Genomic DNA, 121,896 nt, shown 5'->3' with positions numbered 1-121,896 from the left:
CATGTGTGTTGAGAACTCCCTTTGGTTCAACTCTCTCCAATTTGATAAGTCCTGATATTAATATTATTCAAGCTAAATTATTACATCCACTTTAGTTTCCTATTCGCGATTGAACTCCAATATCATCTACTATCCAACTTGTTACAAAAAACATTTATCAGTTGTTATTCGATTCAGTCAGTTCCTATTCAGTGTAATGCCTTTATTTTAATTAGGGCCTAAAATGTTCATGATTAAATCAAAGTAAATTTCTATCATATGAATTTACTCAATTATTGCTGATCGTAGAGCTGCCATTCTGTTTTCATAGCTAACCGATGTATTGTTGTTTCTTTAGGTCTTCAGGACCTTGGATAGCGCTTTAGCACTGCTGACTGGTAGTTGTAGTTTTCAATGTTTTGGACCAATGAGAGAGGGGATGCCACAGACATAAATACATCAATACCCATAAACCCGTGCAGCTGGCCGCTTAACGTCGGCGGCAGGGCAGGGGTGGCTCGCAGAGCGACGTGGTAATAGCATTTCGAAAATAGAGAGGGGCTGTTCTGAAAAATATTACGCTAAATACTTGATGGGGAAAGTCTCCATTACGTTACTACATTAATATTAATACGGAATGAATAACACAGTACTAGACCTCTGCTCAGTTTTCCACCCCGGTTTATGATAGGCATCGCCTGTCATTCGCCCATATGAGTAATACGCTTCTGTCGCTTGCCGCCCGGAATCCCTATTTTCATCAATCCATTTGAGATGCGGGAGATGCGACGGAGTCGCGCGGTGAGCGACTGTGTTTTGAAACCCATAGATTGTTTGCCTCTGCACGGAAGTTATCATATAAATAGCATTTTGGGGCGCCTTCACTCTGACAGCGGCGAACCAGCTGTGGCTGTCAGACAGTTTGCACCTTGTCGGAGTGATTTGCAGTGAAAATCCGTAATTCCTCACAATACTTCGACTCTTGGATTTACTTCAACCAGATTTGTCAATTGACGACAGACAGATTGAATGTTCGCCCTATTTTTCTACGTGTTTGTTTGATTAAAATGTTTAGTTGTTAGTTATTGTCTTGGGAATTGTATAAAACCGTAGTAACTATGGCTGGTGTTACAGTTGAGGAATAGTGTCCGGATTATATTTCAGCAGCAGCCGAATCCTCTAGCAGTTGTGTTCATTTGCTGTTTGTTTATTTGGCCAGTTCTTCTGTTTTCGTTGTCATTTGAAAAGGAACCCATTTTAAATACATATAAAATAGCATTTAATGTGGAGTAAATTAACTTTAGTAAGACATAATGGTAAGAGTGATTTTTTTTATTTTTATGATGATGATGAAAATAATGCATTAATTCGCAGTCTCTAAGAGTAGCCTAACATAGTAACCATTCAGGCAACACAGTTTTTAAAAGCAAAAATTATGAATAGATCTGAGGTGTGTGGTGTCGTGTCCTTGCTGGTGTTTCTTCAAAACGCAATGTGCACATCTGCTGTAGAATGCGGGAATTCATTTTAAAATCGATAGCCTAGACTACAGGAAAATGTCATCTGTTAGGATTTTTCTAATTTTATCAGTGAGTTTTCCATGAACTTTGCATATGCATGTCTGCGGTCCGTGTTGTCGTGTAGCCTACTTTAGAGTGGAATAATTCACAAAACAAACAAGTTGTCAAATATAATGGCGGATCGGACTGCTCCGCGTTGCCAATTGAGATTAGAATGGATCTACGGGTACAGAGGGCATCAATGCCGAAACAACCTGTACTACACCGCTGGGAAAGAAGTGGTCTATTTCGTGGCTGGAGTCGGCGTGGTTTACAATACCAGAGAACACACTCAGAAGTTTTACCTGGGTCACAACGATGACATTATAAGGTGAGTGTTACTTGGAATGTATCGCTTTACCTATAGTCAGAGAACACCAACAAGTATGTCGTAAAATGCGTACAAAATGCGCACAAATGTAAAATATGTGTAAATTCAAATCAAAGTTTTTGTCGCATACACAAATTTGCAGATGTTATCCCAGGTGCAGCTAAATGCTTCTAGCTCCAAAAGTGCAGTAATGCATAGCAATACAAAACAATACACACATAATCCAAAAAGTAAAAAGAAAGAAATGAAGAAATATCAGAATGAACAATGTCAGTGTCCAGAGTAAAAATATAGTCCTATATATATAATGGTGTGTAAAGACTGTATGGATATTATATGAATAGAAAAGGTGTGTACAGCAGTAGTTATATAGGAGGATCCATGACTAGAATACAGTATATACATATAAAATGGGTAAAACAGTATGTTAACATTATTAAAATGACCAGTGTTCATTGACTATGTACATAGGGCAGCAGTCTCTAAGGTGCAAGGTAGAGTACCTGCTGGTTGCTAAGTGACTACGGTTCACATAGCTGATCAACTTTAAAACATAACATTTCCTCGGTCCCTCTCTTAGCCAGTTATCAAAATCACATCCACATTTTATTGAATCTGTGGATCTCAATGAATTGCTTAATTAAAGCAATAAATTGACTCATGGCATCACTCCAATGTTGCTCTGTCCAGTGGCCATGTGAGCCGTCACTGTGCAGATGTAATGTGTAGCCTCGCCTGTCCAGAGAGTCTATAACCTGAGGGAGTCATTGCAAGAATTCTATTCACAGAGATCATACTATTTGTACTATGACTTTCCTTAGATCTCTCATCACGTCTACCTATGTCAAAACAGCCATTTCAGTGCCACCAGTTGGTGGACAGCTCCTTGCTCATTGAGTCAGCCACCATGATGATTTGAAAGCATGGAGCTGGCCCACAGTTCCTCACTCCAATAGTTATTCAAGTGCCAAAAAGTCCCTTAAAAGCTCTTGTCTCCCTTGAATGCCTGCAACTACAGCAGCAGTGCCCCCTGTAAAAGCACACACTGGAGAGAGGTTGAGGCTAGGGGATGTGTGAAATGTATAGTTCTTGGTTCTGTATGCAAATATAGTATTTTTTTGAGAGCATGAGCTGGCAGTGCAGATGGTCTTTGTTGTGGCTCAGCGATAGCAAGCCAAGCTGGTGCCAGCAAACCACAGTAACAACCCAAACACAAACATGATCATCCCTGGTCTGTAGTTGTCCTCAGTCATGCTTGAAACTACAAGGCTCACTGCAAAGCCACTGTTCTTAGCTAGTCAATGCAAAGTCCTCCTCAGGTCACAGAGCACAATCAAACTGGTTGAGGCCTACAGTACTGGTGAGATTGTAACACCAATCCATCCCCATCCACTTTGGTTACAATAACATTTTAGTCATTTAGCAGACTCTCTTATCCAGGGCGACTTACAGGAGCAATCAGGGTTAAGTGCCTTGCTCAAGGGCACTTCGACATATTTTTCACCTAGTCGGCTCATGGATTCTAAATAGCGACATTTCGGTTACTGGCCCAACGCTCCTAACCGCTAGGCTACCAGCCTTGTTGAAAAGGTTTTAAATAGTGCACTGTTATTTCTCTCCAGTCTGTCAGGGAATCATTCTACTGCAGACACATTATCACAGTCGTTGTATTGATGGATTAGGTCTGTAATTGCGCCAGTCATATTGATTAATTAAATCCATGTTGGGCCTATAATTTCTGAAAAAAGGCCTTTTCAGTGGACACTCCCTGCTGTTGAACAGTTATTACATGTCTCCATGGCCAGGACTGAACAAAAAAAAACTGTGATTTGTAACACAATTGGGCCTACTCCCCTTCAGAAATATATAGATCTAGATATAGTGGATTTGTTTAGTGAGGCACTTTTATTGAATAGGTCATTAAAACTTGTTTATGCCTGTTACACATTCTCTAGTCATACATGTCAGTCACTCAATATTGAGGGTAGCTGGAGCACTGGACCCAGATGCTCTGGGAAACCATTGAAACAGCCAGAACCTGAACTCAGAGAGACCCCATTGCATGATCAATGGATGTGATTAATTATAACATCCAGTATACAGATCAACTTCATCTACACAGAAGTGTTGGTACCTTTCCCATGTTTCGGAAAGAGCTGGAAAGCCTATTTCGATGTACCATGTTAAATGTGCTACTTCATGTTATTTCCATGTAGCCTAAAATACTTTAAGTTTTATCTCAAAATCTGTGAGTGATATACAAGTATTGCGGATTTCTCCAAACGGGGCCTCACGAGTGGCGCAGCGGTCTAAGGCACTGCTTGAGGCATGAGGCATCACTACCGACTCCTTGTGGTGAGCCGGGCGCCTGCAGGCTAACTTCAGTCGTCAGTTGAATGGTGTTTCCTCTGGCACATTGCTGCGGCTGGCTTCTGGGTTAAACGGGCGGGTGTAAAGAAGTGCGGTTTGGAGGGTCATGTTTCGGAGGACGCTTGACTTGACCTTTGCCTCTCCCGAGCCCGTTGAGGTGATGAGACAAGAATTGGATATCGTAATTGGATATCATGAAATTGGGGAGATAAAGTGGGTAAAATACCCCGAAAAATGTTTAACAGGAAAGAAAGAACACAATTAGCACCTAGCATCATTAAGACTACCTTCAAGTTGAGCTACCCGTTTAACCAAAGTCGCCATGCGTCAATAAATTGCAGTATGTAGTTGTAATGTGATTACAGCATATTGCATTATCTACTCTGGACTGCCTTGGCTTTGTCACAAGGGCCTATCAGAGCTTTCCCTGTGGTGTGTCAATGGCCATTTTCTGGTCTTTTACTACATGGATTTTCTGTGCTCTAGACCAATGGTCCCCAAACTTTTTATAGTCCCTTACCCCTTCAAGCATTCAACCTCCAGCTGCATACCCTTTCTAGCACCAGAGTCAGCGCACTCTCAATTGTTGTTTTTTGCCATAATTGTAAGCCTGCCACACACACACTATACGATACATTTATTAAACATAAGAATGAGTGTGTGTTTTTGTCACAACCCGGCTTGTGGGAAGTGACAATGAGCTCTTATAGGACCAAGGCACAAATAGTAATATAATAATAATCAATAATTTTGCTCATTATTTAACCATCTCACATATAAAACCTTATTTGTTAATCGAAAATTGTGAATAACTCACCACAGATTAATGAGAAGGGTGTGCTTGAAAGGATGCACATAACGCTGCAATGTTGGGTTGTATTGGAGAAAGTCTCAGGCTTAAATCATTTTCCACACACAGTCTGTGCCTGTATTTCGTTTTCATGCTAGTGATGGCCCGAGAATCCACTCTCACATAGGTATGTGGTTGCAAAGGGCATCAGTGTCTTAACAGCGCGATTTGCCATAGCAGGATACTCTGAACGCAGCCCAATCCATAAAACTGGCAGTGGCTTCTGATTAAATTAATTTTTTAATTTTTTATTTATTTTTTATTTTTTTTATCCCCTTTTCTCCCCAATTTTCGTGGTATCCAATCGCCAGTAATTACTATCTTGTCTCATCGCTACAACTCCCGTACGGGCTCGGGAGAGACGAAGGTCGAAAGTCATGCGTCCTCCGAAGCACAACCCAACCAAGCCGCACTGCTTCTTAACACAGCGCGCCTCCAACCCGGAAGCCAGCCGCACCAATGTGTCGGAGGAAACACCGTGCACCCGCCCCCCTCAGTTAGCGCGCACTGCGCCCGGCCCGCCACAGGAGTCGCTGGAGCGCGATGAGACAAGGATATCCCTACCGGCCAAACCCTCCCCAACCCGGACGACGCCAAGCCAATTGTGCGTCGCCCCACGGACCTCCCGGTCGCGGCCGGCTGCGACAGAGCCTGGGCGCGAACCCAGACTCTGGTGGCGCAGCATAGCACTGCGATGCAGTGCTCTAGACCACTGCGCCACCCGGGAGGCCCTAAATTAAATTTTCACAGAATAGCATGAAAGACATAACGAATCCAGTTGTTTGTGTAATCCGTTTCGGGAAAGTACCTGCGTAATTGTGCACACAACTCACTCAGGTGCTTCGCTATATCACATTTGACATTGTCCGTAAGCTTGAGTTCATTTGCACGCAAAAAAATCATACAATGATGGAAAGACCTGTGTGTTGTCCTTGTTAATGCAGACAGAGAAGAGCTCCAACATCTTAATCATAGCCTCAATTTTGTCCCGCACATTGAATATAGTTGCGGAGAGTCCCTGAAATCCTAGATTCTGATCATTCAGGCGAGAAAAAACATCACCCAGATGGGCCAGTCGTGTGAGAAACTCGTCATCATGCAAGTGGCCAGACAAGTGAAAATTATGGTCAGTAAAGAAAACTTTAAGCTCGCCTCTCAATTTAAAAAAACATGTCAATACTTTGTCCCTTGATAACCAGCGCACTTCTGTATGTTGTAAAAGCGTTACATGGTCACTGCCCATATCATTGCATAGTGCAGAAAATACACAAGAGTTCAGGGGCCTTGCTTTAACAAAGTTAACAATTTTTTCACTGTAGTGTCCAAAACGTCTTTCAAGCTGTCAGGCATTTCCTTGGCAGCAAGAGCCTCTCGGTGGATGCTGCAGTGTACCCAAGTGGCGTCGGGAGCAACTGCTTGCACGCACGTTACCACTCCACTATGTCTCCCTGTCATGGCTTTTGCGCCATTAATTGTTTCAAAACATCTCCTGCCATGTCACTGATGCGTCGTGAAACAGTGTTGTTTTTTGGGCCTTTTTCCCCCAGCATTGTCCCAGCCATATCCGCGGCAGCAGGAAGAATGAAGTCTTCCACAATAGTATGGGGCTTGCCTGTCCTAGCCACTCGGTAGCTCACCATATAAGACGCTTCTAGCCCCTTCTTATTAATGGTACATTATCTGTTGCTTTTATACATGGCTTACTACTCGAAAGTCATCATAATTCTCGCTCAAAAAACTCCAGTGACTTATTTTCAAATTGGCATGTTTTGTTTCTAAATGTCTGCGCAAGAGTGAAGGTTTCATCGAGTTGTGAGATATTACTTTTGCACATATAACACACTGTGGCTGAGGAAATGTGAATCACGTTTTTATTTGGCGTACCTCCGATGGCATTGCGCGTACCCCTGGGAGTTTGGGAATACCTGCTCTACGCCTTCTTTACAGTTAGGTAAAGAAACATTTTCATGTTGTCCTTGGTGTTACTTTGCTAAGACATTCTCAAGATCAACATCCTCTTTAGAATCATGGAATGAGGACCCAGAGTGAGTTAAGATGTCATTAAATCAGACCTACTTTGTGCCACAGCTCCATGAAGGCTGAAGGGGTTTACACAGTCACAAGTTTCCGGAGTTTCACTATCTTGAACTCACACAGGGTGCAGTTATTTTAGAAGTACCCTCTGGCATCATCTCAACAGAGGCAGAAGTCTCCCCACTGACTTTGATTGCTTTCAACTATGAATATGAAGAGGAAGAGAAAGCATTGAGCTTATATGATTGACATGTACAGGTAAATAAATGAGTGTTATTATCCTGTGGGACCATCGTCTTGAAACAGGCCTTAATGGCCTCTTAAATCTCCACCCAATACAGCCAGAAGAGGACTGGCCACCCCTCGGTGCCTGGTTCCTCTCTAGGTTTCTTCCTAGGTTCCTGCCTTCTAAGGAGTTTTTCCAAGCCACTGTGCTTCTACATCTGCATTGTTTGTTCTTTGGGGTCTGAGGCTGGGTATCGGTAAAGCGCTTTGTGACAACTGCTGATATAAAAAGGACATAAAATAGATTGGATTTATTGATTGACCCGTTTGCATTGAGTGCATCTGAAAGTGAAATGTATCAGGCTGTTGAAAAGATGGCTTGTGGGTGGGGGTGATGAGGTTCATGTATGTGTGTCCCTGTGTCATTGTATATGTGTGTGCATGCAGATGGTGTCTATACTCCTGCCTGTGTTTCCACATCTGTGCATTTGTGTGTGTCCATGCAGGCAGATCCGTTTTTGCAGAAGGATGGTTAGGGAGTCATTATAGGAATACCAATAATGTACCCCCTGCTCCATGGCTTGTACACGTCACATGCATTCTCAATATCACAGTACATACACACAGCACCTTAAGGTCGTTTCCTTTTTCCAATTTGAGCTCCACGTTATTATTTCTTGGTGTAGGGATGTGCTGCTGTCTGTCTGCTGCCTACTCTAATTGAAGTTGAATTGAAGTCTGGTCCTCACACTGTGATTGGCTACGTGGTCTCAAGTTAACCCCTACCTCAGGACTCTTATTTTCAAGAGGACACACTCCAGTGTCCTCTATGAGAGGCTTTAGAATTACCCAGCCACTTTCAGTACTATTTCAGACCTAATCTCCTTTTCCCCATGTACCCTTGCAACAAAATAGTCACCATTGTAGTTGCCTTTATCCAAATCTCTTGTGGACAGACTACGTAAACACATCTGACCAAATTACGACAGATTTTAGTTCTGTGTTAACCGAGATTACCTTTACCCTCATGCTGTGGTACTGTGTATGATGTGACACAGAGACACCCAGTGTTGGAGTCAGTGATGGGCACAGTACAAAATGATGTATAATTACAGTGGTTTTAAGGTCAACGGGTTCTTGAATGCTCTCCATCTAAACAGCTGTATCCTTAAGGTAATACCAACGTATGGAGATCAAATCAAAGTTTATTTGTCACGTGCACCGAACACAACAGGTGTAGATAGACCTTACAGTGAAATGCTTACTTACAGGCTCTAACCAATAGTGCAAAAAAGGTATTAGGTGAACAATAGGTAGGTAAGGAAATAAAACAACAGTAAAAAGACAGGCTATATACAGTAGCGAGGCTATAAAAGTAGCGAGGCTACATACAGACATGCATGCCCTTGGCAGATACAAAAGGGCAATCAAAAAAGGGAAGAAAAAAAGCTCTTGCTAAACTCACAGGTTCAGTTGTGAGTTATTCTTATGTGTCTTTCTGTCTGGAAGTCACTAGTGCTTGTGACCCTGGCTGGTGTGTTTCACAGTGTCGTACCCTTGGCTGGCGTCCCCTGCCTGGCCCCGGACGGGCTGTGCCACTGCTTCCTCTCATGCTCTGGTTCTCTGTCCTCCCTCTGCTGTCCCATTTCCGTCAGTGCTGCAGGGCAGAACCCGGCTCCGGATGCATCTGTCACTGCCAGCCAGACAGAAGTAGGAAGAACCGGGTCACAACCACACTTTCATACAGCCCTTTCATGCTCAGACAAGCAAGTCTTTAAACTAGACCTTTACATTCACACACTCCACAGTCTAGTCTTGAAGGGTGGCTGGTAGCCTAGCGGTTAGAGTGTTGGGCCAGAACCAAAGGGTTGCTGGTTCAACTATCTGAGCCGACATGGCGAAAAATCTGCCGATGTGCCCTTGAGCAAGGCACTTAACCCTAATTTGCTACAGGTGTGCTGTACTACTATGGCTGAACCTGTAAAACAACACATTTCATTGCATCTATCTGGTGTATGTGACAATCATTATTGACATTTATTTATTTATTTTTTTGCCAAATGTTTATATAGCCTAGTCAAAAGCTATTGCAACTATTTTACAACTTATCAACCAGCTGGAATCTTACACCAGGACGTCATTCAATTACGCTAGTGCAATGACATGGTTGATTACATTTGTTTTATGTCGTATCACTGATTGAAAAGGCTAGTAGTGAAAATACAAAGACCCCGTCAACCTCTCTCCCACCACTGCCCCATCCTGTCTCCTCCTCATGACCTTTGCATACATTACTGAGGCTGACTGGGACACCACAATATCAGCTTTATTAGAAAGAGCATGCTGAGTTTGGGAGATGGGCACGGATTGCCGATGGTGTGTGTCTTTGTGTGTGGGGGGGGGGGGGGGCTGGTGTCATTAATCAGGGTTAATGACTGGATCAGAGGCGGACGGATAGCTGCTCCCATGATGCTCCATTAACACCAGGCTGGGCTCTAAGTGCTCCTGATTTCACGGAGCTGAAGACTTCAAATGAGCCGCTGACCTTTACTGCCTCTAGAATATGGAGTCCTTTGAAAAATAGGTGGGTGGATAGGGAAAGAAAATGTGTAGTCATAGAATTTTCTCTCAGTGGTAATGCATGTTTTCTTTTATGTTAATTGGACTTGATAATGATTGGTAATGCTACAGTATATTAAAACATGATTTAATAAAAGGTGCTGGGATATTCCATTGGTTGTCTGTGTAGCTGGGCCCAGCTGTCTCACAAACACACATTGTAACTGCATGGGTGATTATGACAACATATTGATTGCGTTGATGACACATCGATGATGTACTTTGTTGACACATAGATTGTCTTGTTGACACACTGCTCCGCCAAGACACACATTCATATCATATGGCTACAGGTTCATCTGCCTCACCTGATGCCCATTCTGGTGGGAAGCTGTTATAGACCACCAAGTGCTAACAGTCAGTATCTGGATAACATGTGTGATATGTTTGATAATGTATGTGATATCAACAGAGAGTATATTTTCTGGATGATTTAAATATTGACTGGCTTTCATCAAGCTGCCCACTAAAGAAAAAGCTTCAAATTGTAACCAGTGCCTGCAACCTGGTTCAGGTTATCAGTCAACCTACCAGGGTAGGTACAAACAGCACAGAAATGAAATCATCAACATTTATTGATCACGTCTTTACTAATGCTGCATAAATATGCTTGAAAGCAGTATCTAGATCCATTGGAAGTAGTGATCACAATATAGTGGCCATATCTAGGAAAACCAATGTGTCAAAGGCTGGGCCTAATATAGTGTATAAGGGGTCATACAATAAGTTTTGTAGGGATTCCTATGTTGTTGATGTAAAGAATATTTGTTGGTCCATGGTGTGTAATGAGGAGCAAACAGACGTTGCACTTGACACATTTATGAAATTGCTTATCCCAGTTACTAATAAACATGCACCCATGTTTGTTTTGGGTGTATTAAAAACCCAGATGATGTATTCCTGCTCCTGTCTCCAAAACCTTTATACCAGCGTAACAAGCATGCTTATAGGGAAGGACATTCAACAAGCACAGCACTTACACAAATTACTGATAATTGGCTGAGAGAAATTGATGCTAAAAATATTTTGGGGGCGGTTTTGTTAGACTTCAGTGCGACTTTTGACATTATCAATCATAGTCTGCTGCTGGAAAAACATATGTGTTATGGCTTTACACCCCCTGATATATTGTGGATAAAGAGTTACCTGTCTAACAGAACAGAGGGTGTTCTTTAATGGAAGCCTCTCCAACATAATCCAGGTAGAATCAGGAATTCTCCAGGGCAGCTGTCTAGGTCCCTTACTTTTTTCCATTTTTACTAACGACATGCCACTGGCTTTGAGTAAAGCCGGTGTGTCTATGTATGCGGATGACTCAACTCTATACACGTCAACTACTACAGCAACCGAAATGACTGCAACACTTAACACAGAGCTACAGTTTATTTCAGAATGGGTGGCAAGGAATAAGTTAGTCCTAAATATTTCAAAAACTAAAAGCATTGTATTTGGGACAAATCATTCACTAAACCCTAACCCTCAACTAAATCGTGTAATAAATAATGTGGAAATTGAGCAAGTTGAGGTGAATAAACTGCTTGGAGTAACCCTGGATTCTAAACTGTCATGGTCAAAAAATATTGATACAACAGTAGCTAAGATGGGGAGAAGTCTGTCCATAATAAAGCGCCGCGCTACCTTAACAGCACTATCAACAAGGCACGTCCTACAGGCTCTAGTTTTGTCGCACCTGGACTACTGTTCAGTCGTGTGGTCAGGTGCCACAAAGAGTGACAAGAAAATTGCAATTGGCTCAGAACAGGGCAGCACGGCTGGCCTTTGGATGTAGACAGAGAGCAAACATTAATAATATGCATGTCAATCTCTCCTGGCTGAAAGTGGAGGAGAGATTGACTTCATCACTACTTGTATTTGTGAGAAGTATTGACATGTTGAAAGCACCGAGCTGTCTGTTTAAATGACTAGCACACAGCTCAGACACCCATGCATATCCCACAAGACAGGCCACCAGAGGTCTCTTCACAGTCCCCAAGTCCAGAACAGACTATGGGAGGCGCACAGTACTACACAGACATATTCATACATACACATGACAACACACGCACTATACATACACGTCCATAATAAATACAAATATATCCTGTTCAATATTTGAAGAGTTTATTAGCAAAACGCTATATCCATCAATTTTTCACATTTGTGTTTTTTCATCAGAAATTATTGCTTATGGGTACCTTCATGTATGTAAAATATTACTGTTCTCAGATTTTTAATTCATGGGTTTTACAAAATGTGTTTTTTTGCAAAACGCTAATATCCCTGAAGTTATATATTTAAACAGATACATGTCTTTCATTGAACAACCATTTGAAATGATTAGATAGTGAAATAACACACCAATCTCTTTCATAATTTCTTTAAACAAATAAAGCTAATTTACCAACATTTCTGAAAATGGATATAGCATTTTGGAATGAAACTCTTAATTTGCATCTCATTCATGCTCATGCACCATCTCAGACAGGCTTACTGTAGATCATGTCACTGCAGTGCCTTCAGAAAGTATTCACACCCCTTTACTTTTTTTGTCACTGGCCTACACACAATACCCCATAATATCAAACTGGAATTATGTTTTTCAACATTTTTACAAATGAATTTAAAAAAATTAAAAGCTGAAATGTATTGAGTCAATAAGCATTCAACCCCTTTGTTATGGCAAGCCTAAATACATTGAGTAAACATTTGCTTAACAAGTCACATAATAAGTTGCATGGACTCACTCTGTGTGCAATTTTTTGAATGACTACCTCATCTCTGTACCCCACACAGTTTCTGGAAAGGAAGGAAACCGCTATGGGATTTCACGATGAATGTCACTGATAGGAGAAAACTGATGATGGATCAACAACATTGTAGTTACTCCACAATACTAACCTAATTGACAGAGTGAAAAGATGGAAATGTGCAGAATAAAAATATTCCAAAACATGCATCCTGTTTGCCACCAGGCACTAAAGTAATATGGCAAAAAATGTGGCAAAGAAATTAACTGTTTGTCCTGAATTCAACGTCTTATGTTTGGGGCAAATCCCAATACAACAAATTACTGATTACCACTCTCCATATTTTCAAGCATAGTGGTGGCTGCATCATGTTATCAATATGCTTGTAATCATAAGAACTGGGGAGTTTCAAGATAAAAAAGAATAAATCAAATGGAGCTAAGCACAGGCAAAATCCTAAAGGAAAACCTGGGAAATTCTGCTTTCCACCCGACATTGGGAGATTAATTCACCTTTCAGTAGAACAATAACCTAAAACACAAGGCCAAATCTAAATCTGGAGTTGCTTACCAAGAAGACAGTGAATGTTCCTGAGTGGGAGAGTTACAGCTTTGACTTAAACCTACTTGAAAATCTATGGCAAGACCTGAAAATGGTTGTCTAGCAATGATCAAACAACCAATTTCACAGAACTTGAAGAATTTTGAAAAGAATATCAGCAAATGTTGCACCATCCAGGAATGGGATGCTCTTAGAGACTTACCCAGAAAGAATCACAGCTGTGATGGCCTCCCAAGTGGCGCAGTGGTCTATGGCACTGCATCTCAGTGCTAGAGGTGTCACTACAGACCCTGGTTCAATTCCAGGCTGTATACCAACCGGCTGTGATTGGGAGTCACATAGGGCGGCGCCCAATTGGCCCAGTGTGGTTAGGGTTTGGCCGGGGTAGGCCGTCATTGTAAATAAGAATTTGTTCTTAACTGACTTGCCTTGTTTAAATAAAAAATGGCTGCAAAAGGTGCTTCTACAAGGCATTGACTCAGGGGTGTGAATACTTTGTGAATGAGATATTTCTAAAAACCTGTTTTCACTTTTATTATGGGGTATTGTGTATAGATAGGCGGTGGAAAACATTTATTTAATCTATTTTGAATTCAGGCTGTAACACAAGTCAAGGGCTGTGAACACCTTCTGAAGGCTCTGTATCTCTCAGTGATTTCATGGTGTTTGCCCAGTTTTTTATTGACAATATGAAGGGAATTCTTCCTGACCACATGACCCAGGAAAATCTCAGGGCCCTAATTACAATTTGTCCTGGGCAGGTCACAAGGTCAGAAATATCCCTGGGCCCCTCTAGGCCCTAGATATTAGAACAGTAGGCCTTGGATGGTTGTTAGACAGTGAGTGGTCTGTCAGGGGGCATACTAGTGACCATCCTACTAGCACTTCAGATCTCTCACACCATGAGAAAGGACCATGCTGAGATAATGAAGTATTGTATATAGAAGCTCTGGCTTATCTAAAGGCATTCACGTGTGTAAGATGCGTGTTCACGGTTGAGCGAAGGAGTCGTCGTAACTCGTTAAAAGCTGTAGGATGTTGATGTTTCGTGCCTCTGAGGTCAAGCTATGGAGATAGTCGTCTTTTTGTAATAGTGTTGAAGTATGTAGGATTTCATTAGGTACTGTAACAGGATGTCAAAAGCCCTATTCAAGCATGTAGTCTGATCAGCCTTGTGAATACCTGTCACAGGATAATGACACCAGAGGAAATGAAGTTAAGGTCAGAATATGGCGTATCTGTAGACACAACTCTGCCACTTCATTTATTTGATCTCCACACCAAACGAGTAGTGGGTGAGTAGCATGCTAATCTCATGCTTAAATTCAAGGTCAGAATATGCATAGAGAGAGAAAGTGCATAAAAGGGGAATTACGTTCCATTTACACAGGCTTAACTCGGGTCGGAATTCCGGACAGTAGGTGAATATACCTAAGTGAGTGTCTGAGGAGTAGCTTGGGTTCCTGTTGGTTTGTACATGGCAAATCTTGACGTTGACATTCCCAGCAAACTACAGTACAGACCATCTAAGTAGGTCTTTGATCATGAAAATCCTAATGTGTCTGTTCTTCCCTGAGCACTCTGACAGAGATGCTTATCTTGCTGTGCTGAAATTGCACAGAATAATAGGCTATACAGGACTGTATTTCCATCAGGAATGTTCCACTAGTACTAGAATATTCACTGGATACCTTAGGTGTGACATCTAATAGGGAATCCTATCCACTTTGCAGGTGGTGTGATCCATTCATTATAAACGTCTGTAACATGCCGGTCATAACAGCCCAGGCTTTTTCCATAGATACTGTAATCACATACAGTATTGAGATGAATGTTTTCTGAGAGTCTTGTTAGAATGACTGATCCTCTGTTTTCCTTTGCTCTGTCTAACTTGACAGCTCTATAATATCAGTGTAATTACAGTACTCCTTCCAACACTGTCTGGTGGCAGACACTTATTGTTCTATTATTCATTAAGTGATTTAAAATGTTCGAAGGAGGAATTGCGCTCATTATAGATTAACTGAGACTATGAATGTTTTAGATTATGCCCCTTATTGCAGAATTTCCATTGATAATCGGTTATATTTCCTGCTCCTCGTATAAAATATGCTGTATCAAATCAAATCAAGCTTTATTTTTACAGCACATTTCAGACATGGAATGCAACTCAATGTGCTTCACAGAAAGAAAAAAGAAAAAAGAAAAAAAAATGAAAATAAAAGCTGAAATATTTACTACACAACAAACATAAGATAATAAACCCCCCCCCCCCCCCCCCTTATGTTCTCTGGCAGGCTATTCCAGAGGCTGGGGCCATATTACTGTAACTAAAGGCTGTCACTCCATGCCTCTTGGTGCTAGGCTTTGGGCGATTGTTAAAAGGCCAGTGCCAGAGGACCTAAGGGACCTACTGGGTACATAACTTAAAAGCATGTCTGACGTGTATTGGGGTGCACAATCGTGGATTGATTTAAAAACCAATAGAAACTCACAGGCAGCCGGTGCAAAGACCTTAAAACCGGTGTAATGTGTGCTCTCCGTCTGGTCTTGGTCAGTACCCGTGCAGCAGCACTCTTTATTATGTAGCCATTAGTACAGTGCTCAACGAATGACACTCAATGAATACCTTTTCACAATGAGTTTGTCTAGCTATGTTTCTTGAGTCTTTTTGTCTCTTGACTGAGCTATCGCTGTAAGGCAACCATCTTCCTCAGGAGCAGAGGGATGTATTGAATCTTCTGAGGAAACACAAACAAAGCATCATTTCATTTTCTTCTGTTTATCTCCCCTCTGCCCTCCAAACCCTATTGAATCATTTATAAATGGGGTTATTGCTTTTTACCGTGAAAACCAGCCTCTTGGCGGAGTCCCTTTCTGCTGTTTTTAGCCTGAGCTGATTTCGTGGCAGCTATGAATAGCCGGGGTGATATTGCTATCGTTTTAGTGGAGCAGATGGTGGTTGTCCCGGGGACACAGGCTTCCAGGAGAGGAACTCACACTAATTATGAGAGGGCAAGATTACAGGAGAGTCAGACTGACATCACGAGCAGGGTGGGGGGTCAGGGAAGGGTCAGAGGAAAGAAGGAGTGGTACGGTTGTAGAGTGGATGGGTAATGCATTAGCAGTGTAGGTTGGATGAGTGTTAAGGTGAATGCTAAGTAGACCTAGGTGCCTGTTCGAGGGGGGTGAGCGGTTGCAGTGAGATGTAGGGTTATTGTTTAGGTCATTAAGAGATTGTAGGTTATCACATCAGTGAAAATTGAGGAGTTTATACGCAATTTTGGTACATTTGCATTTTTTCATCTGAAATGAATGCTCATTGGTCCCTTTCTATGTGTATGAATCATGGCTGTTCTCATGCTTTTAAAACATTTGACTTTAGATGTGCTTTAAAATGTGTGTTTTTTTGTTGCTAAAAGTGATATCCGACACTTGTTTCATACTAAAATGCACTATATCCAGAGCCATGTATTTAGAGAGTTGGGCTATTGAGGTTTCTGCATTATGATACATTTACATGACACTGCAACATTCTATGGCTGTTCAATTGTAAGTTTCTCTAAATATTTTTTCCACACTTAGGAACGTAATCAGATCCCTATTTTATTCATTTAACCCCTGGCTTAGTCAGCCGGATGTGTTGATTGACAGCTGCCACTCTCAGCTGTTTGTGCTGGCTAGCTAGCGTCATGTTAGGCTTTGTGCGCGTGTGTGTCGTGGAACTTTTGAGTATGGATCCTTTTGACAGTTTATTGGAGCCTGTGATATCTGTTCCTGTTGGACTAAAGAGGAACAATTCTAAACAAGGAGAGATCCAGTGACACTCAGGTGAAGGGGAACAACCTAGGCTAATAGCCTACCGGCTGCAAACATACAGCGGGCTGTGTCACTCCAACAATAGGAATAAATCCATCCTTTCAATATCCTTATTAGTCCTTAAATCATTACCTAAAGTGTATATAATCAAACTCAAAAAGCTTCCCTTGATTTATCCTAACAGAAAACCTGTAACCCCCCATAAAATTGTTCAAAAAATTGCTTAAATTACCAAAAAGAAAACATTTTATACACTGCTCACCCTCTGCATAGGCTACAATACATTGGCTATGTGATATTTGCACAATAATGTTGATCAAATTGAATATTTGTATAATTATTTATGTATCGATACTTTATTACATGTAACTGTTTAAAACCGAAATGGGATACTTTTTATATTGGAGTTCTGTTGTTTGAATTGGCAAAACACGATTATTTGTCTCTCTAAAATAAAATGATCTTCCAATGTATTTCTAACAAGATTATGTCTGTCTTTTCACTAGCCCGTGTCATGGTAAGATGAAAAAAGAATAGCTCTATCTCTTTCACAATATATCTTTTTTTATTCATGTCAATTTACCAACATTTCTGAAAATGTTTATCTCGTTTTTGAATGAAACTCTTCAAAAAATGTTACTTATATTTCTCTGTTAGAACTGGTTGGATCTGTGGTGTGGTACAACCAAATAAAGATGCAAGTAGGAACCAAATAAGTTTCTTGAGAGCGATGCCATAGGGGAACCGTTTTAGGGTGTCTGAAGAACCATAAATGGGATGGTTCTTTGAAGAACCATACAAAAATTCTAAACCGGAAATGTTTAGGCCCTCCAGGACCGGAATTGAATAGCCCTGCTGTAGGGTTTTATGCCTTATTTGCATATTTCCCGTGGTGCCTTTTGAGTGGATTTTAGAGTTACCAGTACCACCTATGACTGTGTTTGCTAGTGACAGAGACATGGTTGTTGCATTCATTCATTTTTGGTCCTGTTGCCTTCAAGATCCTGAGTGAATATAACTTCATTACAATTACATTATTTAAGACAATACAATACATATTTCATAAGGTCTTCTTTTGATGCGGCCTAGTTTTACCCCAATACAGTCACATTATGCTGGCTTGCAAAGTGATGTGTAGTTTCTTTTACACCACTGAGTGTTAATTTAACTCTCGAATCAACACTAGAAAAATCAACACTAGTTAACACGGGCCCATTTGCTGTGTGCTATGAAAGGGACACATCTGCAGGACTCATATGTTTCAAGAACCTTTTAGAATTCTGTAAACCTGGAGATGCCACATCAACCACTTGACTATATTATTGCCTCTTTCCATAGTGTACAGAGCCTTCAGAAAGTATTCATACCCCTTGACCTATTTTACATTTAGTTGTGTTACTGCCTGAATTCAAAATTGATTAAATATACCTTTTGTTTCTCACCCATCTACACACAATACCTGGCTACCCCTAACCCGGTCAACTACCCTGCACCCCCCAAAGCAACTCGCCCAAGCCTCTCCCATTTCTCCTTCACCCAAATCCAGATAGCTGATGTTCTTAAAGAGCTGCAAAATCTGGACCCCTACAAATCAGCCGAGATAGACAATCTGGACCCTCTCTTTCTAAAATTATCTGCCGAAATTGTTGCAACCCCTATTACTAGCCTGTTCAACCTCTCTTTCGTATCGTCTGAGATCCCCAAAGATTGGAAAGCTGCTGCGGTCATCCCCCTCTTCAAAGGGGGAGACACTCTAGACCCAAACTGCTACAGACCTATATCTATCCTACCCTGCCTTTCTTCGAAAGCCAAGTTAACAAACAGATCACCGACCATTTCGAATCCCACCGTACCTTCTCCGCTATGCAATCTGGCTTCCGAGCTGGTCATGGGTGCACCTCAGCCACGCTCAAGGTCCTAAACGATATCATAACTGCCATCGATAAGAGACATTACTGTGCAGCCGTATTCATCGACCTGGCCAAGGCTTTCGACTGTCAATCACCACATTCTTATCGGCAGACTCAACAGCCTTGGTTTCTCAAATAACTGCATCACCTGGTTCACCAACTACTTCTCTGATAGAGTTCAGTGTGTCAAATCGGAGGGCCTGTTGTCCGGACCTCTGGCAGTCTCTATGGGGGTGCCACAGGGTTCAATTCTCGGGCCGACTCTCTTCTCTGTATACATCAATGATGTCGCTCTTGCTGCTGGTGATTCTCTGATCCACCTCTACGCAGATGACACCATTCTGTATACCTCTGGCCCTTCTTTGGACACTGTGCTAACTAACCTCCAGATGAGCTTCAATGCCATACAACACTCCTTCTGTGGCCTCCAACTGCTCTTAAATGCAAGTAAAACTAAATGGATGCTCTTCAACCGATAGCTGCCCGCACCTGCCCGCCCGTCAAGCATCACTACTCTGGATGGTTCTGACCTATAATATGTGGACAACTACAAGTACCTAGGTGTCTGGTTAGACTGTAAACTCTCCTTCCAGACCCACATTAAGCATCTCCAATCCAAAATTAAATCTAGAATCACCTATTTCGCAACAAAGCATCCTTCACTCATGCTGCCAAAAATACCTTCGTAAAACTGACTATCCTACCGAGCCTTGACTTCGGCGATGTCATTTACAAAATAGTCTCCAACACTCTACTCAACAAATTGGATGCAGTCTATCACAGTGCTATCCGTTTTGTCACCAAAGCCCCATATACTACCCACCACTGCGACCTGTACGCTCTCGTTGGCTGGCCCTCGCTTCATACTCGTCGCCAAACCCACTGGCTCCAGGTCATCTACAAGTCTTTGCTAAGTAAAGCCCCGCCTTATCTCAGTTCACTGGTCACCATAGCAGCACCCACCCGTAGCACGCGCTCCAGCAGGTATATTTCACTGGTCACCCCCAAAGTCAATTCCTCCTTTGGCCACCTTTCCTTCAAGTTCTCTGCTGCCAATGACTGGAACAAACTGCAAACATTGCTGAGCTGGAGACTCTTATCTCCCTCACTTACTTCAAGCACCAGCTGTCAGAGCAGCTCACAGATCATTGCACCTGTGCATAGCCCATCTGTAAATAGCCCATCCAACTACCTTACCTCCCTTACCTCATTTGCACACAATGTATATATACTTTTTTTCCTACTGTATTATTGACTGTATGTTTGTTTATTCCATGTGTAACTCTGTGTTGTTGTATGTGTCGAACTGCTTTGCTTTTTCTTGGCCAGGTCGCAGTTGTAAATGAGAACCTGTTCTCAACTGGCCTACCTGGTTAAATAAAGGTGAAATAAATAAATAAATAAAAATACCCCATAATGACAAAGTGAGCACAGGTGTGAGCTCAAGTGCATCCAATTTCCTTTGATCATCCTTGAGATGTCACTACAATTTGATTAGAGTCCACCTGTGGCCAATTCAATTGTTTGGACATGATTTAGAAAGAAACACACCTGTCTATATAAGGACCCACAGTTGACAGTGCATGTCTGAGCAGAAACTGTACCACGAAGTCCAAGGAACTGTCTGTTAGATAGAATTGTGATAAAGCATATATCTGGGGAAGGGTATAAAACAATTTCTAGAGTGTTTCCAAGAGCATAGTGGTCTCATTGGGAAATTGAAAAAATATGTAACTGCCCAGACTCTGCCTAGAGCTGGCCATCCGACCAAACTGAGCAACTGGGCAAGAAGGACCTTGGTCAGGGAGTTGACCAAGAACCGGATGGCCACTCTGACAGAACTACAGAGTTCCTTGGCTGAGATGGGAGAACCTGCCAGAAGGACAACCGTCGACTACAGCACTTCACCAATCTGGGCTTATGGGAGAGTGGCCAGATGAAAGCCACACCTGAGAAAAATGCACATGATAGCACACCTGGAGTTTGAAAAAAGGGCGCATGAAAAACTCTGAGATCATAAGGCAAAAGATTCTGTGGTCTGATGAGACAACAATGTAACACTTTGGCCTGAATGCAAAGTGCTATGTCTGGAGAAAACCAGGCACAGCTCATTACCCGTCTACCATAAAAGCATGGTGGTGGCAGCATCATGTTATGGGGATGCTTTTCAGCGGAAGGGACTGGGAGACTGGTAAGGATAGAGAGAACAATGAATGGAGCCAAATACATGCAAATCTTTGAGAACCTGCTTCAGAATGCACACAACCTTAGACTTGGGGCGAAGATTTACATTCCAACAGAAAGTCCTTGAGTGGCCAAGCCAAAGTCCAGATTTGAATCTCATTGAAAATCTGTGAAAAGACTTGAAGGATTTGTTCACCGCCACTCTCCCATCTAACTTAACAGAGCTTGAGAAAATCTGCAAGGAAGAAAATGCCAAATGCAGATGTGCAAAACTGATACAGACATACCCAAGATGATTCAAAGCTGTAGTCACAGCCAAAGGTGCTTCTACAAAGTATTGAGATTTATGAGATATTTCTGAATTTCATTTTTAATACATTTGCACAAATTTCTAAAAACATGTTCTCAATTCGTCATTATGAGGTATTGTGTGGAAATAGGTGGGAAAAAATATGTAATCCATTTTGAATTCAGGGTGTAATGCAACAAAATGTGGAATAAGTGAAGGGGTATGAATACCTTCACCCTACCCTTCTTCAATTTATCACAATATTGTGTTCTTAACAGAAAACAGTATGCTACATAAGGATATATTTTGTAGGACATTTTGTTGGTTGAGGATGGTTTGCTCATGTGTAGGTGAGGTTTGTTGTGTATGTCTGCTGATATTTCACCTCTAGTTAGACTTTCATTCTTAATCTTGATTCCTGTGTCCTTGGCTGTCCAGTTGTCAAGGCAACCATGCTGTCAGCAGGTTGGTTGTTGTTAGTGAATTGTGTGTTAGATCAGACATATTGGCTCACATTAGCTCATACTGTTCACATATGGCACCGGCGGGCAGTGGACTTTTATTTTTTACACATTTATTGAAAATGAAATACAAAAATATTACATTTACATACATTGCATTACCAAAGTATTCAGACCCCTTGACTTTTTCCACATTTAGTTACGTTACAGCCTTATTCTAAAATTGATGAAATATTTTTTTTCCTCATCAATCTACACATAATACCCCATAACGACAAAGCAAAAACAGGTTTATAAATTTTTTTGCAAATTTATAACAAAACAACAACCCAGAAATACCTTATTTACATAAGTATTCAGACCATTTGCTATGCAATTCGAAATTGAGCTCCTGTTTCCATTGATCATCCTTGAGATGTTTCTACAACTTGTTTAGAGTAAGTTGAATTGATTGGACATGGTTTCGAAAAGGCACACACCTGTCTATATAAGGTCCCACAGTTGGCAGTGCATGTCAGAGCAAAAACCAAGCCATGAGGTCGAAGGAATTGTCCGTAGAGCTCCCAGACAGGATTGTGTCGAGACACAGATCTGGGGAAGGGTACCAAAAAATGTCTACAGCATTGAAGGTCCCCAAGAACATAGTGGCTTCCATCATTCTTAAATTGAAGAACTTTCGAACAACCAAGACTCTTCCTAGAGCTGGCTGCCTGGCCATACTGAGCAATCGGGGGAGAAGGGCCTTGGTCAGAGAGGTGACCAAGAACCTGATGGCCACTCCGACAGAGCTCCTGAGTTCCTCTGTGGAGATAGGAGAACCTTCCAGAAGGACAGCCATCTCTGCAGCACTCCACCAATCAGGCCTTTATGGTAGAGTGGCCAGACGGAAGCCTTTCCTCAGTAAAAGGAACATGACAGCCCGCTTGGAGTTTGTCAAAAGGCACCTAAAAGGCTTTCAGACCATGAGAAATAAGATTCTATGTCTGATGAAACCAAGATCGAACTCTTTGGCCTGAATGCCAAGCGTCACATCTGGAGGAAACCTGGCTCCATCCATACGGTGAAGCATGGTGGTGGCAGCATCATGCTGTGGGAATATTTTTCAGCTGCAGGGACTTGGAGACTAGTCAGGATCAAGGGAAAGATTAATGGAGCAATGTACAGAGAGATCCTTGATGAAAACCTGCTCCAGAGCATTCAGGACCTCAGACTTGGGCGAAGGATCACATTCCAACAGGACAACGACCTAAAGCACACAGCCAAGACAACGTAGGAGTGGCTTCAGGACAAGTCTCTGAATGTCCTTGAGTGGCCCAGTCAGAGCCCAGACTTGAACCCGATCGAACATCTCTGGAGAGACCTGAAAATAGCTGTGCAGCGACATTCCCCATCTAACCTGACAGAGCTTGAGAGGATCTGCAGAGAATAATTGGAGAAACTCTCCATATACAGGTGTGCCAAGCTTGTAGTGTCATACCCAAGAAGACTTGAGGCTGTAATCGTTTCCAAAGGTGCTTCAACGAAGTACTGGGGAAAGGCTCTGAATTCTTATGTAAATTAGATATTTATGTTTTATTATTTTTAATACATTTGCTAAAATTTCTAAAAACTCTTTTTGCTTTGTCGTTATGGGGTATTGTGTTTAGATTAATGAGGGGGAAAAAACGATTTAATCAATTTTAGAGTAAGGCTGTAAAGTAACAAAATGTGGAAAAAGTCAAGGGGTCTGAATACTTTCCGAATGCACTGTAACCATTTTCACCCCTTTCTGGGTACGTTTCTCGGAGCTTTCCACACCTGGATTGTGCAATATTTTCCCATTATTCATTTCAAAATTCTTCAAGCTCTTTCGAATTGGTTGTTGATCATTGCTAGACAACCATTTTAAGGTCTTGTCGTAGATTTAAGTCAAAACTGTAACTCTGCATCTCAGGAACATTCACTGTCTTCTTGGTTTGCAACTCCAGTGTAGATTTGGCCTTGTGTTTTAGGTTACGGTCCTGCTGAAAGGTAAATTAGTCTCCCAGTGTCTGGTGGAAAGCCGACTGAAGCAAGTTTTCCTCTAGGATATTGCCTGTGCTTAGCCACCACAATGACCAAACATAACACTTTGTATTCAGGACAAAAAGTTAATTGCTTTGCCTCATTTTTTAAAATATCACTTTATTGTGGCAGCAGTGATGCCTGGCTCTGATTTCCTTCCCCTGGGGAACTCCCTGTGCCACTGCAGAGGAGAGGAGTGTCACATTACTGTTTGTTTGTGTGACGGGAGTCCGATACTGCAGTCCGGTCCCACTGGGACTGACTCTGTGTCCTTCACTAGCATTTTGTCTATGAATAATGCATTAGTACAATAAATGATCTCATCAATGATATAATTTGTATGCATAATGATTTTACATATGTTATTTTATGGAGTGAAAAAAATACAAGTTGGTATCTCTTTAAAATACATATTTTTCTTTCTGGTTCATGTTGTTTATGTAATCTAACCACTGGTAAAGGCATAGTGTACATACTTATCAACTTCTACTTGGTACTCATCCCGGATCCGGGAGCACCCTCATCAGTAAAAAAGCTGACTAGCATAGCCTAGCATAGCGCCACAAGTAAATACTAGCATCTAAATATCATGAAATCACAAGTCCAAGACACCAGATGAAAGATACACGTCTTGTGAATCCAGCCATCATTTCTGATTTTTAAAATGTTTTACAGGGAAGACACAATATGTATTTCTATTAGCTAACCTCGATAGCAAAAGACTCAACTTTTTTTTCTCCACCATTTTTTTACTGCATAGGTAGCTATCACAAATTCGACCAAATAAAGATATAAATAGTCACTAACCAAGAAACAACTTCATCAGATGACAGTCTGATAACATATTTATTGTATAGCATATGTTTTGTTCGAAAAATGTGCATATTTCAGGTATAAATCATAGTTTTACATTGCAGCCACCATCACAAAATCTCACCAAAGCAGCTAGAATAACTACAGAGACCAACGTGAATTACCTAAATACTCATCATAAAACATTTATGAAAAATACACAGCGTACAGCAAATGAAAGACAAACATCTTGTGAATCCAGCCAATATTTCAGATTTTTTAAGTGTTTTACAGCGAAAACACAATATAGCATTATATTAGCTTACTACAATAGCCAACCACACAGCAGCATTGATTCATGCACGTTAGCGATAGCGAATAAACCAGCAAAATATATACTTTTTTTCACTAACCTTCTCAAAACTTCATCAGATGACAGTCCTATAACATCATATTATACAATACATATATGGTTTGTTCGAAAATGTGCATATTTAGCGGCACCAATCGTGGTTATACAATGAGAATAGTAGCCAAACTGCAAACAAAATGTCGGGAGAAATCTTGGGAGAGGCACCTAATCTAATCAATAACTAATCATAAACTTGACTAAAAAATACAGGTTGGACAGTAAATGAAAGATACATTAGTTCTTAATGCAACCGCTGTGTTAGATTTTTTAAATTAACGTTACTACGACATACAGCGTGCGTTAAAGCGAGACCGCACCGAAATTAATGGCGGAATAATAGTTTAACTTTTTCGACAGAAATTACGAATTAACATCATAAATAGTTCTTACTATTTGATGAGTTTCCATCAGAATCTTGTACAAGTTGTCATTTGTCCAGAATAATCGTTGCTCGGTTGTAGAAGGTCGTCTTCAACTGTGGAATTAGCATCAAACGTTAGCCATGTGGTGCAGACGTGTCCAACTCAGCATAACGCAGAACAAAGAAAATCCCGAAAACCGCAATATACTGATATAAACTGATATAACTCGGTTTAAAATAACTACATTATGATGTTTTTAACACGTATATCGAATAAAATCAGAGCCGGATATATCTAGCGCCTATAACAACAGCTTTTCAGGACGCAATCCTGAGGTCTGTCTCGCGTCATGACGAACGTAGAAAAGACTGCACCCCCGGTTCCAAGAGCTCTTATACGGCCTCAGATCTACCTAGACACCCCATTCCATTCTCACTGCTTACTGACATCTAGGGGAAGGCGTATGCAGTGCATGTCGACCCATAGATTACATGCAAATTTATAAACTGACCCTGGAACAGAGCCCCCGATTTCAGATTTTTCAGTTCCTGACAGGAAGTTTGCTGCAAAATGAGTTCTGTTTTACTCACAGATATAATGCAAACGGTTTTAGAAACTAGAGAGTGTTTTCTATCCAATAGTAATAATAATATGCATATTGTACGAGCAAGAATTGAGTACGAGGCAGTTTAATTTGGGAACAAATTTTTACAAAGTCTAAATGGCGCCCCCCTATTGAGAAAAGGTTATCAAAGAATGTATTGAAAACCGCACAGTACTGCATGCATAACATTAAATACCCCGAACACATTCATCATGATTGTAGCTGTCAATAAATCAGAAGGTTCATCCTTCAGTGACAGTACAGTCACAGTACAGTGAGTTCCTCTCAGGCTGGCTGGGCTGCCATCACACACTGCATGAATGGAGCATCTTCTGATGCATCTCTTCACGTGCACTCCCTCTGCTCCTGCTCCTGACCCTGGCAACCCAACAGCCCATTGAAACACATGAGCCGGCAAATCTGCCCTCATGTCGTAGTCTCTCCATCTCCATCAGCTAGCGTTGCACTTCTGCTCATCCCCATGTGCTATATTAGAGCCAGCTGGGATGTTGACTGTCTGGGAATGCATGCTTCCATACTGTGTGGGAAACCTCCCGACAGTCAGCTGAGTAGAGCTGAGCTCTCTCTCTCTCTCATTCTGTCTTTCTCTCACTCAAATTGCATGAGGGTTTCTCCATTTCTCCCCCTACCTCCATTGCTTTTCTCACAGCCTTTATTTATCCCTTCTTCCTCCCTCTCTACTTCCTCATTCTCTCCTCTGCTGAGCCTCAGCTCCAGGCAGAGCTCCAAGCCCAGATTTACAGCCATGAGCTTCATGCAGAAAGAGGCTTTGAGATGAAAGAGTCTGAGACAGTCAGACTGAGCACAGAGAGAGAGAGAAAGATATTCACGGACTGAGAAAGCGTTGAAAGAGAAAGAGAAAGCAAGACATGCAAATGTGCTTTGCAGTGTGTATTACCATGTCTGCTTTGTAGTGTATACTACCATGTGTGCTTTGTAGTGTGTACTACCATGTCTGCTTTGTAGTGTCAGGTTATTTCTCTTGATAGAAATGGTAATTTTACACCCATTTTTACGATTGGACTATTTTCAATGCCAATGCTCGGTTTGGTAGGCTACCGCTTGTCCTCTGTACGGTGTCCATGGTCAAGGTCGCAGAGGGCTCACCGTGTTGAGCGGAACTGAGCACGGTATTCTCCCCAGTCCATTGGTGGTGTGATGATCCCTGACCCTGTGTGGCTGATGCAACTAACACACTAATGTCTGACGCTCGGGCAGGCCCCAGTAATGATGCCATTAACCTCATGTATTTATAGAACACCGGGGCACCTTTCATAAAGGAGCACAATGACCTGTGGGTACTCTTCAGCAGGACCCTTCTCTCCCTAGAGAGATGAAGAGAGATGAAGATATAAAGAGAGAGGGGTGGCAGAGAGAGAAAGGGGGAAAGAGAGAGGGGAGATAGAGAGATAATGAGGAACATGTGGAGAGAGGGAAGGATAGAGAGAAAGATGGAGAAAGGGAACGAGGGAGGCAGGTTGGCGCCTGGAGCTACCAATGACCCACTGTGGTGTCTGTAACCTATGAGTTTCAGATTGTACACATATGGCTGTAAATGGTTATCGACAAAGTATCAAACACTGTGTATACTGACATGATTATTAATGTCAACAATGAGTCAAGCACATAGTTTAACCAGAAAGAGCAACAGGTTATATACATATTTAATCCACATTTCTTGCGTTGGTATTTCCTGTTATGTCTCCTCTCCTGTTTCTCCAGCCTTGCCGTTCATCCTGAGAGGTCACTGGTGGCAACAGGTCAGGTGGGGAAGGAGCCCTACATCTGTGTGTGGGACACCTTCACTGTACAGACCATCTCTATCCTCAAGGACGGACACTCCCATGGGGTGGCCTGCCTGGCTTTCAGCGCAGATGGACAGGTGAGACACAAACCCGCACACACCACCTCATGCCCGCAAGCTTCCACACAAGCAGACGTACACACACACACACACACACACACACACACACACACACACACACACACACACACACACACACACACACACACACACACACACACACACACACACACACACACACACACACACACACACACACACACACAGCCAAGCACGCACCACTTCACACACACACTTCACCTCACGCATACAGGCACACATGCACACCTCTCATCCACCTTTTCTCTGAGTGGATGGGTTCCTGTACTATCACCCTATTACCAAGGCAAATCTGTTTGATGATCTGAGTCTGACAGAAAAACAACAATACTCTGACACACAGCAATGTGAATGCTCCATCATTTGCGAGATTGAAGGGTCATAATTAATTATGACCCTTCATAATTAATCATTAATAGATTTCTCCTAATTATATCATATGTAAATGTGCCTTATATCTCACATAGCATATAGCCATGGGAATGGTATTGTTGTGGTGGGTTGCTGAGAAGTGAAGCCTACTGGGTAACTGTGCAGGCTGGGGATGATATACGGCTCTGCCATGAATCATGATGGCCCATGTTTACTGGGGGGAATGCTGGGACAGCACCAGTCTCCTATGACCTTTAGCTTGATGTATGGGGCTCCATGAGAGTCTCCTACAGCAGCAGCAGCCTGTTGACGTCCCCCATACAAGACCAGTAGGCTACACCCAGGAAAGATGGAAGGGGAAAGGGAGGGGATGGAGGGAGGGAAGGGCAGGAAGGAAGGAGGAATGGCTGCTGTTGTCATTGCCTTCATTGTGGTTTTGTAGTTGACAAATGCAATGCCACGTCAGAGGAGGCTGCGGCTGGTGAAGAATGTGTCTGGGATGGAGAGGGAGGGGGAGGAAGAGGAAGGATGGGTGAGGAAAGCCATGGCTAATGCTACCAGGGCTAATGCAACAAGTCTTATCACCTCCTGCCACTGGCCACCAGTCTACATTACTGCTACACTGTAATGGAGACCAACCAGGGAGGGGCAGTAAACAAGGTTTACCTCAGACCCTTAGTCAATCATAAAGACATTTAGGCCTTATCATTTTATTAGCTCCATTCTGAAATGCATTAGATGGCTGTTTTCTTGGAAACCCCTGTGGGCAGAGCGGGTAAACAACTCTGGGTGATGTCATATAACACAGATGGATGTCTTGTTTGGTTGGGATTTAAATGGGTTTGTGGATGAATGGTTGTGGCAAACCACAAATATGACAAAACATGTTTTCCTGAAGAAAAGAGAATGTATTCTCTATCACTGAAATGTATTGATTAATGGAAACACACATTACCGTTTCATTGTAAAGTCAACAGCACATTAGGTCAACTAACATTTGGCATTCATCTCCTCTCTTTTGTACTCAGTAGAATGGCCCATACTTATTTTATATTGGAGCATCAAATCTGAAATATCCCTACATTTAGGTCTAATTTATTTTCTATCTAATGTTTCATTGTCATCCCAATATTCACCCGGAGACAGTTGTCCAAATGTTCCTAAAGGCCTAGCTCCTTTGTCTAAGTCATAAAATGGGTAATTAACAATTAACTCGCTGAATGGTAATTGATGCCAGACTAATTGGAAACAATTTGCATTCCTTTCCTTTCTACAGCCAGTGTGATAAAATACAGAAGGCTTTTTAGATAGTGCTGTTTTAAGGTCTTACTGTATTATCTGCAAATGTCTGCACTGCCTGTGAACTGCGTCTCTGCAGCTGTCACATAGAACAATTCTGTCATATGTCCCGTCATAGAAATGATTTGATTATGAAAATATGACTATTTGCCTCCATTTACAGTACATTCATTAAGATTTATTCATCTTCATCCATTGAATAGAAACAGTCTCTCTCCTTTATTTGCAGATTAATGAATAGTTTCCACTTTTTCTAATCTTCAGCGGCTGGCTTCTGTGGGGCTGGATGCCAAAAATACAGTGTCTGTTTGGGACTGGAGGAAAGGAAAGGTTCTGGCCACTGCGACAGGACACTCAGACAGGGTACGCTGTTGTGTGTGCTGTGTGCATGTTGGCGTTTGGGTGTGTGTGTTGTGTATTGATTCAGTTGTAGTGAGTACACGTGTGAGTACACAGTGTGTGTGTGCGACATGACTTTCTGTGTGAAGGAGAGGAAATGTATGTGTGTTAATGGCTTGGCTGTCTTTCAGATCTTCGATATATCTTGGGATCCCTTTCAGCAGAACCGGCTGGTGAGCTGTGGGGTAAAGCACATAAAGGTGAGCTTCACAATAACAACACAGTATGCTCTGTGCTGTCCAGTCAGTCCATACATTACCTTTGAGCCAAGTTCAAAAATGACATATGAGGAGCTATCAATGTTGAGATGGGTTACCCTGACCCAGTGTAGCTGGCATCAGTCTATTCAAGTTATTTAACATGTAATACGTTTATACGGTTGTTGTTAAAAGCTGCTTTTGGAACAACCTCATAAACAATATGACATGTTGTCAGTGGAGGAGTAAGTCGGCGCTATCAGATATTCTAGCAGTAGAATGAGAAAGTGGTGTTAGGGGGACTGGGGCATATTGTTTTCAATGGGTACGCGTGAAGAGCAGTTGGAGGACGCCAGTTTCTATTCAGTCAAAAGCAGTAATCTGTTCTGTCATTCCCCTCCGGAAGGGCTGTCTCCTACTGTACACACAAGCACACAAACACACACACACACACGCACAAAAAAACACACCACTGAACTTACAGAAGAGCCCTCAGTTTACAATAAATATGTAAATACATATGCCTCACAAACAGTAGCAATGGACAATCGGTTTTCTTGTTGTTTTGTTTGTATATATATATCAATATATTTATGTATATCCAGTTATGGTATGAGAACTAAATAGTTGAGCCTATTGTGCCTTTTGGCCATAAAACAGCTTTCATGGACAGGGAATCTTCTTAACTGACCGCTGTGAGCTTTATTAGAAATAAGCCCCATGCTATCAACCCTGAGGTGATCAGGCTGGCAAATGAACAGTCGTGATTTAGAGCAACGGTTCTCCAAACGCACTGTGACAGCAGCTGATCTCTGAGCTCATGTTCTCTCTCTCTACCCTTTCCTGTCATTATCCACCTTATGTTCTTTTTTCTTTCCTCTCTCTACCTCTCCTCCCATTGTCTTTTTTATCCACTTTTCTCTTCACCTCTCTAATTATCTTGCTTGGCCTTTCCTTCCCCTACCTATGCCTACTTGTACATCTCTCTCATTTCCTGTCTCATCTCTCCTTCTTCTTTCACTCGCTTCCCCCTCTCCGTGTCTCTAGTTCTGGGCTCTCTGTGGCAATGCGTTGACGCCCAAACGGGGGATATTCGGGAAGACGGGGGATCTACAGACCATTTTGTGTGTGGCATCGGCTAAAGATGATGTCACATACTCTGGGGCATTGAATGGGGATATCTACGTGTGGAAAGGACTGAACCTTTTACGCACGGTGCAAGCCGCTCATGGAGTGAGTGAAATACGTCACTCTAATTCTCAAGACCCATTGATTGTACACTTCCAGACATCCAAACACCCGCTCCAGCTAAACCCCATCCCTCTCATGCCTATAATCGCTTACACCCTACACTGAAGCAACTCAATTCCTCTTACTCAATTCCCCTTCCCTCCCTCTGCATCCCTACCCTGAAACCTTCTTTGTAAATCTCTAAGGCCTTTAAAAGCATTGAAAATAATGATTTTGCCCCCTTTTTGTGTCTCCAATACGGAAATAGACTTATGACCCACATTCCTATTGAAATCATATTCCTTTCCAAGTACCTTTTTCTATGCACAGAACAGTTTGATAATCCCCCTGCCGATGACTAAAGTTGACTGCACTGTGTGTAGGCTGGGATCTTCAGCATGTATGCCTGTGAGGAGGGCTTCGCCACGGGGGGACGTGACGGTTGTATCAGGCTTTGGGATCTGGACTTCAAGCCTATCACCAAGATCGACCTTCGGGAGGCTGAGCAGGGGTATAAAGGTAGGCCTCAGGAACCTGGTTTTACTACCAGCTCTTGGTGATAATATATAATGGTTCTAATTAAAAAGCCAATTGCATAAGCTAATGATGCTAAAGTTAGTGCAAGACTTACAAACAACGAGGCTTTAAAGTCAATGGCCTCATGAAAAGTTGCAATTTATTTGGGGTATTTCTTTCTGGTATTCACCTCTTTCTTTGCATGCTTGTCAAAATGTGGATATGCAGTTTGTAACCCCGAATGCATACAGATGAAATGTGATATGTCCATGTTGGTTCGCTCTACCTGTGACGTATGATCATACAGTAACATATCGCAATGTTATTTTGGACGATATTATACTGAACAAAAATATAAACACAACATGTAAAGTGTTTTATGAGTTGAAATAAAAAAAATCCCCGATATTTTCCAAACACACAAATCGTTTATTTCTCTCAAATGTTGTGCACAAATTTGTTTCCATCCCTGTTAGTGAGCATTTCTACTTTGCCAAGATTATCCATCCACCTGATAGGTGTGGCATATCAAGATTAAACAGCATGATCATTAAACATGTGCCACTTGTGCTGGGGACAATAAAAGGCCACTCTAAAATGTGCGGTTTTGTCACACAACACAATGCCACAGATGTCTCAAGTTTTGAGCGAGCGAGCGTGCAATTGCATGCTGACTGCAGGAATGTCCACTAGAGATGTTGTCAGAAAATGTAATGTTCATTTCTCTACCATAAGCTGCCTCCAACGTCGTTTTAGAGAATTTGGCAGTACATCCAACCGGCCTCACAACCGCAAAACCATGTGTAACCATGCCAGCCCAGGACCTCCACATCAGTCATCTTCATCTGCGGGATGGTCTGAGACCAGCCACTCAGAAATCTGATGAAACTGTGGGTGTACACAACCAAATACTTTCTGCACAAACTATCAGAAACCATCTAAGGGAAGCTCTACTGCGTGCCTCATCGTCCTCACCAGGGTCTTGACCTGACTGCAGTTTGGCATCGTAACTGACGTCAGTGGCAAATGCTCACCTGAATCCCAGTTTCAACTGTACCAGGCAGATGGCAGGCAGCGTGTATGGCATTGTGTGGGTGAGCGGTTTACTGTTGTCATAGTTCTGGGGTTATGGTATGGGCAGGCATAAGCTACGGACAACGAACACAATTATAGAATCGAAAAAATTGCAATACATGTCGTATCGGCATCTATGTATCGTGACAATATCGTATCGTGAGCTCCCTGGCAATTTCCAGCCCTATTCTGTATTCGATACTTTAACTGATACAGACAGGAGCAGGTGTGAAGGTAGCATGGGGCTAAATGGCTGGTGAGTGTTAGCCCTCTCATCAATTAAACAAACAATCTAAGCTGTGTGCATTTGCAGGCCGGCCCTTCACATGCTCGTGGGGGACGTCAGAGTAACACGGGGCCACAGCTGATCAAACCGTGTCATAGTCTGCATGTTTGTGCTTGTCCCTGGGGTATGATGGGTAATTAGGGTAGCTGGGTGATGGAGAGACAGAGGATGAGAGGCACGTCCTTATGAGGAGATCCATCTAAGCACACAGGGTTGTGTGTGCACTGTGCTGTCTATGGATTTAAGGGTCAGAGTCCACGCTTCTGTTGCAGAGGTGTGTGAGTAGGTCGATCCAGACACTGATGTATTTGTACAGGGGTTAAAATACTGTAACCAGGGATAATGTGTAGTTCACTTCAGTCAGTGTGTTTGTGCTGCCTAATAGAGGCCGATGTGTGTTTAGCTCATTTAGAGCCCTGCCATGATGATTTATTAGCCTGGCCCTGTGGATGTATCATTGACATCTGTTGACTTGGAACAGATACAGAGGACAGAGAGAGACTGACAGAGAGAGAGACCGCTAAGATCAAATATGCCACTCATCCATTTCCATTCATCTGAGCCAGAGCAGGCCATGTTAGTCCAATCAGACAGAGAAACAAAAGATGGTTATATTCTAGGGGCCTGAGAGAGTTTGACTGTGAGGTATGGATAAAACAGAATAGAGAAGTTAAGATAGCAAAAAAAAATCTAAACCTTTGACAGATGACATTTAGTAAACTCCCCTTCTTCATAGCATTATCATGTGGATTCCTTTTGCTCTATGCCTCCTGTTAAATTGAGGAAACCATCAGTGGCACATGTATAATCAATGAGGGTCTTCTCTCTTCCCTTCCTCTGCTCCTCTGTTCTCCTCTCATCCTCTGTTCTGAGCAGTGGCTGCCTGGCTGTCTGTGGTTAAAGCAGAGAAAAGCTCTGTGTCCCCAGCCAGCCCCAGCGGTGGGGCATACTAATATCTGAAAGCCCCACAGACACCGTGTCCCCCCTTCGATTAGATAATGGCATTGTTGGGTGTTTGTTGGCCAGTCAAAGTATTGTAACCAGTGGCAATTTTAACATGTAAATGTTGGTGGAGCAAAAACATTTTTTTAAAGCCACTACACATCACTACACAACACTAAACAATACACTACTCTCTGTTCATCATGTATGCATAGTCACTTTAACCATATCTACATGTACATACTACCTCAATCAGCCTGACTAACCGGTGTCTGTATGTAGCCTTGCTACTTCTATAGCCTCGCTACTGTATATAGCCTGTCTTTTTACTGTTGTTTTATTTCTTTACCTACCTATTGTTCACCTAATACCTTTTTTTCACTATTGGTTAGAGCCTGTAAGTAAGCATTTCACTGTAAGGTCTACACCTGTTGTATTCGGTGCACGTGACAAATAAACTTTGATTTGATTAATAACAGTATATTGGTGCCCACAAACTGTTAGGGCCTACATAAAGCTGTCCCAACAGCAGTCCCAACACCTTACCACTGCTACACCTCGCTATCAGCGGAGCCTTGTCTTGTAGCGAAATAGTTCATTCAGCCTCATTTACAGCCTTTAAAAAAACATTGCTGATATGGCTGACTTGCTTAATCAAAATGTGGTTTCTACTGACAATTGAGATGTACAAACAATGGCAGAAGGGAACTACGAGCGGATAAGAGGCAATACGTAATTTGGATTAAGACATTAATGAGAGTGCTAGGACAGACGTAGTCAATACAACAATTTGGTATTTGGTATTTAATTAGGATCCCCATTAGCTGTTGCAAAAGCAGCAGCTACTCTTCCTGGGGTCAACACAAAACATGAAACATAATACAGAATGACATAATACGGAACATCAATAGACAAGAACAGCTCAAGGACAGAACCACATTTTTAAAAAAATGTAAAAGGCACATGTAGCCTACATATCAATGCATACACACAAACTATCTAGGTCAAATAGAGGAGAGGCGTTGTGCCGTGAGGTGTTGCTTTATCTGTTTCTTTAAACCCGGTGTGCTGTTAATTTGAGCAATATGAGATAGGAAGTTCCATGCAATTAGGGCTCCATATAATACTGTACGCTTTCTTGAATTTGTTCTGGATTTGGGGACTGTGAAAAGACCCCTGGTGGCATGTCTGGTGGGATAAGTGTGTGTGTCAGAGCTGTGTGTAAGTTGACTATGCAAACAATTTGGGATTTTTTACACATTAATGTTTCTTATAAAAAGAAGAAGTGATGCAGTCAGTCTCTCCTCAACTCTTAGCGAAGAGAGGCTGGCATGCATAGTATTTATATGAACCCTCTGATTACAATTAAGAGCAAAACGTGCCGCTCTATTTGTTCAGCACTTTTGAAATGTACAGCGACAGAATTCAGAACAATGGCCGTTATTACAGTATTCTCTCTGTACATCAACTCAGAACCGTAGGATAAATAAAGGGGGCATATAAGCAGACAATGATGATTACAATATTCAATGATTACATTTCTCTAAAACAGGCTATAGGCTACATGTGCACCACCAAGTCAGAACAGCAGGCTAAATTAAGAGGGGAAAGGGACCAAATTATTAGGGTGAGGCAGATGGGCTACTAACAGCTTACTACACAACATACACGTAGTATTACTTTCTTAGCTAGAGTATACATATCTCCCTGGCATATAACATAATTTATGCAGCAGCATACAAGACATTTTTGGACTCACCTTGTTGTGCTGTGCTCACTTGAATAGGAAGGTGGCGCGGCGGTCCTTCATGGACAAATTTTGTCATCAAACTTTGTCATCAAAGACTGGCATTCTCTGGATTTATGGTGCTTTCAAGACAACTGGGAAGTCAGGAAAAAAACAAGGTTGAATCATGATTAAGTCAGTGATCTTCAGGTCAGAGCTCTAGAAAGAGGCCCGAGTTCCCGACTTGCAATTCCGAGTTGGATGAACGTTCAAAACATATTTTCAGAGTTCCCAGTTGTCTTGAACTCACTGAAGTCAGATTTCTAATTTCTGAGTTTCCAGTTGTTTTGAGCGTGGCAGAAGTCATGCTGGATTGACAGCATGACCAATGTTGAATGTTTTTAAGCTTTTTCAGACTTGGGACCACATACCTACTCCACTGAGTAGCAGACCAGTGATTGCTTTGTGATGCTTGCAGTTAGCAACTGATTCCTTCTAAATTACTCACTGTTGAATTTGCGATTTCCAACTTGTTGTGTAGTGTTTATGTCCAATGGCCAATGAGCACCAATAGATTTCTCTTCATTATTTCTCTTCATATGACAAGGATTAAAAAGCATTTGCCAGTAGATTGTCTACTTGATTCATGATGACTTTTGAAAGTATGATGTTGATATAAACAGTCAAATCAAAGCTGCTGTAGATATAACATGATTTGACATCATTTTATCTGTGTCCAATGACCTTGAGACTTCTTGGATGGACACTTCTAATGTAACTCTATGATAGCACTCAAGGGGCTTGAATTTTCGAGCTCTACCCTTAGATTTTACAGGGACATAGTGTCCCCATGAGTGACAGAACACTGAGCCAATCACGGCGCAGCTAGAGAACATTACCCAATCACGGCGCAACTAGAGAACATTACCAACCGCTATGCTCCGTATTTTCCGCTGGCTGCCCACCACCACAGAAATCACTGAGCTAGGCTGAAACACCTGCATTTTGGAGCTGCCTTACTCAAGAAAGCAAAAAAGACCAAGTTTGTACGCAGCTTTATTAACTCTATTATTTATTTATTTACATTGTTTGCAAAGTGATATGTGACCCGTATTAATGTCAAAATAACATGCAAAACAGGCAACCCATCTTTTCCAAACACAAGTCAATCAAATGTCTTTATAATTGTCACGCCCTGACCTTAGAGAGCCTTTTTATTTCTCTATTTGGTTAGGTCGGGGTGTGATTAGGGTGAGCATTCTAGTTTTTCTATTTCTTTGTTGGCCGGGTATGGTTCCCAATCAGAGGCAGCTGTCTATCGTTGTCTCTGATTGGGGATCATACTTAGGCAGCCTTTAGTGGGATCTTGTTTGTGTGTAGTTGCGTTCTGCACTGCATGTAGCTTCACGTTCGGTTGTAGTTTTAAAAAAAATTTTTTTTTAGTGTTCATCAAATAAAATGATGTACTTGGTCTGATTCTTCCGTCAACGAACGTGACAATAATGCCCTTTTTACAGTGCTACACAGAAACCCAGCCTAAAACTCCAAACAGCAAGCAATGCAAATGTAGAAGCACGGTGGCTAGGAAAAACTCCCTAGAAAGGCAGACACTTAGTAAGAAACCTAGAGAGGAACCAGGCTCTGAGGGGTTGCCAGTCCTCTTCTGGCTGTGCCGGGTAGAAATTATAAGAGTACATGGCCATTTAAAGCCAGATTGTTCTTCAAGATGTTCAAACGTTCATAGATGACCAGCAGGGTCAGTACCTCAGGAGTAAATGTCTGTTGGCTTTTCATAGCCGAGCATTCAGAGGTCAAGACAGCAGATGCGGTAAAGAGAGAGAGAGTCAATAGCAGCAGGTAATAGCAGCTCCTCCACCGGATAGGCAGATAATTCCATAAAAATGTAGCTCTATAGGAGAAAGCCCTGCCTCCAGCTGATTGCTTAGATATTCTAGGGACAATAAGAAGGCCTGCGTCTTGTGACCGTAGTGTACGTGTAGGTATGTACAGCAGGACCAAATCTGAGAAATTAGTAGACATGCCAAAAACCTTCGTAACAGCTTGTGGCTCTAGATTAGAAAGTGCTCCCAATGATTTTTGTATCCTCCGTGTTAAGGGATTTCCTACTTCTGTTCTTGAAAGTTTTGAGTCCCAGTGAAGGTTTGATTCCTAACTATGGATCAGTTTTAGTGAGAGGAAATCTGAAATAAGAATCCACATTAATTACTTTTTAGAAACGTTTTTTCCCCCAGGGTGTCAAAGCTGAAGTGTATTGTGCAGCCAATTAACTCTAGTTCATGTTACTCCGGTTGCCAGGGATTCTGTCCATACACACAGATTATGAGACTGGTTTCGGTTGCCAGGTATTTCGTTAGCCTATACAGATGTAGGATCTTAATTGATCACTTTTGTAGTGTATTTGAGTTTTAAAAAGGCTTCTAAAATTTGTAAATGCCATTTTGAAATTTCAGACTTGATTTGCCCTAACAAAACATTTATCAACCCCTACAAAAATGTAGATTAATTATAATTCACATAATAATTCACATTACCTGTTGCTACAGGATTTTTTTCCTGCTGTAGCAAACTGGCTAAAATTAAGATCCTACATCTGTATATTGGCTGTAGCTGGTTTCTGGTTGCCATGTATTTTTATATATATTTTTCATATCGTGTGATGTTAGTGAGGTGTTGTTTTAGGAAGAGCCTGAGGATTTGTAGCTGTGCTTTTCCTGACTGAGTTAGAGACTATTTATGTATTAATTTAGTATTAATGAGGGGCATTGGGTGATGTCTTGCATTGGGTGATGTCTTGCTGATGTCTTGTTGCTTGAAATGCCTTCACTGTAGCAGCTCAATCTGTTCCTCCCTCTAGAGTTGTCTACTTCATTTCTCTCCCCTGAAATGAAAGTCTACCTGTATTAGTCACACATCACTCTGTGAAAAACATGCCACCTGAAAGTTGTCTGAACGTAATAGTTTCTATCTCTGGATTGAAGTGTAATACACAATGAAATGGATTAGATGCTACCCTTCATCACCTGCTGAAGAACGGGTGTGATTGTATTCAATCCCCTTTTGTTTTACATGACAGCGCATTCATTATTTGCGGTGTCTTTCTCATCCGCTGTCTCTCTCTATCCCTTTCTTTTTTTCTCTCCCTCCATCCCTCCCCCTCCCTCTTCCCTCTCTTTCTCTCTAAGGGCTGTCTATTCGTAGTGTGTGTTGGAGGGCAGACCGCATCCTGGCGGGGACGCAGGACAGTGAGATCTTTGAGGTGATGGTTCGGGACAGAGACAAGCCTCTGCTCATCATGCAGGGTCACTGTGAGGGAGAGCTCTGGGCTCTGGACGTCCACCCCAAGAAACCGCTTGCTGTGACCGGCAGTGATGACCGATCTGTACGGTCAGTCTTAACTCCAGCAGTAATTTAGCTCGTACATCAGCTCCCTCAGAAGCATCTTTACACTAACATCTTTATAGACCCAGTAGTTATCATCAGAGCTTTCTTCCCTAATTTATCCTTTCTCAGTTTACCCAGGCCACCATCCCTGTTCATTCTATTTTAATGTACCACTTCATCCAGACTTTTCATCTTAATTACATACACTCAGTGAACCCTGACCAGCAGTACTACTCGTCCTTCTTGGTTCACTGGTTCTCCTCTCCTTCAGACAGCCCTTAGTTTGTCAGACACTGTTCTACACATTTCTAACCGGGACAGTTCTAGCCCAGAGTTCAGCGCTAGCTATAGAAAAGTCACAGTGCCAGCCTGTGCAGGGGACAGATACTTGATAATGACGCCACACAACCCCTTTCTACCAGGAGAGACAGAGTTCTCTGTGGGCCTGGTAACACTTTATTTTAACGGTCCCTAATAAACCATACATTAATCATTACGCCCACATTTATAAACCATCTATTAATCATAAGTAAAGTATTTTTGCAGTCCCTAATCTAAAGTGAGCGCTATCTAACCCTAACCCTTAACATAACCTAACCCAACCGTAACCGTTATGTAATCTTTTTGTAAATGCTTTATAAATGGTTTATTACGGACTGTTAAAATAAAGTGTAACCCTTAATTCAAGCCCTCACCCTGCAGCAGTAACTAGCTCATTAAAACATCTGTCTTAGTCACTTAGCTGCTACTGATATATTCTTCACTTAATACTTTCTAATGGGTGTGGCTACAGAAGCCATGTTCATAGCTGAAACTGTGCTGATTGGTTATGACTGTGTGTGTGTTTGTGCGTGTTTGTGCCTTTGTGTGTGTGTGCGTGTGCGTGTGCGTGTGCGTGTGCGTGTGTGTGTGTGTGTGTGTGTGTGTGTGTGTGTGTGTGTGTGTGTGTGTGTGTGTGTGTGTGTGTGCACGCGCATGCGTGGCTGCCTACATGTGTGGTGTTCTCAGGTTGTGGAGCCTGGCGGACCATGCCCTGATAGCTCGCTGTAACATGGAGGAGGCAGTCCGCAGTGTGGCCTTCAGCAACGATGGCTCTCAGCTCGCTCTGGGCATGAAGGACGGCTCCTTCACCGTGCTCCGAGTCAGGTACTGCTAAAATGTACCTTCACTACCTACCTTTAGTCCCTAGAGTCAGTTTGTAGCTCACAGTTACAGAAAACATCCACAAACAAACACTTTTAGGTTCGAGTGTCAGGTACAACAAACTCCCACCTTCCATATCACTACCTCCTTTAGTCCCAAGAGGCAAGTGCAGTACAGCACGCACTGTCTTGCACATTTAGTTCCCAAATACAGGCACCACTTACCACACCTGTAGTACCTAGACTAATCTTTAGTACAACAAGCACTCCTTTCACAATCTGCTTTAGAGCTCAGTGTTCAGTACAGACTCTCCTATCGGGTATAGGACCATCACCTCCCCCCTTTACTACTACAAGTTCACGCATCTCCTATTACCCACCATAAAGGTTACTACAAGCTTCACTCCGTTGATCTAGTGCGTGGGTGCGCGTGTCGGTGGAGTGGGATTTTTGGAGCAGCGGACACCTTTTGGTAACATAATATCCCCACCAGTCCCACTCCCATTCACAAGGGGGTGATAGGTGATAGCATATTATATACATATTTAACTTTTTTAAATTTTGTGATAGCAAGGAAAAGTAATCTTCCCTTGCTAGTAGTAGCTAGCTGGCAGCCTGGCAAGCAGGCTTTAACCTGTCTAAAAACATAGCAAGCTAGCTAAGTTTTTTAGCTTCCCACATCTGCATGTGAAATAATCTGAGTTATAATAATAAAATATATATATATACTACTGGTCAAAAGTTTTAGAACACCTACTCATTCAAGGGTTTTTCTTAATTTTGTTACTATTTTCTACATTGTAGAATAAATGTGAAGACATCAAAACTATGAAATAACACATATGGAATCATGTAGTAACCAAAAAAGTGTTATATTTCAGATTCTTCAAAGTTGCCACCCTTTGCCTTGATGACAGCTTTGCACACTCTTTGCATTCTCTCCAACAGTCTTGAAGGGAGTTCCCACATATGCAGAGCACTTGTTGGCTGCTTTTCCTTCACTCTGCGCTCCAACTCATCCCAAACCATCTCAATTTGGTTGAGGTTGGGGGATTGTGGAGGCCAGGTCATCTGATGCAGCACTCTATCACGCTCCTTCTTGGTAAAATAGCCCTTACACAGCCTGGAGGTGTGTTGGGTCATTGTCCTGTTTAAAAACAAATGATAGTCCCACTAAAGCCCAAACCAGATGGGATGGCGTATCGCTGCAGAATGCTATGGTAGCCATGCTGGTTAAGTGTGCCTTGAATTGACAGACAGACAATGTCACCAGCAAAGCACCCCCACACCATAATACCTCCTCCTCCATGCTTTATGGTGGAAAATACACATGTGGAGATCATCCGTTCACCCTCACCGCGTCTCACAAAGACACGGCGGTTGGAACCAAAAATCTCACATTTGGACTCCAGACCAAAGGACAAATTTCCACCGGTCTAATGTCCATTGCTCGTGTTTCTTGGCCCAAGCAAGTCTATTCTTCTTATTGGTGTCCTTTAATAGTGGTTTCTTTGCAGCAATTGGACCATGAAGGCCTGATTCACACTGTCTCCTCTGAACAGTTGATGTTGAGATGTGTCTGTTACTTGAACTCTGTGAAGCATTTATTTAGGCTGCCATTTCTGAGGCTGGTAACTCTTAATGAACTTATCCTCTGCAGCAGAAGGTAACTCTTGGTCTTTCAATACTCTGGTCCTCATGAGAACCAGTTTCATCATAGCACTTGATGGTTTTTGCAACTGCACTTGAAGAAACTTTCAAAGTTCTTGACATTTTCCTTGTTGACTGACCTTCAAGTCTTAAAGTAATGATCGTTTCTCTTTGCTTATTTGAGCTGTTCTTGCCATAATATGGACTTGGTCTTTTACGAAATAGTGCTATCTTTTATATACCCCCCTACCTTGTCACAACACAACTGATTGACCCAAACGCATTAAGAAGGAAAGAAATTCCACAAATTACATTTTAAGAAGGCACACCTGTTAATTGAAATGCATTCCAGGTGACTACCGCATGAAGCTGGTTGAGAGAATGCCAAGAGCATGCAAAGATGTCATTAAGGTGGCTACTTTGAAGAATCTGAAATATAAAATATATTTTGATTTGTTTAACACTTTTTTGGTTACTACATGATTCCATATGTGTTATTTCATAGGTATGATGTCTTCACTATTATTCTACAATGTAGAAACTAGTAAAAATAAAGAAAAACCCTTGAATGAGTAGGTGTTCTAAAACTTTTGACCGGTGGTGTATATTCTTATACTTGCTGGTGTAACCTAAAACAGTATCCCAGTTTGATATGCTGCTGTTGTATTCATTATGATATCAGCTAAAAATAGAACATCCTGTCGTTCTCAACTAACATCAAGGCGGTGACCCGTTCCTGTAGGTTCATGCTCTACAACATTCGCAGAGTACGACCCTGCCTCACGCAGGAAGCGGCGCAGGTCCTAATCCAGGCACTTGTCATCTCCCGTCTGGATTACTGCAACTCGCTGTTGGCTGGGCTCCCTGCCTGTGCCATTAAACCCCTACAACTCATCCAGAACGCCGCAGCCCGTCTGGTGTTCAACTTTCCCAAGTTCTCTCACGTCACCCCGCTCCTCCGCTCTCTCCACTGGCTTCCAGTTGAAGCTCGCATCCGCTACAAGACCATGGTGCTTGCCTACGGAGCTGTGAGGGGAACGGCACCTCCGTACCTTCAGGCTCTGATCAGGCCCTACACCCAAACAAGGGCACTGCGTTCATCCACCTCTGGCCTGCTCGCCTCCCTACCTCTGAGGAAGTACAGTTCCCGCTCAGCCCAGTCAAAACTGTTCGCTGCTCTGGCACCCCAATGGTGGAACAAACTCCCTCACGACGCCAGGTCAGCGGAGTCAATCACCACCTTCCGGAGACACCTGAAACCCCACCTCTTTAAGGAATACCTAGGATAGGATAAAGTAATCCTTCTAACCCCCCCCCCCCCTTAAAAGAGTTAGATGCACTATTGTAAAGTGGTTGTTCCACTGGATATCATAAGGTGAATGCACCAATTTGTAAGTCGCTCTGGATAAGAGCGTCTGCTAAATGACTTAAATGTAAATGTAAATGTAATGTTTTGGTCATGGAGAAAAAGCACATGGCTAGCTAGTTGGCTACAGCAGTTTCTACCATTTCACAATAGCCTGGAATCACTTGTTATTACCTATAAACAAAATACCCTTTTGGGTGGATTTGTGTTGTTTGGTTTACTGTTTGAACAGTCGCTGAGATTATATTTGGTTATCAATGCAAAATAGGCTACTTTGATGAATAGCCTATATAGCCTATAGATCAGATCAAGGAACCAAGCGACTACATTGCCCCCACGGCTGCGGAAGGAATGATACGGGGCATCTCAATTTTCAGGTAATACAAAAGCTTGTTAAATCCCGGAGCGTATTACAAGGAGCCGCCGATTTTGTGACAAAAAATGACATTGCAACACTAGCGTGTGAATTTACGTTAAGTGCTTTTTCCCCCAGTGGAAGCTCACAGAGTGGTCGAATGGCCATTTAGGAAGATCATTTCATTTAGGAAAATTAAGGAACGTTTTTACTTTGGTTAGTTAGCTTTCATAAATACTTGCATTATAGCAAAGCTGGCAAAAGTATTTCCAGCATCAAACTCTTCAGATACATCTTGTAAAGAAGGGCCATAAAGTTATGCAACCTAGCCTGCAGTGGCGCCATGGGCCAAAACCTCTGGTTTTAACAGCCTTCAAATGAGATGCTGAATTCATCACTTAAAGCCTGACTGAAGGCCGCAGTTTAATTTACTCCCCAGCAGATTCAGTTGGTATGCTGGCACTTTCCATTAGGTTATAGTAAATTGGTCCGCAGTGCTGTTAATCAATACGGTTTGAAGTGGCTAATCCTCACGCTGCACTTTGAAGTGAACAGTGCTCCTGATTTGCATTTAGTCTATCGGAAAAGAACGGGTTTACAGCATTAGGAGCAGCTTTTTATGATTGGATGAATTTATGTTGCCTGGGGCTGTGTTGTGCTGTATGATTTTGACTGAGAGCTGGTGCGTTTAAAAGGGTTTGACTTGTTACTTTGACTTTTTATCTACCTCATCGTTGGATATAGCTGTTTGAGACACACTGCACTGTATGCATTGATATTCCCCATAGGTTATTCCCTATGATTACTGTTCACCATATCTAATCGTTAGGAGTTTGTCAAGATAAGGGACAAACATCACTGGCACTATGATTCACAATTACAGCACATTATAAGAATACGAAGCCACACTGTCTATACGTCCTGTGATTACATACTTCCTTCCCCTTTTTGTGATCGTACCAACATTAACATTACCAGAGAGCAATTTAGACAGAAAAACATAATTATGTCCCCATCTAAAATTACCCATGAAAAATGAGTTAATCAAGTCTGGGCCGGCGGAATTGCTTTTGGGTGGGCGCAGCAGGTGTGATAAGACTGTGGTGGTTCATTGTAATGCGTCCTCCTCAGAGAGAGACAGCAGGAAGATGAGTTTAGTGGCGAGGCTCCCTCTCAGTGTTTCAGCTGGCCTCAGAGTCATTATGACAATGAATGGGCCCAGTCCATCTGCTGCTGCTCACTGTTGGTTAGATAGATGAGCTAGCCAGCCAGCCTCCTGCCTAGAGCTAAGGGATTCACTCTTCTTTTCTCTCTCTCTCCCCCCCTCCATCTCTCTTCCCTCCCTCCCTCTCATCCTTCCTCCCTCTCTCTCCCCTTCGCGTCCTCCTTCCCCCCTCCTCTCTCCCTTCCAGGGACATGACGGAGGTGGTGCACATTAAAGACAGGAAGGAGGTGATCCATGAGATGAAGTTCTCTCCGGATGGCAGCTACCTGGCCGTGGGCTCCAATGACGGCCTGGTGGATGTGTACGCTGTGGCACAGCGCTACAAGAAGGTGGGCGAGTGCAACAAGTCCTCCAGCTTCATCACCCACCTGGACTGGTCCATCGACAGCAAGTTCCTCCAGAGCAACGACGGTGCGGGAGAACGCCTCTTCTACAGGATGCCAAGTGAGTGAATCACCGCCACCAGCCGCCAGCCGCCAGCCGCCACCACGTTTTGGCAACGTTGTGACAATGTTGTGCTTTGGCAGCTTGACTTTGCTTTTGACAGATTCTGCTGTCACTTTGAGAGTGACTCACTTTGCAGAAAAGCAACGCTTCATAATGACTTAAAATTGTCCCTGTGTCTCTCTGAACTAGGCCATGATAACCATGGTATAACTCCTATTATCTCAGCTTACTGGGAACACTATCCGTGATTGAATCTGATGTAGCTGTTTCTTGTTTCCTTGTTGGGAGAAGGCACGTAAACAGATCACACAGCAATCAGCTTGACAGTAAACAGTAATTAGGTCCATGAATCGAAGGTGGATCACAGCTAGCTTAGTGCCACGCCAAACAAGCCCTTCTTACACACACACCACCAGCAGCAATCATCACATCACATCCGGCTTTAACGTCGATGTGGTTTCTTCTTATTTGTCTCTTCTGTCTGTCACACAGGCAAGGCTCTTCCCAGGCAAGGCTGCTTTCTAGGTGGCACTGTCTAAAACTCTAGACAGCTACACAAGCCTCCCAGTCACTACATAACCACTGTCTGCACACACACGCACGCACGCACGCACGCACAAACACGCACGCACACGCACACACACGCACAAACACACGCACGCACAAACACAAACACCTCTCTCTCAAACTACACTATGTTTTTGGAGAGCTGTGTGAAAAGCCCTGTCAGAGTGAGTGACTCAGCGTTGCTCCAGGGTGTTTAGTGTCAGCAGACAGACTGTCTAGACTGACAGTCAGGAGGGCAACAGGTGATGCTGCAGAGAAGACAGGAGAGAGGGGAAAACATTGTTTGGTTGCTACATTTTCCTATTATTTATTAGGGGAAATATTTGACATCAATTGGTACTTTCTTACATTTACCTCAAACATATTACCTCAATGTGTTTATTTATTTGTGTTTCCTGCTTCACTTATCTGTCTTTTTAACATTGCATTATTTTGCAATTATAAAAGCCAAGGGGAATATTCTCTTAGAAAGTCAATTAATTACGATAATAGAATGACGTCAATCGAGTGTTGAAGCATGGTAGATTTTCTAATTTCACTTGTCCCATAGGGATTCTAGATAGCTCCCTCTTCCCTGGGGGTTAGACTAACAAACCACGTGCATGCACATGCACTGACACACACACACACACGCACATACACAAATATTCATGCTGAGGACCCTAATTAAAAAAGGACAGAAAAGAGCTCCCGGCTCTAGGCTTTGTTTACGTTGCTATTTGGTTTATTTCTTGCACCAATTAAACCCCTCATTAACACAGGAACAGGGTGTTTGTTTGTTAACACCTTCAGTCTCATGTGTATGTAACCTTTGCCTACTTGTTGAGTAAACTTATTGCCTTTTAGTTCTAGCTAAGAACCTTAGCAGCTAGGTTAGTAGAGTTGTGACATAGTCAACATTATTTAAAGGTGCTATTATTTACGCACAACAAGCTGGTTTTACAAGATACATGCATCCTGCCAATGTTTGTCTTCCATCCTGTTTTTCTCCCCTGAAGTTGGGAAGCACCTGACCACTAAGGAGGAGGTAAAAGGGATCCACTGGAGCTCGTGGACAAGTGTGATTGGTCCAGAGGTGAGTGGGATCTGGCCGAAGTACACCAACATCAGTGACGTCAACTCTGTGGACGCCAACTACAGCAGTGCTGTGCTGGTTACTGGAGACGACTTTGGTCTGGTCAAACTGTTCCGCTTCCCCTGCCTAAAGAAAGGTCAGTAAATGTCTTTGTTCTGAATATGCAACATGCCATTTTTACTTTGGAGTCATTACAATAAAAAATACATGTGTACCCATGCAAATATAGAATGATGAGATAGGGAATTATGTTGAACACACTCCCCTTCTCTCATTTCATTTTGACTAGTTTTTCTTTCCCTGATGTTGTGAACAGGGGCAAAATTCAAGAAGTACATTGGCCACTCTGCCCACGTGACCAACGTACACTGGTCTCACGACCTGCAGTGGGTGTTGACCACCGGCGGGGCTGACCACTCTGTGTTCCAGTGGAAGTTCCTGCCTGAGGGCGTCATGAACGGAGGACTGGAGACCAATATACCACAAGGTACGTACAGTATTTAGCCTGAGGAACCTGGAGGTTTGATTTAAGAATGTATTGTATGGTTCTAATGAGAGACCCCATATTGTCATGTTGAGCTGGTGCTGAACTGTTCTTGGGTAGATTTGTGTATGAAATATTATTTCATATGATTAATCTACCTTAGAGTGACTACAGTACACAATAGCCATGCTCTTGTCAAAAGCCAATGTAATGACTATGTGAGTGATTGTTGCAGCAGTGAAATCCGTTTGCTTGCTGCCACTGTCTCCTGGTATCGGTTCCCTCTAGATGGCCATGCAGACTCGAACAGTGAGGAGTCTGACTCTGACGTGTCTGATGTCCCGGAGCTGGACTCTGATATTGAGCAGGAGACACAGATCAACTACGACCGACAGGTGGGTGTGTGGAGCTTACAGACACTGGAGGGAGTCCTATATGGGTCAGACAGAAAGTGGGTGAAATCAGGTTGAAGATGATACACGATATGAGGGACATTGAGAAAGTTCCATATGAGGAACAGTGAGAGTGTCTTACATGATGTAGAATGAGTGTCAGTACAGTTGTGGGATCTTAATTTGACCAGTTTGTTCGCAGTAATAAAATAATAAAATCATTTAAAAAGTTATAATTTCTTATCAGAAATTTGTTTTGATAGACTATAGTTTAGTTGTGAGATCTAGCGAGAAAAAGAGAACTGTGGGTTTTTAGTGAATTTATGTAAATCACGAGGCTCATTTAAATTTCCTGCGGCACAGGGAAATAATCTGCGACAACAGGGTAATCAAATGAAGATACTATATCTATATATGAGAATGACAGTTGAATGAGATGAGAGGAGAATATGCCCCATTTAAACTGGTGTTCGGGAAAAAACATGAGAGACAAGAGAACACACTACTCAAGGCTTAAACAATACCCTGTTTAAATACCCTACAGTAGATGAGGCAGAGAGAGAATAAATTGTTAGAACAACCCACATTAGTCAGTGTAATCTGAAATGGAATGGCCCGTTGTTAGTCAGAATGGCTCCAGCCATATACGAGGATCCTGAGGCATCCTGAAAGTCAATGAAGGTGCCGAGTGGAGATATTCTGATATTGATTGATGTTAGCAGAGAGAGGCAGCGAGGCGGACGGAAGGGGAGATAATATATTCAAATAGCAGAGTGCTCCTATCAGCGGCTTTGTATGGGATCAGCGCTGACTGAGACTTTATTTGTCGGAAAACGCCTGGGTTGCCATGGCATCCATCACATACCTTATCTCCACTGGCAGCTGGATCTGCATTTGTTGCCGTGACGATGCGGGTTGGTGCCACACGGAGCGCTGCCGTGTGTGCTCTGGAGATACATGGCCGGCTGTGCCAACACTGCTTCATGACAGATCAATGAGTTGCCTATTTAAAGTTTCAAGTGTGGGGTAAAAATATTATTGTCCCTGCATCTCTTAAGACTTCATTTTTGTCCTCATGCAACACTTTGCATTTGTTGATTGTTTGTCATTGGTAGTATTTCATATCATGGTTCGGTAAAACATATGATGTGTTGTAGGAGCATGAAGTCAACATGATCACCGTTCATGTTATTTAGTCACCCTTAGCTGCTTGGGATTGTGGGGAAAGTGGTTGATAGCAGGTTGACATGATGTACAATATGAGGGACTGTTGTTGTTACAGGTGTAGAAGGACGACTGTGTGTGGTTGTTTCAGGTGTATAAGGAGGACCTTCCCCAGCTGAGGCAGCAGAGCAGAGAGAAGAAGCAGCAGGTCGGCTCCCTAAAGCGCCAGAGAGGCCCAGATGAAGCTCTCCGTCTAAAGTTTGTCCACGGGTAATGGGTTCTTATGACAGGTCTTATGGGTCTCATTTTGACTGTGTTACTAAGTGGTCATCAGAAAAATACTCACACGTGTGTTTTAGGTGTCATCTTTTCAATGTCAAATTGGTTGAGATGACACTCCACCATTTGAAATGACGTGATAAGGACAGATGTCTTGTATTGAATTGAGAGGAAATCGTGTGTTTCCATCGCGATGAAACAATCTCTCTCTCTCTCTCTGAAATTGGCCTGTCTGTGTCAGCTGTTGGAATATGCAAATCCCTTTTCAAATCTGTAGTATTTAAATCATTTTTGCTAAAAATGTTCAAGATGTGTGAAGCAGTTAACATTACTGATACATGAAATACTTCCGTGTAGCAGCTCTAATACTCCCTCAGTGTCCTTTCCTTTTTGTAAAACTTAAAGACCTCACAGTGGGGGAGGCAGAAGTCTTTCAGTGTTTGAGCGATTAAATAAATGCCGCACATTTGATTAAAATTCCCCACGCAGGGTTTATTAGACTCTCTTATATAGGCCATGTAGGAAAGAGACAGCATACGAACTGTGCTTTTATTTGGAGTACCTTTTAGATAAGGATCATACCTTCACAGTTTCAGAACAATAGCCGTCTTATCTTAATATGTAATTTTCCCTAGTCAGCTTTACAGAAACATCCAGACACTCAGTCAAGGAATGAATTGACATTTTTGTTTCAGTATACAGTGCATTCCGGAAAGTATTCAGACCCCTTGACTTTTTCCACATTTTGTAACATTACAGCCTTTTTCTAAAATGGAATACGTCTACACACAATACCCCATAATGACAAAGCAAAAACAGGTTTTTAGACATTTTTGCAAATGTATTAAAAAAACTGAAATATCACATTTACAAAAGTATTCAGACCCTCTACTCAGTACTTTGTTGAAGCACCTTTGGCAGCGATTATAGCCTCAAGTCTTCTTAGGTATGACGCTACAAGCTTGGCACACCTTTATTTGGGGAGTTTGTCCCATTGTTCTCTGCAGATCCTCTCAAACTCTGTCAGGTTGGATGGGTAGCGTTGCTGCACAACTATTTTCAGGTCTTCAGAGATCTTCGATCGGGTTCAGGTCTGGGCTCTGGCTGGGCCACTCAAGGACAATCAAATACTTGTCCCGAAGCCATTCCTACATTGTCTTGGCTGTGTGCTTCAAATCAAATCCAATCAAATTATATTGGTCACATACACATGGTTAGCAGATGTTATTGCGAGTGTAGCGAAATGCTTGTGCTTCTAGTTCCGACAGTGCAGCAATATCTAACAAGTAATCGAACAATTCCGCAACAAATACCTAATACACACAAATCTAAGTAAAGGGATGGAATAAGAATATGTACATATAAATATAAAATATAAAATACAATATATACATCTGTGATGAGTAGTGCAAGATATGTAAACATCATTATTAAAGTGGCATAAATAAAGTACATTTGTTAGAGTGGCCAATGATTTCAAGTCTGTATCTAGGCAGCAGCCTCTCTGTGTTAGTGATGGCTGTTTAACAGTTTGATGGCCTTGAGATAGAAGCTATTTTTCAGTCTCTCGGTCCCAGCTTTGATGCACTGACCACGCCTTGTGGATGGTAGTGGGATGAACAGGCAGTGGCTCGGGTGGATGTTGTCCTTGATGATCTTTTTGGCGAGTGAGAGGTTGTTTTCCTTACACCACACCCCGAGTGCCCTCACCTCCTGCCTATAGGCTGTCTTGTCGTTGATGGTGATCAAGCCTACTACTGTTGTGTTGTCTGCAAACTTGATGATCGAGTTGGAGGCGTGCATGGCCACGCAGTCATGGGTGAACAGGGAGTACAGGAGGGGGCTCAGCGAAGTGTAGATGTTGTATCCTACATTCACCACCTCGGGGCGGCCCGTCAGGAAGTCCAGGACCCAATCGCACAGGGCGGTGTTGAGACCCAGGGCCTCAAGCTTAATGATGAGCTTGGAGGGTACTATGGTGTTGAATGCTGAGCTGTAGTCAATGAACAGCATTCTTACATAGGTATTCCTCTTGTCCAGATGGGATATGGCAGTGTGCAGTGTGATGGCGATTGCATTGTCTGTGGACCTATTGGGGCGGTTTGCAAATTGCAGTGGGGCTAGGGTGACAGTTAAGGTGGAGGTGATATGATCCTTGACTAGTCTCTCAAAGCACTTCATGATGACAGAAGTGAGTGCTACGGGGCGATAGTCATTCAGTTCAGTTACCTTTGCCTTCTTGGGCACAGGAACAATGTTGGCCATCTTGAAGCATGTGGGGACAGCAGACTGGGATAGGGAGAGATTGAATATGTCCGTAAACACACCAGCCAGCTGGTCTGCGCATGATCTGAGGACGCGTCTAGGGATGTGCTGTTGGAAGGTGAACTTTTTCCCCAGTCTGAGGTGCTGAGCGCTCTGGAGCACGTTTTCATCAAGTATCTCTCTGTACTTTGCTCCGTTCATCTTTTCCTCTATCCTGACTAGTTTTCCAGTCTCTGCTGCTGAAAAATATTCCCACAGCATGATGCTGCCAACACCATGCTTCACCGTAGGGATGGTGTCATGTTTCTTCCAGACGTGACGCTTGGCATTCAGGCCAAAGAGTTCAATTTTGGTTTCGTCAGACCAGAGAATCTTGTTTCTCATGGTCTGAGAGTTCTTTAGGTGCCTTTTGGCAAACACCAAGTGGGCTGTCATGTGACTTTTACTGAGGAGTGGCTTCTGTCTGGCCACTCTACCATAAAGCCCTGATTGCTGGAGTGCTGCAGAGATGGTTGTCCTTCTGGAAGGTTCTCCCATCTCCACAGAGGAACTCTGGAGCTCTGTCAGAGTGACCATTGGGTTCTTGGTCACCTCCCTGACCAAGGCCCTTCTCCCCTGATTGCTCAGTTTGGCCAGGCGGCCAGCTCTAGTCTTGGTGGTTACAAACGTCTTCCATTTAAGAATGATGGAGGCCACTGTGTTCTTGGGTACCTTCAATGCTGCAGAAATGTTTTGGTACCCTTCCCCAGATCTGTGCCTCGACACAATCCTGTCTCAGAGGTCTACGGACAATTCCTTTGGCCTCATAGCTTGGTTTTTGCACTGTTAGCTGTGAGACCTTATGTAGACAGGTGTGTGACTTTGTAAATCATGTCCTACCAATTGAATTTACCACAGGTGGACTCCAATCAAGTTTCAGAAACATCTCAAGGAAAGATGGAAACAGGATGCACCTGAGCTCAATTTCGAGTCTCATAGCATAGAGTCTGAATATTTATGTAAATAAGGTATTTCAGTTGGTAATTTTTTATTTAAAAAAATCTGTTTTCAGTTTGTCATAATGGGTTTTGTGTGTAGATTGATGAGGAAAAACATTTCTTTAATACATTTTAGAATAAGGCTGTAACGTAACAAAATGTGGTAAAGGGGAAGGGTTCTAAATACTTTCCCGAATGCACTGTAAGTGGCTTTCACTTCCCTTAATATAGTAGAATTGTGTGTGTGTGTGTGTGTGTGTGTGTGTGTGTGTGTGTGTGTGTGTGTGTGTGTGTGTGTGTGTGTGTGTGTGTGTGTGTGTGTGTGTGTGTGTGTGTGTGTGTGTGTGTGTGTGTGTGTGTGTGTGTGTGTGTGTGTAGGTACCGCGGCTACGACTGCAGAAACAACCTGTTCTACACCCAGGCGGGGGAGGTGGTGTACCATGTGGCGGCGGTGGGCGTGGTCTACAACAGAGAGCAACACAGTCAGAGGTTTTACCTGGGCCACGATGATGACATCATCAGCCTGACCGTACACCCACTCAAAGACTATGCAGCCACTGGACAGGTACACATGTACAATCACACTCTCTCTCTCTCCCTCCCTCCCTCCCTCTCTTCTTTTTCTCTCTCTCTCTCTCTCTCTCTCTCTCTCTCTCTCTCTCTCTCTCTTACACTGATCTTAATCACCTCTTCGTGAATGAATCCAGGTTGGCAGGGACCCAGCCATCCATGTGTGGGACATCCAAACCCTGAAGTGCTTCTCCCTGCTCAAGGGCTTTCACCAGAAAGGAGTTTGTGCCCTTGATTTCTCTGGTATGGCTATGTATTGTCCTGGGCATGTAACTTATGTCATTATCAGAATGTAATATCAATACCAGCCTATTGAATGATCAAAGCCCATAATGCTTCCTAAGTAAAAAAAAAAAAAAAAATTGGGGTAAATATGTTGTCCATGGGTGTTCTGTCCCTATGTCTGTTAAGATGTCAAACTAAGAGTAGCTTGTTGTTTCTGTGCAGCGGATGGGAAGAGCCTGGTCTCAGTGGGCATTGATGAACACCACTCTATCATCGTGTGGGATTGGAGGAAGGGGGAGAAGCTGGCCACCGCAAGGTACTAAAAGCTTTTTCACATCGGCTGATAGCTACTATTTGTGTGATCAGTGGGGGTGTGCATTTATACATTTAGAGTTATTACAAAAACAGGGTTTTATAGAATAGTTCAGCTAAGCTGGGTTCAAATTGTAATTTTTTCTTTCAAATACTTTAGCTGCGCTTGATTGAGCTTACCTGGCACAATGGAACTTATGGTATAGTCCTCAAAGTCTGACCATCCAGGCTCAATCAAGTGCTCAAAGTATTTGAAAGAAATCAAATTCTATTTGGTTGTTGTCTTAATGATAACACATGTGTGGAATCAGTTAGCAGTTTTTTCCTGACCACATTACATGACCAGGAAAAACTTAGGGCTCTATGTATTTGAGCTGACAGAATGTGAAGTGGATATTCTGTCTCTGTTATTCCCAGGGGACACAAAGACAAGCTGTTTGTGGTGAAGTGTAATCCTATCCTCATGGACAAGCTGGTCACAGTGGGAATCAAACACATCAAGTTCTGGCAGCATACAGGTGTGCCCTCCTGTTCTCCATGACTGTCTCTCTCATACCATCAGCAGTGTTGGGGAAGCTACTCTGAAAATATAGTTTACCAAGCTACCAATTACTTCACACTAGAAAAAATCAGCTACACTAAAGCTACCCTTAAGAAAAATATAGTTCCATAGGTGTTTTCACACAATTATTTTATCTTTAGGAAAGTGATCCGCCCTGTAATTCTTCTTATGAACAACTATTTAGCTTGTCAGGCATGGTACGTTTATTGAAATCAATTAATGTATGCCTGAGTTTCTAATGGTGTGCTGTCTCTAAAGGTGGGGGCCTTATGTTCAAGCGAGGCATCTTTGGGAGCCTGGGGAAGCTGGAGACGATGATGTCCGTGTGTTATGGTCGGACAGACGAGCTGGTATTCTCTGGAGCCGCCACAGGGGACATATATGTCTGGAAGGAACCCATGCTGCTGAAGACCATCAAGGCCCACGATGGACCTGTGTTCGCCATGTACTCCCTAGACAAGGTTCTGTACTGGATATCAGCCCTGTCTGCTATCAACAAACTGCTGGTCAACTAGTTTCCGCTAATCTTATAATCATGATCTCAATAACCATAATATAATAATAAGATCATCATCTTTATTGCATGGTCATTTTGACCAATGACAATTGGGAACGGCTCTATATTGTACTCAGTGGCTTCCCAACACCCACTTAGTGTAAATATTTCAGCCGGTGTCTATTCCACAAGTTACCACCGGCTAAATCTATGACGTTAAAATGCCTATTTACTCTGTTCCATCTGACTGTGCAATCCACTGTCTCATCAGCCCAGCCAGGCAATTTATAAACTTAATCTCCACTATAAAAAGCATCTAGACATTATCTCACATTACAATAATAGTGATAATCAAATCAAATCAAATGTATTTATATAGCCCTTCTTACATCAGCTGATATATCAAAGTGCTGTACAGAAACCCAGACTAAAATAATAATGCCCTCGAAGCCGGTGTTTTGAGGATATATTGGCACGGTTTGCCGGCCCATGACTTCGTCTCTGGCCTAACATGCCAATATATCCTCCAGACACCAGCTTCAAGGGCATTATCACTTAAATACAATGGGTTACCAACATATTCAAATAATGATTAACATATTTTCATTTAAAAATTATTTTGATGGATTTATATATACTATTTCATCCTTCCACAAGATACAGTCCCGACACAAATCTAGGGTTGCTAGCAAAGCCGGCTGGTCGTTCGTTCAATCGGTTTGGTTGACAGAGACGCGACCCAGTCGTTCAGTCTTTTTGTTCTATATCTATGGACGCCAGCCAGTCGTTCATTCTCAATGTTCCATAGCCATACTGGCTGGTAATGTTCTTATACCTTGCTTGCTAGCGAGCCATCTACGGCCAACGTACAGTCAAGTCAGCATTTGCGTTTGTTTAAGCTGTTTTCTAGTGACATTTATTTGGATACATCCATGACATTGTGCTAATGATGCGTGATTTCGCCTGGTGTAGAAAATGTGCTTTCTCGTCAGGACACTGTTATTCAGAGGAGCTAGCCAACAACACAGCTAACACAATCCCTTCAAACTGAAGCTGAAAAGACTGCAAACTAGCTGCACTTTGTTCCGTTTTACCTGTTTGCGATTGATAGTTCTTTGTATATATCCATAAAAACTATGCTGATTCATGATTTCGACTGGCTGGTAAAAACTGCCTGCCCGTCTGTCTCATCCCGACTCCCGACACGTTCATTACTATGGGACAGCTGGAGATCGAATTTGAATATTGATACAATATTGTAAATGTCATAGAGACAGACAGTTCAGCATAGCTATCTAGCTAGCAAAACAATTCTCATTTCTTGCTAGCTAACCAAATGACACCTGCATCTCTAGCTGTAGCCACCGAAAAACAATGAGGGTAAAAAGTTGATCACTCACCCACTCCTCCAATGACATGACATCCTCCCAGCAGCTAGCTAGCTAACGGTAGGCTCTGTGGTTTTAGCTTGCTAAATAAATAGCTACATAAATAGATACACTAACCTATTAGCCACGTTATGAGCATGACTGACTTGTGATCATTGCCCTTGCTAGTTTTATTGTATTGACATTCTCAGCCTTAGTTACATTGGTCCAATTTTTGTCCAAAATATTGAGTCATTTCAAACTGAAACAGTGCATCCCGAATAGGCGGAGGGGCCCCAGTGGAGGCTGCTGAGGGGAGAAAGGCTCATAATAATGACCGGAATGGAGAAAATGGAATGGCATCAAACACCTGGAAACCATCTGTTTGACCAAGAGAGACTGGCATGCATAGTATTTATAGTATTTACCTCAGCCCTCTGATTACAATGAAGAGCAAGACGTGCTGCTCTGTTTGGGCCAGCTACAGCTTAACCCGTTTTTTGGAGTGTGGTGTCAAAAAAGCATAGCATCTCTTTATGACGGACAGACCTCTCCCCGTCTTTACAACCATTGAATCTATATGTTTTACCATGACAGTTTACAATCTAAGGTAACGCCAAATAATTTAGTCTCCTCAACTTGTTCAACAGCCACACCATTCATTACCAGATTCAGCTGAGGTCTAGAACTTAGGGAATTATTTGTACCAAATACAATGCTCTTAGTTTTAGAGATGTTCAGGACCAGTTTATTACTGGCCACCCATTCCAAAACAGACCTCAACTCTTTGTTAAGGGTTTCAGTGACTTCATTAGTTGAGGTTGCTGATGCGTATATGGTTGAATCATCAGCATACATGAACACACATGCTTTGTTTAATGCCAGTGGCAGGTCATTGGTAAAAATAGAAAAGAGTAGAAGGCCTAGAGAGCTGCCCTGTGGTACACCACACTTTACATGTTTGACATTAGAGAAGCTTCCATTAAAGACAACCCTTTGAGTTCTATTAGATAGATAGCTCTGAATCCACGATATGGCAGAGGTTGAAAAGCCATAACACATACGTTTTTTCAACAACAGGTAATATCATAGGCTGATTGATCACAAAGGCAACAGAAGCTGCCTTCACTATGCCAACACCATTTCAACTTCAACATTTCAACATCATCTAATCACCTCTGCTTAGTTTAATACAGGGACAACTTAAAGATACAAAAAACAATTTAGTCCAACCAACGTAAGCTAAATATCATGTGGCTGTCCATGGTTCTGATTTCTGTGTGTATGTGTGTATTGCTGACTCACCCTACTTGTAGAGAAACGCCAATGCCATCCTCCTCTCTTTCATGTTAACAAAACAGTTTATCACTCTGTCATACAGTACACGCTTTTATTTTTTGTTGTCCAAGGCTACATGGCTAAAATGCTTGCCCGCTAGCCTAACTTCCATTCATGGGCAGCGTTAGCTAGTTAACATTAGCCTTCTACATCTAGCTACATATTGAACTTCCATCCTCTCAGGCCAGGGGCACAACAATGTATGAATTCATGGTTGGATCAGAATCACTGTTATAATCATTGGCCAGTATGGAGAATTAAGTAAAATCACAAGTCCAAATCTCTATCTCCATCTAATTTAGGAAAGGGATGATTTTAGCTAGCAAGACACCGGAGGACAACAACACAAAGAGATGCAACAATTCAAGTTTTTCTGTCAATGATGTATGCTCTCAATGGGATTTGATAGGAGTGATGCCAAAATCCAAGCTGGCTTCCCTTGGCACTTTTTTTGTTGGCTGCTTTTCCAGCCAACAAGTGCTCAGCATATGTGGGAACTTCTTCAAGACTGTTGGAAAAGCATTCCTTGTGAAGCTGGTTGAGAGAATGCCAAGAGTGTGCAAAGCTGTCATCAAGGCAAAGGGTGGCTAATTTGAAGAATATACCATATAAAATATATATTGATTTGTTTAACACTTTTTTGGTTACTACTTGATTCCATATGTGTTATTTCATAGTTTTGATGTCTTCACTATTATTCTACAATGTAGAAAATTGTAAAAATAAAGAAAAGCCCTTGAATGAGTAGGTGTGTCCAAACTTTTGACTGGTACTGTATATGTGATGCTTTTCCCGAAACCTATCATCAGAGAAGTAGCCTTAAGGAGGATGTGGGAGCCATTCCTGGTAGAGACCTCCGCTGAATTCCTGATGTGTTGTTGTTGCTGCTGCTTCAAATCCTTGACAGGCCCTGCCTGCTAATAGAATAGTAATTGTAATTCCCAGCTGCTTCTGTGTGTTGGGAAAGATGTCAGAGAAAGACAGTATTTTTTATTTGTCTTCCCTCCATCCATACTTTCCTCATGCACTTCATCATCCAACACTATATTCTCAGTTTCAAGACAAACTGACCCCCTAGCATACTTCAGCAGTTCAGACAGACCTCTTGAGAAGATGTCAGGCAGAAGATTAGTGTAGGTCAGAGCCCCTGTCTCATCCGGCCCTCATCACTGAAAGTTTTCCTCAGTGTGGTTGTCAGAGTTGGAGTACACTGGGTGACGTCCCTCTGCTGTTGTTCCCTCCAGGGCTTTGTGACAGGTGGGAAGGACGGAGTGGTAGAGTTGTGGGACGACATGTTTGAGAGGTGCCTAAAGACCTACGCCATCAAGAGAGCAGCCCTCTCCCCGGGATCTAAAGGTAGGATAACACTCTCTGCTCTACAGTAACTGAAAGAGTCTATGACAGATACAGAAACACTGTCTGAGAAGTGCTGTAGTTCTCTCTTGAAGCTCACACTGACCATGTAAAGCACATACCTGTATCAGGAAGCATCATGTGTTTGAAATTTGACCATAAACATTCAATAGATACTGTAACCATCATTGACCACTTTTGCCTCCTACATTTAGTGTTGCCATCTCTTGGCCTCATGTGGAATTGCAGTTATATTTCACATGGATCTGCTGCTATCGATCTGGGAGGATTTAGCACTGTAAGTCTTTACAGTGCTATTTGTGTGCGTCCCCCAGGGCTACTCCTGGAGGACAACCCCTCCATCCGTGCCATAACTCTGGGACACGGACACATCCTGGTGGGAACCAAGAACGGAGAAATACTTGAAATCGACAAGAGTGGACCCATGACCTTGCTGGTCCAGGTGTGTGTGTGTGTTTGTTTGTGTGTGTCTGTGTGCCTGTGCCTGCGTGTGTGCATACAGCTGAAACACCTAGGGTGGTGTGTTTTACTTATTCTACTTGGTTTTCCCAATTTGTGTTAGAGACATTTTTACAGCAGCATCCTGCAGTAAAACAGCAGCCCTCAAGTGTTGTCTGTTCTCCACCTACTCAGGCTTCTGGATTTGTTGGCTTCTTCCCTATTTCCTGTGTTCTCCACTCAGGGACTGCAGTCGGAAATATATCTTTGCATATCTGAGGCAGGCTTTAACAGTTTGTCGCTTGGCTGGCTCCGAAAAGCTCTGTGTTCCCCCTCTGGATTATCCAGCCCAGTTGAGGAATAGTTCATAGCTTAATATCTCAATACCTTCTTATTGTCAAACCTGTCACGTTTTTTTCCTTGCCTGTGTGCACAAGGCTTGTGTATGGCCTCTGTAGTAGTAATGTGCAGTTTGCGAACAATTCGTTTTACTGACTTGAGAGTCATGATTTGTTTTTCTGAGAGACTTTTAGTCGTTAGTTTGACTTGCTGGCCGCAATTAATTCTACAGCAGGGTTAATACGCAGTCCTCCGGCTCAGCGGCTCAGGAGACCTGCTCCAACCAACAACCCAAGAATGGTGCTGCAATGGATACCTGCTGTTCTACTGGCTCCTGACCATTTTGTGTGTTTTTTGCACTGATCTTTAAAAAAATTGTGCATAATGTTTCCGCTATTGTTTCCTATGACCGAAAAACACTTCTGGACATCAGAGCAGTGATCACTAACTTCGATTTGGATTAGTATTTGTACTTCAACGAGTCGGCGGCGCAGGACATACTGCTCACCCTGTACCAGGCCCTAATCCAAGAGACTTGGAAAAGGAAAAGACGGCGTAAGAGAGGCGAATAAATAATCTGTCTCTACCCTCCTATAAGGGCACAAGGCCAGACACAGGTGCAGAGTCTTTGTTAATTAATATCCAAAAGGAGTACGCAAGACAATGGTTGTGGACAGGCAAAAGGTCAAAACCAGATTCTGAGTCAAAGAGGTAAAGAGTGGCAGACAGGCTCGATGTCAGGGCAGGCAGAAGGGTCAGGCAGGCGGGGTTCTCGGGGAGCCGGGGTAGGCTGTACAAGCTCACCACTAATAGGAAAAAAATACTGGGTGGTTGGGGTTTCTCAGAGGTGGCAGGCAGCCTCTGAGCTAACTCCCTGATTTGCTCCATTATATCCTTAAACCCTTGGTCGTGGCGTTCCGTCAAGGAACGGAGCCCTTCCAGAAGGTCCTGTAACAGCTTGTCATGTCTCCCAATAGTGGCTCCCTGCAGGGAGACAGCGTGGCAGAGCTGATCCAAGTCTGCTGGGTCTGTCATGGCCAGTTCGTACTATAAGGGCACATAAGATAAGAGACCCAGATGCAGACACAAGAGGCAGATGGTTAGAGTCTTTGTTGTTTATTAATATCCAAAAGGAGTAGGCAAGAGAATGGTCGTGGACAGGCAAAAGGTCAAAACCAGATTCTGAGTCCAAGAAGTAAAGAGTGGCAGACTCGCTCGATGCCAGGGCAGGCAGAAGGGTCAGGCAGGCGGGTACGGAGTCCAGAAAAACAGGCAAGGGTCAAAACCAGGAAGACTAGAAAAAGAGAATAGAAAACAGGAGCACGGGAAAAACATGCTGGTTGACTTGAAAACATACAAGACAAACTGGCACAGAGAGACAGGAAACACAGAGATAAATACACTAGGGAAAATAAGCAACACTTGGAGGAGGTGGAGACAATCACAAGAACAGGTGAAACAGATCAGGGCGTGACACCTCCATTCTATTGGCAAACATACAATCACTGGAGAACAAACTGGACGAGCTCCGTTCGAGACTATCCTATCAACGGGACCTGAAGAAAAGTAATATCCTATGTTTTGTGGCTGAACAAGAACATGGATAATATACATCTAGCTGGTTTTTCTATGCATCGTCAAGACTTTACAGCAGCGTTGGGTAAGGTTAGGGGGGAGGGGTGTGTCTTAACGACAGCTGGTGCACAATCTCTAATATTAAGGACTTCTCGAGGTTCTGCTCGCCTGAGTTAGAATACCTCATGGTAAGTTGTAGGCTATACTATTTACCAAGAGAGTTTATCTGTATTTTTCGTAGCTGTCTATGCTGGCACTTTTTTATTATTACGTGTTTTACTTTTCAATTGTTTCTCTATTTTCTGTCTCTCTGCATTGTTGTGAAGGGCCTGTAAGTAAGCATTTCACTATTAGTCTACACCTGTTGTTTACGAAGCATGTGACCAATAAGATTTGAGAAAAAGACAAGTTTAGAACTGTTAATTGATCACATGGTGCAATAATGAATGCAATCAATTGATTAATAAATGTTATGATGGACACAGCTTCGTAGATCCAAAACATACACACAGCCTCTGCTCAACAAACTCCACTCAAGAACAAATCATTTGGTGTGCTGCCTGGGGACTGCTTGGGTGCTGCAGTTCGCGAACGATATTCTGCTAATCACCCTAACGGCAGTCAAGCAATGCATTCTGCCAAGATCTCGTTCCCTCTAGTCCAGTTGCGGCCACAACTAGACCTCGTTTCAAATGTATCAAGAAATGCTCTTGTTTGTATGCCTAGCAATCAACAAATGTACATTGTTTAAAGCACACTTTTATAAGTCTCAGTCACAAATGACAGCTTGTAGAATCATGACTCTTTCGAGTTTTCAGTTCATCGTTCGCAGGTAGCGGGTCCTGCGTGCTCTGGGCATTACTGACAAATGAACAAAATGAGTCGAAAGATTTGTTCTTTTCACTGAACAAGACGAAAAGATCTGATTCAGTAAAAATAGCAGAACTTCCCATCCCTGCTCTGTAGTGCTGCATTGTAGATGACAGTTACTGTAGTTTGTATAATGACTACGTGTGTGTGCACCTGTGTGTATGAGTGTTTCTGACTGTCAGTGTATCTCTGTGGTAGTTCCCTCCTATGGGTGTGGCCCAACTCTTAAAGCTCAGAGTCTTCCAGACTCCCTAGCGGTCAGGTACCTGTGCTCTGTTGCCATGGTGAACAGAGCTGATAGGGATGGGCTATGAAGGATCAGTATGGATGTGTTGTTGGGTAAAATGACTGCAGCTATCTGAGATGCGATCGATTGGGCTTTTGTTTTGTCTCAAAAGTACCGTCTCTCACTCAAACCCCACTTCAATATGAGCACAATGTATTGTACTGAGAAAAATGGCGAGTGATTTTGTGGGTGACAGGTGTGTCAAATGGATTAGGTGTAGGTCAGGGCATGTCAACTGACTGACAGCTGATTGTGTCCGCCTGTTGCTATGGATACAGGGTCACATGGAAGGCGAGGTGTGGGGTCTTGCTGCTCACCCCCTGCTCCCCATATGTGCCACAGTGAGTGACGACAAAACCCTGCGGATATGGGAGCTCTCCACCAACCACCGCATGGTGGCCGTTCGCAAACTTAAAAAAGGTACTGCTGAATGTTGATATCTTCATCAACTAATGAGTCATTAAGCGAGTCATTAATTCCCATGATCATCAACAAACATAAGGCACTCCAGTGTCACCTTCTGTTTCTGTGTCTGTCAGTCTATGTCTGTATCTCCATTTTGGAAGTGTATAAGTGTGTGTGCGTTGTGTGTATCAGGTGGAAGATGCTGTGCCTTCTCCCCTGATGGGAAAGCCTTAGCGGTGGGCCTCAATGATGGTAGTTTTCTGGTGGTGAACTCTGACACCCTGGAGGACCTGGTGTCATTCCATCACAGGAAGGAGTCCATCTCTGACGTCAGGTTTTCACAAGGTGACCTTTGACAACTGACTTATCATTAAAATGTCCATTCATTGTTGTCTGTATTTCATAACACTGCTAATTTGCATAGGTATTTTATTAGTAAGGTTCATTTGAGTTAAACTTTTTCTAAAATATGAAGTGCGGTTTCACAGAATAGCATTTTCGCCCACCTGGCTGAGGTATTAATTATTTGTTCTATGGCTTCCTCCTCAGATGCTGGTAAATACCTCGCTGTGGCCTCTCATGATAACTTTGTGGATATCTACAATGTGCTGTCCAGCAAGAGGGTGGGAATCTGCAAAGGAGCTTCCAGCTATATCACTCATATAGACTGGGACTCTCGTGGTGAGTTTATGGTGTAATTGGAAGCAGAGCATGGATTCCCATTAGTACTCTGTAAACACAAGTTCTATTTTGTCTTTTGATTCTGAGATTGTTATTTTTTCTATAGGTAAATTGCTGCAAGTAAATTCAGGTGCCAAAGAGCAATTATTCTTTGAAGCGCCAAGAGGGAAGAGACAAACCATACGAAATGCTGAGGTAAGAGACCCAACTGAGATTGCAATTTTCTTGTAATTTTTCCCAGCTAGACATCAAATATTAATTGACATCCCATAAAAGCATTTGGCAGTATTTAACTGTGTGTGTGTGTGCATTCATGTTTCTGTTTCTGCCTGTCAGATAGAGAAGATGGAGTGGGCTACCTGGACGTGTGTCCTGGGCCCCACCTGTGAGGGGATCTGGCCCACCCACAGTGACATCACAGACGTCAACGCCGCCTCGCTCACCAAAGACAAGAAGCTGCTTGCTACCGGAGATGACTTTGGCTTCCTCAAGCTCTTCAGCTATCCAACCAGGGTGAGACAGGCACTAGATGTTCAATTCAATTTTACTCTCTTGAACTGAAATGGAATTGACCCCAACGCTGGTACATGACTCTGTTGTTGATTCAAGTCGAATGTTGTCTCTTGTTTTTTCATGGGCTCTGTCTGCTCCCTCCTCAGGGTCAGTATGCCCGCTTCAAGAAGTACATGGGTCACAGTGCCCATGTAACCAATGTTCGATGGGGACAAGATGATGCCATGCTACTGACGCTCGGCGGAGCTGACACAGCGCTGATGATCTGGGCCCTGGAGAGAACCGGAGAGGGTCACAGGGAGAACCCTGTGGACAGTGAGGAGTCAGACGATGACATTGAGGAGGACGGAGGTAAACGCCAGCCTTTAGACTACTGATCCATACAGTACAATCTTCTCTCAAAACTCTAATACAACATTCTCAACAAACACATACAAAGCTATCTTGATCAAATCCTACTTTTCACAAACTGCTCTAATTGGTTGAGTCTATTCCTGTGGGCGTGTCTGTAGGGTATGACAGTGATGTGGCGAGGGAGAAGAGCATTGACTACACCACTAAGATCTATGCTGTCAGCATCCGGGACATGTGTGGCATCAAACCCCACCAGCAACTGAAGGAGGTGTCGGCAGAGGAAAGGTACACCCCCATGCCAGCTTCTGTGTTTGGACTGGTTGTTGTCACTCAAAGTGATAGAGCTTAAACATTAGAGAGTGTCTTGGCTCCTGACTGTTGTGTTGAGTGTATAGATTTAAAACAATTTAAAAAGTCTGAAGCAGTGACAATTTAAAAAACTGTCAAGTTTTAGCTGTTTTAGGCCTCAAAAGACTGTATTAATGTCTTGATCCTAATCAGGCTGCCATCAGCAGCCAACACCATGATTATCTCTAATTAGAAACTGGGTGGTTCAAGCCCTGAGTGCTGATTGGCTGACAGCTGTGATATATCAGACCATATACCATGGGTATGACGAAACATTTATTTTTACTGCTCTAATTACGTTGGTGACCAGTTTATATATTTTTATTTATTTCACCTTTATTTAACTATGCAAGTCAGTTAAGAACACATTCTTATTTACAATGACAGCCTACCCTGGCCAAACCCTAACCCAGACGATGCTGGGCCAATTGTGTGCCACCCTATAGGACTCCAAATCACGGCCAGTTGTGATACAGCCTGGAATCGAACCAGAGTCTGTAGTGACACCTCTAGCACTGTGATGCAATGCCTTAGACCACTGCGCCACTCAGGAGCCCTAAAATAATATAATAACAATAAGGCACATCGGGGGTTTGTTGTATATAGCCAATATACCACGGCTAAGGGCTGTGTCCAGGCACTCCTCGTTGCGTCGCGCTTAAAGAACAGCCCTTGTATGTGGCTAATATACCACGGCTCACACCTCCTCAGGCCTTATTGCTTAAAGGAATGCTTATAGAGCCCTCTGGTGTCAGAAACAGAAACTGCACCTGTTTTTGTCATTTGATACAACTTTAGTTACCTCCTACCTATCAATATACATCTTGGTGTTGTTTGAGTATAACTGACATCTACTGTATTTATCCTTTTGTAAAGCCTCAGAGGTGGTCATTGTAGGATTGACATGGATATAGAATTTGGTCTTGCTTTTTATGATACAGAGTGAGTTGACTTTTTAGTGCTTAGCTGACATCATTTGCAGAGTAAGGGAAGGCTGCTTGGGGTGTTTTTCCATGTTAGGCTATTTCAAATGGAGTATGAGGCCTGATTTTAATCATTTGATAGACATTATAGACTACTCTACCTATCTGTACTACTTAACCCAACATATTTTTTTACAAAAAGAGACATTATTCTATGCACATATAAAGATCTTTATCACCATTTCCATGTAATCTTTCTGCACTGTATGAGTGTATGTGTGTCCTCTCCAATACTCTCTCTATATTAGTCAGCTCTGTTGCTATGATACGGTGGATTGTCCTGGGCATGTATTGTGGGTGTAGCCCGTTGATATTGTATGCTGTGTGCATGTTTTATATGTTGTCCATCTATTTGTGGATTGTTGGATGTATGTGTTTGGATCATAATCTATGTGGTTTTACAGTATGAGATTGCATGTATTTGTGGCTTGTGTAGGAATCTAGTCAATGTATTGCATAATGTTATGTGCATGTATAGCAGGTGTGCTCTCTGGCGCTTCTGTGTGATATATGTTGCTATGATACCGATATGTGGTCTATACATAACAGTATCATTGGTATGATCTCAGTTGCTTTGAGACTGTATAGAGTATATACTCTACTGTGTGTGTGTGTGTGTGTGGTATGTACAATAAGTAGAAGTATTGTTGTGAAAAATCCAATGCAGTATACACTTTGCATGATTTACAATTAAATTGTATGATTATTTTATCAATCCCTTTATAATTTGTGTACACTTAATTCAGCAAGTTGCATGTTTGCACAGTACTAACCCCATTAAGCAGTACTGTAGCTAGATATTCTCTCTATAGCCACCAATAAACAGTAATTGCATATAATGATATGCAGTTACTACAAACCCTGATATTATAGCTAATAGGGTCAATTGTTGCCCTATGGCCTCCATTGTCTACTACACCATTAGAGTTGAGTGTTCAGTAGTGCGTTCCTAGTCCTTGATGAATGTATAACAGATTGTATTCTCTGGGGTTAGTCAGCTCCATGGTAACATGCTGATTTGTCCCCTCAACCTTACTATCTGTGATCCCCATGACTCTGGGGCACACTTCTGTCTGCAGAAACACCTAATATCTCTATTGTGTTTTAACTTGCATTCCTTTGGAGGCAGGGCATTGTCAAGTAAGTATGACCTAATGCATACATTCTGTGCTAGCTATGGGATGTGGATGTGGGTGGTATTCCCATACATTCAGTCCCATTTATACCTGGTGCTAACACGCGTCCTTTGTCCTGATCTTGTCCACATTCTGATTGTGCCCACATTGTTAGACTGGTGTAGATGATTAAAAGACACATTGTGATCTGATTGTAAAGTGTAAACGGACAAGAGCAGGACGAAGGAAGCATTTTAGAACCAGGTTTATAAACAGGACTTTAGATGGGCAGGACAAGGATAGTAGTAGAGTGGGCAGAAGCTAAAATATCTAACATTCAATAGAGTATGGTGTTGTTATTTCAACAGAATGGAAGAAAAATAAATCTGTGTTTATTATTCCTTTTTAACCTATGTACCTGTAAATTTAAAAGTGTTTGTTTATTCATTTATGTCCTATAATGGTACTACAGGAGGCAGGTCTGAAACATTTTGTAGTCATCTATTTATTTGGACCATGGGCATAACCTCCCATAGCCTATGGGTCCTCATATCACTCAGCTTGCTCAAACTCCTCAAATTCTGAGTATCATGAAGCCATGGGAATTGCATGAATAACACATTTTATTTCAGATTCTCTTTTTTGTATCACAATAATATATTTTGTTTTAGGGTGTAGAGAGCACTAAGAGTACAGTAATGATCTACCAAGTGGTGCTGGAGGAGACCTTTCTTTCTGTTTCTGTCTCTCCCCCTCTCTCTTCCTCACTCCCTCTTGTGGGGCCCCAGACATCGCAGGACCTTGTCTTCCCATAACCCCTTGGGTGATGAGAGAGGCACTGATGCATTTCTCTCTCCCTGTGCCCCTCCTCCTCCCCCCTCTCATAGGAGTGCTATTGCACAGTTTGCACAGGGACCCCAGGGTATGACCCCCCTCCCCTTATTGCTCTTTAGACTGGGACACTCTCTCATTCCACACCTCTCCTCTGAGCAGTGTCTCTCTCTTTCTGGCATGCTGACAGTATGCTAACAGTCAGAGCATGGTTTGCAGCAGGCAAAAATGACAGTCAAATAGCTCTCCAGGTTGCTTGTTGCATGAGCCTTATAGCTATACTGTAGTATAGTGAGTCCCCTCGGGCTCTGACCTGTGTCCTCTAAACCTTTCACTTGGTTCTGTCCACTGCTCTCAAGGGGATCCAGGTAAAGTGAGCTACTTGTGTCTATCACACTGTGTGTAAACTGTGGCTCCAGGTCCAAGTGTGTCTCTGTTTCTCTGTGATGTTCTGTATGTTTGTCCTGCATGGTGACAGTCGGCTCATCTCGTTCCCATTTGATCACAACTGCATCTCTGCATCCAGACTGCAGAGTTTCACACCCAGGGGGCGGATTCTTCTTTTCATCTTCTTTTTTTTCTGTTCAGATAGAGACATGGAATTAGACAACGTCCCAAACTCATGTCACTGTATGATCATACAATCCTGTCTCAGCATGAAAAATGTTGCAATCAGTCCGCAGGAGTTAGTTACTACACTTGTACAGATATTCAATCTGTGGTGTTATGTGTGGCAACGCTACACTCTGATATGCTGATTGAACTCATTTCAGAGCACGTAGACACCGTCACCAAAAATATTGTTAAAACATATGTGGAAGAGGGAGTCTGATTTCAGAATGAAACCGGAGAAAGTAAATGATGGAAATATTAACTCCCTGTCATGCAAGGTCATCCAGACAATGCTTATAAAGTGCTGTTCAGACAAACAGAGAAGAACGGTAGTGTCTGTCAGCTGTAAGGAGTGTAAACTATGTATGTATGTGATCACAGCTATCACCTTTGGGCTATAGTGCTTTACCAGTGACCTGGAACCTTGTCTTGTGCAACTGTTTGACACGGTTGTAGTTATACAATACAACTGTGTGAAGAGACCCCTGGTGGCATGTCTTGTGGGGTACGCATGGGTGTCTGAGCTGTGTGCTAGTCATTTAAATAGACAGCTCGGTGGTTTAAACATATCAATACCTCTTGGCAGCAGCTAATGTGGATCCTTAATAAATAAATCAAATACAAAATGCATACAGTGGTGGTGCTATATAACTAATCCTTCTGCATCGTCATTGCACTGTTCAACCTCCTGTGGGATTTTAACCTCAACGTCTACTTTAATATGTGTTTCTCTGTTAATTTGTAGACTCTGTCTGTGCGCACGGAAGCAAGTACAGATTTCCGTGAACCTTTGACAACCAATGATTAGGAGCAATAACTTCTATTCTTCCTCTAATGGCCCTGTGTTTTTGTGTCATATCATTAGTATTGATATTTTTACCTCTATTTAACTAAGCAAGTCAGTTAAGAACAAATTCTTATTTTCAATGACGGCCTAGGAACAGTGGGTTAACTACCTTGCTCAGGAGCAGAACGACAGATTTTTACCTTGTCAGCTCAGGGATTCGATCTTGCAACCTTTCGGTTACTAGACCAACGCTCTAACCACTAGGCTACCTGACACCCCAATATAAGTCAGATGTTTAACAAGATCAGTCTGTTAAACCCTAAGTGTGACCATGGACCTCAGGTCTCAGCAAGGCCACATCACTGTGGTAACCAACACCATCTAGGAAATCTAATTTTACAACACATCCCATAACTAAATTTTTAAGGAGGGTGGAATTCCACTCACCTTAAAGGCCCAGTGCCGTCAACCAAGTGATTTTCCTGTTTTCTATATACTGTATTTCCACACTATGCGATTGTAATAATATTGTGAAAATTATGTTAATGCCCTTTCAGTGTAAGAGCTGTTTGAAAAACCACCTGAATGTTTAAGCCTGTTGTGTTGGGATGGAGTTTTGGCCTGCCAGGTGACATCACCAGTTGGTAAATTAGTTAATAGACCAATAAGAAAGAGAGTTCCAAACCTCTCTGCCAGTAACAGCTAGTTTTCAGTTTTCCCCTCACTCAGACCACTCCCAGACAGTCCTAGCAAAATTCTTACTTGAGAAATTGGTCTTTGCTATGAAGCAATTTTGTTTCTTTTATAAAACATTTATTGAAAACAATCACAGTAAGGGGGGTGACAGAGAGAGAGGGAAATACAGGGAAGCCTCACCGAGAGGCAGATGTACATGTGCTGCAGGCGGCAGTGCAGAGCTCCTAGACTGACTGAGTGGAATTTCATTCTGTGGCTCATTGCCATACATGTTAAATGTAACCTCAGCCAACTGGTGTGATGTGTCATTATTAGTGTAATCCTTATGTGAAAGTTGACGCTTGTTGATGTTGTGAATGTGATGTGTCACCTTGGTGATATGTGTGTGTGCAGCGGCTGGCCAAAATTCATACATGTGGAAAATGTAATGGGACTATTTAATTTGATGTATTACATACATTGTGTAGTATCTATAGTGTCATGGGGCACACTGAATGTTTGTGTATTTATAAACAGTAAGGCCTATTATGAGTGATGAACAAGCAATGATATACTGTAGCACTGCTTAACAATGTTTCTATTCAGAGTGATATGACTGATTGCAGCTGTTTTGTTCTCTGAGTTGCTCAAGCTGCAGTTTACTCCATAGGTCTATTCTTTCTCACGTGCCCTCTTTTATATTTCTTCCTCTCTTTGTTTCTATCTGCCTCATGTCAGACCAGACAGCCTCTTTAGAACGTGGCCTAATCTATCCTTTATGTGCCATTGCTGTGTCCTATAATGAAATTGTTCTGAGAAAACATGACTTGTTTTTTTGGGGGAAGATCTGTGGTAAACATGATAATATATTTGTCCAATATCAGCTGTGTGAGGCAGTTCTACCTGTTTACTCTCTGCAGGCCTCCTGTTAGCCGAGCTGCTCCCCAACCAGAGAAGCTACAGAAGAACAATATCACCAAAAAGAAGAAGCTTGTTGAGGTTTGTCTCACAGTGGTTTTAAAGTGAACTCTGAATAACTCTGACGTCGTACTCATCCTATTTTACATGTTCATGTTACATTTTCACTGTTTGTTATGAAACAGTGTTGGGAAGGTTTGGTGCACAGCGGGATGTGATTGGTCAGTGATGTGTGTACTTTCAGGACCTGGTGCTGGACCACGTGTTTGGGTTCAGGGGCTTTGATTGTCGCAACAACCTTCACTACCTCAACGACGGCGCCGACATTGTCTTCCACACAGCAGCCACGGCTATGGTGCACAGCCTCACCACCGGTACAGCTACATGGCCACACTTTTGGATACCCTACTCAACATTAACTTCAGGGCTTGTGATATATAGGAATGTACATGATAAGATGAAGATGAACTCTGTGTTTAATGCTATTTCTCCTCAGGGACTCAGAGTTTCTACTTGGAACATACAGATGATATCCTCTGTTTGACCGTCAATCAACATCCAAAATACAAAAATGTAATCGCTACAGGACAGATTGGTATGTCCTGTACTGCTGTGAATGAGCGTGTTTAATTTAATTTTGATTGTGTTTGTGTTTATGTACTTTGCATGTACTTATTCGTAGCATTTGTGCGTGGGCTGAATGTGTGCAGATGAGAGAAAGAGCTAGATATTGAATGCCTTATCATCTTTTAATTTTTCTGGGCCATTTTTGGTGACCGGTTCAGTCTGCATTGGCACATTTTCATTTTGTTTGGTGCTAGAATTGGTTGTATTGGTGCTTTATATCATAATGTCCTCAGCAGCATCTGACAAAGCACTCACTTTAGATTTCAATTGTAATTTTGCTGCCTAATTTCCCATCGCTCACACACCACAGGTGAAGTGACAGACCTACCAGGTAAAACGCCTTCCAGATTGCCCCTTGTACTGATGTGTTCTACAGTTTTACCCTATAGGTTTACCCTTTCCTTGCTGTTCTCCTACAGTTTTCCCAGTGGGCTGTCCTCTGTTTTCTATCCTTAGTTTGTCCAGTAATTATCCCTCTGTATTGTTCCATATTGATTCAACCTAGACTCTGCCGAGACATTCTATCTACTACAGACAATTATTTGGCCTTTATTGCTCCATGCTGCATCCCTATATACTTGATCAGAGTATGATCTTTTTCTCTGTACTGCAGGCACCACCCCCTCCATCCACGTGTGGGACGCAATGAGTAAACAGACACTGTCCATCCTGCGCTGCTCTCACACTAAGGGGGTGGGCTACGTCAACTTCAGCGCCACAGGCAAGCTGCTGCTCTCTGTGGGGGTGGAGCCTGAACACACCATCACTGTGTGGCGCTGGCAGGAAGGTGAGCCATTCTGACCCTGGTAATATACACTGAGATGGTGGTAGGCTACAGCTTAGATTGGTCTGTGATAGGTGGATTTTTTGTGATAATTAATCGTAACAATGTTGTTAGATATCATTCAGTAAACTGTAAATAACAGGTCTCAGAAGTGTGTTTGTGCTTGTGTGTGTGTTCCCCTGTCCAGGTGCTAAAGTGACCAGTAAAGGAGGCCATCCAGACAGGATCTTTGTAGTGGAGTTCCGGCCAGACTCCGATTCTCAGTTTGTGTCTGTTGGCATCAAACACATCAAGTTCTGGACACTGGCTGGAGGCTCTCTCATGTATAAAAAGGGAGTGGTGGGCTCAGTGGAGGATGGCAGGATGCAGACCATGTTGTCTGTGGCCTTCGGTGCTGTGAGTATTGACAGAATTTTTAACTAAACTCTTTAATTTGCCCTAATGGATTTGATTTACCCTTGACTAATGGGCTAATATAATCAACCATGTTTTCTGGGATTCATTTGAGATACATTTGAAGTTTTGTGATCCTATCTGTGTGGTTTATCTTTCTCCAGAATAACCTAACATTCACAGGTGCCATAAACGGGGATGTGTACGTGTGGAGAGATCACTTCCTGCTTCGTGTCGTGGCTAAAGCCCACACCGGGCCAGTGTTCACCATGTACACCACACTGAGAGACGGCCTCATCGTCACAGGGGGCAAGGAGAGGCCGTGAGTACCGCACTGCTGCACGACCACTGATGATCCACTCAATGATCCTCTTAAAACACCATTCCTTATCAAACCAAAACAACAACACAAAATAGCACCAAAATCACATCTGGAATTCCACTGGCTAACACTCTCCTCTTGTGTCCGTGATGATGACGATACAGTTGAAGTTGGAAGTTTACATACCCCTTAGCCAAATACATTTAAACTCAGTTTTTCACAATTCCTGACATTTAATCAGAGTAAAAAATTCCCTGTCTTAGGTCAGTTAGGATCACCACTTTATTTTAAGAATGTGAAATGTCGGAATAATAGTAGAGAATTATTTATTTCAGCTTTTATTTCTTTCATCACATTCCCAGTGGGTCAGAAGTTTACATACACTCAATTAGTATTTGGTAGTATTGCCTTTAAAATTGTTTAACTTGTGTCAAATGTTTCGGGCAGCCTTCCACAAGCTTCCCACAATAAGTTGGGTGAATTTTGGCCCATTCCTCCTGACAGAGCTGGTGTAACTGAGTCCGTTTTGTAGGCCTCCTTGCTCGTACACGCTTTTTCAGTTCTGCCCACAGATTTTCTATAGGATTGAGGTCATGGCTTTGTGCAGGCCACTCCAATACCTTGACTTTGTTGTCCTTAAGCCATTTTGCCACAAGTTTGGAAGTATGCTTGGGGTCATTGTCCATTTGGAAGACCCATTTGCGACCAAGCTTTAACTTACTGAGTGATGTCTTGAAATGTTGCTTCAATGTATCCACATCATTTTCCTGCTTCATGATGCCATCTATTTTGTGAAGTGCACCAGTCCCTTCTGCAGCAAAGCACCCCCACAACATGATGCTGCCACCCCCGTGCTTCACGGTTGGGATGGTGTTCTTCGGGTTGCAAGCATCCCCCTTTTTCCTCCAAACATAACAATGGTCATTATGGCCAAACAGTTCTATTTTTGTTTCATCAGACCAGAGGACATTCTCCTAAAAGTACGATCTTTGTCCCCATGTGCAGTTGCAAACCGTAGTCTGGCTTTTTTTATGGTGGTTTTGGAGCAGTGGCTTCTTCCTTGCTGAGTGGCCTTTCAGGTTATGTCGATATAGGATTTGTTTTACTGTTTCCTCCAGCATCTTCACATGGTCCTTTGCTGCTGTTCTGGGAATGATTTGCACTTTTCACACCAAAGTACGTTCATCTCTAGGAGACAGAACGCGTCTCCTTCCTGAGCGGTATGACGGCTGCTTGGACCCATGGTGTTTATACTTGCGTACTATTGTTTGTACAGATGAACGTGGTACCTTCAGGCGTTTGGAAATTGCTCCCAAGGATGAACCAGACTTGTGGAGGTCTACAATTGTTTTTCTGAGGTCTTGGCTGATTTCTTTTGATTTTCCCATCATGTCAAGCAAAGAGGCACTGAGTTTGAAGGTAGGCCTTGAAATACATCCACAGGTACACCTCCAAATCACTCAAATTACGTCAATTAGCCTATCAGAAGCTTCTAAAGCCATGACATCATTTTCTGGAATTTTCCACGCTGTTTAAAAGCACGGTCAATTTAGTGTATGTATACTTCTGACCCACTGGAATTGTGATACAGTGATTTATAAGTGAAATAATATGTCTGTAAACAATTGTTGGAAAAATGACTTGTGTCATGCACAAAGTAGATGTCCTAACCGACTTGCCAAAACTATAGTTTGTTAACAAGAAATTTGTGGAGTGGTTGAAAAACGAGTTTTAATGACTCCAACCTAAGTGTATGTAAACTTCTGACTTCAACTGTATATTCAGTGGTGTGTCCAGAACATTTTGAATGGGGTGGCCAAGTTGGGGCACAGACCCAGTTTAGGGTTAGGGAAAATAGGATTTTGAACAGGAATCAATTGTGTCCACAAGCTTAGTAAAATGTGTGTGTGCACGGCACATGCTTTCTCAGTACAAAGGAGGGCGGTGCAGTGAAACTGTGGGACCAGGAGATGAAACGTTGCCGAGCGTTCCAGCTTGAGACGGGACAGACTGTTGAGTGTGTGAGGTCCGTTTGCCGAGGCAAGGTGAGTTCAGCACAGCCAGCACACACCCCAGTGGGAAAGACTATAAGTATGCATACAGCAAATGTTAAACCTGAAAATAACTCCCTGAAAGTTCCCTTTGGAAATAAATATACAGTACACTAGCTAGCTATATTATTTAAAAAACAGAATGGTACCTTCTCATCTGCAGCTACAAATATCTTCTCATTGGATAGACTGATGATTAGACATTAGATAAGACTTGGTTTTGAGTCAGAATTTTTGGGCCTTTATAACTGCACTATCTATTTGGTGCTCTTTCATACACACTTGCTCCTTGTTTATTGCACTGCAACAGAACATACATTTTGTTACAGAGTTGGGATATCCAAGGTCAGAGAAGGTATTAATGCAGCGAATAAAATCACTTATTTTTTCAATCGGGAAAAAGATAGCTGAGTCATTTGTTTGGAAAGGGCTTTGCTGGCTTTCTTCCCATACTGTGGCAACCTTCAGAAGCTCCTAGCCTACCCAGCAGCTTTAGCCACCTTTACGGTAGTAGTATGGGAGATGTGACATGTTATTTGAACCAGTCTTTCACGTTAAGTTTATTTTACGTCTATAGCTTCAACTAGGGTTTTTGAAGGGTCAAAAACAGTAACCTTCTTGTGTGCCTGTCTACCAGGGTAAGATATTGGTAGGCACAAAGGATGGTGAGATCATTGAGGTGGGGGAGAAAAACGCTGCGTCCAACATCCTGATCAACAGTCACATGCAGGGCGAGATATGGGGCCTGGCCACCCACCCCTCTAAAGACCTGTTCATCTCCGCCAGTGACGACGGAACCATCCGCATATGGGACCTGTCCGACAAGGTACAGCACAGAGAAACACTATGGTCTGCTGAGTTGCATTTGCACTTACATTGAATGTCTTTCATCATTTATTCGCTGAAGAAAAAAAAATTGAATCTCAAATTACAGTTTATTTGTGTTCTTGGTTTCCTTTGCACCTGTATTCAGTTAGGATGGTATGTGGCCATTCTAAGGCTATGTCTCATGTTTTGTTATCTTCAACCCTGCTGTCTGTTTCCTTGATAGAAACTGCTGAACAAAGTGAGCCTGGGCCACCCAGCCAAGTGTGCCAGCTACAGTCCTGATGGGGAGATGGTGTCTGTGGGCATGAAGAATGGGGAGTTCATCATCCTCCTCACCAACTCACTTAAGATATGGGCCAAGAAACGAGACCGCAGTGCTGCCATACAGGACATCAGGCAAGAACTGAGGAGAGATAGGAGCCACCTGGAGCTGGGCTCTTGCACTTTGACTAGACCATTGTCTACTTCCTGGCTCAACCCTAACCCTGAACCAGATACCTATCCCTAGCTTCATGTCCACATCCTGGCAGTAACCCTGACCCTAGCATCAAACACAACTCTAACCCTAGCTTCATGTCCACATCCATGTTCAAACCTAGCCTCAACCACAACCTTAATTAACCCTATCTTCATGTCCACACCCCGGTTCACTTGAGAAATAATAGGAGAGCCGCACACCCTTGGAGCTCAGATGAAATAATTGAATAACCTAATATCCAACGTTTCAACAGACAAGCTGTCTTCATCAGGGTATAATGACAGACACTGCGGATCACTAGGTTATTTAGTGTCAAAGGACACACACAGGTGTCTGTAAACGTTGAGACCGAGGGGAGCAAGGGTCTTTAAATTAAAGATCCAGGCAGCCTCATGTTTTAACAATAAATTGTCGAGGTCACCCCCTCTCCTCGGTTTAACCTTAACCCTTGCCTCAGCCACAACCCTGATTTGGCATAACCCTAAGCTTAATCTTGGCATAACTCAAACCATAGATTTTTGTTTAACCCTGGCTCAACCCAAATATGACTCCCCCCACCACTGAATTCCCAATTTAACCCTTGGTTACAACCAAGGAAAAAACTAAGCAACATTAAAGGGATTTTTCAAATTCTGATTTCACTAAAAAGGGGAAGTAAACTCATTTGAAATGACATTGGTTCAGTTAAAGGCCAGTCAATGACCATTGAACTCTGAGGATGTCTGTCTATATATATATTATGTCTATTGTGTGACCCTCTCAGGTTCAGTCCAGACAAACACCTCCTGGCAGTGGGCTCAGTGGAGAGTACGGTTGACCTCTACGACCTTACCTTGGGCCCCTCGCTAAACCGTGTGGGCTACTGTAAGGACATCACCAGCTTTGTTATCCAGATGGACTTCTCTGCAGACAGCATGTTCATTGAGGTATGCTACACTGACCATGATAGTTTAAAAACAGGCTGAATATGATAATTCACTTGAGAGCTGTTGTTGTTAAATAAACGATAGACACTACATGTGTCCTAAAACCACACAAAATAGATAGTGGAATGAGTTAAATGTTATTTTGCTGTCAAGGTCATTATGTTCGAATGGTAAAAAAAAATTATATTATTTGATTATTGTGGAAACCAATTGAGCTAAATCTACAACCTATGTTGTTTAATACAGCACTCTTGACCATTTGATCATGTTGCACAGTGTGTTCTCACCATGATGGACACTCATATATCCATTTCAAAGCATACTGAATGTGGAAAAACCTATATTTAGACACACACATGTATGGCAGGCAGGTTAGCCAAGTGCCCTTCTAGTTAAAGGTACTACACAGGATTTTTTTTTCAATTGTTACAGTTTAATTTTTGAAAATGTCCATAAAATATCTGCCCTAAATAGTGGAATGACAGTGTTTTCACAGTATTACTTACCTGCCAGTGTTGTGATTGGCTGTCATATTCACCTATGGATTTCTCCCGCTGGAGCGGCATCTGTTGTCAAACTGAGATACCTGTTCTGACTTTTTGGCTTTGTTATCTAGTGAAAATCACTCCTGTTTGGAAAAATTCTACAGTTTTACCACTTGAATAGTGTAGGAAATCATTGTATCATCTAAATCGCTGTGAAATACATTTTCAATAACAAAATATAGTTTTTACAGCTGTTTGAAGCTGATGGACCAAAACTGCTGTTTGAGGCTGGTGGACCAAAACCGGAAGTATCTTTTGTTTTGGTCCACCAGGTTCAAATAGCTTTAAAACAATATTTTTTGCTATAGAAAATATATTTCACAGCGATTTAGATGGTATGATGATTCCCTAAACAATTCAATGCTTGTTTTCTCATATAAACTGAAATTGAGCGAATTTTAGCAACCTGGAATTGACAGAGCGATTTCCACTAGATAACACAGCCACAAAGTCAGAACTGCTTTCCCAGTTTGACAACAGATGCCGCTCTGGGTGGAGAAATCAAGTGGCGAATATCACAACACTGGTGGGTAAGTAATACTGTGAAACACTATCATTCGACTATTAGCGGCAGATATATTATGGACATTTTCTGAAAAACAATGCAACAAAAAGATTCCAACCTGTGAGTAGCACCTTTAACAGTAGTCTGGAGCTGCTCTAGAGTAACCTCGCGCATCAGTATGCTACAAAGTAACCCTATCTGAGGTATTTCTATAGACTCATTCCTTGCTGTTATGGAGACCCTTGCACCTTTTCTGAAATGTTGATGTGACTGGCACATGATCAGAAACAGGGTAAGATGGTGACTTGGCCTGCTAAATTTAACCTGACCTCAGCGTACAATTACAAGTACAAATGTGTCTGTGGCTTGAAGGGACAGATGCAGGACACAGAAGGGGAGGTACCAGTATAGTTGGCCAAGGTCCTCCCAGTCCATTTGAAGTTATATAATGGACTAAGCTCATTACGATTTCATTGTTAGGCCGGGATTCAATCCGACTGTGGGTTTTCGACAATGCGGCAATGTCCCCGCGTTCACAGAGATTTTACAGTAAACCCTGCATCTGTCGGCTCAATCGTTAATTGCCTTTAAAAGCCACATTGTCGACAACCCACGGTCTGATTGAATCACAGCCTAAATCCATGTTTTGGTTCATACATTCTTTTTCCTTCCTAGCTGTGCAGACTGAGCTGTGCAGACAGTGCTGGTAGATAGATGACTGATTGATTTCAGAGTGATATAATATGACGACATCTGATAGAGGTTGTGTGTGCATATGCATGAGTGTGTGTTCTCACGTGTCACTGGCTGTGTGTCTACAGGTGTCCACAGGAAACTATAAGCGCCAGGTGCATGAGATGCCTTCTGGGAAAATTGTGACAGAACAGACTGTGATTGACAGGATCACCTGGGCCACCTGGACCAGGTAGAAAGATTAGTTGTAGTCACTGGAATTCAATCAAACCCACATACTCTCTAAAATCAAAACTGAGCTCCATATTCAGTAAAGAACGCAGGCACTGCACGGTAACACTATTGAGATATTGCGTCAACAATGGGAGCTACACGTAACAGCTCACTCTGGTAGGGACATTGCAATATGGCAAGCCAAAGCAATACAAATGCATTGCTGGTTCAACTTTTTTGAGCTTTAGGCTCGTTGAAGCCATCTGGGCACGTTTGCGTACGGATGTTTAGTGGGGCACACCCAGACATGTTGTTTTGTAGTTGTGTTTGGGTGTCTGTTATTGATCAATGGAATAATAGAGGTCAATCAATACTGTCTGCAGCACAGCTGTCACTGTCCACTTCTCATGAATAGACCCCAAACTCCCTCTAACATCAGTCTTCCCAAGGTTAATGGGTTAAAAATAGATTCTGCATATAAGCAGTAGCATACTTATTAGGCAGCCTGGTCTCAGAGCCATAGGAAACATACTTTACATATTTATGAGCACTTCCAAGACGTATGATATCTACTAATAGTATAGTTCCTTTAGACAGAAACAAAAGTAGGGAGGTTGGTTGGAGAGGATGGATGGGCGTAATCCGCGACCGTCTAGCAATCCAAAGGCTATTCGTTCCGAGTCGCATCGGGGACAACTGTAGCATTTTAGCTAACCCTAACCCTTATTCTAAACTTAACCCAATTCACCTAACCTGCTACGTAAATTCTAACATTTTATGGAAGTTATCCTAACCTTTGTCATTAGTTCCCCTAACTACCATAATGCAACGTAATGTATCATAATAAGTCTCACCGCTTTACGTACATAATAATACAAATTGCCCTGAGACCACGTTGTAATGGGAAACAAGCTAATGTCTGGTTGAGATCTTTAGTAGTATGCAGGAATCCTTTTTTTTTCTTCTTTCTATAGTATACATATGTTTTACTACTGAGGAGAGAAATTTACTATAGTAATTCAATTGACTTGGATGAAACTCAAAAATGGCTATTCTGTGGTGGAACAATGTTATCTCAGTATTTTACTGGCAGGCCTGTGGTTTTGTGCAGCATATTCTGCAGTCTGAGCATGGCTCCTCTCCCTCATTTCTTCTCAGTATCCTGGGAGATGAGGTGCTGGGTATCTGGCCACGGAATGCTGATAAGGCTGACGTCAACTGTGCCTGTGTCTCCCACACCGGACTCAACGTGGTCACCGGGGACGACTTTGGGCTGGTCAAGCTCTTTGACTTCCCATGCACTGAGAAATTTGTGAGTGCTTCACTTCCTCTCAACAATATCACTGTGATATATTTTTTAAGCTATGTAGTTACTGAATCCATAGAGCAGACATTGTTGGCTGTGGCTGCTCCAAATGTTTAATACATCTTTTGATCCTCTGCAGGCCAAACACAAGCGTTACTTTGGGCACTCGGCACACGTGACCAACATTCGCTTCTCCTATGATGATAAATATGTGATCAGCACTGGAGGACATGACTCCAGGTACAGAGCTTGTGTTAAGGCTTAACCACATGTCAGATGAATTACGTTATACAGTTGAAGTCGGAAGTTTACATAAACTTAGGTTGGAGTCATTAAAACTCGTTTTTCAACCACTCCACAAATTTCTTGTTAACAAACTATAGTTTTGACAAGTTGGTTAGGACATCTACTTTGTGCATGACACAAGTAATTTTTCCAACAATTGTTTACAGACAGATTATTTCACTTATAATTCACTGTATCACAATTCTAGTGGGTCAGAAGTTTACATACACTAAGTTGACTGTGCCGTTAAACAGCTTGGAAAATTCCAGAAAATTATGTCATGGCTTTAGAAGCTTCTGATAGGCTAATTGACATCATTTGAGTCAATTGGAGGTGTACCTGTGGATGTATTTCAAGGCCTACCTTCAAACTCAGTGCCTCTTTGCTTGACATCATGGGAAAATCAAAAGAAATCAGCCAAGACCTCAGAAAAACAATTGTAGACCTCCACAAGTCTGGTTCATCATTGGGAGCAATTTCCAAATGCCTGAAGGTACCACGTTAATCTGTACAAATAATAGTACGCAAGTATGAACACCATGGGACCACGCAGCCGTCATACCGCTCAGGAAGAAGATGCGTTCTGTCTCCTAGAGATGAACGTACTTTGGTGTGAAAAGTGCAAATCATTCCCAGAACAGCAGCAAAGGACCATGTGAAGATGCTGGAGGAAACAGCAGGTACAAAAGTATCTATATCCACAGTAAAACTAGTCCTATATCGACGTAACCTGAAAGGCCACTCAGCAAGGAAGAAGCCACTGCTCTAAAACCGCCATGAAAAAGCCAGACTACGGTTTGCAACTGCACATGGGGACAAAGGTTGTCCTCTGGTCTGATGAAACAAAAATAGAACTGTTTGGCCATAATGATCATTGTTATGTTTGGAGGAAAAAGGGGGAGGCTTGCAAGCCGAAGCACACCATCCCAACCGTGAAGCACGGGGGCGGCAGCATCATGTTGTGGGGGTGCTTTGCTGCAGGAGGGACTGGTGCACTTCTCAAAATAGATGGCATCCTGAGGAAAGAAAAGTATGTAGATATATTGAAGCAACATCTCAAGACATTGGTTAGGAAGTTAAAGCTTGGTCGCAAATGGGTCTTCCAAATGGACAATGACCCCAAGTATACTTCTAAAGTTGTGGCAAAATGGCTTAAGGACAACAAAGTCAAGGTATTGGAGTGGCCATCACAAATCCCTGACCTCAATCCTATAGAAAATGTGTGGGCAGAACTGAAAAAGCGTGTAGGAGCAAGGAGGCCTACAAACCTGACTCAGTTACACCAGCTCTGTCAGGAGGAATGGGCCAAAATTCACCCAACTTATTGTGGGAAGCTTGTGGAAGGCTACCCAAAACGTTTGACCCAAGTTAAACAATTTAAAGGCAATGCTACCAAATACTAATGGAGTGCATGTAAACTTATGACCCACTGGGAATGTGATGAAATAAATCATTCTCTCTACTATTATTCTGACATTTCACATTCTTAAAATAAAGTGGTGATCCTAACTGACCTAAAACAGGGAATTTTTACTAGGATTAAATGTCAGGAATTGTGAAACTGAATTTAAATGTATTTGGCTAAGGTGTATGTAAACTTCCGACTTCAACTGTAGATACTCTACAATGAGTAGTTGCATTAAAAACTGATTTCAGACAGGTCTGATTCAGTTATGATTTTTTGTTTGACTGATTGCTGTATTGTCTCCCTCTTTTTCAGTGTCTTTGTGTGGAAATGCCTATAAACCAGAGTCTTTTCTCCACAACCATGCATTCAGACTCCTTAGCCTAACGCAGTAAGTCTTGGATTCTGACAAGAATGCAGCCAGGATCCCAACGCCTCAAGTGTCTGGCTACGGTCAATCTTTTGCCTGACATGCTGCAACTATGTCTCCCCATCCACCTGTGGGGGAGAATGGGGTGCAATACGCTAATCACTGTACTATTAATTCAAGTCTAAGCATTAGGCAGAGCAGGTAGCTCCTTTTCTAACAGGAAATTACTTTGAAGCAGATTTTTTGCCACTAGAAAATGGTGGATTTTCTGTCCAAACAAGAAATTACCATTTGTGTTTACATTCTCATCTGCTTGTAATGAAGGACACATGAAAACAGGTTGCCACGCCAGCTATTGATTTATATGTAAACCATTGATAATGGCTGGGATTCAATCCGATTGCGTATTGTCGACAAGGGGGCTTTTAAAGGCAATGTTCCCGCGCTTGCGGAGATTTCATTCACAGTAAACGCTGCAGATGTCAGCTCAAGCTGAAATTACCTTTAAAGCCTCAAGTCTAAACTCTGTCTAAGCCGGGGATAGCATATGGAATTGTTTTAATATGGTAATACCAAGGATTATTTAGCTATTAGATTTTTAATTTTAAGACCCATTAAGGTATCCAAACAATATATACAAAAATTGGATGAAACATTGAATTTGGCATTACTGCTATTTGCCAACAGAAACACATTTAATAATGTGAACAACAAATAGTCCCCAAAAAATCTAAAGGAAGATTGTTTTGAAGTGTCTGCCCAAAATCTGAGACATAAAGATCAGTAAACAATATATACACTGCTCAAAAAAATTAAGGGAACACTAAAATAACACATCCTAGATCTGAATGAATGAAACATTCTTATTAAATACTTTTTTCTTTACATAGTTGAATGTGCTGACAACAAAATCACAGAAAAATGATCAATGGAAATCAAATTTATCAACCCATGGAGGTCTGGATTTGGAGTCACACTCAAAATTAAAGTGGAAAACAACACTACAGGCTGATCCAATTTTGATGTAATGTCCTTAAAACAAGTCAAAATGAGGCTCAGTAGTGTGTGTGTGTGTGTGTGGCCTCCACGTGCCTGTATGACCTCCCTACAACGCCTGGGCATGCTCCTGATGAGGTGGCGGATGGTCTCCTGAGGGATCTCCTCCCAGACCTGGACTAAAGCATCCGCCAACTCCTGGACAGTCTGTGGTGCAACGTGGCGTTGGTGGATGGAGCGAGACATGTTGTCCCAGATATGCTCAATTGGATTCAGGTCTGGGGAACGGGCGGGCCAGTCCATAGCATCAATGCCTTCCTCTTGCAGGAACTGCTGACACACTCCAGCCACATGAGGTCTAGCATGGTCTTGCATTAGAAAGAACCCAGGGCCAACCGCACCGGCATATGGTCTCACAAGGGGTCTGAGGATCTCATCTCGGTACCTAATGGCAGTCAGGCTACCTCTGGCGAGCACATGGAGGGCTGTGCGGCCCCCCAAAGAAATGCCACCCCACACCATGACTGACCCACCGCCAAACCGGTCATGCTGGAGGATGTTGCAGGCAGCAGAACGTTCTCCACGGCGTCTCCAGACTCTGTCACATCTGTCACATGTGCTCAGTGTGAACCTGCTTTCATCTGTGAAGAGCACAGGGCGCCAGTGGCGACATTGCCAATCTTGGTGTTCTCTGGCAAATGCCAAACGTCCTGCACGGTGTTGGGCTGTAAGCACAACCCCCACCTGTGGACGTCGGGCCCTCATACCACCCTCATGGAGTCTGTTTCTGACCGTTTGAGCAGACACATGCACATTTGTGGCCTGCTGGAGGTCATTTTGCAGGGCTCTGGCAGTGCTCCTCCTTGCACAAAGGCAGAGGTAGCGGTCCTGCTGCTGGGTTGTTGCCCTCCTACGGCCTCCTCCACGTCTCCTGATGTACTGGCCTGTCTCCTGGTAGCGCCTCCATGCTCTGGACACTACGCTGACAGACACAGCAAACCTTCTTGCCACAGCTCGCATTGATGTGCCATCCTGGATGACTACCTGAGCCACTTGTGTGGGTTGTAGACTCCGTCTCATGCTACCACTAGAGTGAAAGCACCGCCAGCATTCAAAAGTGACCAAAACATCAGCCAGGAAGCATAGGAACTGGTCTGTGGTCACCACCTGCAGAACCACTCCTTTATTGGGGGTGTCTTGCTAATTGCCTATAATTTCCACCTTTTGTCTATTCCATTTGCACAACAGCATGTGAAATTTATTGTCAATCAGTGTTGCTTCCTGAGTGGACAGTTTGATTTCACAGAAGTGTGATTGACTTGGAGTTACATTGTGTTGTTTAAGTGTTCCCTTTATTTTTTTGAGCAGTGTATATATATATATATTTTTTTTTTTACATGTATTTATCCCCGTTAGTTTAGTGCCTAAAATATCTCTATATACTTCCATTAATTTTTGTAACTGGTACCGGGATCCTTCAGACGAGTCTTGTGAGCGTCCTAAAGCAAAATGGAGAAAACCATCCTTTGTCTCAACTTTCAATAGAGTGGTCATAATAGTTTGTAGGTTAAACCGTTCGGACGCTAGACATTTTCGGGATGTCTCATGGTCTGACAAAACACCGCTCTAGCTCTGCGACCTTTCACCACAGATGCGGAAGGGCGATATCGGCGGATGCGGTGGATTGAGACGCAACGAATGCAAAAAAACATCTAGTTTAAACAGACGGATTTTGATGGGGATTTTTTTTATGTTAGTAAGAATTTCCAGTGTGCGGAAATTGTAGGCTTAGGGTTAAATTCTGCATTGTCAACAGCGCTTCAAGAATTGAATCCCAGCCAATGTAGAGCAAAAAAAAATGTTTTCCCATAATGTATTTGAAAGAGCCTTTTCCATTGTTGAACATTATCAAACTTAAGTGCCTTTATGAATATTTCTACTGGTCTTATTTTTTTGCAATTTCAGTTGAAATAATTTTATATGTCTGGTGCTATTAGATTGTAAAGTTTTACTCATTCAATATGCAGAAAAGGGCATTGCTTTGCTGCTGTTTAAGTTAATGCATAAACATCCAAAGTATGATGACATGTAATATAGTATGTTAATAGCTCTAATGAAAATATAAAATGTTACTCAGTGATCTGACGTTCAATTTTCAGCTTGTGAACGTCAAATGGCATTGAGCATTCTTATTGTCAAAATGTTACTTACACTTTGTGGAATATCTTGGTGAAATGTTTTTCCATGTAACCATAGTGAAAAGAATGTTCAGATCTAATACACTGAAGAATACTGTTTTAATCAAGATTCACTTCCAGTAAGGGATTTCAGTGGAACTTCAATGGGTGGCTTTAAGGTGAAGTGAAATTAGACAGTCTAGGAGTGACCTGTCACACCAAAGCCAACTATGCAGTCTTACTCAAGCCCTGGTCATCTTTCCATTCTTCTGTGTTCGTCTGCTGTTGAACTCTTTGCCTCACCTTGCTGTATTTAGTCAGTCAATCTCACTAACGTTTAGCTAGTAGTGTGGCAGCAATATCTCTATATTGCTACTATGTGCATTCTTTAAAGTATGGATTCCTGTTCCCATTTGTCATTTCATTTTTGTACAAGACTGATTGTCTAGATATTGTTTCATATTATTTGTATCATATTGTAAATTACTAAAATATGCTCAAATGCATGAATTTATTTTTTAATCAAAATTACATCTTTGTAGAGTGAGGCAAGATTATTGTATGAATGATAATCATGGTTGTTTTATACCAATTTATTGTAAGTGATGGTGTGCCAACATAGATGTACAAATGTTACGTATATGAAAAGATTAAATGACTGTATACAAAAATCGTAATCATTTGTCCAATGAAAGTTGAATAATTAGACCTCAAATGGTTAGAAGGGGGTATCACTCAAAAGGCATTTTGAGCTTCTCTGCCCCCAGTTGAGAACTTTCGGTGGTGGTTCAGACTTAGTCCGTGCATTCATCTTAAAGGTAAAATGACGAAGTCACTGAATAAGACCATCCGCTAAAATGTAATTTCAGACTAGGTTGAGACAATGACAATTCATTATGTACTAACATCCTACATGCTAGTTAGAAAAGCATTAGTATACTGTAAATTCCTATTCAACAAAAAAGGTTGACATCCAAGCATTTAAAACATGCCCTGGATAGGGTTGTGTTCAGGCAGAGCTATAGTTTCTGCAAGTGTTTGCTTTTTAACTTTTCTATACCCTCCATCTTGCCTACTGAGAAATAAACACAGTAATTCATCTAGAAGCTTTATTGTAATTGTTTATATTTCACAATGCATTCCACAAACAGAAGAGTACATTACAATTGTATTAAGTAACATTCACAATTACTTGCATAAACAATGCTTGAAGTTAGTTACATAATTTTGCAGCTTTAGATAGGGTCCACAGACAGTTTCATTTTTTTCATCTTAAAAGTTGTTTGTAAACGTGTTAGAGTTTAACTAGGCAGCTGCATGAGTTGAAATGATCATTAAATGCTCTAATTTTTTAAAGTTCTAAATGTTTCTAACTAGAAATACTCAGAAGCATGAAGTGCTATGGAATAGCGCCCTGCTGGTATTAGACCATCGCCAAGCACAATGACACATCGTGTCAAGCACACTCAAGAGACACTGAAGAGATCTAGAAGCTTTGTGAAACTACAGTCAATCAATAAAACAGTAAAATCACAAACACCACTAACTTAATCAAAAAAAAAAAACTCAGGTTTCCAAAGTTCTCCCTCTTACAAAAAAAAGAGAAAGACATAGCAATTCCAATTGTCTGAGCACTTCGTCGAAGAACAAATGAACCAGCCCATGGAACACAATTTCCTTTCAACATCCATCACTGGTCATGACCAAGTGCAAGATTAAAATATATATTTTTTTAACATATTCCAACTAGCATTTTGAGCCAGATTGCATGGTATAGTCAAATTAGTTAATCAAAAGGTGGCAATACTTGAGCTATAGAATACTGATAATCCAGGGTGTTTCAGGGAACACAAGGAATTCTGAAAATAATAGTGCTGCATACCACCTTAAACACACCACCCCCGCCCAGTGCCTCCCACCCTCTTAAAGGACTTCAGGGACTGACCGGCATTTCTTTCTTCAGTCAGCCTTCACACGCTTCAGTCCAGGGACTTTGGCCTGGACCCTGAAAGTGGATAGAAGCACAAAGCTTTAGTTAAACCATGTTGATATGCTTAAAAAAAAACACTAAAATGAAAGAGCTCATTCTGAGTAAAACACCCTTCTACAAACACCTCAATTCAACATAGGGCCTACTTTATCATACAAGGGTCAATTATGTAGGCAGGAGTGCAGACGTGTGAAAATAACGTACGACGACATCACCAATAGTTTAAAAAAACGTAATAATACAAATCCAGCCAAAGGTTCCTAGAAGATATTACAAAGTACATAAAAACAAATATAAAGTGGCTATGTGTTTGGGTAATTAAATTCTGGTTCTGAATGAAAAGTCATTCTGAATACAAGGGGTGGGTTCTTCCTGTATGCATGTTGTGTAAATTATTTATAATACAATTGAATTCTTGCAGAACCTTTTAATGGTAAAATTATGCAATACGTGTCTGATAAAAATGTGAATAAAATGATTTAAATCAGTGGTATAACAGAGGGATTTCATTAATTTGTCATCAATTGGAGATTCACATTTTTTCAAAACTATTAGATAATTTCCTTGCTTTGTTGGCACAGGATTTTAAACGATCAAGTCGGATTAGTCTGCTATACAGCGCATTCGGCATTCGGCAGTATTGAGACCCCTTCCCCACATTGTTAGTCTAAAATGGATTCAATTAATGTTTCCTTAATCTACACACAATACATAATGACAAAGCAAAAAGTTAGAAAATTTAGCTAATTTACTTTTATATAACACCTTTACATAAGTATTCAGACCCTTTGCCATGAGACTGGAAATTGAGCTTTAGTGCATCCTGTTTCAATTCTAGCCATGCCCCAAACGTTCCCTGTGCCTGCACCACTTACTCATTGCTAGCTCTAGCCTGTCCTGAGGAACCACTGCACTCACTGGGAGTCTGGGCTACGTCACCACTTATTAAAAGAAAAAAATATATATATTTTTTTTTTATGTTTACCCCCTTTTTTTCTCCCACATTTCGTGGTATCCAATTGGTAGTAGTTACAGTCTTGTCTCATCGCTGCAACTCCCGTACGGACTCGGGAGGCGAAGGCCGAGTGTAATGCGTCCTCCGAAACACAACCCAACCTAGCCGCACTGCTTCTTGACGCAATGCACATCCAACCCGGAAGCCAGCCACACCAATGTGTCGGAGGAAACACCGTACACCTGGCGACCTGGTCAGCGTGTACTGCGCCAGGCCCGCCACAGGAGTCGCAAGTGCGCGACGAGACAAGGATATCCCTCCTGGCCAAACCCTCCCTAACCCAGACGACGCTGGGCCAATTGTGCATCGCCCCATGGGCCTCCCGGTCGCGGCTGGCTGCGACGGAGCCTGGGCTTGAACCCAGAATCTCTGGCGGCACAGCTAGCACTGCAGTGCCTTAGACCACTTTACAATGCAAAAAGATACCAGTAGTACCTTGCTTGAAATCATAATGCAAAATATTGTCAATTTCGAAGCGGATCGTCACCAAAAATGAATTAACTTAGTCTATCCCGCCTCATCTCTCCCAGTCAAGATATTTCCTCGAGCGGTGTGTGTAAATGTCATGGGTCTTAAAGACACAGCGTACACATTTATAAAAAGACTAATGCTATTCTACGCAAATGTTTAGTATAATAAAATAAGTCCCAAACGGAAGGGAAACATTGTCACCCCATGGAAATCAGCCAAAACAAGCTAAATAACTCAATGCATGCACATCCTATTGAATATACATTCACCTGTATTGTGAATATGCCTAGGCTAGATTAATTTACCCAGTTTATCAATAGAGATTTACCATTCAAATAAATCATTGTTATATAGGTTGATTTTAATGTATGCATTAATTAATACATTATACAATCAATTTGGCAAAAAACTATTGAACTTTAAAAAGGCCTCTCTGGATCACGTGCCATTGTGACTTTGGCTAGTATGCCTTTTTTTGACGTAGTATCGGGGTGACGTTGAATTGAACAGTATAAAATATCTGAATGATGAAAGACCCATTGAAATCACTTAGAATGTATACGTTGCCACCCTAGGCTCATTAACTATTCAAAGCAAATTCATAACCAATTATTCCAAAACATAAAATACTGTCAAATTTGAAAACTAGGTAGATATGTCAAATAAGCTTTTTCATTTCTGTATTTTTCTGATGGCCAGAGAGACATTGGAACTTAACAGTTCATGCCAAACACTGTCCCATTCCCAACACATGCACGATGTATACAAAAGTTGTGGACACCCCTTCAGATGTGGATTTGACTGTCAGGAGGAGGGATAATGGTCTGGGGCTGTTTTTCATGGTTCGGGCTCCCGAGGTCCATACCTCGCTTTTTGGTACCCTTCCCCAGATTTGTGCCTCAACACAATGCTGTCTCGGCGCTCTACGGACGACCTCATGACTCATGGTTTTTGCTCTGACATGCAATGTCACCTGTGGGACCATATATAGACAGGTGTGTGCGCTCATTACCAAATCATGCCCAATCAATTGAATCTACCACAGGTGGACTCCAATCAAGTTGTAGAAACATCAATGATGATCAATGGAAACAGGATGTGCCTGAGCTTAATTTCAAGTCATTTATTATTAATTTTCAAAAATATCTGAACCTGTTTTCGGTTTGTCATTATGGTGTGTAGATTGATGAGGGATTTTTTTTCATCCATTTTAGAATAAAGCTGTAACGTAACAAAATGTGGAAAAAGGGAAGGGGTCTGAATACTTTCCGAATGCACTGTACTTTTGAATTTGTTATATATTTTACCTTTATTTAACTAGGCAGGTCAGTTAAGAACAAATTCTTATTTTCAATGACTGCCTAGGAACAGTGGGTTAACTGCCTTGTTCAGGGGCAGAACAGATTTTTACCTTGTCAGCTCGGGATTCGATCTCACAACCTTTCGGTTACTAGTCCAACGCTCTAACCACTAGGCTACCTGCCGCCCACGAATATTTGGAAGATGCATCTCTCATTACATCACTGCCAAGATATTTCAATTTCATCCACCACAATTTACTTTTCAACAGCTTTTTAGGACTGCAATTGACCTGGTTGTTCAAAGAGTTTTTTGGATACCTACTTCCTATACATTTTTTTCTTTGCATTACAACACTGCCAAGTTAGTCACATTTTGTCAACTAGTATTTACTTACGTTGCAATAATGTCTTTGACCTGCTTGTTGGCCATCCCCACATAATGGTCAATCTGTACCTAAAATACACAAAACAAAAGTAATTCTAGTGAAAAGCGTAGGTTAAATTAAACTTTAAACTTCCACTTCACTTTGAAGTCAATTTATCAACATTTCAGTAGAGGTGTGAAAGTTCTAACATATTTTTCATACATTATCAGCAAATAACAGCTCATACCTTGTACTTCTCATAGATGATGGGGAAACTGAACAGTCCAACCAGACCTGGAGAGAGGGGGAGAGGGTTGACACCTCTGTCAGTCAGCCACTATGTCTGTATACAGACCAGAGTATGCGAGCAGAGCACCCAATTTGACTGGAGCGAAATTCCCAAAGGCTGGAGGGTCTGCCTTCTCGCATGCTCCAATTTCGCTCACGTCACGAGGTCAGGGTAACCCGGCCCAGCATGCATTTGTAGTCTACTTGTGTGCTGCTAAAGCCCCTTGCTTTACCTGCTGTCAGAGTTAGCTAAATATTTTAATAAAGAAACTGATAAAACACGTGCTAAATCAAGGTGACTTACAAAGATAAGGACCAAGAGGGAGTGCACTGATGTAGTGTCCTCAACTAAAGAAGAATTGTGGAATCTGGAAAGACACGTATCCCAAAAGCATGATTGTGTACTTACTATGTGCACATGCTAACAGGGAACAAAGTGGGTCGGTGTGTGTCATGGTAGCAAAGTATTTATAAACTAAGTCTGATCTTAAACGTTCATTTTTTTTCTACTATCTATACAATAGGCCATAATTGATAAGCCCAATATGCCTGGCATACTCCCACATTCAAGGAGCTTTTTGTTTTGATTGGGTTATTGCCTAAACCTAAGCCTGCCCATTACAACAACAAAAATATGTATATATATATATATATATATTTTAAACTGCAACTCTGCCCAGCCAGGCAAGAGTGGAAGTGAAGTGTCAAAAATGTCACAAAAAGCCTTTATGCTTAAGTTTCCAATGATCAACTTTTTCAAAAAGTATCTTACCTAGAATAAGGAGGTCGAGTCCGTTGAACAAGGCACCAACATAGGTGAGAATCCACATCAACACAGCAAACTGGATGAGAGAAGAATGACAGGTTTTATTTCCGTCTGTTCAGAACACTAGGCCTATTCATGGGTTGCATGTTGTCACAATATTGTTGTGAACATTCGTTTTAAGACCAGCTGACCATACTACTCAAGTCTCAATTGGTGCCGATTAAGATTATCTGAAGTGCATTACTGTGGCTTGGAAACACGATGACATTTCAAAATGTAGGCAAATAATTAGTAAGACAAGCTTCTGTAATCATCGTGATGTCTCCAGAGACTTTAGATGCAGTACAACTTCAGCTAAGATTGAGGGGAGAGCGCCGACATTCTACCTAGATAATGTTGGCATTGTTAGCCATTTCTGATGAGCTCTGCTAGCGCATGGTAACATTGCCATCTCTATCGTAAACTTAACGACATCATGATGGCAAAGTTGTTTTCTACTAATTAGTCTACTTTAGCAATGTCAACGTATTTACAGACCATTCGCGTAGATTTGACGAAGTCATAAGCCGCTGTTCTGAAAGACTTGGCATTAACCATCTGTCAGACATCAATATGCTGAGGCATCTGTAGAACGCTGAGAACTATGGCAACCGAGTGACAGAGGTGCAAAGCCGTTCTATGACAATTTCACTCAAAATGTTGCATATTCCTTCCTACGGAGCTTAGGTATGTTCACATGTTAGGCACTCCGCAGTTGTAATCCAGGATCACATGCATCCTTATACAGTGATATCCAAGGTAGACAGACAATTATCAATTAGTAAAGAAACAGAATCTGACCTGGAATCAAAATATCAACAACCGTTTATAGCCTTGTCCCAAATGTATAAATAAGGCAATGGTGGTGCCTTATTTGGTATATTTACGACATTTGGCAGAAATTCACCAGGTCACCATTTCACTCTGCCCACAGGGCACAGACTAAATAGATAATACTGTTGATGAATCTTAATAATCCTAAATCAATGTAGCTGATGGCTCTTGAATGGGCAGAGGTCTAATTTACTGTACCCTCTAACAAAAGAGGCCAGGCTAGAACCACAGAGGGAGGGGAGAGAGGGGCCAGGGCATGCAGGGAGGAGGGGTCTGGAGTGGCCTTAGCAGTAGACAGGGCAGGGGTTGAACTGGAAGGTGTTGACAGACATGTAGAAACTTCATAACTCTCAACAGCTGCTCTTCTCTACAAGGCTGTTTCCCCCTTAAGACAATGAGGGTCACCTACTTCTGCCTGACTGTACATGGACAAAATGAAAGGAAAAGCTCAAACTTTTTACATGTGAACGCAACCATAGAATTAAGGGAAAATGTTTTCAGTAGCTATTAGGGGGTTGAACCTGAACATTCCCGTAAGGTTAACAGTCAAATTCCCCCTAGACTGAGTAATAGCAAGCACCATATTTCCATGCAGGAGGTTAGCCTACATGCTTAAATCTTCATTTGCATTCTTACCTTGAGGGAATCCACCAGGTCTTCAACAAGAAAGAGGCGACGCAGCTCTATGACTGTTGTGTTGAACCGTGTCAGAGCACAGTCGCTGTACTTATGGACAGTTTCCTCTGACAGACCCACATCCTGATCCAGGTACAGCCTGCAACACCACAAAACATGAGCTGGGCCTATGTATATTGCAAGACAAATCCTGAATCTAAACAAGGCGTGTTATCATTCAACAATGGAGTTAACCCACATATGTATAAACTGTTGTCATGGCTGTCCTGTGAGGATCCAAATAGATCAGCGTTGCAATGAACAATTCCAACCAGACCCTTTCAGCCACATAAGGGGGGGGTGGGGGGTTAACACCTCACACCCTGTTGTAAATCAAGGAGAACTTTCAGCATCTCCCTCTCCAATTTTCACCACAGGAAAGAGCCTGTTACAGACCTTTTCCAGAGGAAACTAACACATTCTAAAGCGAATACTGGAACAATATTTCTAACAAAGAACGTGGGGAATGGTCAGAGGCGATCTGGAGAACACTGGTGACGTTTCAGTTATTTTGTGATGTCATTAAAATTGTTAAAGGAAATACTGTAACTTGAAAAGTATACACTGAAGTGTCCATCTTGTGTTGTGCATGAAATATGAAGTGTGTTTGTTGAGGGACATGATTTTAGGAGCCATAGAGTTCTACATCAACTTTGCAGTGACTAGCCACACCCATGAGTGAGGTCAGAGAACGTGTCAGCCTGACAGACCCGGCCTTTTGAATAAACTGTATAAAATGGGTTAAGAATTTACACATCAGACCAGAGAGACGTGGCGCTGCAGCTCACATTTAAAGTGGTTGGAACTCAATCTCAACACAAGGTAGAGACGATAGTTACCTCCTGGACAATCACTGGTACGGCTGATTAGCTATCCTCAGTAAAGTATCTAGAAAAGCACATTTAAGTGAAACCATTCCATTACTGTGTTCAAATCATCGTATTACACTACTCTCATCACCCCATTGGAACTATCTTCAAAGAAACATCTTCCAGAGCGAATGGAAGTAGAATAAAATCTGTAGTTCTGTTCAGGATTACCCGACAAGTCACCGGATATCGGACGACTGCAGAGGAGAACAGTAGAAGACTGGTGGGGACCCCTTTCGCACAATCAGAGCCTTACAAGCGAAGAGGTCCAACATCGTTTCCAAGGCCCTGTCTACCGAGAGAAACCAAGGATTTTCACGTAAATACATTCATGATTTCTTACTCCAAGCGGGTGGCGTTGTGTGCAAAGTATAAGTGAGAGTAGTTTCTAAATGTAACAATGTTAAATGTCTGTCCCTCTCGACCTCCATGTCTTTTGTAACAAGCAGCCATTTTGTTGTCAGTCTGCTAGGGACACGTTTCTAATGGATTAAATGTGTATGTTTATCCTGTGTTACCATTTAGTTCGTAAATAATTAAACCAATTTGTGTAGTACTGAATCATAAGGCTGAGGTTTTTGCAGATGCAAGGTTACGACTGTTCAGAATGATGATATGATACGAGGTTATGATTAATAAGTTAACTGTTTATGGATGTGATAGGTAAAGACCTTTAGAGTTGATTCGGGAGAGTGTAACTCTTTAGAGCCGCTCCCGTGGTGCCCCAAATCCTAATGAGTTAATTGTTAAATTATTAATTTAACTGGGTAACAATTAAACATAGTTGATTAGATAAGTCATCAGATTAATGAAAGTAAAGTCACGACACTATTATAATCAAGGCTCATCCTAAACTACTGCTGTACACCTCTTTTCTATTAATATAGTGTCCATAATGTCTACACACCATCATATACATTACAGACTGACATTGCTTGTTCTAATATTTATATTCTTTTTTTATTTGCATGTATTGTTATTACTGCACTGTTAGAGCTAGGAACATAAGTGTTTCGCCATACCTGCAACATCGGCAAAATGTGTACACAACAAATAATTAAATTGTTTCTTAGTGTCGAGGTTATTCACAAAACATGGGCGAGGGCTCTACAATACCCTCTGAAGCCTACAGGTTGTCGAGGAGAGTGGATGGCCTTTTTGCACTTCAGATTGATTTCTTAGAAAGCAAAGCCAAGAACCCCGCTTGACCGGCTTAGTTATGATTTTCTGAGCACCAGTCACATTCCCTGTAATCTTAAACCAAGATAATTCAATGTTAATGAGTGGTTAGTGAGAATTCATAAGGCTTTAAGCCACTGCCAGGAATGGGGATAACCAGAGTAGCAGCTCTATGTGCGACAGAGTCACAATGTTTACTCAAATAAGAGACATGTCCCTTTCTCCCTCCTTGGCTGGGAATACATCTACTTCTGCAACCCAATCGTCTAATCAGGCCAATATTTTACTCCAACTATAAATTAGCCAGTAGCTGGATAATCATGTTCAAATTGCATGATTCATAAAACATGTGTAGTTTCAATTCAGTCATTTATCTTCAATTCAATTCCTGAAGTGACTAAATGGAATAATCCCAAAAAAGATGCACTCTTCAGGAACACTGCCTTGGAACAGTGATCACTGCCACTAGCAGTTTAAAGTATCTGTACTTCACTATTTATATTTGACATCTTTTACTTCACCACATTCCTAAAGAAAATAATGTGCCTTTTACTCCATACATTTTCCCTGACACCCAAAAGTACTTCCTACATTTTGAATGCCTTATTGGACAGGAAAATAGTCCAATTCACACACTTTCAGCAAGAGCAGACCACTGGTCATCCATACCGCCTCTGATTTGGTAGACTCACTAAACAAACGATAATTTGTAAATAATGTTTTAATGTTTGAGTGTGCCCTTGACTCAAAAGAAAGAAAATTGTGCCGTTTGGTTTGACATTTATACTTTTGCAATTACATTTTACTTTGGATGAAGTATATTTAAACCCAAATACTTTCATAATTTTACTCAAGTAGTACTTTACTTGGTGACTGTCACATAACTCATTTTCTATTCAGGTATATTTACTTTTACTCAAGTATGACAATTGGGTACTTTTTCCACCACTGATGTTAAGTGGGTTACTAACTTGAATGGGTGCCCTTCATCAGACTTCTGGATGGCCTGCAGGATCCCCTTGTATATCCTGAAGCAAATGGTGACGGAGAGGAGCGCCAGAGCGATGTAGGACGAGACGCTGACGATGCTGCAAAGTGTCAGGGAGAGCAGCAGAGAGAGGCCAGCGCCAAACACCACGCCAGAAGTCTTGACATCACGCCAGTACAGGAGCTCTACCACTACAGGAGAGAGAGAACAGGGTCAGATAGGACACAAAAACAAGAGATTATGGTGGTGATGTGGGGGTGGAATGAGAAGGGGTAAATCTATGAAAAAGTTAACGATTTAATTTGCTTAATTATTTGTCTGCAGATAATTAGCTACTAGCCACACTACTTCACTAAAACGGGAATCCCTGGTGTTCCCTACAGCTGACATGTTTCGTTTACTGTTGGAATACCAGTATACCACTGCAGGTAATGCACCTAGGTCCAGGTCCATTCATAGCCATGGCACAGGCCTAAAACCTGTTCATTTTTAAGATCGTTAGCCAACCCCCAGCCGGTCACACAGACAGCTAGGGGCAGGACAGACCCATGCTTGTGTTTCACCAGCAATTCCTAGCACGTCAGTGTACAATATTAGATGTGAGACATCCATTTCCTACTGGCAGACGCATTTCAAAACGTAGGCTAGCCAGCAAGCGGGCATTGCTCGAGTATTCAATGTGCAATGACTTGGCAGGCTACCAGATTTCAAATTGCTTAACAAGTAATGAATGAGCTTATAGTTGAAAACCAACATTTTACAGGTTTCTGCCAAATAGATAATCGTATCAAGCGATTCATACCAAAGCAACGACTGATGCATTATTGTGATTGATGATCATATAGTTAAGTAAAATGCCTAAAGGCACCGCAGGAGCAGAATCAAAAGCATAAGCAGTTTCAGCCAGCCTAGGGACACACTTCACTGTCAAATCACAAGAATGCTTCTCGTGAGGAATCATGTCAGACCCTTTATGGACCACGCTCGTGGGGTGTCTTTTTAGGCGGTGACGCTAAGCTTTTAATTTCTCCCAAACGCCAATGTTGGCTTAACTGGATAGCTCGGCTACATCGCGTTTAAATATAGGTAGTTCGCCAGCATATTAGCCAGTTACTAATAGCTAGCCCCAACATTTGCGTCACCAGGACCCTTTGTTTAAAATGTTGCTAGCAATAATAGCTAACGTGCAACCGTGAAGGAGGTGGGGTCGTCCTTTCAGTCTGTCTACGGTACATATGGTAAGCATGAACTAGCATGTGTGGGAACTAAAAATAGCCCAGGCATATCAACTGCGCTAATCTCATCATATAGCTAGCTAATAACATGCCATGTTTTAATAATGTCCTTCCGTATACATCTCCTTCATGTAAACACTTTAATATCCACGGGGGTAGATGGATAAACAGGAAAATGACTGAATCGTACATGAGTCTGACGCCATGTAGTTCTCAGCGTAGCCCCATCACGATAAAATGTCTAGTTTGACCTAGCTGGGCCTCTGCATAGCGCCATGCACAGCTCAATTCCTACCCATTCGCCTCACACCGTAACGTCGGTAAGGCAAATTGGTTAATTCAAAGACGATACAATCGAATATAAATGTGATATGTAAAGGCAGCATCGTACACATGAGAATGACAGCACTTACCCCGTTCGGCATCCATCTTGAGCCTCCTAGCATCCAGCACTTAACTAGCTCAGCTGCGCGAAAGGGTGTTCACTTCCTGCTAGGTACATTTAAGATCCACTCAATATGCGCAGCGCCTCAGCCCTTTCTAATTATGTTTAAGTTTCAATACGTGCCCAATGCAAATATGAGAATGAGCTTTTCTACTATTCGTGGGAAGACTGGTAGAGCTTTGTAGTAATAGTCATTTGGTTTCAAAACGGAATGAAAATATTGGAAATGGGGGAGTAGGTGGTGTGGAAAATGTTAAAGTCATAACGTTAACTGCAAATGTTGACCAGCTTAACCAATATAACACAACAGTGCATCATTATGACTGACAACTGGTCAAATCTAAAATCAGGAGTTTATTACAAAGACACTTTAATAAATATCAATTCCAACAAATGTAAACTGACCACCACAGGCAATTTGCAATGTATTGGAAGCCTTTCATACAGCCATGTGAAGGTGTAGGTCAATATTTAACCAATACAATTGTCTGGTAGTGAGTTCATAGCCTTAATGCCCTAGCCAGAAAGAGTCCTCTTCAAACTCATACATCAGAACACATGTCGGATGGAAGTCCATGCATCATATCATGTCCAGTTAAAATAATCTAACAATATGCTTACCTGTTAAAACTAATTATGGGGCACGCCAGAAAACATCCTACTTCATCATCATTGCCCAGCTATACACTTTTTTTGGGCCCCTTTAGTGTTATGTCACTGCCATCTGCCCCTCATCCTTTAATGTTTTAATACATAATGTTACAGACTAATTTAGACAATCTCTCAGCCCAATACTGCTTAGTCACTGGAGTGACTCAGGCTGGTAGTCTACTACACCCATACCCTATCCAAGTGCCGGTCATGCTCAACGGAGCGCTCAGCCAGATGGTAGTTGCTGAAATGGATGACATACCATTTAGTCAAATAGAGTTGACAGGGGCCCTTTAAGCACAATGCCATTTGTTGCAATGTGTGCCAATTGCCATGCTGCATCCCAGAATGATGCAACGGCAGTAGCACACATGACAAAAATCAGCAGGATGTGCCAGCAGTGCCATTGGTTGCCTGAGCCTCACAATGTCCCGTCTGAGCTGAAAGCAGATGGCTACAACTGGGCCTGGAAAACACCAGAAGACCCTCTTCTGCCATAAGCCACATGGCTCCTCTGGTGCTTGCCATATAGGCTCAGTGTGAATCCATACATACACACATTTGTAATTTAGCAGACACGCTTATCCAGAACGACTTATAGGAGCAATTAGGGTTAAGTGCCTTACTAAAGGGCAGAGATTTTTCACCTAGTCAACTCAGGGATACAAACCAGCGACCTTTCGATTACTTGCCCAACGCTCTTAACCACTATGCACACACTGAACAATGGACTTATACACCTTTATAAAGCCTAGTCAGCAGACTGTAGGGCTGAAGGTAGGTCCTGCATTCAGCAGAATTTGTCACAGGGGTTAGAGACCCCTGGTGCACCGGACCAGGCAGTCGTGAGTCAACTCCAGGCAGCATGGAATCATTAGACATCTATTACACTTGTCACTTTAGCCCAACACCCCTCCCACCATGCACCTTTGGACAGACTTCCTCCTGTCAGTGCTACCCTTACCAAAGTTTCTGCTAGGATAGTGTATTACACATTAGAAATCCAGAGAAACTTTTAGATTTTTTTGTGTGGCATTAACAGTTCCACTGGTTACCAACAATCTTATTAATTTACGGATGGCTACACATTCAGAGCAAATGGCATGCATGGCTGGATGGGACAAGCAATATCAAAACAACCCACTCAACTACCAGAGTGATTACCAATTACATACTATGAATGTCCACAATACCTGTGCATTGTTTAATAACCACCCTCTAAAAACAAATGGACTACTTTTAATTTCACATACATCTAGAGAACCCAGCAATAACTACAAAAAAATAAGTAAACAGTAAAATAAGAGGAATACCCTTGTCTTTCCACTGTGGTGGAGGCTGGGTGTCTCCATTTTCCGTTTTCCCGTTTTCCATGATAGAGCTACTGTGTAGGTATCAGCAGTGCATTCCAGACAGCATGCGGTGTGTTTGGCTGGAGGCGGGTGGGGTGCGGGGACCGAGGTAGAAGATAGTGGACAACCAAACCTTCCTCCTGTGAGATGACTGCAGTACTACTGCTCTCTCTACCTCCCTCCCCCTTTTCTCTTCCTCTCAGGCTGTAGGACTGAGGTCAGCTGACTGTCTGCTGGCACCTAGAACGGCTAACGCACTGACGCAGCAACTTCCATCTAACTCACTCCCCCTACCTCCATCTGATACTCCCCCTCCCCTTGCGCAAATGTACATGTGCTTTTCCCCTCCCTCTCATCCCCACATGGATGACAAAGCAGCGAGTAGGTGACTCCACCCAACGGTCTCTGTAGGAACTACAAGTACAGACTATCCCACTACCTTTAAAAATGACACTAGTGTGTACTGTGACTTAATTTTAAATGCCCTCTGAATTGCCTCCAAAAGTTGGTAAGTAACATTAAAACAAAAACCTCAAATCTAACCTCCATGCTCTGGAAAGCATCAGACATCCAATCGGACCATTACTGCGCTTAAATTATGAATGTAATATTATTCTGTTGATCAGAGTCAAAATCCATCTTCACAAACGGTGTACCATATCAAAATCAGCCAAACAATTATGATTTGGTCGTCACCAAATCAACCCTCATCAGTAGTCAGTCTTAAATCACATAAGAAAATGGTGATTGTTGTATTAGTCCACTAGAGGGCACCTCACTAATTTCACTTAAGTCTGCCTAGGTTTCCTCATTCTTGTTTCAAATCATTTATATTGCGTTAGTGTTTTCAGCAAGTTATTTAGAGAGTTGACAAAAGTATATTCACTCAGAACTATAGCTGGAGTCATTTAGATAAATGCGAGGTACCGTGCAAGGTACATTTTGTAGCATATGGGTGTAGTCCTACTGAAGACTATGGGTGACTAATTAATTATACAGTGGTCAGTTACTACAGTTCTGTGGATTCAAAACAACCTGCAATCTCACTAAGGGGGTTTTGCGAATGAGATAGGGCAGGGGTGATGTTTGATGGTATTGCATTTCGAGTCGAACAAATAAGGGAACACTTGCTGACAATCTCTATTCCTCATCGGCTGGTGTCGCAATGCAGGCAGCCTTTTTATTGGGCGATTCCTCACACACTGTCTGTGTGTCAGCCAGCCTTGCTCAAAGGAATGTCCCAATCAGATAAATATCTGCACTCTACTGATGTGCCTCAGGGTGAATAACCAGCAAGGTAAAACTTAGCCATTCATTGTAAAAATACTTAAAATGAAAGCATAGCCTTTAACCTAACAGTCAAGCAAAAATACCAAAATAAAACACTAAATCTGAAGGCCACTGCCCCAGTGCAGTAAGCCTTCCAAACATATGGACATTTTTTGCTACAACACTGCCCTTTTCACTGAGCTGGGTAAGGTTTATCTGGACATGGGAGCTCAAAAGGCAAATGGGGCCTACAAGGTGGTGTACAGTTTCATATCTCTAGTTGTTATTTTCAGCCAGGGCTAAAACCAGACAGTAGAGTTTGGTGATATCAATGACACACGATCAGGGTTTCCCAAACTTCATGGGTGCATGTATTGTTTTTGCCCTAGCACTACACAGCTGATTCAAATAACCAAAAGCTTGATGAGCTGGGTAATTGAGTCAGCTGTGTAGTGCTAGGATTTTTTTTAACAAAAACTAAATAAATGGACCCAGGGAGGGGAAGGGGAAGACGCATGTATGTATGTATGTATGTATACACACAGTTTTTGCCACATTCACTCCATTAGACGCCTTAATGCATATTTGTAAATGGTACATTAAAACATTTTCCTTAAAGTATAATTTTGAAAGATCTAAATGTTTGGCATGGGTCCTCAGAAGGTTCTTCAAGTGCACCATCGAGAGCATCCTGACTGGTTGCGTCACTGCCTGGTATGGCAACTGCTCGGCCTCCGACCGCAAGGAACTAGAGGGTAGAGCGTGCAGCCCAGTACATCACTGGGTCAAGCTTCCTGTTATCCACCTCTATACCAGGCAGTGTCAGAGGAAGGCCCTAACAATTGTCAAAGACTCCAGCCACCCTAGTCATAGACTGTTCTCTCTGCTACCGCACAGCAAGCGGTACCGGAGCACCAAGTCTAGGTCCAAGAGGCTTCTAAACAGCTTCTACCCCCAAGCCATATGACTCTTGAACATCTAATAAAATGGCTACCCAGAATACTACACCCACACATTGTATGTGTCGAACTGCTTTGCTTTATCTTGGCCAGGTCGCAATTGTAAATGAGAACTTATTCTCAACCTGGTTAAATATAAGTGAAATAAAAATGTGACAAATTCAATTTGATTTACTGTCCCCACTTAAATACATGTAATTGTGTCATTGAGACATTGAATTGAAACACTAGAATTACATTAATTCCTATGGAGGAATGTTTCTTCTGGGGAGTGCCAATATGGCCGACCGGTGGCTTCAAAGCCTCTCATTGGGCAACACACAGCATCAGCAATCCACAGTTTACAGAGATAATCTAATTCCATAGAGAAAAACTCTGGGCAAACTAAAATCACTGTGGGTGTAAGCAAGACAGTCAGGCCTGCTAACTGCCACACTGTTCCCATGGGAGGCAGTTTTTACCAGGCCCTGTGGTACCATTCAAACCAATTGGCAAGAATCAAACATTTAATTGTAGATCAGCTAATTTTCTAACCAGGCGTATTATGAAAAAAAAAAAAATAAGGGTGTTCATAAGATATACTGCATGTCTATGAATAATGATAGGCATTTAAATATTACTACACGGCTGAAATGTAAGCACAAAACCCCTGGACTTACTCCACATTTAGTTGCGTTAGACGGAATTCAAAATGGATGAAATAGATCCTCACCCATCTACACACAATACCATAATGACAAAGTGAAAACATGTTTAGACATTTTAGCAGATGTATTGAAAACTAAATCTCATTTACATACAGAACCCTGTGTCAATACTTCGTAGAAGCACCTTTGGCAGAAATTACAGCTGAGAGTCTTTCTGGGTAAGTCTAAGAGCTTTCCACACCTGGATTGTGCAACATTTGCCCATTATTATTTTCTAAATTCTTCAAGCTCTGTCAAATTGGTTGTTGATCATTGCGAGAACCATTTTAAGGTCTTGCCATAGATTTCAAGTAGATTTAAGTCAAAACGTTAACTCTGCAACTCTGGAACATTCACTGTCTTCTTGGTAAGCAACTCCAGACTAGATTTGGCCTTGTGTTTTAGGTTATTGTCCTGCTGAAAGTGTCTGGTGGAAAGCAGACAACTAGGTTTACCTCTAAGACTTTGCCTGTGCTTAACTCCATTCCCTTTCTTTTTTATCCTGAAAAACTCCCCAGTCCTTAACGATTACAAGCATACCCATATCATGAGGGAGCCTCCACTATGCTTGAAAATATGGAGTCGTACTCAGTAATGCATTGTATTTGCCCTAAACATAACTTTGTATTCACAACAAAAAGTGAATAGTTGAGCCACATTTTTTGCAATATTACGTTAGTACCATGTTGCTAACAGGATGCATGTTTTTGAATATTTATATTCTTTACAGGCTTCCTTGTCGCTGTCAATTAGGTTAGTATTGTGGAGTGTAAACACTTGTTGATCCATCCTCATCACTGTTCTCATGGTGAAATCCCTGAGTGGTTTTGTTCATCTCTGGCAATGGAGTTTGGAAGGACGTCTGTATCTTTGTAGTGACTGGTTGTATTGCGACACCATCCAAAGTGTAATTAATAACTTCACCATGCTCAAGGGGATATTCAATGTCTGCTTTTTATTTTTTACCCATCTACCAATAAGTACACTTCTTTGCGAGGCATGTGAAAACCTCCCTGGTCTTTATGGTTGAATCTGTGTGAAATTCCTTGCTCGACAGAGGGACCTTACAGATAATTCTATGTATGGGGTACAGATAGAAGGTAGTCATTCAAAAATCATGTTAAACACGCAACTTAAGCAAAATAGTACTCCTGAACTTATTTAGGGTTGAATACTTATTGACTCAAGATATTTCAGCCTAATTTTCTATTAATAAGCATACATTTCAAAAAGAATAATTCCACTTTGACATTATGGGTCATTGTGTGTAGGTCAGTGACAAATAAAATCTCTATTTAATAAATTGTTTATTCAGGCTGTAACAAAATGTGGGAAAAGTCAAGGCGTGTGAATACTTTGAAGGCACTGTATAGCTTAATGAGGTATGGGATTATACATTGCTAGGTCACTTCCTATAAATCGTTTGTGTGGTGTCAATGTAATTTTAACATAATCTCTTTGTAACACCCCCCCCCCCATTGCACATTTGTATTATGTTTCTGCACAGAGAAGTCAAGAGAAATTCATTACTTACTACAGCAAGAGGATGGATTCAAAAACACAAATTAAGAAAATATGAAAACCAATATCATGAAAACAAAATCATGCCAACACATGCACCCAATTGTAAATGTTTTTTTTTTTATGCTATAAAAAAGGGACAATGCAGAGGAGAAAGGTGATGAAAAAGTGGAAACTTATGGGGGGAAAAAGGGAAATGACAACCAAGGAGAGTAAAATGATGCACCAATAAAAACAAAAAAAATAACTGTTGGTGAACTTCCATGTGGAAATTACCTGCTTCAGCACTCAGGTTGGGCATCTGATCCATTTTGTCCTTAGCGAGCAACTCCGGTCCTGTGTCCTTAGCGAGCAACTCCGGTTTGCGAACAGGCGAGTGGATGAGAGGGGCCTTTGAGGTGGGACCTTTGGTATCATCCTTCTCCAGGTCTGACTTAACCTTCTGGGTGAGTAGGTGGTAAGAGCGCTGACTAGGAGATTCTTCCTGAACTTCTGGGACTAGATTTGCAGACGCCACATCCGTCAGCCCTAAGCACATGTCATCTTCATCCATGCTAAACTCTGTTGCCTTCGCAAACTTGGAGCTATCTAATGCTTCTAGAAACTCATCGATTACACCCCTGAGGGGCCTCTCGATGAACTCAAACTCTTCAGAGGACACTTCCGGCTCAGAGATATCCTCTGCTGCCTCTTCCACTTTCATGTCATTCTTCTCAGACTCCACCTGGAAACTTGCAGGATTCTTGGCCATTGCCTCCAGAACAGGGGACAGGGAGTCTGCTGACGGACTCTCAGAATCAGAATCTTCAGGGGTCTTTCTTGTCTGGAAATTAAGAGGCTCTAATTTGTTCACAATTTGAGGTGAATCTTGACTGGAAAACATCCAATCTTTTTGTTCTATCTGGACAGGTGCTTTGCTATGGGGTGTAGGCTCTGCCTCCTTTACGAGGTCAAAGGCACTAAAGCCTTCATCTTCAGCCTCCACCTTCACAGCTAGCCTTGCTTCAGTCTCCTCAGTCAGCTCCTTCAGCAGTAAAGCTTTGGAATCGAAAGCAAAGGGATTTGTGGCCGACACAGGGACAGTGGGTGACTCAACCATCTTCCGGATAGGAGCAGGGCTTGGCTCAGTGCTTCCTTCAGAAGAGCCCGAGTCCACTTTGTCAGGGTTCAGAGGGAAGGGCTTTAAGATATCTGGAAGAGATGGAAGTGTAGAGTCCTCGCTCTCTTTTGGGGTGGTTGAGAACTGATTGAATGGCTCCATGAGCGAGTCCGCAGCCATCTTGACAGACTCATACGTTTTTGTTTCATCATAATATGATGGTGGGCTGCCATCTTGTGAGTCTTCAGCCCGGCCATACTGAACCAGGTCTGGGGTGGGACTCTCAGACATTTTAGCTGCCTGGCTGTCAGAGGTCATATCCCCAAGATGGGAGAACCCAGCATCTGCTACAGGGGAGAAGCCCTGGAATGGATTCTTCTTCACCTTAAACATTAAGTCATCATCTGATTGGCCAAGCATATCTGGCTCATACCCAGAGGAGCCTCTGGATGCTGAGTCTTTGGTAAACGTATCCATGGAGGCCCTGGGGTTGTCTTGAGAAGCTAAGAATGGAGAATCCCAGTGCTCTGTTGGGTTAGAGGAGGCAGGTGCAATGTCAGATTCAGGAGTCATCAGGGGATTATTGGGGGACTGGGAAGGAGTAGTAGACCTGACTGAGCTACAAAGCTGCTCTTCAGGAGAGACCACTCCACTGTCTCCACACAGAGACTTGGACCCTACATCGCTCTCAGGGCAATTTTTTTTATATTTACTTTGAGTGTAGGTAGCAGTTTCTAACCCTTTCACAATATCCTCATCACTCTTACTAAATCCTAATCTGGTGTTACCCTCTTCATCCCAAGGCATATCCTTGGTCAGTATTTTGGGGGGCTCAGTAGAAGGCCAAGAAGAGAAGCCCAATGGAGCAGATGTTGGATTTGGACTCTCTGACAAAGAGAGGTCTTCCAGAGAGTCGGGAGAGTGAAGGCGAGAGAGAGGGAAGATGGGAGCAGGGGAATCACCCTTCTGCCCAAGTTCTTGAGTAAAGAGGGAAAATGCAATACATCAAGACACACTCCATTCCTTCAGCGCTAGCAAGCCATGCCTGGCATGCCCTGCCAGCAGTCTGCAGAGTTGAGGTGGTGTTTCCCATCAGTGATCTCAGAGTTATCAACTGGCATGCCAAAAGATGCTAAACCAATTATGGGAGCAATCAATGAGGGGAATCATCACCTAAACTTTTAACTGTAAAGTTAGTCTTCTATCTTCTCTACTGTAAGTGGACTTATCACAGGGATTCACATTATAGGATCATACAAACAATGTTAGTCTTTTAAATTACTTAAATGCAAAAGCAATGTAAAATATTATTAAAGGCCAAGTGCAGTTATCCTGTGTTTTATATCATATTGTACAATAGCTGATAAAAATGAACACTGTAAAAGTGTGAACAAATTTGATCAGTGTTATTTCCTGATAGTTGCTGGTTGAATAAACGATTAACACAGGACCTTCTAATCATGGGTGGAATTTCAGCTTGCCTGGTGACATCCCCGGGTGGTAAATGTAGCTAAAAAGGCAATTGGTTTATTTTATTTTTACAATTGGAAACTATTACAGTAAGGTACATAATTGCTACCAAGAAATTTGACATTACTATAAAAACAGCTGCATTTGGGCCTTTAACAAACTTCGCATGCATATCAGTCAATATGTAATTAAGGTATAAAAGGCATGAAATTAAAGAGAAGATGCAGGAGGGCAAAGGCAGCCAGGAAAAAGAACTTGCCTTTTGGGAATTGCATCAGAGGTTGAGGCGCAGCAGAAGGAAGAAAATTGTCATCTGAAAAAGAGACAGTAGCACAGTGTGAAGTGGACAATGCCAGCAGCTGAGAAAACAATTAACACTTCAACAGTGTGAAACAGACCCTAACATGGAGCCTCTACACTACTTTGACAACAAACTAGGTCCAGGAGAAATGCTTCTGTAGTGTAAACAGATGGATCTAGATTCAAATCTCTTGAAGAGATCTGCCACACGACCTCCGGAGATAGTGGGGGGAACATCTACACCACATAGTGGGTTCCGAAACTATTGATACCTTTGACAAAGATGAACAAAAATGACTAAAATAAATATTTCAAATACGGAGCTATATTGTATGCTAAAATACTAATACAAAGAAAGAGGTTGTGTTTAACAAGTCATTTTTTTCAACAACAAAAACAGTAGAGGTCAAAATTATTCACAACCCTGTTGTCAATACCTCACCTTCGAGGACAATGGCACAGCCTTTTTCTAAAATGTTTAATGAGTTGGAGAACACATTGGGAATGATCTTAGACCATTCCGCCCTACAGAACCCTTAGTCTACGCTTAGACTGCCCTCTTCAATTTGAGGAAAGCCCAAAACCTGTCAATTGACTCCAGCCACCCAAGTCAGACTGCTCTCTGCTACCGCACGGCAAGCAGTACCGATGGACCAAGTCTGGAACCTGAACAATTTCTACAGTAGCTCTATACTGGAGTACTACACTACCCGGCCTATCTGCATTGACCCTTTTGTACTAGCTTTGAGTCAGTAAACAGTAGCAGCGTATGCATTTTTGGTCACTTTATTCCTAGTTATATGTACCTAGCTACCCCAAGTACCTTGTACCCCTGCACGTCGACTCAGTACCCCTTGTATATGGCCAAGTACTCTGCTCACGTAAACGTCTGTAGCTTCCGAACAGTTTGACCTACAAAACTATAAGGGGAGACTGACGAACATAGTGTTCTACGTTTTGCTCTACGACCCCCACCAGGGATACAAACTGGTGTGGGCCCAAAAAGGTGACTATTTTTTTCCACACTGAAACATCCCTGCTAGGGTGAAATCCCTGCTAGGGGGAAATACAGGTTTTAACATAGAATATGATCTACGTAACCAGTCTCTGTGTATAAAATAAAACGTGGTTAATGTGAACCTAACTCACAGCTAAAAAATATAAAGAAAGCAATCCAATGTTATTTGTTGCCTAGACTTCACTGCAAAATGACACAATTCTTGAGAAAAAAAATACACTAATATTGCAGTTAGCCATGGACAGCCTTTACAATAGAATGCTTGCGGCCATTCCACACACACACACAACCTAAATGGAGCACTTGGGGGGGGAAAACATCTTACATAGAACTGGAATGAAACAAACAGGCATTCTATTTTTTACTCTATTATAGTGGCCACTATGCTACATATGTGCAAAAATAACATTCACTGAGTAAAAATCTAATAATCCCCCCTCACGTGTTACTGTCAAATTCAACACAACAAAAGCAATATCTTTGGGCTACACTGCACATTATACACTTTCTGCCTGTGGACATCTGTTCTACAATGTGCCAGCAGATCATGATACCCTTTGTTGGCATAATTGATCTATTTCAGGCAGAGAGAGCACCTGGCATACCCCTTTTTATCTACTATATTGAAAAAGTGAGAAAGAAGGAAACTGTGTGGTGTTCCTTTCACCTCTATATAGTGGCATCCAGCTTAAGCCAGGCCCAGCTACACTTAACTGTTTAACAAGCAACGCCTCATTTTCACCTAGTTCTCTCATTCTGAAAATTAACCATACACTGTAGAGGGAAAACATTAGCTTACAGATAGTAGTTAGTTCTTTAGAGATAACATTTCACACAGATTGCCAGGGTCCGGTAATCAACTAACGTGTTATAACTTGTGGAATGGCAAGGAGTCATATAACATTACCAGTTAATACAATAGTGAATTGGTTAGGTTACTAACGTTAGGTAAAGTTACAACATCAGATGCGCTAACTGACTTTATTAGCCAGCTACTTTTCACACCATAAACAACATTATTTGATCAGATAAGTTGGCTAACGTGGCTCAACATTTCTGTGGCTACCTAACGGAGAATTCGAGCCAGCCAGCAAGATCTTTAAGAATACTTTTTCCACCACCCTCACCTCAAACTTTCCAAATGCCAGTTGTTTTTCAGTTACAGCTCATGAAGTACACTTCATCACCTTCTCACACCCGTCTCCGTGGTCAGGCTTCTCACCTACCTCGTCGTTATCGTTCAGGGGAAGCACAAACTGCCTTTCCACTCTCCCGCCGTCTTCCCAAAGCGTGCGCTGATGACGTAACTAGCAAATTGGTTGTCTCTTCAGTCGCGTGCTGCTTCTGTTATGTGAACGATTGGCTGACCCTTGGAAACAGCCAGTATTGCTCCAAATGCGAATCTCTCGTTCGCTTACAGCCAGTAGTGATCCAAAGTCATCGCCCCCCCCCCCAAAACTTCTCATTGGAGCTACACAAATCATGTAGGTAACCTATTTTGGATTCAAAATGGCGAACTTTGTCGAAAGGTGACTAGTTTGCATCCCTATCCACAAGTTTCAGGAGACTCGGCTGAAGTCGGTACTGTTGATGTGCCAACTTCTGTTTGGTAGTTTTTTGTTTCTCCTAGATTTAGGGCAGTTAAAAAACACACATGAGAAACAAGGTTGACTGTCCTTTTGCCATCTATAAATGCATTATTCAATCCATTACTATGGGCTTTAGTAGTAAAGGCCAAAAAATCTATATTTTATCCAATAATGTATTTGATACCCAAAAAGGGGCCCTAAAATTCTAATAGCTAATTGATCCTTGGTATAACCATCTTAAAACAATTCCATATGTTAGCTCAGTAGAATTTAAGAGGGCAATCCATAAGCGCAGACGAAGGATCTGAAAGGAGGAATGGTCTAAGATCGCTCCCAATGTGTTCTGCAACTCATACAATATTTTATTTAAAGCCTCAGTGCCATTATCCTCACAAGGTGAGGTATTGAAAACAGGGGTGTCAAATAAGCCTGTTCTCTGAGCGATTGTATAAAATAATTTCACCTTTTATGTATACAATACAGCTCTTTATTTGAATTATTCAGTTGTCATTTTTGCTTAGCTTTACATCTGGACAAACTACACCTCTTCGGACTGGGAGATCTGGGGCTTAATCAAGTGCCTACTGTGCCGGCCAATCGGATAGCTCAAATCGTTGTACCTACAGCTTCCACTACCCCGGCCACAGCAAAGTTTTAAAACCCTGACCAGAGTGAGACTGTCAAAGAATACAGCAAAGAGATGCTGTTTTTAGGAGTGTGTTCATGTCTAAGTTTTTATTCAGCACCGCCACTGTTTATATTCAACACTATTACAAAAGGCACTTCTCCCTACTTTCCACTCACGCCGCAATGAATGAGTAGCAAAGTGTATCGATAGCCCTGCGTTTTTATTATTAGAAGCTATTTTAATATCAAATAATTTTTTCACTTCCTCTGGTCATGGGAACAACATGAATTTGTGCATGAGGCAGATGCGGTGTGACTCGAGTTTCACCATCATTTGGAAGACAGCGCCCCCCCCCCCCCGGGCAGTCTCACCAGGGGAAAGGAAGAAGAGAGCAGGGACCGTGAGATGGAACGCTCTGCTGCCCTCTCCCTCGGTTGAGACTAATGCAGTGTTCAAAATAACTGTGAACTTGGAAATCGTTGACTTTGAGCTTGAGTTCCTTGAATGCACTGATTTTCCAACCTGAAGATCACTGTGATCATGATTTGACTTATCCCTTCCCTCCCTGCTCTGAGGGGTAGATCTCTGCTTTCTTTTTGACTGCGAAAGTGATAGACTCTGAAAATGTTGGTGCCCGTTGTATTATGGTATGCTAATAGCTGCACCCATATCCAAGGCTAGTGTAAACAGAAAAGTTGGAAATCTGATGTTATCACTAGACATATTTTACTAACGTAAATCCACCCAGTGTGCAACATTGCTTACACCCTCTGCAAAGACAGGCAGCTTATAGCATACAAGATGGGAATAGCTTACAGGCATGTAACAAAGTTTGGGAAAAAGGTCATTAGTGTCAGAATGACTGAAGAATTTACTTTTTAATGTAGCAACATGAAGATCAACCTTTAAAAGGCAAAATAACTGATACAATTAGGCATAGCAGTCATTTTCTGATCCAAGTAGACATTTTTTTAAAGTTAATGAACTAAATAATCAATAATTCCAATTCGCGACAGGTTAAGCAGCAAAAATTTGGTTCAGGCTCTTCTAAGATATAATAGCCTAGACAACGTATTTGAAAGTAGTAATCCCTCTTTCAATCCTTGATTCCAGCTTTTGTGCCTAACTGGTTGAGACATATGCTTGACAGACACCCAAGCAGAGCATTAGGGGAGAGAGAAAAAGCACAAATTCAAATCAAGACCATCTAAACAAAATGTGAAACGTTTAATAGCAAAAATCTCCCAATTTGAATGCTATGAGCTCCATTTTAGCCAAGTCACCAAAATTATACAATATTCTCAACAACCTGCAGATTAAGATGTCTTGGAATATTTCAATAGGACAGAAGCAAAACATGTTTTCAATGATTAAGAATACAACAATTGAAACTCACTAGTTGCCATCAACGTACAATGGTTCTGAATACCATTGTCCAATCATACAAAAAAATAAGAAAAAAAGCATCCACTCCTCAAAAGCCAGGAAATATCACATTACAAATGCATTTTGTATTGCATTTATTACCGTACTGATTATTCAGATTAGACCAGTTTAAAGACCGGTTACTTCTCTCGTCTAGGTTCCAGCATTGAAGTAAATCTAAAATTGAACCATAGACAATTAACATTAGCTATAATGAAATCCATGTTGCTTGAATTCTGTCCACCTGTTCTGCATAGGCTAGTAGTCAATGACGTTGCTTGAACACTTTCGTTGAACCTAAAATGTAGGCCAACACCTGCCCATGAAATGTAATATGTCTGAGAGGCAAAGAAAGCTAATGGCACAGACTGCAATGAACACCATGTTACTTCTAGTCACAAGTCAATATGAAATATGAGAAGGGGTCATTCTAGGACATTATAGTTGTGCAGTTATTAACTAGAGCGGTGCACAGTATTGTAGGTGTAACATTAACGACAGTCAGTGTGGCACGTGATTGAGAAACGGAGGCCTAGTTAACCGTACACCATATAGCAACTACAGCACTGTGTTAACGTTCCAACTTAAAAAGTAGACCAACACAGTCAGAAGTGATTCAGTGCATTAGTAGCAGCTAAATCCAGCTGTGATTGTATTGATACACGCTTAAGCATGCTCATCTAGCCCTTCCTAGGATAGCGAGAATACACATCACAGCAAAAACAGAGGGAGCAAACCCACAAGGCCCGTCAGAGCCAGTAGGACCATTTCCTTTACAGCATCTATCCTGCAGTAAGAAGGCATTCCAAATGATTGCAGGACACCGAAATAGAATATAAAGCATGTCTGCCCTTCCAAAATGATGTATGCTTATATTAGTCCTTAGGCAATAGTCGGGCCTAAAGGGATTAAATGGAATGACACTCAACCAGGTCTTTGTAATGGTCTCCCAACCCCACCCTGCCCGTCTGGCCTCGCATGTCTGGGAAAGTGCTTAGCTATTCTAACAGAAAATAGAACATTTTAAATTAAATTCGTGTGCGCTAAGGCGCTAACCAAGTTACACAATAACAATGCTCTCAAACAATGTCTGTCTTCACCCGAATGAGATAAAAACACGTCATTATCCAAAAGCGTGAATGATTGACAGATCGGGAGATTTGAGGGGTGAAAACCCAATTTCTCGTGCGATGAAAAATGTTACCCATCATAAAAATTGCTTGCTTCCACGAGGTAGCTACCGTTCACTTAAGGTATTTTGGGATAAACAACTAAAACAGGGGAGTGGACGACTGTAGATGAGATTCCTTTGTTGTGACTAATCCAAGCCATCTTGACTGAGTCAGAACAGAGCTTGCTAGCTTGGCTTGCGCAACCACAAACCAGGTCGGAAAATGACAGTCAGAATGATTCTAGTATGAGCCAATTTGTTAGTTTCTTGGATTTAAAAAAATACTCTGGCATTACATGTTATGTAATAATCAGCACCGATGCATCCGTTTAAATAAATTGTCGAAATAGGTGGTACAATTCTGCCAGTTCACTAGCTTCTTGCTGGTGTGTCAAGTAGGTGGTCCGCATCATCTTTACAAAGCCAGCTATCTAGTTAACCATCCTTTTTTTAGGGGGGGGGGGGGGACTTCGGAATGGTTAGTTAGCTAGCCTGCCACTGCCTGTCTGTGTGGAGTATCTGACTATATCTAGCTACCAATGCAGTCTCGAGCCGTGCGCAACAATTTCATATTTTCCAAAAAATGGTTTATGAATGTTGCCGCATCAATTCCACAATCACATACGCTAGCTAACGTTACCAAAAATGAGTTAGCCAGCCAGTCAACGGTAACATTATTGGCAATTAAGTTAGCAAGCAAGTACTGAAACGTCTATTTTAATAACGCTTTACCAAGAGACAGATTTAAAAACCAGATGATCCTTAAAATACTTAAATTGACTACTCACGGGGTGGTGCTGGAGGAGCCGCAGTCGCTTCTTCCTCTGGAGCTGCTTCTAGTACTGGACCTGCTTCTTCTGGAGCTGCTTTTGCCGGGGGATATGGTCTGATGAGTTCTGGCAAAGAGTCTGCATCCAAACAATTGAGAATCACTGGTGCTGGAATTATTTCTGCCAACTCTTCCTCTGATGGAGTGGAATCTGGAATCACCTCGTCGTGTGTCAGTTGTGCCGTGGCACGCTCTGTAGTGGTGGTCAGTTGCGCTTCCTCGTCCATCCTAAATTTGATTATATCCTCGGGGTACGAAGCCTTGTGCCTCTCAATAGCATCATGTGCTCCGCCAACTAAGTCTACAATATCATCGTCGCCAAATGTAGCTGTGGCCTCGTTGTTGCCATAATGATTACCGTATCTACTCATTTCGTCTTCGGTTGTGGACGATACGACTTGCTCACCGTCGTCCATCTAACGTTAACTACCGGTTGTCTGCGGATAAAGTTCGTACTTTGCAGGGCACGTTCACTGAATAACTACGAACACTCAAAAAAAACAAAATAAGCTCGTTGAATTCCCTCAGGCTTTTTGGGTACGAATAAACTACTGTTACAGAAGAACGACTCGACCACTGCCACGGAACAACCGAATAGCTCGTGTGAGTCGCCTACTACACCTAGCCCCTTCACCAGAATGTTGAAATAGAAAAGCAAGAGTTGAGTGACCAATAACTACCGAATAACCCTGAGCGATGCCACCTGTGACCAATAAGGTGTTGGGGAATCGCTGCATTTGTTAACACCCCTTTCACAACCCTGGCACAGTGAGGGGATTCGATTATCTGGCCCGGGTTATGTGTATGAGGAGTTTATACTGGGTGAAAAGTTCACGCATTCGTTTGGAACTGGGCTGCCTCCCAGGCGTGAGCCAGGAGCCCCATTTAAAGCCCACAGCGAAAACAAAGAGAGGTGAAGCACGTAAGAGATTGTTGCCTTGCCTACTATTTTGCAGGCAACGTTTCTTCTATGCAAAGAGCCTGGGGGCCCTTTCCTATGCTTATTGCTTACACATGACAGATCTTACAACACCTGTGTAGGCTAACCACATAATAAGTTATAGCAATTTGTAATTCATGACAATTAGAACTAATTACGTACTACTTTTTAAAAATTATTAATGTATATATTTTCCCTGATCTTTCAGGGGGCGCTGCAGAACCCTTCTTACGCTTTGAACACACCTACAGCGCTTGGCATTTTGGTACACCAGAATTACATTAATTTCCAATGAAACCCTACGTTTGCCTTCCAGCATTGCATAGCAGAGCCAGTTGCAGTGCATACGTTTATTTATCAAACGTATTGTAGCGACCTGCACAGACAGCTGTGTGTTATACTATTAGTTGGTTGTGTTGTACTTACCAATACCTAGTGTTCGCGGGGTCCGACATGCCAATCAACCTGCTGTCTGCAAGTCACGGGAATGTTCTGATGCCGGGCATCCTGGGGGTTGGCAGGAGGAATGAGCATTGCAAGTTAAGACCATGTTTACCCGTTGTTCTCTCTCTTGAAGGGAAATTGAGTCCCTAGAGAAAGCAAGAACAAGATGGGTGTCAGGAGTTGGGCAGCAGTATTATCTCAAGGAGACGTATACTTGGAAAACGGAGGGGGAAAGAGAGGGAGAAGAAGTCTAAGACAGGGGGAAGAAGAGGGTGAGTTGAAGAAGAATGGTAGAAAGTGTAAGCAGAGGGAGCTGAAGAACCGAGGTAAAGACAGTTTCAGGTTGGATATTCGACGGATATTCGCCTGTAGTCTTCCTTAAGTCCACAAACAGCAGTAAGGAACCGTCAACATAGTGACAAATCAAATTTTTCACATATCAATAGCTATTTAACCATTACTCCTAAAACTTTCAAAACTGGTTCTAGCTAACCCGATGGCATAGACACACATTGCACACATATATTTTTTGTCGATTTACATCTCGCACTATTTCAAATTATTTATGTACATTTTTGAATTTCAATAGCTCATTGGTCATATGACCTACTGGACTTAAACAAGGTCCAGAATGTCCACTGACTACCCTTCTATGTTGCACACCCTTTAGTTTGTCCCTTTTCATTTCACAAGATTTTACATGAATTTTTCAAAATGTAAAATTTCAATAGCTCCTTGGTCATGTGACCTAGGGACTTCAAACAAGGTTCAGAAGGTCCACTGAGTGGGCCTACACATTGCACACCCTTTAGTTTGTCCATTTTCAGTCCACACGTTTTTACATTAATTTTTCCAAATGTAAAATTGCAATAGCTCCTTGGTCATGTGACCTAATGACTTCAAACATACAATTAATTCTCTATTATCATAGATTTTGGCACTGTCATCTGTGATCTTTGTGATATGACTTTCTTTCAGCACGTACTGATGAAACTGACACTTAATAATTTTTTCTTAAAGTCTACAAACGCTTGACATTTATTTACTCTGTGATAGGGTTGAATCCTATATGCTACTATTATTATTGTCCTGTAAATGGTTCAGTGCCTATAATTTTGGCTGTGTGTAGAATGGGGCATAAAGGAAATTACCTCTACTACTAAATTACTACTAGATTATAGTGATAAGGAAAACAGCATACAAATTTGGCTTGTGTATTCATTTGCCTATAACTAATCAGAATTCCATTATGTTTACATAAAAAGGAGAATACTTCAAAATGAGAAGATCCTGCCATGGAAAAGACGACTGGGTGGACATAAAGTGGAAAGGAAGGGAAATAACTCACACCATGCAGCAGGACACCTTCAGCTGCGGGGTCTTTGTAATGCAGGTTTGATAGTTATATTTTCAATAATGAATGGTTCGCTGTTATGTGACAATTAGGTCAAAACTCTATTTTATTTTTTGGTGTAGATGGCTAAGGAAGTTGCACAGAACTTCCCCAACATCCCCTCCCACATTGATATGGAACCTTCAAAAACACATGGAGCAACTGCGAAAAGAAATGGCTGAGGATATACTAAAAATGTCTGGTATGTAATGACATTTAATTCAAAGTAAATGTAAATTCTTTATTTTTATGTATTTGTGTGGGACAGCCATATGTTCAGTTCATGCCTATGATTTCAGAGTTCAACAAAGCCAACAACTGCTTCATGTGTGCCACTGATAAAGAACCTGGATGTGGCCCAAAGACTGACTGGGTTAGTAACGTTATTTAACATGTTTATAATCTTTTGACAGCAGTGACGGCATGTAAGACAATTTATGATATAACACAATGGATGGCTAATTTGTCATACTGCATTGATATTTGATATTATTTATAACATGTTATGCTTTGTTTTGTTTTGGATTGAATGTTTTGCATGCCAACGGTGGTTCCATGTGCTGTAACTAGGAATGAAGACAAAATAGCTCAACAGAGTAAAGAACACAAACTGGAAGTGCAGTCTTTGTTGTTGAAAATGTATGCTATACTCCATCCATACTGAAGAGGCTGTGAAATGTACATCAACCAGGGATAAAGAGAAAGCTAACACTGTGAAAAGTTTCATGCTTATTTGAAGTTAAGTGTCTGTTGACATGTTGGAAAAGATTAAAGGGCTACAATTTCTGTTTAATTTGTCAATATTACATTTTTATCAATTGAATTTCTGGCCACCATTACTGTGGTTACATGTTCAGTATATGTATGGACCAGTAAACCCACTGCAGCCTACCTTACTAGCTCACTCTCCATCCCTGCATTGGACAACTAATAGCATGACTCTCGTACTTTGCCCTTTTCCTTTATGGTTGATATTAACGACGAAAGGAGATATTATCTGTCTCTCTCCTATTGTGTACCGCTGTTAATAAAAAGCAGGGAAAATAAGTACGTAGAACGACCATTTATTGTAGATAAATATTCAAATAAAGGGTGAACACAACACTGGACTGAACCCCCTATTTGTCAAACTAATATTAATGTACAACAACATAGAAGAGACATCACTAGAGGTTATGCAATATGGGTGTATATCCACTGCACACTTCTTAGGTGTGTAATTGACATGACCAAGGAGCTATTGAAATTGTAAATTTTGAAAAATTCATGTAAAATCTTGTGAGATGAAAATGGACTAACTAAAGGGTGTACAATGTGTAGGCCCACTCAGTGGACATTCTGAACCTTGCTGAAGTCACAAGGTCACATGACCAAGGAGTTATTGAAATGTTACATTTTGTAGAATTCATGTAAAATCTTGTGAGATGAAAATGGACAAACTAAAGGATGTGCAATGTGTAGGCCCACTCAGTGGACATTCTGAACCTTGTTTGAAGTCACTAGATCACATGACCAAGGAGCTATTGAAATATTACATTTAGAAAAATGTATGTAAAATCTTGTGAGACGAAAATGGACAATCTAAAGGGTGTGCAATATTGAAAGGTAGTCAGTGGACATTCTGGACCTTGTTTGAGTCAAGTAGGTCACATGACCAATGAGCTATTGAATCAAATCAAATCAAAGTTTATTTGTCACGTGCACCGAATACAACAGGTGTTCACCTTACAGTGAAATGCTTACTTACAGGCTCTAACCAATAGTGCAGAAAAGGTATTAGGTGAACAATAGGTCATGATAGGTAAAGAAATAAAACAACAGTAAAAATCCAGGCTATATACACCAGCGAGGCTATAAAATTAGCGAGGCTACATACAGACAACAGTTAGTCAGGCTGATTGAGGTAGTATGTACGTGTAGATATGATTCAAGTGACTATACATATATGATTAACAGAGAGTAGCAGTAGCGTAAAAGAGGGGGTTGGCGGGTGGTGGGTGGGACACAATGCAAATAGTCCGGGAAGCCATTTGATTACCTGTTCAGGAGTCTTATGGCTTCGTGATAAAAAACTGTTGAGAAGCCTTTTTGTCCTAGACTTGGCACTCTGGTACCGCTTGCCATGCGGTAGTAGAGAGAACAGTCTATGACTGGGGTGGCTGGGGTCTTTGACAATTTTTAGAGCCTTCCTCCTGGATGTCCTGGATGGCAGGCAGCTTAGCCCCAGTGATGTACTGGGCCGTACGCACTACCCTCTGTAGTGCCTTGCGGTCAGAGGCTGAGCAATTGCCGTACCAGGCAGTGGTGCAACCAGTCAGGATGCTCTCGATGTTGCAGCTGTAGAACCTTTTGAGGATCTCAGGACCCATGCCAAATCTTTTTAGTTTCCTGAGGGGGAATAGTCTTTGTCGTGCCTTCTTCACGACTGTCTTGGTGTGTTTGGACCATTCTAGTTTGTTGTTGATGTGGACACCAAGGAACTTGAAGCTCTCAACCTGCTCCACTACAGTCCCGTCGATGAGAATGGGGGCGTGCTCGGTCCTCCTTTTCCTGCAGTCCACAATCATCTCCTTAGTCTTGGTTACGTTGAGGGATAGGTTGTTATTCTGGCACCACCCGGCCAGGTGTCTGACCTCCTCCCTATAGGCTGTCTCGTCGTTGTCGGTGATCAGGCCTATCACTGTTGTGTCGTCTGCAAACTTATTGATGGTGTTGGAGTCGTGCCTGGCCATGCAGTCGTGGGTGAACAGGGAGTACAGGAGGGGACTGAGTATGCACCCCTGGGGAGCTCCAGTGTTGAGGATCAGCGTGGCAGATGTGTTGCTACCTACCCTCACCACCTGGGGGCGGCCCGTCAGGAAGTCCAGGATCCAGTTGCAGAGGGAGGTGTTTAGTCCCAGGATCCTTAGCTTAGTGATGAGCTTTGAGGGTACTATGGTGTTGAACGCTGAGCTGTAGTCAATGAACAGCATTCTCACATAGGTGTTCCTTTTGTCCAGGTGGGAAAGGGCAGTGTGGAGTGCAGTATAGACTCAATCAGGAACATGTTGAAAATATCAGTGAAGACACCTGCCAGTTGGTCAGCACATGCCCGGAGCACACGCCCTGGTAATCCGTCTGGCCACGCAGCCTTGTGTATGTTGACCTGTTTAAAGGTCTTACTCACGTCAGCTACGGAAAGCGTGATCACACAGTCGTCCGGAACAGCTGATGCTCTCATGCATGCCTCAGTGTTGCTTGCCTCGAAGTGAGCATAGAAGTGATTTAGCTCGTCTGGTAGGCTCGTGTCACTGGGCAGCTCGCGGCTGTGCTTCCCTTTGTAGTCTGTAATAGTTTGCAAGCCCTGCCACATAAGACGAGCGTCGGAGCCTGTGTAGTATGATTCAATCTTAGCCCTGTATTGACGCTTTGTCTGTTTGATGGTTCGTTGCAGGGCATAGCAGGATTTCTTGTAACCTTCCGGGTTAGAGTCCCGCACCTTGAAAGTGGCCGCTCTACCCTTTAGCTCAGTGCGAATGTTGCCTGTAATCCATGGCTTCTGGTTGGGGTATGTACGTACAGTCACTGTAGGGACGACGTCCTCGATGCACTTATTGATAAAGCCAGTGACTGATGTGGTGTACTCCTCAATGCCATCGGAAGAATCCCAGAACATGTTCCAGTCTGTGATAGAAAAAAGTTTAGCATCTGCTTCATCTGACCACTTTTTTATACTAAGTTACTGGTGCTTCCTGCATTAATTTTTTCTTGTAAGCAGGAATCAGGAGGATAGAGTTGTGGTCGGATGTAAAAAAAAGTTTGTACTTTGTTTACTCTCCCTACACTGTTTACGCTCCCTAACTAATTCAACTAGTAATACAAAATGCTGCTCACATTTCCACATGTTTATTAGCTCTGGAAAGCGAATATATGTCCAAATCGTGAAAATAAGACTTGTGCAAAGTTGTGCGCAATTTTTCCAACATAATGACACTTATTTGGAGTCTGTGGCTTAAGTGGTTTGAAAGCTATTGAGGTTTGAAAGCGCGAAAATCCGTTAAATATTCAACTTGAAACTGTCTTTACCTCGGTAGCTGACGACAGGAGGATACATGGACGTGCATGAGGGTGAAGTATCAGAGGTGGTAGGTGCGGTGAAGTTATCTGTGACCGAGGTATGCACCGAGGATCGGGAAAAAGAAGAGTCTGTGACAGTAGGAGTGAAGTTTATGGAAAAAGTGGACTCTTGCCTTTTGGCTGATCCATTTGTGCTTTCACGGTGGGTGAAAAAAGAGTTAGGTCATGACTCATGTGGAATCGGTGAGGGTAACCAGAAGTGGTCTAGTGATAATTGTTTGTGTTTCTGTTGGGCAGAGGGCTTGGAGTAAAACGAATGGGGGCAGGAAAAGTGAATTGTTTCATTCTCTAGAAAAGGGCACCAATGAAAGGAGTGATAATAGAGGTAGCAGTAAATATAAAAGTTGACCAGCTGAGGGGAAAGATTCCCGGTGTATGTGATGCTCGGCGTTTGATGTGATGCAGGCAGGGTGATGAGAGTGGGGAAACAGAAGAGTCATTGTCTGTTCTTTTGAGTTTTGAAGTTGAGTCTTTGCCTGACAAAGTGAAGTTAGGATAAATAAGTTATCCTGTACGAGCCTATGTGCCAAATACATTACGATGTTACAGGTGTCAAGCTTATGGGTATGTGGCAGCAGTGTGTAGGAGGGAGGGTCCAAGGTGTGAGAAATGTTCAGAACGGCATGAGACAAAGGAATGTCTAGTATTGGGGAAAGTAGTGGAATGTGTTAATTGTAGGGGTGCCCATGGAGCTGGGGATCAGAAATGTCCCGTGCGAGAGCGGCAGGTTGAGGTTCTCCAGGGTTAGAGTAGTTCAGAAGTTGTCATATGCTGAGGTAGTGAAGAATGTAG

The 121,896-nt window shown here is 42.2% G+C and overlaps 2 protein-coding genes and 1 long non-coding RNA gene across 9 annotated transcripts; 2 read left to right on the top strand and 1 right to left on the bottom strand.

The window, feature by feature from the left end:
* The first annotated feature begins 504 nt into the window (after window positions 1–504).
* On the top strand, window positions 505–87,391 carry LOC139570995 (echinoderm microtubule-associated protein-like 6). Of its 2 annotated transcripts, XM_071393419.1 has the most exons (42): window positions 505–1,869; window positions 27,895–28,054; window positions 30,011–30,109; window positions 30,277–30,345; window positions 31,390–31,575; window positions 31,956–32,091; window positions 39,320–39,521; window positions 40,527–40,664; window positions 45,444–45,700; window positions 47,269–47,481; window positions 47,662–47,832; window positions 48,118–48,224; window positions 49,537–49,655; window positions 53,285–53,471; window positions 53,614–53,719; window positions 53,924–54,017; window positions 54,431–54,531; window positions 54,834–55,036; window positions 59,021–59,132; window positions 59,465–59,592; window positions 62,937–63,078; window positions 63,256–63,408; window positions 63,613–63,744; window positions 63,851–63,939; window positions 64,081–64,257; window positions 64,404–64,608; window positions 64,770–64,896; window positions 67,068–67,082; window positions 70,883–70,961; window positions 71,125–71,254; window positions 71,377–71,475; window positions 72,121–72,294; window positions 72,479–72,687; window positions 72,849–73,006; window positions 74,937–75,051; window positions 75,695–75,883; window positions 76,109–76,281; window positions 77,127–77,289; window positions 79,161–79,264; window positions 80,404–80,557; window positions 80,691–80,791; window positions 82,557–87,391. In XM_071393419.1, exons 1-42 carry the CDS (start codon window positions 1,673–1,675, stop codon window positions 82,579–82,581), a joined length of 5,898 nt encoding a protein of 1,965 aa, XP_071249520.1. In that variant the 5' UTR covers window positions 505–1,672; the 3' UTR covers window positions 82,582–87,391. The 2 variants fall into 2 exon arrangements, with proteins under 2 accessions (XP_071249520.1, XP_071249522.1); XM_071393421.1 differs by lacking the exon at window positions 67,068–67,082.
* LOC139570996 (reticulon-1-A-like) lies at window positions 86,888–114,860 on the bottom strand. Of its 6 annotated transcripts, none has more exons than XM_071393422.1 (9): window positions 114,171–114,860; window positions 107,511–107,564; window positions 104,959–106,758; window positions 96,548–96,755; window positions 93,490–93,628; window positions 91,987–92,056; window positions 91,174–91,220; window positions 90,957–91,015; window positions 86,888–87,789 (listed from the first exon to the last, which is right to left on the bottom strand). In XM_071393422.1, exons 1-9 carry the CDS (start codon window positions 114,625–114,627, stop codon window positions 87,744–87,746), a joined length of 2,880 nt encoding a protein of 959 aa, XP_071249523.1. In that variant the 5' UTR covers window positions 114,628–114,860; the 3' UTR covers window positions 86,888–87,743. The 6 variants fall into 6 exon arrangements, with proteins under 6 accessions (XP_071249523.1, XP_071249524.1, XP_071249525.1 ...); XM_071393423.1 differs by having other exon boundaries at window positions 104,959–106,308; XM_071393424.1 differs by lacking the exon at window positions 104,959–106,758.
* Window positions 114,861–116,860: 2,000 nt separating this feature from the next.
* Window positions 116,861–117,395, top strand: LOC139570994 (uncharacterized). The gene is made up of 3 exons (XR_011674217.1): window positions 116,861–116,988; window positions 117,072–117,190; window positions 117,288–117,395. It is a non-coding gene; the product is annotated as an uncharacterized lncRNA (long non-coding RNA).
* The last annotated feature ends 4,501 nt before the right edge of the window (window positions 117,396–121,896 follow it).

The sequence above is a fragment of the Salvelinus alpinus genome, chromosome 3 (genome assembly GCF_045679555.1).
Source record: "Salvelinus alpinus chromosome 3, SLU_Salpinus.1, whole genome shotgun sequence".
Taxonomy (NCBI): domain Eukaryota; kingdom Metazoa; phylum Chordata; class Actinopteri; order Salmoniformes; family Salmonidae; genus Salvelinus; species Salvelinus alpinus.
The sequence above is the reverse complement of the archived record's forward strand: the minus strand, read 5'-3'. Positions and strand labels throughout refer to the sequence as shown.

Coding starts and splice junctions, on each gene's coding strand:
- LOC139570995 (XM_071393419.1), top strand. CDS start 1,673: ATGGCGGATCGGACTGCTCCGCGTTGCCAATTGAGATTAGAATGGATC. Junction 32,092..39,319: donor GGCTGAGCAGGGGTATAAAG/GTAGGCCTCAGG, acceptor TTTCTCTCTAAG/GGCTGTCTATTCGTAGTGTG. Junction 77,290..79,160: donor CAGACAGCATGTTCATTGAG/GTATGCTACACT, acceptor GTGTGTCTACAG/GTGTCCACAGGAAACTATAA.
- LOC139570996 (XM_071393422.1), bottom strand. CDS start 114,627: ATGGACGACGGTGAGCAAGTCGTATCGTCCACAACCGAAGACGAAATG. Junction 107,565..114,170: donor GGCTCCTCCAGCACCACCCC/GTGAGTAGTCAA, acceptor TCTCTTTTTCAG/ATGACAATTTTCTTCCTTCT. Junction 91,221..91,986: donor ACTCGACCTCCTTATTCTAG/GTAAGATACTTT, acceptor CCCTCTCTCCAG/GTCTGGTTGGACTGTTCAGT.